The following is a 144179-nucleotide window of genomic DNA, read 5'->3' as shown; positions in this document are numbered from 1 at the left end:
CTCGATATCGAGATTCTCACACACACAGCATCATCTGATCTACCTACTCCCCTCTGAAACTCGCGCTTCCCCGTCGCCCCTTATACTATTGCGCTCCCTCGTCGTTATAATCCAACTACCATACTCTCTAAGTCCCCACTACAGGTATAATGTCGCTACTTAAATCTCCAGTTACCTATGGTCATCTCTAGGTCCCTACACATTATCCTAACCCTCTCGGGCTAGTTTTCACTGCCAAACGCCATAAAACTATTGCTCATGTGCCCCGTGTGTGAGGGATGGCAGAGTTGCCATCCCACCACATCGGGCATCTCCTACTATAAATTTTGCTCATCAAATTCCAGCCAATCAAAAATTTGCCAATTATTACTGCCAATCAGTTCACTATTTTCAATTTCGGATCCAAAACACTATTACCAACACAGTCCGCTATATCTGAGCCTCGGTGCGTCGTTACCTCATTAAAACTCGGCTTCGCAAAGCCGAGCAATGAATTCAGGTGGTTTGGTCGCCTGCAGGTTAAATCCGTCCGGCATTCGGTTCAGTGGAGGCGGTTTGGTCGGGTCGAGATTCCACGCACCATCTCGGCGCGGATCCTTGTGGCCTCCGGCCCGATGGCTCAATCTCGCCCGGTCGGAACCCCGTCCCCGCCAGGGGGCGAAGGTCCGACCTGGCCCTCCACCCCCGGAATCGCGCCGATCGCCGCTCTGACGCGGCACCGACCATTCAGTGTGGGACCCGGCCCGAATCGCGCACGACGCTCCGAAGAGCGACGCGCTTACAGTCCCGGCCGGTCCTCGCTGCAAACAAAGCGCACCGCGCACGGAGTGCTCGCCTCGGCTATCCGTCGCCCTAACTGCTAACCCGGTCCACGTCGATGCCTTACTCGCATGCTCACACGCACACGCGACCCTTTTCATACTCACCAAAACCCGGCGTTCCAACACCGCCCATACATTCCACACACTCCGTCCATTCCACCACCGCACTCACTGTTCAACAATATCCCACTCCCTTCACAAATATGGCCTCTATGGACAGGTGGCAAGAAGGAAGCCATTACTAAAAAGACACACCTAAAAGCTTCTATGGAGTTTGTGAAAAAGCATCTTAATGATACTGCTGGCTTGTGGAGAAAAGTTTTGTGGTCAGACGAGACAAAAATTGAACTTTTTGATCTAAATTCAAAGCGATAATTCTGGTGCAAGCCTAACACTGCACATCGCCCAGTCAACACCATCCCTACTGTCAAGCATGGTGGTGGCAGCATCATGTTATGGGGCTGCTTTTCATCAGCAGGGACTGGCAAGTTTTTCAGGATGCAAGGAACAATGGATGGTGCAAAGTACAGGAGAATCCTTGATGAAAACCTGCTCGAGTCAGCCATGAATCTGAAACTTGGTCGGAGATTCACATTTCAGCAGGACAATTTTTTTTAAAATTACTATTATAATAATTCTTATTATTTTTTGTATACAGAATCGAGGCTCATGTAAGAGCGAACACATTGAACATGAAAACATGCACAGACATATAAAACATGCAATGAAGGGAGCGGGAGACAAGAGGGGAGAGAGAGGGAAGCACACAAGCACAACAACAGAAGAGAACAGGGATGTCGGTAGATATGTGAAAGGGGGAGAGCTGGTGGAGGAGGGAGGGGTACATGGTATAAAGCAAATTAACACTTCTAGGAATTTCAGGAAAGAAGTTGGGGATTGAAAGAGGTGGGTTTGGGGTGTTTTAACGGGGCTAGAAAAGATCAAGGTTTTGGATGGCGGAAGATAAGAGATGGTGGTGAACAGCTGTTTTAAAGACCTGGAGGGAGGAGTGGGATTGAAGGGAGTGTGGGAGTTTGTTCCAGAGGCAGGAGAAAAGAGGAATGAAAGAGCGAAGGTGAGCAGAGAGCCGAGATTTCGGCAGTTTAACCATCAGAGGGTTCCTAGCAGATCTTGTGCAGGAATATTTGGGGGACAGAGCACAGGGGGAGCACGGGGAGCAAGGCCTGAGAGGAGTCCGTAGAAGACAGAAAGACCACCTACCTGCCTGCGGTGAGAGGGAGAAAAAGGCCTTCAGAGTTTGCTTCATTGTGGGAGATTCCAATGATTCTGAATGCTTTGGTTTCAACCGCGTGAAGCCGAGCTAGGTGTGAGGAAGGAGCACCAGCTCAGAGGGGTGAGCACAATGATCCAAAGCAGAAAGCTAAAGCCACAATGGAGTGGCCGGAACGCTTGCTAAATGCTCTTGAGTGGCCCAGTCAACATGCTGACTTAAACCCAATTGAACATTCATGGTGAGACTTGAAGATTAAATTCCATCGACGATTCCAATGGACCTTGGCAGAGCTAAAGCAATTTTCACGTGAAGAATAAGCAAAGATTTCACCATCTCACTGTGCAAAGCTGGTAGAGACCTACTACCCAAAACGACTCGAAGCAGTCATTGCTGTAAAAGGTGCTTCCACCACGTACTGATCTAAGCAGCTGAAAACTTTTGCAACCAGTGAATTTTGATTTGTACATGGTTTTGCAGGTATTCCTGACATGTGACCTCCTTCAACTATAAGTGTTTAGTTTGATATCTTCAGTTATGGATAAAAAAGTTCATTTGGAAAAATTGTTTCTTCATAATTCGTAATTCATCGAAATGTGCCATTATTGGTAGGGTTGAATACTTTTGCAGGCCACTGTACATATAAATTTATCACACACACACGAACTTTCAGAGAATGATAAAGGATCAGGGAGATATTAAAAAAAGAGTTGGACATATTGGGAGTAGACAAAGATGGCTTTTTGGAGTGGTTAAAAGAGGTCAGTTCAACTTGGATGGAGAACGAATCATTATTAAATGCCCAAGTCCAAGGACACCACACAAATGGCTTTAATAAGAAGGCAGGACTGAGTCAATCAGACAAGTGTAGGTTCTGCAAGGTAGAAACAGAAAGTACGTCCCACCTCTTATCGGGATGTAAAAAACTCATGTCAGAACAGCTGCACACACAAAGGCACAACAAGGTATGTAGAGTAATCCACTTGCACATCTGCAAAAACTTCTATCTACCTGTTTCAGCAAACCCATGGAAACATAAACCAAAAGCGATAATTGAAAACAAGGAAGTAATGCTCACGTACATCCTGATGATCCCATCGAGCGTGAACTATACGATGATGCACGGTTGTCGCCGATAACTCGGCATAAAATTTGAACATGTTCAACTTTTATGATTGTCGCTGGTGCATCTGAAAAAGGTACTTGACGATGATCATCAACCGCCGCACATTACATGATTATCAAAAACTGTCACTGATGATCTTGTTGCTCTGCATGGGCTCGTGTGCGGCTACCCTTGGGATTAAGGGGTTAATTCATTGATAAATTGTATCGTAATTTGTATGATTAGAGTAGATATGTTGTAAACCCCAATTTAAGTCTGCCAATATAGTGTTCAATGGAATTTTTGTTTTTCCCCTCCTCCCTTTGTATTTTTCACTGTTAAATATGCTAATTTGTCATTTATTAATTTTATTAATACCATCTTCCCCTTTTTTCATACCGGCTTCGCGACCGATGGCTTTTGAGCCAAAGAGATCACGTCTACTTTTGAATCTGGCTAATCAACGTTGTGCTCTAGCCAGGAGACCAATGAGCGAGCCTGATGATGTCATGCAAGGGACGGTTTTGAAACAGTTTTGGGGGGAGAATGTGCAGTTCAGCCAGGACCTTCACAAGGTGAGGAGTGTGTACAGGTTCTCTCAGCCTCTCCATGTAAGTCTTCAGCGGGGCTCTCTACCGGGCCATCGCTGAGGATTGTTTGGGCCACGCCAGCCATTCAGGCTGGCACGCTGTGATCTGGGCAGTCAGTCCTCGCCATTCCTCCCTCCGGGCCTGGGAACACCATAAGCCACCACCGGCGCTCAACTAACCAGAAAGAGAGGGAGGAGCCCCAAGTGCAACTCGCTCAGGCTTTCATAACCCCACCACTCCTCATGGGTAGATCCCTTGGACAGCTTATTGGCCATGCTGTGGGGAGTGGTGACGGACTCCCACCTCCTTCAAGCCTCATGGCCTCCTATGTCCCTCTCCCACTTGGGCCACATGGACTTTCTCTCGCTTGAGCCACTTGGCCTCATGCATCCTGCCCCCACTTGACCCACGTGGATTCCTGGTCACTGCAAAATGGAAGTTTGCAGATACAGACATATCACATTGGGAAATGTTGCAGAATCTAAGGACAAGGTGGAGGGGGAGACAGGGCTTAGACACAAACACTGGGGCAGAGAAGACGAGAGCTTTCAAACACTTAACTCGACAGCCATATCTTTAATTATAGTAATTACATCAGCTTACGCTAACATGCACTATGAAATAACTATTCAAATATATCCCCATATAACCCCTAAGGCAGATCCGTTACAACATAAATGCTCAGAAGGAAATGCCAACAGTACAACGAGTTATTAATGCGATAACATTGTCCTTGTCATTCATGTTAAATCACACTGACGTCTCCGACCTTTATCTGGCGTGCTAAATGCATACAAGGCCCTCTGAGCCTTCTATAATGTGGACAGAAAAATCATGCTTGACATTTGAATAACAACACAGCAAGTGCAATTCATGCCGAGCTGTAGGACAAAAGGTGTGTGGTTATCTGCACAAAGCCTTGGACAGAAGGGGTACATTAAAAACCCAGGGGTCGCATGCATCATGACGATTGAATGCAGTAAAAAAAAAAAAAAAAAAAAAATGACCCACATTTGGGTACAATAATTCAGAGCAGAGACCGTAAGGAACTATCTGGTTTATTTTTTCAAACCAGGAACCTGGACCACCCACTTACCTGTCAAAATAGACCCTGTATCCCATGCATTGATGCTGCATTCATTTTGTGTGGTTCTGTGTGTATGTCTAGTACTAATTTTAGAAGGCAAAACTTTCCTGCCCATTTGAACATCTTAATTCTCCAGCCATGTACATACTGTATCAAGTACACAAAAATGTCAGGCCCTTTTGTTTTATAACCCCCTCAAGTCCCCACCTAGCATCTCTTCACGTACGACACATACATTTCCCTTCCACCCCTATTCTTCCTTTACCTACCCCACTCACCTTTATTTTCCTATTGTACACCGCACTTTTCCTATGCCATCTCCAGGCGCTGCATAACGTCATTGCCGGGCACCGAAGGGGGCTCGGCAATGACGCACGCTGAAAGGGAGTACTCAGTTTTCACTCCGGTTGTTTGTTTGTTTTCTTGTTTTATTGTTTGTTTGTCCGGGCGATATCTCAGCCATCCTTTGAGCTAGGAAGCTCAAATTTGGGTACAATAGTGAGAAAGTGCTTTGGGAAAACCTTATTTTTTTTCTTTTGATTAATCAATCAATTGATTAGTTATTTAATTATTATCGATTAATTAAGTACTTATTTGTTTCCTTTCTTATCTGGGCAATATCTCAGGCACCTTTTGAGCTAAGAAGGTGATATTTGGATGCCACAATGATCAAGTGATTTGGCTGTAAAGGATGTTTTTGATTTATTGATTTATCATTTAATCAATTAATTATTTAATTATTCGATTAATCACTTAATTCTTCTTCTTTTTTAAGTTACAGATTCGGATGAAACGGTGGTGGTTTAGGCATTCATTCTAATAGCCAATTGATGAATTATTTAATTATTTTATGATTATTATTTATTTGTTTTCATTATTAATCATTTATATATTTTCTTTCTCATCTGGGCAATATCTCAGGCACCTTTTGAGCTAGAAAGCCGATATTTGGACACGATAGTCATCAAATGATGTGGCTATAAAGTATATATTTAATTTATTGATTAATCAATAATTAATAGATTACTTATTTATTGATTAATCAATTAATTATTAAATTTTTATGATTATTATTTATTTATTTTCATTATTAATCATTTATTTATTTTCTTTCTCATCTGGGCAATATCTCAGGCACCTTTTAAGCTAGGAAGCAAATATTTGGACTCGACAGTGACCAACTGATGTGGCTATAAAGTATATTTTTGATTTATTGATTAATCATTTAATCGATTAATTACTTATTGGTTAATCAATTAATTATTTAATTTTTACGATTAATGACTTATTGTGTTAATGACTTGTTTAATTAATTTTCAAAAAGTTTTAGTTTTGAATGAAGCACTGGTAGTTTAGTTATGCCATTAGCCAATATTGATTAAGAAATTATTTTATGATCATTCTTTATCGATTTTAATTTTGCAATCAATCAATCAATTATTGTGCACCTCTCCCTCCCAATTCAGTCTCTATGAGCTGCACTGCGGTATTGCCGGGCGCCGGAGGCATCCCAGCAATGCTGCGCTGGAGGATATTTATTTATTTGGCATGGGGCGGTGTACTTTGAATGTACCTGTACTTGTTTCTCAATTTTTCTTCGTTAACAACCTCCCTCTTTAGTTACATAAAGCCCTCAAAGTTTAAAAATCAGGCTGGCATATTTGGCACTCGCATCTGAATGTTTGGTCCATGATTCTGAGATCCCAGGTGCAAATTATATCAAAAATACCTCGGCCACCAAAGGTCGACGGAGTTTGTGTTTTCACCCCTGTTTGTCTGTTTGTGAGCAGGATAACTCAAAAGGTTGTGGACGGATTCGGCCAAAAAATGGTGGACAGATTGGGTGTTTGACAAAGACTAATTGATTCACTTTTGGTGAATAACTGGATCCAGATCCGGATACGAGAGTTTGTTTTAATTTCTAAGTGCTTCTTCACCATTGAGGGATAGGTACCAAAAACGATATACAGTACTGTATAGCACAATAACTCAAAAAGTTATGGACGGATTCGGCCAAAACTTGGTGGATGAGTTGGTTAGGTGACAAGAACAAGCCGATTAGATTTTGGTTCAGGTCAGAATCCAGATTCGGCCTATCAGTGGGATAGAAACCATAAACTGTTCAGCCTGGCGGAGGTAGCTATGTGTTCTACCTAGTGCCGTTCTGGTTGGCAGTGTGTTGGCTTGTCGATTTTATCCTCATGTCCTTGTAATGAATAACAGAGTGTTGGCTTTGCCAACAGTTGTAATACGCCCGCAGGTATATGAGGTAGGGAAAGATATAGGTCCGGCACGGCATTGGAACTTTGAAGTGGAACCTCTGAAACATTTCCAACCATAAATTGGTTAAAATCATTGATACACGTTGTTCGAGCAGTATCTAGCACTACATGCTACTGCTTAAAGTAGTTTTTAGTAAATCCCATTGTTTCATCAAATATCACATGGATTTCTGAATCAACGTCCTACTCCAGATCATACAAAAAGCTGGGAGTCGAGAAAATGGCACTCACTGCTTCTCATCGGGCTTGCTGCGCATAGCGGGAGTCGCGTTGCTGTGAATGATATCCACCTGGGACTATCAAAACAATGGAAGGAAAACCTGAAATCAACAAAGAGGGGAGCAGCAAAAAATAGAAGTGGCAGATAAATGTAATGATGGCAAAAGTACAAGAAGTTACACATCAATACGGGATTTGTCACGAGATTGTGAGGTTGATTCGCGTGGAAGTCTTGGAAGAAAGAGTCGATGATAGGTAGGATCCGGGAAAATGCCAGTTTATTGATGGATCTGCACGGGTTGAGGTGGAACAGACCCCAAAAATATAATTCCTCTGTGTCCGTCCATCCAAATCACATGGATAACGGCCAGAGTTTTATGACCTATTCGGCCTCATCACGACAACTTCCGAATGAGATTTTGGGAACAGGCTCGGTAACAAAAAATAGCCAAAATGCAGGAAAAATTGGAAAAAATAAATAAATAACAATAGTCAAAAAATAAAATAATAATAGCAAAAAAATCAGCAAAAAGTACTAATAACGAAAAAATAATAGCTAGGAATAATCGCCCAAAAATAAAATAACAATAACAACAAACTATTATCAAAAATAAATAAATAATAATAGCAAAAAAATATTTGAAAAAATTGAATAATAGCAAAAAAATATTAGCCAAAAATAAAATACTAATAGGGGGAAATAATAGCAATAAATAAATAAATAATAATAGCCTGAGGAATAAAATAATAGCAAAAACATCAGTGGGAAAATAAACAATAGCAAAAAATATTACCAGGCACTAACAACAGGGAAAAACAATAGCAAAAATAATAGCAGCCCCTAAACTACTAGGGAAAAAATTATCAAAAAAAATACAATAACAATACCAACAAAAATATCAAAAAAATAAAATAATAGCAAAAAAATATTTGAAAAAATGGAATAATAATAGCAAAAAATATTAGCTAAAAATAAAATACTAATAGAGGGAAATATAGCAAAAAAATAGCAATAAAATAATAGCAAAAAATAATCGTAAAAATAGCAAAAAATTGCCAAATAGCTATTTTAACCCCCACACCTTTGGGATGCATGTTTGAATGCACCTTTGAATAAAGTTTCCTGCTAAATTTTGGTGAAAATCCCATTACAGTATTGTCCTCAAAAGGGGTTGAAAATATCAAGATGGACCGGTCCGGACAGAGATCCGGACGGATGGAGCGACAAACCGTGACATTATCTCCTCCGAAGTTCCTCGTCCACTACGACGAGCGGAGCCGACGACCCGCAAAGCTCTCCGCAAGGTAACGCAGCAACACCTGCGGACAGTGCACCCCAGTGATTCCGGGATTTAGGAATTTGGCACGGTCAAAGATTGCTGTTTTGTGATGAAGTACGTCTTGCATAGTGGTTGGAGTGGCAAATGTGGCAAACGATGTGGCAAATTGCAAGGATCAAAGGCAAGGGTCGTTGAAAAATTTACTAGACGGTCAACGACTAAGGATTTAAGAGCACATAACACCGTTCAAATCACAATGGTATGCAAGTCCGTTGCCTGCTTGTGCTCAAATGTTTTCTTATTGGTGGTTGCTCCGAGTAACGGTGTAAAAGAGAGAGTTTGGACTCGATTTGCGCTCGTGGATCTCGCAAATTCAGAGGAACAACGCTATTCATTTGCCAAGAATGTTTCTTGGCAAAGAGTGATGGTGATGTGTGAGGGGCGAAGTTGGGAAGCTCAGAAACAGCTGCAAATTACCCATAATCCCTGGACCCCTGGCCAGAAAAGGTCTGCATTTGGAGAGCTCTCAATGAAGCGACTGCGAGGTGAAATAGCATGCTTTCAGATTTGGTAATTGATGTTCAAGATGGTTATGGTGGAGCACATCTGAGCCGTACACGGTATTAAACGCTGCTAAGTTACTATTTGAGGTGCATTACTATTTCCAGCTTCCATACATCTGCCTAAACGCTGAGCTCATGAAGGTTAGCCCGTCCCATGCACAGCAGGAGAGGGGTTTTGTAATCACTTCCGTGTGTGTGTGTGTGTGTATGTGTGTGTGTGTGTGTGTGTGTGTGTGTGTGTGTGTGTGTGTGTGTGTGTGTGTGTGTGTGTGTGTGTGTGTGTGTGTGTGTGTGTGTCCGGGCCATAACTTTTTTACCATTTGAGTTTTGTCATCAAATTTTCACCAAACCTTTATTATGATGATATGGAGAAGGCAAATTAATAATTTTGTCAAAAGGTCAAAGGTCAGCGCCACATAAAATCATCAATTGTCATCCAATTGTCCTGAAATTTAAATTTACCATTTGAGTTTTGTCATCAAATTTTCACCAAACCTTTATTATGATAATACGGAGAAGGAAAATTAATAATTTTGTCAAAAGGTCAAAGGTCAGCGCCACATAAAAGCATCAATCGTCATCCAATTGACCTGAACAAATTATAATAAAGCTTTTTTGAAAATTTGATGTCAAAACTCAAATGGTAATTTGAAATTTCAGGTCAATTGGATGAAAATTAATGATTTTAGGTGATGCTAATCTTTAACCTTTTGACCTTTTGATAAATTATTAATTTCTCTTGTCCATATTCTCATAATAAAGCTTTGTTAAGAATTTGATGTCAAAACTCAAATGGTAAATTGAATAATTTTATCAAAAGGTCAAAAGGTTAAAGGTCACCATCACCTAAAATCAGCAATTTTCATCCAATTTTGTATACTGAATCGAGGCTCGTGAAAGAGCTAACATTTACTTCACAAACAAATCAACCAGACAAACAAAATATATAAAAAGAGGGAGGGGAAGACAAGATGGGGAGAGAAGGGGAAGCACACAAACACAACATCCGAGAGCAGGGAGATGTGTGGAAGGGAGAGGGCTTGGGGGGAGGAGGCGTGGGAAGGGGGTGGGGGAGGGAGAAGTATAAAACACAAGGACACCAAGGACTTCCAGGACAGAAGTTGGTATTTCAAAAATGTGGAATTGGGGTGAAATTAGCGGGGGTACAAAAGATCAAGGTTTTGGATGGGGGAAGATAAGAGATGGTGGTGAACAGCTGTTTTAAAGACCTGGAGGGTGGAGTGGGATTGAAGAGAGTGAGGGAGATTGTTCCAGAGGTGGGAGAAAAGAGGAATGAAGGAGTGAAGGTGAGCAGAGAGTCTTGATTTTGGCAGTTTAACCATAAGAGGGTTGCAGGCAGATCTTGTGCGACCTGTAGGAATATTTGCGGGACAGAGCCCAGAGAGAGCTGGGGGGGGCAAGGCCAGAGAGGAGTCGGTAGAAGACGGAAAGACCACCAACCTGCCTGCGGTGAGTGAGTGAGAGGCCCTTGGAGTTAGCTTCATCGCGGGAGATTCCAATAATTCTGAATGCTTTGGTTTCAACAGTGTGAAGACGAGCTAGGTGTGAGGCAGGAGCACCAGCCCAGAGGGGAGAGCAGTATTCCATTGAGCTGCGGATGAAAGCCTTGTATGTTGTGAGGGGCTCAGGTGTACCAAGGAAGGACTTCGCACGACGGAGGATGCCCAGTCGGCGACTGGCTTTGGAGGCCAGATTTGAAATGTGGTTTTCCCAGGAAAGATCATGGCAGATAGTGAGACCCAAAAGCTTGAGTGACAGAACTTCCTGGAGAGGATTATTCAGAAAGTGGATGGGAGGGTTGTCCAGTCGGTCTTTTCGGAGAGACATCGTAAGAGTGTGAGATTTGTCAGGATTGAAAGACATGAACTGAAATTGAACTGAAATTTCAAATTACCATTTGAGTTTTGTCATCAAATTTTTCAAAATGCTTTATTAGCATATGGAAAAGACAAATTAACCATTTTATCAAAAGGTCAAAAGGTTAAAGGTCAGCATCACATAAAATTATTCATTTTCATCCAATTGACCTGAAATTTAAATTTACCATTTGAGTTTTGTCATCAAATTTTTCAAAATGCTTTATTAGCATATGGAAAAGACAAATTAACCATTTTATCAAAAGGTCAAAAGGTTAAAGGTCAGCATCACAAAAAATTGTTCATTTTCATCCAATTGACCTGAAATTTAAATTTACCATTTGAGTTTTGTCATCAAATTCTTAACAAAGCTTTATTATGAGAATATGGGGAAGAGAAATTAATAATTTTATCAAAAGGTCAAAAGGTTAAAGATTAGCGTCACCTAAAATCATTAATTTTCATCCAATTGAACTGAAATTTCAAATTACCATTTGAGTTTTGTCATCAAATTTTTCAAAATGCTTTATTAGCATATGGAAAAGACAAATTAACCATTTTATCAAAAGGTCAAAAGGTTAAAGGTCAGCATCACATAAAATTATTCATTTTCATCCAATTGACCTGAAATTTAAATTTACCATTTGAGTTTTGTCATCAAATTTTTCAAAATGCTTTATTAGCATATGGAAAAGACAAATTAACCATTTTATCAAAAGGTCAAAAGGTTAAAGGTCAGCATCACAAAAAATTGTTCATTTTCATCCAATTGACCTGAAATTTAAATTTACCATTTGAGTTTTGTCATCAAATTCTTAACAAAGCTTTATTATGAGAATATGGGGAAGAGAAATTAATAATTTTATCAAAAGGTCAAAAGGTTAAAGATTAGCGTCACCTAAAATCATTAATTTTCATCCAATTGACCTGAAATTTCAAATTACCATTTGAGTTTTGACATCAAATTTTCAAAAAAGCTTTATTATAATTTGGAAAAGACAAATTAATATTTTATCAAAAGGGCAAAAGGTTAAAGGTCAGCATCACCTAAAATCATAAATTTTCATCCAATTGACCTGAAATTTCAAATTACCATTTGAGTTTTGACATCAAATTTTCAAAAAAGCTTTATTATAATTTGGAAAAGACAAATTAATATTTTATCAAAAGGGCAAAAGGTTAAAGGTCAGCATCACCTAAAATCATAAATTTTCATCCAATTGACCTGAAATTTCAAATTACCATTTGAGTTTTGTCATCAAATTTTTCAAAAAGCTTTATTATGATATGGAAAAGACAAATTAAACATTTTATCAAAAGGTCAAAATGTTGAAGGTCAGCATCACCTAAAATCATTCATTTTCATCCAATTGACCTGAAATTTAAATTTACCATTTGAGTTTTGTCATCAAATTCTTAACAAAGCTTTATTATGAGAACATGGAGAAGACAAATTAATAATTTATCAAAAGGTCAAAAGGTTAAAGGTCAGCATCACCTAAAATCATCAATTTTCATCCAATTGAGCTGAAATTTCAAATTACCATTTGAGTTTTGTCATCAAATTTTCAACAATGCTTTATTATGATAATATGGAGAAGACAAATTAATAATTTTGTCTAAAGGTCAAAGGTCAGCATCACATAAAATCATTAATTTTCATCAAATTGACCTGAAATTTAAATTTACCATTTGAGTTTTGTCATCAAATTCTTAACAAAGCTTTATTATGAGAACATGGAGAAGACAAATTAATAATTTATCAAAAGGTCAAAAGGTTAAAGGTCAGCGTCACCTAAAATCATTAATTTTCATCCAATTGACCTGAAATTTCAAATTACCATTTGAGTTTTGACATCAAATTTTCAAAAAAGCTTTATTATAATTTGGAAAAGACAAATTAATATTTTATCAAAAGGGCAAAAGGTTAAAGGTCAGCATCACCTAAAATCATAAATTTTCATCCAATTGACCTGAAATTTCAAATTACCATTTGAGTTTTGACATCAAATTTTCAAAAAAGCTTTATTATAATTTGGAAAAGACAAATTAATATTTTATCAAAAGGGCAAAAGGTTAAAGGTCAGCATCACCTAAAATCATAAATTTTCATCCAATTGACCTGAAATTTCAAATTACCATTTGAGTTTTGTCATCAAATTTTTCAAAAAGCTTTATTATGATATGGAAAAGACAAATTAAACATTTTATCAAAAGGTCAAAATGTTGAAGGTCAGCATCACATAAAATCATTCATTTTCATCCAATTGACCTGAAATTTAAATTTACCATTTGAGTTTTGTCATCAAATTCTTAACAAAGCTTTATTATGAGAACATGGAGAAGACAAATTAATAATTTATCAAAAGGTCAAAAGGTTAAAGGTCAGCGTCACCTAAAATCATCAATTTTCATCCAATTGAGCTGAAATTTCAAATTACCATTTGAGTTTTGTCATCAAATTTTCAACAATGCTTTATTATGATAATATGGAGAAGGCAAATTAATAATTTTGTCTAAAGGTCAAAGGTCAGCATCACATAAAATCATTAATTTTCATCAAATTGACCTGAAATTTAAATTTACCATTTGAGTTTTGTCATCAAATTCTTAACAAAGCTTTATTATGAGAACATGGAGAAGACAAATTAATAATTTATCAAAAGGTCAAAAGGTTAAAGGTCAGCGTCACCTAAAATCATTAATTTTCATCCAATTGACCTGAAATTTCAAATTACCATTTGAGTTTTGTCATCAAATTTTCATAAAAGCTTTATTATGATATGGAAAAGACTAATTAATAATTTTGTCAAAAGGTCAAAGGTCAGCATCACATAAAATCGTCAATTTTAGTCTAATTGACCTGAAATTTTAAGAATTTGCATATTGTATCACTGAATTGGTCCACCAATCAAAAGCTAGAAACTGATTTTTTTTTTTAGATCTCAAGCTCAAAGGTCAAGCCTGCATAAAATCATCAATTTTCATTTTGTATTCTTTAAAAACTGTTTTCATTATTTTGACAAATGGAAGAAGAAGAGGACGTCTGCATACAAACGGACGCAACGGGCTTTGCATTTTTAGATACATTCTAGCTTTGTTTGTCATGACTCCAAACTAGTGAAGGCCTCACACGTTTTGTTCACAAACTCCATGATAGTGAAGGCCTCACAGGTTTTGTGTACAATCTCCAAGCTAGTGAAGGCCTCACAGGTTTTGTGTACAATCTCCATGATAGTGAAGGCCTCACAGGTTTTGTGTACAATCTCCAAGCTAGTGAAGGCCTCACAGGTTTTGTGTACAATCTCCAAGCTAGTGAAGGCCTCACAGGTTTTGTGTACAATCTCCAAGCTAGTGAAGGCCTCACAGGTTTTGTGTACAATCTCCATGATAGTGAAGGCCTCACAGGTTTTGTGTACAATCTCCAAGCTAGTGAAGGCCTCACAGGTTTTGTGTACAATCTCCAAGCTAGTGAAGGCCTCACAGGTTTTGTGTACAATCTCCAAGCTCGTGAAGGCCTCACAGGTTTTGTTCACAATCTCCAAGCTAGTGAAGGCCTCACAGGTTTTGTGTACAATCTCCAAGCTAGTGAAGGCCTCACAGGTTTTGTTCACAATCTCCAAGCTAGTGAAGGCCTCACAGGTTTTGTTCACAATCTCCAAGCTAGTGAAGGCCTCACAGGTTTTGTTCAGGAACTCCATGATAGCGAAGGCCTCTCAGGTTTTGCTCACGAACTCCAGGCTTGTGAAGGCCTCACAGGTTTTGTGTACAATCTCCAAGCTAGTGAAGGCCTCACAGGTTTTGTGTACAATCTCCATGATAGTGAAGGCCTCACAGGTTTTGTGTACAATCTCCAAGCTAGTGAAGGCCTCACAGGTTTTGTGTACAATCTCCATGATAGTGAAGGCCTCACAGGTTTTGTGTACAATCTCCAAGCTAGTGAAGGCCTCACAGGTTTTGTGTACAATCTCCAAGCTAGTGAAGGCCTCACAGGTTTTGTGTACAATCTCCAAGCTAGTGAAGGCCTCACAGGTTTTGTGTACAATCTCCAAGCTCGTGAAGGCCTCACAGGTTTTGTTCACAATCTCCAAGCTAGTGAAGGCCTCACAGGTTTTGTGTACAATCTCCAAGCTAGTGAAGGCCTCACAGGTTTTGTTCACAATCTCCAAGCTAGTGAAGGCCTCACAGGTTTTGTTCAGGAACTCCATGATAGCGAAGGCCTCTCAGGTTTTGCTCACGAACTCCAGGCTTGTGAAGGCCTCAAAGGTTTTTTTTTGTACTGATAAAATTCGTTATGTCCATTTAAATATTTTCAATCCAAAACGTGGTGGCATTTTCTGATGCACACCAACACAGCTCCCCAAACCCCCTCTTTCCCAAACCACATTTTCACGTAAAGTTGTGGAATGTTGAGATCTAACAACGTCCTCTTCCTTCAGAAGCCTTTCCAAACAGACAAACCTTTTTGTTGACACATCCCATGTTGCGAGAGTAATTTGTCTCCACTCGGCATCCATCACTTTAACTCATTACTATTATTATTTAACTCATCATCACTTTAACTCATCAGCATTATTCTGAACTCGTCATCACTTTAACTCGTCATTATTATTCCTTAACTTGTCCCTATTATTCTTTAACTCGTCCCGATTATTCTTTAACTCGTTATCACTTTAACTCGTCAGCATTATTCATTAAATCGTCATCACTTCAACTCATCAATACTATTCTTTAACTCGTCTCTATTAATCTTTAACTCGTCATCACTTTAACTCGTCCCTATTATTCTTCATCACCTTAACTCATCACTATTATACTTTAACTTGTCACTATTATTCTTAACTCGTCATCACTTTAACTCGACACTATAATTATTTTTTAACTCGTCACTATTATTCTTCATCACTTTAACTCGTCACTATTATTCTTTAACTTGTCACTATTATTCTTCATCACTTTAACTCGTCACTATTATTCTTTAACTTGTCACTGTTATTCGTCATCACTTTAACTCGTCACTATTATTCTTTAACTTGTCACTATTATTCTTCATCACTTTAACTCATCACTATTATTCTTTAACTTGTCACTATTATTCTTTAACTCGTCATCACTTTGACTCGACACTATAATTATTTTTTAACTCGTCACTATTATTCTTCATCACTTTAACTCATCACTATTACTCTTTAACTTGTCACTATTATTCTTAACTCGTCATCACTTTAACTCGACACTATAATTATTTTTTTACTCGTCACTATTATTCTTCATCACTTTAACTCGTCACTATTATTCTTTAACTTGTCACTATTATTCTTCATCACTTTAACTCATCACTATTATTCTTTAACTTGTCACTATTATTCTTTAACTCGTCATCACTTTAACTCAACATTATAATTATTTTTTTAACTCATCACTATTATTCTTCATTACTTTAACTCGTCACTATTATTCTTTAACTTGTCACTATTATTCTTCATCACTTTAACTCATCACTATTATTCTTTAACTTGTCACTATTATTCTTTAACTCGTCATCACTTTAACACGACACTATAATTATTCTAACAACTCGTCACTATTATTCTTCATCACCGTAACTCGTCACTATTGTACTTTAACTCGTCACTATTATTCTTTAACTCGTCATCATTTTAAGTCGACACTATAATTATTTTTTAACTTGTCACTATTATTCTTCATCACTTTAACTCGTCAGCATTATTCTTTAACTCGCCCCTATTATTCTTTAACTCGTCATCACTTTAACTCATCAGCATTATTCTTTAAGTCGTCATCACGTTAACTCATCTGCATTATTGTTTAAATCGTCATCACTTTAACTCATCACTATTATTCTTTAACTCATCCCTATTATTCTTTAACTCATCATCACTTTAACTCGTCCCTATTATTCTTCATCACCTTAACTTGTCACTAATATACTTTAACTCGTCACTATTATTCTTTAACTCGTCAATACTTCAACTCGACATTATAATTATTTTAAAACTCGTCACTATTATTCTTCATCACTTTAACTCGTCACTATTATTCTTTAACTTGTCACTATTATTCTTCATCACTTTAACTCATCACTATTATTCTATAACTTGTCACTATTATTCTTTAACTCATCATCACTTTAACTCAACATTATAATTATTTTTAAACGAATCCCTATTATTCTTCATCTCTTTAACTCATCACTATTGTTCTTTAACTCATCACTATTATTCTTCATCACTTTAACACATCACTATTATTCTTTAACTTGTCACTATTATTCTTCATCACTTTAACTCGTCACTATTATTCTTTAACTCATCACTATTATTCTTTAACTCGTCACTATTATTCTTTAAATCGTCACTATTATTCTTTAACTCGTCATTCATTCATTATTATTATTCCAATAACTTGTCATTATTATTCTTTAACTCGTCACTATTATTCTTTAACTCGTCATGGTTATTCTTTAACTCGTCACTATTATTATTTAACTCGTCACTATTATTCTTTACCTCGTCACTATTATTCTTTAACTCATCATTCATTCATTCATTATTATTATTCTAACAACTCGTCATTATTATTCTTTAACTCATCACTATTATTCTTTAACACGTCAATATTATTCTTCAGCACCTTAACTCGTCACTATTATTCTTCAACTCATCACTATTATTCTTCATCACTTGAACTCATCCCTATTATTCTTCATCACCTTAACTCATTAGCTATTATTCTTCAACTAATCATAACTCGACAGCATTACTCTTTAACTCGTCATCACTTTAACTCATCAGCATTATTCTTTAACTCATCCCTATTATTCTTCATCACTTTAACTCATCAGTATTATTCTTTAACTCATCCCTATTATTCTTCATCACCTTAACTCATCACTGTTATACTTTAACTTGTCACTATTATTATTCAACTCGTCCCTATTATTCTTCATCACCGTAACTCGTCACTATTACACTTTAACTCGTCATTATTATTCTTTAACTCATCATCACTTTAACTCGACACTGTAATTATTTTTTAACTCGTCACTATTATTCTTCATCAATTTAACTCGTCACTATTATTCTTTAACTTGTCACTATTATTCTTTAACTCGTCATTCATTCATTATTATTATTCTAACAAGTCTTCATTAATATTCTTTAACTCGTCACTATTATTCTTTTTCACTTTCACCCATCACTATTATTCTTGAACTCGTCATTCATTCATTATTATTGTTCTAACACCTCGTCATTATTATTCTTTAACTCGTCACTATTATTCTTTAACTCGTCATTCATTCATTATTATTATTCTAACAACTCGTCATAATTATTCTTTAACTCGTCACTATTATTCTTCCTCACTTTAACTCGTCACTACTATTCTTCATCACTTTAACTCGTCACTATTTTTCTTCACCACTTTAACTCGTCACTATTATTAGTCCCCTACCGGTGTACACTGGAGGGGACTATAGGTTTGCACGCCGTACCTCCGTCCGCCAGTCTGTCAGTCCGTCAGTCCGTCAGTCAATCACGCAAAGAACAGTTTTCCGGACTTTTTTTCTAAACGCTTGATGCTAATGATTTCAAACTTGGTACATGGTTTCCTCATGATAAGTTACAGGTCAAGTTCGAACTTCACGACGTTTCGATCATTTTAAACAAAGTTATGGCACTTTGAACTTTGGTAATTCTGATAATTCTGATGATCCTTAACTCAGTGCCATTTTAAGTTTTAATTTCCTTTAAAAACCAATTTCTCTGCAATAACAGGACCGATTGAGATAAAATTTTCACCATATGATGGACTCGGTCTGTAGAATATTTTATTGTTAATTATGACGTCACAGGTCACGTGGTTCTGCCGCCATATTGTTTTTCGTGAAAACACGAAACCCCTTTTTCTCTGCAACGGCTGAACAGATCGAGGCCAAACTTTGCAGGCAGAATCGCACACCCATGACGAACAAAAAGTCAGCGAGCATGACGTCATGCATCACATGGTTTCAGAGTTATGACGTTTTTAAGCATGAACCTTTAAAACCGAGCTCCTCCCTCATTTTTGATCCAATCGAGGGGAAACTTCACAGATCTGTTCAGCACTAAAATGTGCTTTTGGAATTTGCGATAGGGCACGTGGTTTGGCAGATATCGTTGATTAAACGAAAAAAAAAAAAAAAAAATGGATATCTCTTGTTTATTCTCGAGTTCTCCTCAAGCCGCACTGCGCGTCCTCAGCCTCGTCTCGCGAACGTCAACAGCGCGACACAGCGCGCGCTTTCCGGAGGAGCGGAGCCAAGCCGAGCAACATATATATATATACACATCGATCATTGATGGTGAACCAGAAAATATAATAAATTACACATGGTTTCAGAGTTATGACGTTTTTAAGCATGAACCGTTAAAACCGAGCCCCTCCCTCATTATTGATCCAATCGAGGTGGAACTTCACAAATCTGTTCAGCATATTAATCTACTAAAATGTCCGTTTGGAATTTGCGATAGGGCACGTGGTTTGGCAGATATCGTTAATTAAACGAAAATATTTTTTAAAATGGATATCTCTTGAATCGCTAGTACCTCAGACCGTGAGTTGGTAATAATTTATATAATTCACACAGTGCAATACGTGCAGGCCGCTCCACGGAGCGACCTTGCGGGCTTATCAACGAGGCGAGGCGTGACACACGTGTCTCAGCATACCTCAGATCAAGTTTGAAAACCAGCATCAACCGTGCATAAATTTGCATATTCGATCATTTTTGACAAAGTTATGGCACTTTGAACTTTGGTAGGGGACATGTATTGCAGCACAATACTCAGAATGCTTGTTCTTCATCACTTTAACTAGTCACTATTATTAGTCCCCTACCGGTGTACACCGAAGGGGACTATAGGTTTGCACGCCGTCCCTCCGTCCGTCAGTCCGTCAGCCTGTCAGTCCGTCAGTCCGTCAGTCCGTCACGCAAAGAACAGTTTTCCGGACTTTTTTTTCTAAACTCTTAATGCTAATGATTTCAAACTTGGCACATGGTTTCCTCATGATAAGTTACAGATCAAGTTCGAACTTCACGACGTTTCGATCATTTTTGACAAAGTTGTGGCACTTTGAACTTTGGGAATTCTGATAATTCTGATGATCCTTAACTCAGTGCCATTTTCAGTTTTAATTTCCTTTAAAAATGATTTTCTCTGCAATAATTGGACCGATTGAGATCAAATTTTCACCATAGGAGGGACTCGGTCTGTAGAATATTTTAATGGTAATTATGACGTCACAGGTCACGTGGTTCGGCCGCCATATTGTTTTTCGTGAAAACACGAAAACGCCTTTTTCTCTGCAACAATGGCTGAACAGATCCAAGCCAAACTTTGCAGGCGGAATCGCATACCCATGACGAACAAAAACGTCAACGAGAATGACGTCATGCGTCACATGGTTTCAGAGTTATGACGTTTTTAAGCATGAACCTTTAAAACCGAGCCGCTCCCTCATTTTTGATCCAATCGAGGGGAAACTTCACAGATCTGTTCAGCATGTCAATCTACTAAAATGTCCTTTTGGAATTTGCGATAGGGCACGTGGTTTGGCAGATATCGTTAATTAAACGAAAATTTTTTTTTTAAATGGATATCTCTTGTTTATTCCAGAGTTCTCCTCAAGCCGCACCGCGCGCCCTCAGCCTCGCCTCGCGAACGTTAACAGTGCGACACCGCGCGCGCTTTCGGGAGGGGCGGAGCCAAGCCGAGCAACATATATATACACATCGATCATTGATCGTGAACCAGAAAATATAATAAATTACTGATATTTAGCGACTCCAAAGGTTCTTTATCAACAACTTATTTTCTCGTGCTTCTGCTGACCTGTCTGCAAGGTGTATAAATCGAAGTCCCGAGTGCGAATCACAGGTGAGCCCGTCCTGAGGTAATTTGCGATTGGGAACGATTCAGAACCTGTGGGTAAAGAACCCTTGGTAATTTCCCCAACAGTTTTCCGGATGACAGACTGCCGGTAGGGGACATGTATTGCAGCGCAATACTCAGAATGCTTGTTCTTCATCACTTTAACTCGTCACTATTATTCTTCATCACTTTAAGTCATCACTATTATTCTTCATCACTTTAACTCGTCACTATTATTTTTAACTCGTTATTCATTCATTATTATTATTCTAACAACTCGTCACTATTATTGTTCATCACTTTAACTCGTCACTATTATTCTTTAACTCATCACGTTTATTCTTTAACTCGTCACTATTATTGTTCATCACTTTAACTAATCACGATTATTCTTTAATACGTCACTATTATTCTTTAACTCGTCACTGTTATTGTTCATCACTTTAACTCGTCACTATTATTCTTTAACTCATCATGTTTATTCTTTAACTCATCACTATTATTGTTCATCACTTTAACTAATCACGATTATTCTTTAACTCGTCACTATTATTCTTTAACTCGTCACTATTATTGTTCATCACTTTAACTAATCACGATTATTCTTTAATTCGTCACTATTATTCTTTAACTCGTCACTATTATTCTTTAACTCGTCACTATTATTCTTTAACTCGTCACTATTATTGTTCATCACTTTCACTCATCACTATTATTCTTTAACTCGTCACTATTATTCTTTAACTCGTCACTATTATTGTTCATCACTTTAACTAATCACGATTATTCTTTAACTCGTCACTATTATTCTTTAACTCGTCACTATTATTGTTCATCACTTTAACTAATCACGATTATTCTTTAATTCGTCACTATTATTCTTTAACTCGTCACGTTTATTCTTTAACTCGTCACTATTATTGTTCATCACTTTAACTAATCACGATTATTCTTTAATTCGTCACTATTATTCTTTAAGTCGTCACTGTTATTGTTCATCACTTTAACTCATCACTATTATTCTTTAACTCGTCACTATTATTCTTTAACTCGTCACTATTATTGTTCATCACTTTAACTAATCACGATTATTCTTTAACTCGTCACTATTATTCTTTAACTCGTCACTATTATTGCTCATCACTTTAACTCGTCACTATTATTCTTTAACTCATCACGTGTATTCTTTAACTCGTCACTATTATTGTTCATCACTTTAACTAGTCACTATTATTCTTTAACTCATCACGTGTATTCTTTAACTCGTCACTATTATTGCTCATCACTTTAACTAATCACGATTATTCTTTAACTCATCACGTGTATTCTTTAACTCGTCACTATTATTGTTCATCACTTTAACTAGTCACTATTATTCTTTAACTCATCACGTGTATTCTTTAACTCGTCACTATTATTGTTCATCACTTTAACTAATCACGATTATTCTTTAACTCATCACGTGTATTCTTTAACTCGTCACTATTATTGCTCATCACTTTAACTCGTCACTATTATTCTTTAACTCATCACGTGTATTCTTTAACTCGTCACTATTATTGTTCATCACTTTAACTAGTCACTATTATTCTGCATCTTCGGCTGAAGCACCTGCCGGTCCTGGTCGGGCATCGTGATGTCATCAAGCCATTGTGTGAACTGACGCCGCCCAGCAGGGCCCGAACTCGCACATTTGGCTTCCACACAAAGACGCAGGTGTCCGGCCAAAGCCGCAGCAGTCATTTGGAGCATGGATGCGGACATTACAAATGACTTTAATATCACACGTTGAGATGTGCGAGAGCGCTGTAACGGTCCTGGGTTCGAATCCGGTCGGGTTACACCATACCTTAGCTCCAATAGGACTTATTAATGGTTATTATAGTTTATGGAGACAAGATGATGCATTAAAGAGGTTTATCGCTGCAGGCCAAGGACTGTGAAAGTTTATGTTTTTAACAGGAATACTTGACCTTGTAAAAGCAGCGACAACACAAAGTCCTTTGGACAAAAGTTTGGAAAAGCACTGGAGCAGTTTAGACAACACATGTCGGACTTTCAAATAAACATTTAAACAGGCGTTATATGAACAGAGGCCATAAGTGCTGTGGTTTTGATAATGCCGGGATAAGGGTGGAGGCCGGAGGGGGCGGGGTAAGGGTGGAGGGGGCGGGGTAAGGGTGGAGGGGACGGGGAGAGTAGTGGAGGCGTGGCGAGTGTTAGGGGGGGTGTGATGGGAGAGTCGAGGGGGCAGAGGGGGCAGTGAAAAGCAATCTGTTCTATCCCACTTGTTTCCTTACAAAAAAGCTAAAATGGTTCTGCCTCAAGTCCAACAAGAGCTGTCAGGGTGATAAGGTTCGTCTATTCATTACGTATGCAAGGCATCACATCCACCTAGTGGTACTGAATGAATGGATCCTTGAACTGTTTATGTATAGTCTGGGTTCGATTCCCGATCCGATCGTGAACTGTCGGAGTGGTGTTTCCGAGTTGGGGCTTTGGATCAGTGAGTGCGGCAGCCCTTGGGTGGTCGGTTAAGCCTGGTGTCTCGCCTGCTAGCATTTGTTAGAGTGAGAAAACCAGCAATGGTTCTGCTTCTGCTTTGGCTATCAGTATCAGTATGATCAAGAGCGCCAGACATGGGGCGTTCAAAAAGTTAAAGGAACGAGATACTCACAATACTCCAAGAAACGCAAATTCTTTTTATTATATCACAATATAATATAATGTATAAATTAGTAACAAATATTTTGGGATTTCCTAATATATATATATATATATATATATATATATATATATATATATATATATATATATATATATATATATATATATATATATAAGCAAAGATTTGCGGTTGGGAGTAAATCCAAATGACTCCATGGTAAGATCTCCAACCTTTAATTGAACAAACAATGACTCAACGTTTCGATTAACAACATGTGAAGCCACACGCCTCCGTTAATCTTCCTCAAGAGTGATAAAATCATCTCAATATCCCCTTACATGCAAAGTGGGCGGGGTATATGCAAAGTGGGGTGGTCAATGCTGGACAGCCAATGAAACCGTATCACACCGCTCTCGTGAACGGAGACGTTACCGACCAAATTCAAAAATCAACCGCATATTAACGGCTCAAAATAATCCTGTAAGCAATGCTGGATTATAACGCAAGTGTTGAGAAAATCCGGAACAATCATTACATTTAATTAAAAGTTAAACTTGTAAACAATTAAATTGTAAATTAAATTAAAACTGTAAATATATTAAAGCAAAAATTTTTAAGATAAAATAAAATTGCCATAATATCAAGATCATCACATGTGGCCCTATGCGGTAAAGGGGAATGCGGGAAGGGGGGGGGTTATAGGGTGGGATAAAATGGGGGGGGGGACCAGAGGGGGGGTGGGTGGGTTGGAAGCGGAGGGGGGGGGGGGTTTGGAGGGAGGGGGGGAGGGGGAGGGGCAAATTGTCCGAATAAAAACCTTGTGTGACATATTATGTGGACTCGTTGTTCAAAGTACGGAATGCCTGCTTCGTTTACACAAGAGTGGGTCAAACGCTACCGGTAAGTCAAGCACCTCTTGTGTGATCGAGGTAACAGTTTCTTCCGTGTGCCAAGCCTCCAAAACACGTCTTCTGTTTCTGTTGGGTGTGGAGCCCAAAATATCAACCCTATCCCATAAAGGTGTGTGGCCTTCCTCAAGGCCGTGTTTGGCAATAGCAGATCTGCTGGGAAAATTACATTCAAATGCTTTTTGGTGTTCAGTAATACGTTGACCTAAGGTCCTCCCGGTTTCACCCACATACTCAGCTCCACAACCACAGGGCACCACGTATACCACCCCTGACCTATCCTTCCTCGGAAGCTTGTCCTTGACCCTCATGAGAGCTTAGCGAAGGGTGAAAACCAGTGTGAAACTCACCCTCACTCCTGCCGATTTCAAAATTCTGCCGACCCTCTGTGAAACCCCTGGTACAAAAGGCAGAACACACCAACCCTTTGGTTGTTCTCTCGGTCTCAGCCTGTGGTGTGGGGAAGCCCTTATCGTTTTCCTGTTGGGTAGCAAGCTGTCAGGATAACCATTTGCCCTTAACACATTTTGAAGATGGTCCACCTCATCACTCATCTTGTCTTCAAAGGTCGATGGTAAATCACGTGCTCTTTTTGAGAGGGTGTGCACCACCGATCTTTTGTGTTCCATTGGATGGCAAGAATTGAAATCAAGGTAGCGATCAGTGTGTGTAGGTTTTCTGTACACCGTTACCTTTAAGGCTCCTTTGGGATCCCTCTTTATGAGTGTATCCAGGAAGGGAAGGGCTCCATTTTTCTCCTCTTCAATGGTGAAATTAATGGAGGAAAAAGTTATATTTATGGTCTCATGTATGATGCCCACCTCATCAGAGTGACAGATGACAAATGTGTCATCCACATACCGGAACCAAACACGTGGTTGCACTAACAGGGCTGGAATGGTGCGTTCCTCCAAATCCTCCATCACCATGTTGGCAATCACAGCCGATACCGGGGAACCCATGGCGGTGCCATAAACCTGCTTGTAATATACCTCATTAAATACAAAGTAGGTGGAAGAGAGGCAGGTAGAAAGCATGTCACAGACGTCCATCGGGCTTTAAGCTCCCGCAGTCTCTTTCCATCGATCATCTTCCATCAAACGCCGGTTTGACACCTCAATCGCCAGGGCTATGGGCACGTTGGTAAATAAAGACACAACATCAAACGAAACCATGGTCTCGTGTGTTTCGATGGTGAGCTGCTTCACTCTTTCAGCAAATGCTGTGCTATTGTGCACGGTTCGCTCTGTTGTCCCCACCAAATGCTTCAAAATGTTTGCCAAAAACTTGGATAGAGCATATGACGGACCATTAATATGATCATATATATATATTGTTGCGGTTTTGAGAACCCACACTTGCTTGTAAATATCACATCATTAAAGGTTAAAGGTAGCACCCCATAGATAGGCCACAAGAAACACGTAGGTCACCATAGGACATCAGTTATTTCTTAGTATGTGTTAGATGAGGCCATTTTCCAATAGTTGAATCTGCGTTGCGTAGATCAAATAAGACGTAGGCCCTTCCGTCCATTTTGCAGCCTCCCTCCAAGCGACGCCATTAAGCGCGCTCCCCAGTCTGTGCCCCATGGCCCCTTCCAATTTGGTACGCTCCTTGGCCAGCAGCAGCAGCCTTCGCTGCCCTTGAGCGTGAGCTCGCTCAACGCCGCCATAAGCCACGAGGTGAAGCCCGGAAAAAGGGGGGCGGAGCACCAAGGAGGATGTGTGGCCACGTCACCCAGCCGTCAGGGCGGGGCCGGTAAGCGATAACCAGCCAACCAGGGCTGGAGTGACATTGCCTGACAGGGCGTGGTTGGGGCTCGCGGAGCATTCGCTGGCTTCACTTATAAAAGCCAGCGCACAAAGCCCTTTTACAGGACTATAAGGAAGCGTGCTTGTGAAAAGGACTGTGCGAAGGTCGACCTTAGGACTGATGAGAAGAGCACTCGTTAGAAAGGAATTACTCGCTGGCGCTGATTACAGGACTTATGCAGCGGCGCTCGTTAAACAGGACTTACTCGCTGGCGCTGATTACCAGAGGACTTACCGAGGAAGCTTGCGCTAACAGGACTCGAGAATATATGAGCTTGTGAAAGGACTCGAGAATATATGCACTTGTGAAAGGACTCTCACAGAGGATCGTCCAGGACTGATCGTTGTGGAAAGCGCTGAGGACTGTCGTGATTACAGAGGGCTCGTTGGCATTGGGATTCCAAAGCAGGACATTGGAGAGGGGGTGTTTGGCGTGAGCAGTGCACAAAGTACGTACGCAGTATACCAGCCTTCCCCCCGTCATTATAAGTGTCCACTCGCGTTACGCTATACGAAGAGCTGCCTGCCGGGTTTTCCATCGCCTGGACCGGAGCCGGACTGGAGCCTGGACGTGCTGATGACCATCCACCTACCATCTGCAATCCCCGTGTGAGTGTTTGTATGTGAGACGGGCGTGTTTGTCCAGGGAATAAGATAAGACTGTAATTAAGGCTGCCCTGTGTGCTTTTCCTTCCTATTTCTTTCTTGTATATTCCTTTCGTTTCCTCTTCTTCTTGTACATTTGTAAGAAATTGCTCTGTTCTTCCTATTTTCCTGGTTTCCTCTTATCCGATCGCATCAGTCTTTTCTCTCATTGGGTAAGCGTGGCACGATCGCAACCGCTTAGAATCGGGTCTAGTCATTTGTTAACAGCTCGGATCGCGGATTGCTATCCGCTCGGCATTTTCCATCCATATCCGTGGTTCGAGCGAGGGTTATTTCCTTGCTTACTGGGCGGCGTTAATAAGTAGGTAATAAGAATATGGCTTACAACCCTAGTTAACGTCGTCCGGAAGTGACGTCATAACTCCCGGATCCCGTCGGCCAGGTAAAGGACAAGGGGACTAACCCCCTCTTGATAAGGGGAGAGCCGACGTCGGAGATCCGTAACATTATATATATATAAACGCACATTATTAATAGACAGGATGCAACCGACGATTAAACAGTACGTAATTAATAGACAGGATGCAACCGATGATTAAACAGTACGTAATTAATAGACAGAATTCAACCGACGATTAAACAGCACGTAATTAATAGACAAGATGCAACCGACAACTAAACAGTACGTAATAAATAAACATGATGCAACCGACGATTAAACAGTACGTAATTAATAGGTAGAATGCAACCAACGATTCAACAGTACGTAATTCATAGACAGGATGCAACCAACTTTAAAACAGTACGTAATTAATAGACCTGCTTATAATCACATGACTAAACAGATGGACGGCTTCACCAAACATAGTTTTTGCTTTCATATATTTCAATATATAGATTATAGATAGATATAGACAGTATGACTTAATTATTTTATAACTTCCTGGATATGTGCAAACAATGACTGAGCATATACACCACGCACACAACAAAAATGAATATAACTTGTGATTGCATGAACAACAATAATTTTAAACCTCTTCATGCACTGTCTGGACCCAAGAGCTCTTAAATGAGGTATCATTCAGCATTGCACGTGCTGTGGTTACGTTTACCCCGATCAGACAACTTGCATTATATATATATATATGTATATATATATATATATATATATATATATATATATATATATATATATATATATATATATATATATATATATATATATATATATTGTTGCGGTTTTGTGGATAAAGGATGACCCCCCCTCGTAGGTAGTTGCACCCCAACATGTATCCTCGCTGTAGTTCAGTTATTTCTTAGTAAATGTAAGCGTAGTCTCCTTTCCTGTGTTAGTTTGCGTTGAGCACGCCAGTGAGATAGGTGTTCTTTGGGCTGGAATGCCATGTGCTCGGCCTGGAACAAGTCTGGCAAGGCCAAAGGGAGGAGCTGCAGGGGGTGTGGCCGGTAAGCAGCGAGCAGCCAATCGGAGCTCAAGGGGAGTGGCTCACAACTGCAACGAGAGGAGGGGCTTGGAACATTCGGGTAAGACTCTGGGGCGGGGCCATAAAACCCTGCCCCGGCCCCCCCCCCCCCCCCCCCCCGCCTCAGTGAGAGCCTGTCGGAGAGAGCTGGGAGAGACGTGGTGGTCAAAGTGAGTGTGCCCTAAAAGTCGTGGTGGTCGAGTCGGAGATCAAAGAGACATCGTAGCCACTAGTGGATTGAGTTGCTTGTTATAGCTCTCTGTACACGAACTCTCCCCGTGCCCTGCGCTCTGCTGCCTGTATTAATCGCGCTGTGTGAAGACGACCCATTCCGGGCGACAGATGCACGATCTCCTTGCCTGCGTTCCCAGCACACGTGCCGTGAACAACTGATAGTCAGGTTCACTATGTTTTTTCGTTCAAAATTTTGGTAGATTAGCAAAACTATACATTTTTGGAATATTCAGAGCATGAGGAATCCAAAAATTAATGTTGGCATTTGCGGAGACACCTTTGCGAAAATGACACTCAGGACGGTGATGAAGATCTGTAAAAGCATATTCCTGAACGGTGTAGACCTCATAGATCCTGTGTGTAGGACTTATAGTTCAATCTGATACTACCTATAACTTCCTATACCAACCTATAACTTCAAAGGACTTGCAATATCATGTATTATGTAATACAGTTATATCACAAATATAAAGACAATGGTTTTCAATTACCTTTGTTTGTTGCTTTTCTATAATCCTGAGCACTATTTTGAGGCCTTTATTGGATTCCTTGACCCAGAAAACATAGGATTAGCATATTTAATTAAGTTTCTAGGTTGACTAGAAGCCGAGATCGCGCAAAATATGTACGTTATGGCGGCCATTTTCAAAATCCAAAATGGCGGCCATGCAGGTGTCTGTGCAAATGCCAACATTGATTTTCAGATTCTCCATGCTCTGAAGATTCCAAAAATGTACAGGTTTGCGAATCCCAAAATTTTGAAAGAAATTATATTTGTTAACATAGTGAACCTGACTATCTTCATCACTGTCCTGAGTGTCATTTTCGCAAAGGTGTCAATGCAAATGTAAACATTAATTTTTGGATTCCTCATGCACTGAATATTCCAAAAATGTATAGTTTTGCTAATCTACCAAAATTTTGAACGAAATTATATTTGTTAACATAGTGAACCTGACTATGAGGGCCAGGCCCGGCGAGCTGTCCCGGAGCGACCGGCGTCAAGGCGCGTTTGGGCACGCGAACTTGTTCTTCCTTCTTTTCCCTGCGTGAGTGAGTGGGCCCTTTGTCTGGGATTTAGTTAAGACTGCTTAAGTGCCTGCTCTGTGTCCCTTCCCTTTATCCTGATCATTGTACATTATAAATAAACCTGTGTTCTTTCTCCATTTGACCGTTCCCGTCATTTCAACCATTGACCTAGCACTGTACGAATAAAACCGCTCGAACCGGGTTCAATAGAAGTAACGGCATGAGTCACGTGATACGCAAACCGCTCGGGCGTATTCAATTAGTGTGGCTTGTGCGAGGTCCAGTCCCCGTTTTCGTGGCAGCGTGGGTTCCAAAGGTACGTGTGGAATCGACCCGATACCCTTTCCCACGCTCGCTACGGGAGTGGCGACTCGGCCTCGTGGACTCGAAGACCAGAGGGGGAAAAGGGGTTTAACCGCTCGGGCGTATTCAATTAGCGTGGCTTGTGCGAGGTCCAGTCCCCGTTTTTGTGGCAGCGTGGGTACCAAAGGTATGTGTGGAATCGACCCGATACCCTTTTCCATGCTCGCTACGGGAGTGGCGACTCGGCCTCGTGGACTCGAAGACCCGAGGGGGAAAAGGGGTTTAACCCCCCCTCTGTACGTCGACGGGCTTCAAGAGATCCGCAACAATATATATATGTATGTATGTATATATATATATATATCAAGTAATGAACGGCGGTTGGGAATTATATCCACGATATCCATTTTTCCGTTCTCCAACCTATAGCTTTGTCTTTAAAAACTCAACGTTTCGGCCAGCAGTACCTCTGCCCAAAAAATGAAATGGTACTGGCGGCTCCAAGAATCCAGGACGTGCCACAGGAACCACCTAAGGGCTTCTGCGTGCTACCATTTGTGCCACGGGTATCTCAAAGGATTGGCAGGATTTTGAGACCGGTCGGGGTGAGGGTCAACTACCAACCTATATACACCTTGAGACGTGCACTGACCAAGGTCAAAGACAAAAGACTGAAGAACGATTGCACAGGTGTGGTATACACCATTCCATGTGACTGTGGTGGAGAATACATAGGCGAGACTGGAAGAACCTTAGGCCAGCGCATTAATGAACACCACAAGGCCTTTGAGTGTAATCACCCAGAAAGATCTGCTATCGCCAAGCATGGAATAAGGGCGGGTCATGTTCCTCTATGGGACAATGTGAACGTGCTGGCGGCATCCCCGAACCGGGCCAGGAGGCGAATAGGCCTACTGGAGGCCTGGCACATTGGCCAAACGCGGGCACCATTGACAGAGGAGACTGTGGCGTTACCACAGGCATACGGACCTCTCATGCATAAATACACCAGAGAGACACCGATGCGTGGAGGAGGACAAAGACAAAGTGGGACATAGCCGACACAAGCAACACGGACAACAAAATACAATACACCGCTCAAACACGCACAAAACACTTGCAACATAAGCCGAGCATGGGTCCATGGTCACGAGGTCGTGCAACGCAGCTTTGTGATTGGTTGATAGAATAGGCCCACCCCTCCCCCCAGATATATCTGGGAGGAGGTGAACAAGGGAACTTCTCTTGATGAAGGCTAGTGGAGGCTCGGCGCACGCTGGGTTGCTCGCCGAAAGGTTGAGTTTTTAAAGACAAAGCTATAGGTTGGAGAACGGAAAAATGGATATCGTGTATATATATATATATATATACATACACATCTTGGTATTGAAAAGCTGACGTGTCTTGGAATATCGTGAGTATCTCGTTCGCGGAACATTTTGAATGTCCCTGGTAGTCTACAGCTCTACACGTTCTTGCACGAGACAGTGAATGTAAAGTAATATTTTAAAGTGACATACAGCAGGTACATCAAATATACAGAACCAAAGCATTCTTGCAAATGAATTTCCCATCAATCAGCCGCCATTGTGTGATGATATTGTTGCGGTTTTGAGAGTGTACATATAACATCATTAAAGGTTGAAGGTTTGCCCCCATAGTTAGTCCACAAGCAACACGTAGGCCCATTTAGAACATTAGTTATGTCATAGTATGTGTGAGGATAAGGCCATTTCCCTAGTATCATCTGCGTTGTGTAAAAGAAATAAGATAGGCCCCCTCTCATTTTGCCTCCACCCTCCAAATCTACCTCGTTGGGCAGAATCCATCCCGCGCCCCATTTTGGCTATGGCACCTCGCATTAGGATGCTCACTAGTCAAGGGACACGAGGTAGGCCTGAGAGAGGGAGGAGCGTGGCATCAAGGTTGAAGCGGGGGAGACAGCAGTGGTAAGGGCCACCAGCCAATCAGGGCTCGGGTGACATGGCATGAGGGGCGTGGTAAGGGCGTGCCTATATAAGCGCACGCACAAAGCCCTTGAGGAGGACACGTGCGGAAGAATCGTTGCAACAGGACTGTCAGAGGAGTTGCACGATTTGCGCATGATAAAGGACTTGTTGGGAGAGCGCACTATAAGAGGGACTTGCACGATTGCGCTTTGTATGAGGACGTATGCGACAGGATTTCTGCGGGAGTGGCACTTTGCTATTGAACTTGCATTGTGAGCACCTATGAACTTGTATTGGGAGGGCATATAGCGCCGGTTCATCTATTACGTACGCGACCGTGGTCGCAAGTAACCGCCCAGCCAGCCTTACCGTTCGCCCCGTAATTGTCCGATCCACGCCAACAACCCGCGGGGAGCTTCTGCCGCCCTGACCTTCTTCTTCGCGGTGCGAGTCGGGGACCGGAGCGAACTGCCTGGACATCATCCCTGGACCATCAACCTGACCATCTACAACCCCGTGTGAGTGTGCCTGAGTGTGAAACGGGCCCGTGTCCTGGGATAAGTATAAGACTGTATAAGGCTGCACTGTGTGTGTTCTTCTTCTTCTCATTGTACATCGTGTAATAAACGAACTGTTATTCCTTGTTTCTTCCTGATTCGACCGTATCAGTGATTTCCTCCATTGGGTAAGCGTGGCACGACTAGGAACCGCTCAGATCGGGTTTAGCCATTGTTAACGGCTCGGGTCACGGTTCGCTACCACTTGGCGTTTCCACCTATAAACGTGATTCGGGCAGGGCTTATTTCCTTGCGTCCTAGGCGGCGTTGGTACTTAGGTACTAGAAATTCAGCCTACAACCCTATTTAACGCCGTCCGGAAGGAATGTCATAGCCCCGGATCCCGTCGGCTAGTTAAAGACAAGGGCACTAATCCCCCCTTGGTAAGGGGAAAGGCCGACCAGGAGATCCGCAACATTTGGTGTCGGAGTGGGATTTGACCCGAAGTGCGCCTAACGCACACGAAATTACAAGCGGCTGAAATTTAATATAACACCCAAATTAAAAATCATGCCATGGATAACCAAGACGGTCGGATGCCGGTGGGGGTAGAAGATGAGGAGGTAGAGGAATTAGGATCGATAACCCAGGACCCCCGGGAAGAATGGGAAGAAGAGGAGAGCATTGATGAGGGTGCAGCAGTAGGGGTGGCAGGCGAAGAAAATGGCGGCGCCTCGCACATAGCCGTGGCAGCCGAGCCCGCGGCCTTCTTATGGCGCAAATGATGGGGTATATGGAAAGGATGAACGAGAAATCCACCAGGGAAATGAACAAAATGGGAGAGCAATTGGGAAATCAAATGAAAGGAATGAAGGACGGGTTAACGGGGTTGGAAAACAAAATGGGGGGCCAATTGAGGGAAATGGGGGGCCAATTGAGGGAAATGGGGGACAAATCCGCCCGGGAAATAAAACAGATGGGGGATCAAGTAGAAGAGGTAAAAAACGACCTGGAAAGCAAAATGAACACCCGAGGGGAGATAATAAAAAAGATGGGAGAGGACATAAGGCGCAGGTCGAGCGGGAAAGGCGCATTGGTACGCGACTGGGTAACGCGATGTGAGAAATGCGTGGAGAGTCGGGTAGAGCAGAGCACAGTTAAGTGGACTGGGGTAGAAATTGCGACTTGTGGTGTGGAAAAGCCGACGGCCGCCGAATTGGAAAATGAAATTTTATTGGCACCGGCGGTCGTCGAGGAAAAAGAAAACGAAATAATTATAGTGAAAATTGGGGACGAAGAGATGGCAGAATTAGAAATTAAATCGTCGGAGAAAAAGATGGAATATGTGCAAAGTCCGTGTTCGCATCGTGATGTCGTGCTGCCTAACCCCAATGAGAATTTGCAGGCGCTGCTGCGGAAAAGGGTCCCGAAGGTGAGTAGGGTTGTGTATGGCGCGAAAAGGTTTGGCGCGAAAGTGTTCGGCGCGAAAGAATTTTTCGCGCGCTTGGGATCGCGACGTCACCCGGGCGCTCGTGGAAGGTCCGTGGTGTGCTGTGTGAAAGCGAATGGCGCGCGTGTGAGGAAAAGGTGTGTGCCAAAGCGCGAGTGTGTAACGGAAAAGTGTGAAACAGAGTGTGAAACCGAGAGTGAGAGTGAGTGCACAAGGGAGTGTATGTGTGAAGAGTGCGACACAGAGTGTGAGTTGGCCGAGGAGAATGTGCATGAGTGCACACCAGAACGCGTGATTGGGTGTGCAGCAAAAGAGTGCACACCCAAGGTTGTTACAGAGGATGTAACGGGAGAGTGTACGCGAGGGTGTGCGATGGCCAGGTGTGTCACGGAGGGTGTAACAGAGGAGTGTGTCATAATGGAGTGTGCGAGCGGCGTGAGTACGCCTGGGTGGTATGCACGAGCGAGTGCAGTGACGAAATGTGTGGGGTGTATGAGAGGCGCTGGGACGCCTTAGTGTGGAATGAGTATGGGATGGGTCACGTCGTGTGAGAATGCGCCCCAAGCATCGACGCAGACCAGGGGAGCGTTTAGGCCGACGGATAGCCGACGCGAGCTCTCGGTGCGCGGGGTGCTTTGTGTGCTGCGGGGGCCGGCGGGGATCGTTGCCACGGAGGCATGCACGATTCGTGCCGTGTCCCACCCTGTATGGTCGGTGCCGTGTCGTAAAGGCGAACGGCACGGTTCCAGGGGAGGAAGGAGAGGTCGGAACGTCGCCCCCTGGCGGGCGCGGTGCTCCGACCGGGGGAAGGTTTGGTCATCGTGCCGGAGACCGAAAGGCTCCGCGCCGAGATGGTGCCTGGAACCTCGGCCCAAGTATGCCTCCTCCCCAGAATCAAAAATGCCGGACGGAACCAACCAATAGTAGACCAACCACCCGCATGCATTGCTCGGCTTTTCGAAGCCGAGCTGTAACGAGAATGTATTCCCACCCGACGAGGCTCAAGTATAGTGGACAAATGGCGATAGTGATGGCGAATGGTACCTTTACCATTCAAATTTTGGGGGCACATGAGCTTTAGATTATGGGGTGGCAGTGAAAAACTAGCCGAGGGCGGGCTAGGATATTGATAGGGATTTAGAAAGATGACCATAGGACACGAGATTTAAGTAGTGACATTTGTACTGGTAGAGGGGACGTAGTGAGATTAGATGGATGTTAATGATGAGAGAAGTGCTTAGTGTAAGGGAAGACGGGGAAGCACGGGTTTTTAGAGGGAAGTAGTTAGTTAGATGATGCTGTGTGTGAGTATGAGCTTGAGATTTAGACGCAAATGAGGAATTGAATGAAATTGTTTGTGGATGAACTTGCGCAAGTGAGGCATTGGTCGGGGATGACCAGAGAGAAAGTGTATAAATGGTGTCTTGAAGACAAGTGTAAGTGTGTTGAATGATTGACTTGCATGTGGTGCAAGTGGATCAATGATGAGAATACTTGGTGTGTGGAATAAATGGTGTGGAGTGAGTGGTGTGGAATGAGTGGTGTGGAGCGCATGGTGCAAAGGAGTGGATGGGGGAAGATGGACCCCTTCACGAATACCCGGGGAGGGTAGTTTAAAGTTAGGTAGAAGGTTTAGGTAAGTTGTTTGGATATTGACATCTGTGGTGCAGGTAGTAGAAAGCAGTGCTTTGATGGGTGCATGAGTGAGTGGAATGGCTGGGCGTGTGGGCTTAATTGGTAAGTATGGTTAAATGGGCACTCCACCACTGGTAGTCTGTCGGCCAGGTGAGGCCGCAGGTAGGCTCTGGGAGCCAGTTAGAGTTCAGAGTAGAGTTCAGTGGGGCCCGAGGATCCGAGAGAAGGACCCGGGTAGCCCAATGCCAGAGAGGGCATCAGAGGGGTGAGAGAGCCAGGAGGGGCCTTCCCCGAGTTAGGGTAGTTGTACGGAGCTAGGCAAGCTCGGGTGGCGACTTCAGTGGCGGAGGTGCACAGGTAGGTAGACCTGCTGGTGGAGCCACACGACCCAGCCCCGAAATTGTGCGAAGGCACAGTATTGAAAAATTGGGGGAGTGAGACCCCAAATTGGAAGAGCACCACAGGGAGGGTCAATGGGAATTGGTTTTTAGAACCGCATAGTTTAAAGATGCCAATTGGCAGGGCAAGACCCCGGGTAGTTTAAGAGAGTTAATGTCAATTAGAGTATAGTTAGGATGAGAATGTCTTCGCACCATCCGCATCCACTCACCAAAGGTGACAGAACTCCACACCGGGTTTTGCAAATGTTTGGATGGTAAAGACGCATCTCGACGTGAGTGTGACATTGTGATATTCCATCTCTTCCTTCTTGGGAGGTATTGGATGACGAATTTGATTTAGAGGGAGATATGGGAGACAAGATGGTAGAGACGGAATTTGTAAAGTGTAAATACGGGGAGGGGCAAGGGTAGTGTAGGCTGACATGGGGGGTCACGAACGGTTAGGGACGAGCTTTCTCCGCTTGCTCTTCCATGCTCCTCATGTTGCATTGCCTTGTATGATGTGTACACTTGCGCCCTTGCCCCCGCTAAACTCTCTGCTTTGTCTTTCCTCCCCACCCATGGACCCATTTTCTTTGTTGAGGGGAGTGTGCAGGTACCCTGAGGTGTGCGGCTGCACTTTTGTGCTGCACTCTGATACCTGTTGCCTGCACCAGTACACCTATGGACCACACGTTCTGTGGCCTGGCACCTTTGCTGGAGCAGACCTTTGCTGCAAACATTATCTTGCCCTGCGGACCACTGATTCTAAGTGGCGTAAAAATCACGCAGATGGACCATAAGATGGCCCTGCAAATAATTTAAAAAGCAGACACGGTTTGTGCACTTTTTATTTATTCCGGTGTGTCAGGAAGGAAGATCTCAAGTTTTATTATGGCACACCGAAGACGAAGCAAGCAGACGCAAGAAGCAGCCGCCCAGCAGCCAAGCAGCAAACATTTATTGAAATATGATGATTGTGCATGTTGGTGTATGGTGTATTGGTGCAGTGCATTCTGTGTTTCTCTCTTCAAAAATTTCTTCCCACAAAAGAACAGGTCCTGGGTTGTAGGACTGTAAATAATTAGATTAGTCTTGTAAATAACATGCTCCCCACCGGCTTTATGTGTAGTTTGCGAATTATTTCCGTAATTCGGTTAATTGTGGGTGTGAGTCTGATAGTTAGTACACAACGCAGTAGGTGGGACATATCTCGTGTTTAAAACTGTCACACACAGGGTGTTAGAGTAAATGTAGAGGGAAACCACACCTAAGTGTCACACTAAGTTAAAAAGAAGTCCTGACCCTTGCATCAAAACCGGTCGTACTCACTTGTGTGGGTTCGGCTCGGCTATGCGCCTGGCGAAGGAGGGGTGCAGTGTTGCGGTTTTGAGAGTGTACATATAACATCATTAAAGGTTAAAGGTTTGCCCCCACAGTTAGTCCACAAGCAACACGTAGGCCCATTCAGAACACTAGTTATGTCATAGTATGTGTGAGGATAAGGCCATTTCCCTAGTATCATCTGCGTTGTGTAAAAGAAATAAGATAGGCCCTGTTCGTTTTGCCTCCACCCTCCAAATCTACCTCGTTGGGCAGAATCCATCCCGCGCCCCATTTTGGCTATGACACCTCGCATTAGGATGCTCACTAGTCAAGGGAGACGAGGTAGGCCTGAGAGATGGAGGAGCACGGCGTCGAGGTTGAAGCAGGGGAGACAGCAGCGGTAAGGGCCACCAGCCAATCAGGGCTCGGGTGACATGGCGTGAGGGGCTTGGTAAGGGTGTGCCTATATAAGCGCACGCACAAAGCCCTTGACGAGGACTCGTGCGGAAGAATCGTTGCAACAGGACTGTCAGAGAACTTGCACGATTTGCACATGATAAAGGACTTGTTTGGAGAGCGCACTGTAAGAGGGACTTGCACAATTGCACTTTGTATGAGGACGTATGCGACAGGACTTATGCGGGAGCGGTGCTTTGCTATTGAACCTGCATTGGGAGTGCCTATGAACTTGTATTGGGAGCGCATATAGCACCGGTTCATCTATTACGTACGCAACCGTGGTCGCAAGTAACCGCCCAGCCAGCCTTACCGTTCGCCCCGTAATTGTCCGATCCGTGCCAACGACCCGCGGGGAGCTTCTGCCGCCCTGACCATCTTCTTCGCGGTGCGAGTCGGGGACCGGAGCGAACTGCCTGGACATCGTCCCTGGACCATCAACCTGACCATCTACAACCCCGTGTGAGTGTGTCTGAGTGTGAAACGGGCCCGTGTCCTGGGATAAGTATAAGACTGTATAAGGCTGCACTGTGTGTTCTTCTTCTTCTCATTGTACATAGTGTAATAAACCAACTGTTATTCCTTGTTTCTTCCTGATTCGACCGTATCAGGGATTTCCTCCATTGGGTAAGCGTGGCACGACTAGGAACCGCTCAGATCGGGTTTAGCCATTGTTAACGGCTCGGGTCACGGTTCCCTACCGCTCGGCGTTTCCACCTATAACCGTGATTCGGGCAGGGCTTATTTCCTTGCGTCCTAGGCGGCGTTGGTACTTAGGTACTAGAAATTCGGCTTACAACCCTATTTAACGCCGTCCGGAAGGAATGTCATAGCCCCGGTTCCAGTGGGCTAGTTAAAGACAAGGGGACTAATCCCCCCTTGGTAAGGGGAAAGGCCGACCAGGAGATCCGCAACAATATTAATCACTTCGTTGGGTAGATGATCCATTATCGCACTAGAGAAAAGCTGTAGCTGGTGTAAGGTTCGCTGTGTGCAAACCACGGTCGCAGCACGTGATCCCCCAGTGACCCAGGTTTACTGGTGCAGAGACCATGATTTCACCATGACCCAGGTTTACTGGTGCAGAGACCATGATTTCACTATGACCCAGGTTTACTGGTGCAGAGACCATGATTTCACCATGACCCAGGTTTACTGGTGCAGAGACCATGATTTCACTATGACCCAGGTTTTCCTGGTGCAGAGACCATGATTTCACCATGACCCAGGTTTACTGGTGCAGAGACCATGATTTCACCATGACCCAGGTTTACTGGTGCAGAGACCATGATTTCACCATGACCCAGGTTTACTGGTGCAGAGACCATGATTTCACCATGACCCAGGTTTACTGGTGCAGAGACCATGATTTCACCATGACCCAGGTTTACTGGTGCAGAGACCATGATTTCACTATGACCCAGGTTTACTGGTGCAGAGACCATGATTTCACCATGACCCAGGTTTACTGGTGCAGAGACCATGATTTCACCATGACCCAGGTTTAGTGTCCATGCACCATGACCCGTCACTGATGTACGTTTGGTGTGCATAAACCAGGGTCCCTGATCCCATGTGATCCCACGACCCAGCATACGTTATCTGCTGCTGTCGCGCTTCGGTTCTGCACACACGGGCCACGTGGCCCCAGCATCAGCTGTCAGAGTCACAAGGCTGCAAACAGACCCACAAGGCAGAGCAAACAAGCGACCAGAAGGCTCAGCAAACATGCAGTTGTGTGCACATGGGGGCTTTGTATGTGTGACGGCAGATGCAGGTGCCGAGGTGTCGAACCAACGAGCCCTGGATATCTCCCACCCAAACAAGTACGGCCTAACGAGTAAACATGTCCGCCCTCATTGGGCCAATCCAAGGACTCAAAGTGAAGAAAATGTAAATCAAACAATTTCAAACACCTTTATTTACCACAGACGTACGTACCAGCTTCACATACCAAGCACCCGGCTTCCCATTCTTTCCGACCACTTCAAAAACATGGATAATTTGTCTTGAGTTCTGCAGCGAATTTACACTTTCGTTTTGGCATCTTATATAAACCTTATATATTGTCGCGCGAATCCCTCCGGTTAATACCAAGGGACAAAGGAATGATTACCAGGTCTGACACACAGGGGTGTTACCTTATTCCCTACAACTATTTAACACAGGAACATCCTTGTATGTTCACAGGTATACTCTTACCCGACAAACCACCTGAAAACACAGAACATATTACAGGGTAGATTCCCTATCACGACAGTCGAATACCTACCTATACAGATCTACCTGGCTCTAGATATTCCTTTAATCCACCGACATAACAATATTATATAAACCTTATGGCATCTTATATATTTGGAATTTACATGTGACTGCGTCGCCATTATGCCTCCAATATGGCTCCATTATGCCTCCAATATGCCTCCAATATGCCTCCAATATGCCTCAAATATGGCCCCAATATGCCTCCAATATGGCTACAATATGGCTCCAATATGCCTCCAATATGGCTCCAATATGACTTCAATATGGCTCCATTATGCCTCCAATATGGCTCCAATATGGCTCCATTATGCCTCCAATATGGCACCAATATGGCTCCAATATGCCTCCAATATGGCTCCAATATGCCTCCAATATGGCCCCAATATGCCTCCAATATGGCTACAATATGCCACCAATATGGCTCCAATATGCCTCCAATATGGCTCCAATATGCCTCCGCGCGGTCCCTACTCGTGATGACGGGTATATGCCCTTATTAACTTTACTAAAAATAAAAAAGTTTGATTAAAATCCCTTCAGTTGTTCTCACGTATCACATTTTTACCAGACATGACAGTTTTCACATTGATTGGTGAAGCAGTTTCAGAGAAGGGTTTTTTTTTTTAAATATCGGCTTTCAAGCTAATATGGCTGCCAAACCACGTGACATATGGCATCAAAAATGTACACTTTGTATAATGTATGCGTATGGGATCACGTTTGTGAAGTTTCATGTTGATCAGATAAGGTTCCTTTTCCTATCCAAGATGGCTGCCAAACCACGTGGCCTATGATGTCATAAATGTAATATTTCAATGCAAATGGGTCATAGATCATGTGCATGCAATTTCAGATTTTTCGGATAAGGCATTCGATTAAAACATTTATGGCTGGTATACCACTTCACCGATGATGTCATCATTATCATGTTGTTGTTCCCCATTGGGAGTACTTGACAATGTGGCAAGTTTCAAATGATTCCATTCATTGGTTTCCGAGAAATAATTTTTTAATTGTTTACATTTTATCCAAGATGGCTGCCATTCCATGTGACCTATGACGTCATAATTATCACAAAAACATTCAACATTTCATCTCAATCGGACATGTGGTTGCTGAGAAACGAGGTTTACGCAGTACCAATGTATTGTGAAATAAAATTCCTGACATGTCACAATATTACATAGCGTCTGTTCTACAGGGAACGGCGTGTTCTGTACCTCTGTACCTATACCTGTACAGTACGTCCTGTACCCACACCTGCCTGGTGTTTATCTTCACTTTACGACCTTTAAAGACGTGTATCGTGTGCACCTACGAACGTTGGATGCGTGACTTGTTTAAACTGAAAAACGCAGTCATTACTATGCAGCACGTGACTGCTGGCTGAATCATCTTTGGGAGTGTTCGCTGTGCTGTTGATCCAGTGCCCCCTTGAGGGTTAAGGCAGGATTTGGGAATTAGGTAGCGGTTGGTGGCAAACACGAACTAGAACGGCACTCAGAAGAGAGCACACCTCCACCTGGTTGGCCATATCACTCAATTGTGAAGAATCACTTAAAAAATTAAATAATTCTAATATCTGAATCCATATTCGGATCACCAAAATTGAATCGATTCTTCCTTGTCAGACACACAACCGGTCCACCAAGTTTAGTCCAAATCCATCCATAACTTTTTGACATATCCTGCTTTGTATCGTTTTTGGCCCTATCTCCCAATGGTGAAGAATCACTTAAAAATTTATACTAGCCAGATCTAGATCCGGATCTACACCAATATTGAATCGATTCTTCCTTGTCACACACACAACCTGTCACCTAGTTTAGTCCAAATCCATCCATAACTTTTTGACATATCCTGCTTTGTATCGTTTTTGGCCCTATCTCCCAATGGTGAAGAATCACTTAAAAATTTATACTAGCCAGATCTAGATCCGGATCTACACCAATATTGAATCGATTCTTCCTTGTCAGACACCCAACCGGTCCACCAAGTTTCGTCCAAATCCATCCATAACTTTTTGACATATCCTGCTTTGTATCGTTTTTGGCCCTATCTCCCAATGGTGAAGAATCACTTAAAAATTTTATACTAGCCAGATCTAGATCCGGATCTTCACCATAATTGAATCGATTCTTCCTTGTCAGACACCCAACCGGTCCACCAAGTTTCGTCCAAATCCATCCATAGCTTTTTGACATATTCTGCTTTGTATCGTTTTTGGCCCTATCTCTCAATGGTGAAGAATCACTTACAAATTTTATACTAGCCAGATCTAGATCCGGATCTTCACCAAAATTGAATCGATTCTTCCTTGTCAGACACCCAACCGATCCACCAAGTTTCGTCCAAATCCATCCATAACTTTTTGACATATTCTGCTTTGTATCGTTTTTGGCCCTATCTCTCAATGGTGAAGAATCACTTACAAATTTATACTAGCCAGATATAGATCCTGACCTTCACCAAAATTGAATCGATTCTTCCTTGTCACACACGCAACCTGTCCAACAAGTTTTGTCCAAATCCATCCTTAACTTTTTGAGATATCCAGCTGCATGTCGTTTTTGGCCCAATCTCCCAATGGTGAAGAATCACTTTAAAAATTATACTAGCCAGATCTAGATCCGGATCTTCACCAAAATTGAATCGATTCTTCCTTGTCACACACACAACCTGTCCACCAAGTTTCGTCCAAATCCATCCACAACTTTTTGACATATCCTGCTTTGTATCGTTTTTGGCCCTATCTCCCAATGGTGAAGAATCACTTAAAAATTTATACTAGCCAGATCTAGATCCGGATCTTCACCAAAATTGAATCGATTCTTCCTTGTCACACACACAACCTGTCCACCTAGTTTAGTCCAAATCCATCCATACCTTTTGACATATCCTGCTTTGTATCGTTTTTGGCCCTATCTTCCAATGGTGAAGAATCACTTAAAAATTTATACTAGCCAGATCTAGATCCGGATCTTCACCAATATTGAATCGATTCTTCCTTGTCAGACACCCAACCGGTCCACCTAGTGTCGTCCAAATCCATCCATAACTTTTTGACATATCCTGCTTTGTATCGTTTTTGGCCCTATCTCCCAATGGTGAAGAATCACTTTAAAATTTTATACTAGCCAGATCTAGATCCGGATCTTCACCATAATTGAATCGATTCTTCCTTGTCAGACACCCAACCGGTCCACCAAGTTTCGTCCAAATCCATCCATAGCTTTTTGACATATCCTGCTTTGTATCGTTTTTGGCCCGATCTCTCAATGGTGAAGAATCACTTGCAAATTTTATACTAGCCAGATCTAGATCCGGATCTTCACCAAAATTGAATCGATTCTTCCTTGTCAGACACCCAACCGGTCCACCAAGTTTCGTCCAAATCCATCCATAACTTTTTGACATATTCTGCTTTGTATCGTTTTTGGCCCTATCTCTCAATGGTGAAGAATCACTTACAAATTTATACTAGCCAGATCTAGATCCGGATCTTCACCAATATTGAATCGATTCTTCCTTGTCAGACACCCAACCGGTCCACCAAGTTTCGTCCAAATCCATCCATAACTTTTTGACATATCCTGCTTTGTATCGTTTTTGGCCCTATCTCCCAATGGTGAAGAATCACTTAAAAATTTTATACTAGCCAGATCTAGATCCGGATCTTCACCAAAATTGAATCGATTCTTCCTTGTCAGACACCCAACCGGTCCACCAAGTTTCGTCCAAATCCATCCATAAGTTTTTGACATATCCTGCTTTGTATCGTTTTTGGCCCTATCTCCCAATGGTGAAGAATCACTTAAAAATTTTATACTAGCCAGATCTAGATCCGGATCTTCACCATAATTGAATCGATTCTTCCTTGTCAGACACCCAACCGGTCCACCAAGTTTCGTCCAAATCCATCCATAGCTTTTTGACATATCCTGCTTTGTATCGTTTTTGGCCCTATCTCTCAATGGTGAAGAATCACTTACAAATTTTATACTAGCCAGATCTAGATCCGGATCTTCACCAAAATTGAATCGATTCTTCCTTGTCAGACACCCAACCGGTCCACCAAGTTTCGTCCAAATCCATCCATAACTTTTTGACATATTCTGCTTTGTATCGTTTTTGGCCCTATCTCTCAATGGTGAAGAATCACTTACAAATTTATACTACCCAGATATAGATCCTGACCTTCACCAAAATTGAATCGATTCTTCCTTGTCACACACGCAACCTGTCCAACAAGTTTTGTCCAAATCCATCCTTAACTTTTTGAGATATCCAGCTGCATGTCGTTTTTGGCCCAATCTCCCAATGGTGAAGAATCACTTTAAAAATTATACTAGCCAGATCTAGATCCGGATCTTCACCAAAATTGAATCGATTCTTCCTTGTCACACACACAACCTGTCCACCGAGTTTCGTCCAAATCCATCCACAACTTTTTGACATATCCTGCTTTGTATCGTTTTTGGCCCTATCTCCCAATGGTGAAGAATCACTTAAAAATTTATACTAGCCAGATCTAGATCCGGATCTTCACCAAAATTGAATCGATTCTTCCTTGTCACACACACAACCTGTCCACCTAGTTTAGTCCAAATCCATCCATAACTTTTTGACATATCCTGCTTTGTATCGTTTTTGGCCCTATCTCCCAATGGTGAAGAATCACTTAAAAATTTATACTAGCCAGATCTAGATCCGGATCTTCACCAAAATTGAATCGATTCTTCCTTGTCAGACACCCAACCGGGCCACCAAGTTTCGTCCAAATCCATCCATAACTTTTTGACATATCCTGCTTTGTATCGTTTTTGGCCCTATCTCCCAATGGTGAAGAATCACTTTAAAATTTTATACTAGCCAGATCTAGATCCGGATCTTCACCTAAATTGAATCGATTCTTCCTTGTCAGACACCCAACCGGTCCACCAAGTTTCTTCCAAATCCATCCATAACTTTTGACATATCCTGCTTTGTATCGTTTTTGGCCCTATCTCCCAATGGTGAAGAATCACTTAAAAATTTTATACTAGCCAGATCTAGATCCGGATCTTCACCAAAATTGAATCGATTCTTCCTTGTCAGACACCCAACCGGTCCACCAAGTTTCGTCCAAATCCATCCATAACTTTTTGACATATCCTGCTTTGTATCGTTTTTGGCCCTATCTCTCAATGGTGAAGAATCACTTACAAATTTATACTAGCCAGATCTAGATCCGGATCTTCACCATAATTGAATCGATTCTTCCTTGTCAGACACCCAACCGGTCCACCAAGTTTCGTCCAAATCCATCCATAACTTTTTGACATATCCTGCTTTGTATCGTTTTTGGCCCTATCTCTCAATGGTGAAGAATCACTTACAAATTTATACTAGCCAGATATAGATCCTGATCTTCACCAAAATTGAATCGATTCTTCCTTGTCACACACACAACCTGTCCACCAAGTTTCGTCCAAATACATCCATAACTTTTTGAGATGTCCAGCTACATGTCGTTTTTGGCCCTATCTCCCAATGATGAAGAATCACTTAAATAATTATACTAACCAGATCTAGATCCGGATCTTCACCAAAATTGAATCGATTCTTCGTTGTTAGACACTCAACCTGTCCATCAAGTTTCGTCCAAATCCGTCCATAACTTTTTGAGATATCCTGCTTTGTATCGTTTTTGGCCCTATCTCCAATGGTGAAGAATCACTTAAAAATTTATACTAGCCAGATCTAGATCCGGATCTTCACCAAAATTGAATCGATTCTTCCTTGTCACACACACAACCTGTCCACCTAGTTTAGTCCAAATCCATCCATAACTTTTTGACATATCCTGCTTTGTATCGTTTTTGGCCCTATCTCCCAATGGTGAAGAATCACTTAAAAATTTATACTAGCCAGATCTAGATCCGGATCTTCACCAATATTGAATCGATTCTTCCTTGTCAGACACCCAACCGGTCCACCAAGTTTCGTCCAAATCCATCCATAACTTTTTGACATATCCTGCTTTGTATCGTTTTTGGCCCTATCTCCCAATGGTGAAGAATCACTTAAAAATTTTATACTAGCCAGATCTAGATCCGGATCTTCACCATAAATGAATCGATTCTTCCTTGTCAGACACCCAACCGGTCCACCAAGTTTCGTCCAAATCCATCCATAGCTTTTTGACATATCCTGCTTTGTATCGTTTTTGGCGCTATCTCTCAATGGTGAAGAATCACTTACAAATTTTATACGAGCCAGATCTAGATCCGGATCTTCACCAAAATTGAATCGATTCTTCCTTGTCAGACACCCAACCGGTCCACCAAGTTTCGTTCAAATCCATCCATAACTTTTTGACATATTCTGCTTTGTATCGTTTTTGGCCCTATCTCTCAATGGTGAAGAATCACTTACAAATTTATACTAGCCAGATCTAGATCCGGATCTTCACCAAAATTGAATCGATTCGTCCTTGTCAGACACCCAACCGGTCCACCAAGTTTCGTCCAAATCCATCCATAACTTTTTGACATATCCTGCTTTGTATCGTTTTTGGCCCAATCTCCCAATGGTGAAGAATCACTTGAAAATTTTATACTAGCCAGATCTAGATCCGGATCTTCACCAAAATTGAATCGATTCTTCCTTGTCAGACACCCAACCGGTCCACCAAGTTTCGTCCAAATCCGTCCATAACTTTTTGAGATATCCTGCTTTGTATCGTTTTTGGCCCAATCTCCCAATGGTGAAGAATCACTTAAATAATTCTACTAGCCAGATCTAGATCCAGATCTTCACCAAAATTGAATCGATTCTTCGTTGTCAGACACTCAACCTGTCCATCAAGTTTCGTCCAAATCCGTGCATAACGTTTTGAGATATCCTGCTTTGTATCGTTTTTCACCCAATCTCCCAATGATGAAGAATCATTTTAAAAAATTCTCGTAACCGGATCCGAATCCGGATCTTCACCAAAATCTAATCATTTCGTCCTTGTCACATACGCTACATCTCTGCCAAATTTTGTCCGAATCCGTCCACAACATTGAGATATTTTGTTCACAGACAAAGACAGAGGGTGAAAATATAACCTCGGTCCACCTTCGTTTTGCGGCGGTATTGATACAAACGACGCCCAATCCACGTGCTGCCAAATAGAGATAATAACTCCACAATTAACGACCCCAAAAGGTGCTGCTAAAGTCACTAAATTGAACAAAATACTCAGTTTTGACCTTGTGGTCCAAATAGGAAACTATTAACAGTCTCTTATAGTCTGGACATTTGGTCTTCGCAATTGGTGCCAAGACCATTTGGTGATGTTCAAACCCGCTCGCCCTCCGAGTAAAGTGGAAGGAAGTTCGAGGGTTTGACAAAGGGGGACATTGTGTTGTGTCCTCGTTTGCGGAGTGACTCCTCAGATGGACAGTCTATGGTTGACCTTCTTCGCCAGGTGAATGTGTTTTCCAGGATGGCAAAACTGCCAAGCGATGGGTACAATTCAAAGACCCCCAGGTCCAGGCCTTCCTCGGATTTCACCCTGGGGCTCGTGCTCGGGTCACCTTTACCCCATCACCTTCTGCGGATCCGCCCGATCTGGGAAGCTGAGCGATCGATCCCGGTTAGTCGGTACTCGAATAGGAGACCTCGGTGGAAAAGCAGGTGTTGTAGGCCCTCACCTCTGAGCTACCTGGATTTGTTTGTTGTTGTTGTTTCTACAATTAGCGCCCCAAATATTTAATGGTACCCCAGAGTTTCTTCGACCCCGAGGAGTACGAAACCACCATTTGGGTTTTTCTCCTTTTTCCTGCCAATGTCTGAGCTGGATGTCGGATCTGGCTGGGACTTCCGGAATGAAATTTTCCATCAATGATGGGAATAAAAAGTATACGGATTTGACAGTTTTTTGACCTGACCTAATTTTTAAGGTCATAACCCTTTTATAAACATTTAAACATTCCTCACCAAAACTCGACCAAGGTCTGTCCGATCGGAATGAAATTGCCCTCTCTAGATAACCTGGAGCAAGGCGCATTTATGCTTAATTTACATCACACCTTACGGGTTAAAGGTCAAGAACAAATGGCGTTCTAAAAAAACAAAAAAAACAACATTTTTTTTGTCATCTCTCAATTTTTACAATGCAGAATCTCAGACCGCTCGGCCTTCCAAGATGTTCTTGCATCGTAATAACGCTCCTGCAATGAAGTTGTGCACCTGATATTTGTTTTGTGTCCTTGACCTACTTTTTTCAGATTGTGACGTAATAAGCAAACAATTAAATATTCCTACAGGTCGCACAAGATCTGCCAGCAACCCTCTTATGGTGAGCTCTCTGCTCACCTTCATTCACCTTTTCTTCCACCTCTGGAACAAACTCCCCCACTCTCTTCAATCCCACTCCTCCCTCCAGGTCTTTAAAACAGCTGTTCATCGCTATCTCTTATCTTCCCCCATCCAAAACCTTGATCTTTTCTACCCCCGCTAACTCACCCCAGATCTACTTTTTTGAAATTCCAACTTCTTTCCTGGAAGTCCTTGCAGTGTCCATATGTTTTGCACCTCTCCCACCTCCCCCCAAGCCCTCTCCCACCTCCCCCCAAGCCCTCTCCCTCCCACAGATCTCTCGATGTCCTTGCTCTCAAACGTTGTGTTTGTGCCCTTCCCCTTCTCTCCCCATCTTGTCTACCGCTCCCCTTATTATGTTTTATGTGTCGGTTTGACCTTTTTGTGTTATTAATGTTAGCTCTTTCACGAGCCTCGATCTTGTATTAAAAACAAAAACAAAAAAAACCTTTTTGATCATAACTTGAATAATTTTCCTCCGATTTTCCTGATGTTGAGTTTTATGTTTAGATTTTAGAGTTTACACTCTATACATAAAGGTTGATGGTCAAGGTCATATGGTGGTCCAAAGAAAACAATATGGCTGTCATTGGCTCACAGGCCAAAGGTAAGTCGCTTATGATCTCCAAAGGTAAGCTGGGTGAGGCTTACCCTTGGCGATCGCAGATATATATATATATATATATATACGTATATATATATATATATATATATATATATATATATATATATATATATATATATATATAGTTCATTTGTTCCCCTGTGCAGACGAATGACACCTGAACCATGTGATTCCCGCAAGTGTTGTGTATATATATGAGCAGGTGGTCCTCCGATTGGGACGTAAAGCCACTGCCACTTCTCCATTTAGCAGACCGACCTTAAAAGGTCATACGTATTTATTCTAAAGAGTGGGTGGCAGTATGCCATTGTGTTGGTGCCTCGGCTAAATTCCCTGCTACCAAATCAAATGGGATATGGGTGTTAATGAGATTGATGAAGTTAATGTGTCCACGTCGATGGTTTCAGCTGGGTTAGGGTTCACCGAGGTGGTCAAGGATAAAGTGATGGTCCTGAAGTTTATCCACTGGTGGTTAACTGTGCACGAGGCAGAATTTAAGGTTTTGGTACATGAGCTCGTGTGATCGGCTGGTGACCAACCGTTTAAAATGATGGACCCTAGTAAAGTCCGGTGGAGGAAGAGCGCCCCCTTCTGGATCATAGTCTCATCGACAAGAAAACGGGGCGCTTGAGAACCATTGAAAAGGTAGAAATGAAGCCGTTAAGCTCGTAGGTAATCGTAGTAGTACCTTTCCACCAATTTTTCTGCTGCTCCTTTCTTGACGCTCAGCACTTATAGGCTAGAGTGTTGATAAGACCCATGGGTCCCTTAGGAAGGAAAATGTCTTCCATCAATTTCTCCGCTCAATGCAGAGATTAAATCACCGCTACCACCAAGTGTGTTCTGGGAAGATACATTCCCCATAGTCAACTTGGTAAAACCGTACTAGTCTCATGGATGAAGAGCGCTTCTGTTATGTCTCGTGGATGAAGAGCGCCTCTCATGTCTCGTGGATGAAGAGCGCTTCTGTTATGTCTCGTGGATGAAGAGCGCTTCTGTTGTGTCTCGTGGATGAAGAGCGCTTCTGTTATGTCTCGTGGATGAAGAGCGCTTCTGTTATGTCTCGTGGATGAAGAGCGCTTCTGTTATGTCTCGTGGATGAAGAGCGCTTCTGTTATGTCTCGTGGATGAAGAGCGCTTCTGTTATGTCTCGTGGATGAAGAGCGCTTCTGTTGTGTCTCGTGGATGAAGAGCGCTTCTGTTCTGTTGTGTCTCGTGGATGAAGAGCGCTTCTGTTCTGTTGTGTCTCGTGGATGAAGAGCGCTTCTGTTCTGTTGTGTCTCGTGGATGAAGAGAGCTTCTGTTCTGTTGTGTCTCGTGGATGAAGAGCGCTTCTGTTCTGTTGTGTCTCGTAGATGAAGAGCGCTTCTGTTCTGTTGTGTCTCGTGGATGAAGAGCGCTTCTGTTCTGGAACGATGAAGAGCGCTTCTGTTCTGTTTTGGAGCGATGAAGTGCTTCATTCTGTTTTGGAGCGAAGAAGTGCGCTTCTGTTCTATTGTGTCTCGTGGATGAAGAGCTCTTCTGTTCTGGAGCAATGAAGAGTTCTTCTGTTCCGTTTTGAGCGATGAAGAGCGCTTTTGTTCTGTTTTGGAGCAATGAAGAGCACTTCTGTTCTGCTTTGGAGCAATGAAGAGCACTTCTGTTCTGCTTTGGAGCAATGAAGAGCACTTCTGTTCTGCTTTGGAGCAATGAAGAGCACTTCTGTTCTGTTTTGAGCGATGAAGAGCACTTCTGTGCTGTTTTGGCCCACTGAGTGCAACGATAAAAGTGGTGTCACTTATGGCATCCCTGGTACCCAGGGTGCTCTGGGAAGTTATGGCACTTCCTTCAAGCTCAGTGGCTGCATTTGTCTCATGTCACGGTCCTGTGTTGTGTCTCGGTGTATTTGTCTGCATGTCCATAGGTGCGAGATGTGTGGGTTTGGCAGCTCCACTACGGGCTTTAGATCCTGTTAAAAAAAACTTGGGATGAGAAGTGCTTATTGACCGCATTAATTTCAGGCAGGTTTGTCACGGAGTGATCTTTTTTTTTTTTTTTAAAGACTTGAGGAGCATCTAGGTGGAGGATCCAACAGCAGGAGACCTGAAACGGCTGTATACATGTCCTGACAAGGTGTCTGCCTTTCTGGCAAAATACAACAGATACATTTATCCAGACCTTAAAAGAATGTACATTAAAAGAGAAATGGGCAGCAGATCGAGGTATATTCATAAATGTTTCACATTTATTTACAGCATGTACAAATATACATAAATTACAGGCACGGCAAATAAAATCTAAGTAGACAAAGTGTTACAAGACAAGGCCATGCAATATAAAACAGCTCTGTTGTATTTCCAAATACGGTCAAAATCCAAATTAACCTTTTAATAGATTTATCGATCACTTCGAGCATAGAATAGATATGACGAGTGACTCATAAAATGCTTTTCAATCATCAACGGCTCAAAAACATACGCAGAATTGAGCGATCCAAACAAATCAAAACACTTTGTGTTCCAAAAGGGAAAAACATATTTTGCAACGACTTCCCAATACTGTAATCGGTAATATTCGAAGATGAAGAGCGCTTCTGTTTTGGCCACAAATTCTGCAAGGGCAACATCCTCTAATTGGAGTTGAGACGAAGGGAAGGTGAAAATATTGGTTTGAAGGCCGATCGGACAAATCAGGATATCATCCCAATCGGGCCGTTTGCTATGCTGGAAACATGCGTCGCATCGTACTGAAATTTGGCAAAGCTCTGGACGCAGATATGTCCAAATCTTATAGAATAAAAAGCTCCTTGGCCAATTTCCCTGAAATTTTGCACACCTGTTAGGGAAGCCCAGGGTCAGGTCATGGGCATGAAATAAACCCCTCCGGCCCCACCTTTTAAAGTTTGGAAAACGTTGGAGAATTTACAAAAATACTTGAGCTGAAGAATCTGGAAAGTAGCGCATGTAGTGTGTTGGGTAAAGCTGCGATTTAATATGTACACCAACGGGAAAGGAGAGGAGGTGGAGAGACGGTTGTATATGGGTGTATGGGTGATGGAGTGTTTCATCTACAGTCACAGCTTTCCTCATGACACCCACCCCCCACCCCCCAAAAATAAAACGCTGTGAAATGAAATGCTCATTTCATAACCTCCCATCCATCCTACACAAAGTTGATGAAGTTGATGAAGTTGATGAAAGTTACTGAGGAGGGAGCATGCATCGATAGCTCTTCGCCGCTCCGACGGAGGAAAACGTAGAAATGAACACAAAAGCAACGCATTAGAAAGTTACATTAAAACTGAGGCTTTTCAGACCAATAAAAATAAAAATAAGGATAAACAATAAAATAAATAAAATTGCAAAAGGTTGTGCGGAATCGAACCAAAAGTTTGGAAAAAAAAAACGACATTGGGTTTCCTACAGGAATGTGCATTTTGTGAGAATTACTATGGCGTATCACAGACGCTGGTTTACAAAACTACACAAGGTCGATCCAGCCAGATCAAAACGTATCGCTGGACAACAAAACGTCAACATGAAGTAAGAGCAAAGGGCGAGCAGCGGCGCGTGTTACCTCGACAAAAGTGATCGAATAAGTGTCGGTGTGAATAATCCATCTTTTGCAGTTTTCCCGTTAGTTACACGGAGCACGACATGGCAGCTGTCCACGCTTATATGTTTCATTTTTGACCCATTCGCCCATCGCTGAATCGATATTTTTCTGCTCCCGGTCATATCAGCTTGCGACGTAGCGGTGGTGTCGCTGTATTTACGGAGGATGGGTGGTGGGTTTTTATAAATCGAATGATTTTGCACATTCTTATTACGAAGCACCTTTCTAATGATCATTTTAGGTATGTCTGGACAAAGGTGTCGATTCCATTTGTGAAACTCGTCGCTAATTTGCTGAAAAATAATGAATAAAAGGAAACTTTGTGCGTAAAACACCCGGGTCTCAAACTTGAGGTATTGAAATGCCAAATGTCCAGAGTGCTGGTGTAACCCCCGACGCTTTCGATAGGTTTTATGTAAACGGGGACACACTCCAGTGTTGCCTGACCATGTACTAGTGCCCGGACCACAGCAAAGAGTTTTTTTTTTGAAGATATACTGAAATGGAAGCTCAGGAGAGATTTGGCAAGCTTGTGATGGAGACCAGTCCAAGGTTTGTTGTGCAAAACCAGTCCGAGGATTCACGGCTACTGTGCTGCAGTTTTAACATATACTATATCGCCGTGGAGTAGCGGCACAATGAGAACAAAAATAAATCGTAAACGGGTGTACAGTCACAAATCCAGTGCCGAGACAGATCGATTAGGCCTTCCAACTCCAAAGAAAGGCCTCGGTGACAATGGACAATAACAAACCTATTGAAAGGCTAGCAGGAAAGATGAGAAAAAAAGAGCCCTAAAGTGCAAAACGTCACAAATATTGCAAAAATAAGTCATGTTTACATTGGCCTGTAAAATGTTCGTAAGAAAAGGGGGAAAGAGTATGGAAAGAAGACAAAATAAAATAAATGGAAGGAAGAGAAGAAGACAGATGATGGATTGATTACTTGATCGGCGTATACTCTTTTCAGGCCCTCGCCAACACGGGTCACGACAAGTCACCTTATACTTTTCCTCCGCAGTCACATCACCTTCATCGCTAACCCACTCACGTATGTTCCTCTATTTCATTCCCAACATCGTCCTCCGACATCAGCTCTAAAATGCCACCGATCTTTTGCTTATCCAATTTCACCAAGGTCCAGTTTCAAGAACCACGTGAGTTTACGTTCCACATCAAAGTCCTCACTGAACGCTTTTTCAGATGGTGGTTGATCCTTTCTATAGGGTGTTGCAAAATAAATTATACTTTTTCCCCCCAGATTGTATTGACATGTTGCAAAATAAATGATACTTCCCCCCCCCCCCCCCCCCCCAGATTGTATTGACCACATGTCCGCGATTTTTTGAATTCAAATTTCACGTGCGTCATCATGACGTGTCGCGCACGTTGCCTGCGTGTTGTCTCCGTCATATTTGCGACTAATGTTCGTGTTTTTGCTGAAATCATTTAAAAGTCGACTTCAAATGGTTTCTGAAGCTAATGGTGGACATATTGACGCGTATTAACACTAGAACCGCCAGAGCGGTCAATTTGACCACAAGCACATGGTCATGGAGTAGCTGACGATGTGTAATTTTTTTGTTCACAGTTTTGATTTTCCTTGACTTTTCTTGATTCTGGGTGTTGAATATTCATACAAATATTGACCTCCTGACCTCAACCACATTTGAGTTACAGGCTATTATACCTAAAACCGTCACTGCGGTCAATTTGACCACTAAGGAAATGTATTGCATAAAACACATGCGTTCAGCATTGATGAATTGTAATTTGAGATAAGTTATTATCAATACATGTTTCGATGAGATTTCATCTCTGTGTGCCGAATCTGCTACGCAGGAAGTGCATGTAAAATTTCCAAAATTTTCATTTGTTCGTTCATTCATTCGATTTCAGACAGTGTACTGTATTCACGCTATACAGTAAACACGTCACGGCGGCCAGGGCTCACGGACAAAGATTTTTGAGCTATTAGGTAGGTGGGTGAGGCCGGTAGTTCTCGTGTTAAACGCGAGTTTTTAATTTTTGAATGAAACAAGCGTTACGCCTAGGTCCCCCGTCGGGGAAGTGAAGTGAGTTGACAAAGTGGAAGACGCAGAAAACATGCTATGATATGATATTTCGCTCACAAGGTTCAGGCATACATGGAGGCGGCCATCTTAGATTTTGACGTGGCGACCCAATTTTCAATAGCGTTCTTCCTTGTGCCTAGATACACCCACACACCAGATTAGAAGTTGGTACTTCGCTTATTTTTCAAGATATTCCGCTCACAAGGTTCAGACATACATGGCGGCGGCCATCTTGGATTTTGACATGGCGACTCAATTTTCAATAGGGTTCTTCCTTGTGCCTAGATACACCCACACCAAATTAGAAGTTGGTACTTCGCTTATTGTTCAGGATATTCCGCTCACAAGGTTCAGACATACATGGTTCAGACATACATGGCGGCGGCCATCTTGGATTTTGACGTGGGTTGCACCCACACACCAAATTTGAATGCGGTCCTTCGCTTACACACGCATGCACGGACACAACCATAGTCCCCCTTTCGCTCCGCGGTGCGACGGGGGACAATAAAGCCTTTGGTTGGATTTTTATCCGATTGAAACTTCATTTAATCTTTGGGGAAAAAAGTATCATTTATTTTGCAACACCCCTTACATTTTGTCTACAAGTAATTTTATTTATTTTTTTGCATTTTGCTCTGTCTGGATCAAAGCTTTTATTTCCCCAATCTGCTCGTCACGCATGTTCCGGATCCAAGCCCTGATTATTTATGAGTATTTTACTAGAATGGTGAATAAGGCGAAGGGTTATACATTCTTGACATGTAAATGTTGTACCATTCGAAATTTTGACATTTGTAAAAGGGTACATAGTGTACAATACATAGAACAGAGTGTAAAAGGATAATGATATGAAGAGATCCACAGAAGATGAATAGCGTGAAAGATTTCAAGAACAGTTCCAAGTCAATGTGTCGCTACCTTTGGCTTCTCGGAGTTGATGTACTGTACAGGGCACTGATCTTTCTTGGCACCCGTATCAGTGCAATCTCCAGCTGCAAATGACCCGAGCGGCAATGCTTCCGGAAAGCAGCCGCTTCCTCTGGACTTGCTGTAGGTATGGCGAGTTACAACATGCACTGCTCACTACCACCAGGCATGTCGATTCTTACATCACAGGCATGTCGATTCTCAGCTGTTTCCGTTTTGAAAAAGTGAAATGACCAATTCGTAGGTGGCCATGAGGATGGCTGCATTGGGAATCTGACGGATGAACTGTGTTGTGAGACCACGATACAGACTGCGATAACCTTCCTCCCTGAGGACAAGGCAGAACGTCTGTAACAATGAGCGATAGCGTGACCCCTCTTCACGAAGGCGTGTTCGTAGAACCTCTACGGTGGCAAAGTGCGGGGGAAGGAGGTAAGAAGGGGGAAGCGAGAGTGACGCATTAAAATACGGGATTCCAATTTTTACATCAAAATACACTCGGGTTAGTATGACAAGGAGAGTAGAGCATGACCCTTTTGGAGTTCCCATCTGAGCAATCTGCTCATGATGCCGGCATTCCCAATTCAAACCTGTGTACTGCATTGGTCGCTACCTTGGATACATTACATTTTCCCCAAGATTGAAAATGAACGATGAGAAGGGGAACATAATATTGGTGTTTAATGTGTCACGACTAATATTTAGGATCTTGTCTGACTGGTATGGAAAATCCTGTCCAAAAATACCGATATATGTTTATGATATATACAAAGTTGTCCAGCATCACAACAATCTTTTTATGTACGGTATATTGGAAGTAATTTTAAAGATACAGCTGCTGCAACATGCTTCCAAAGCAAGATGTATTTTACTCGTCTTAGCCTGGTGTTGGCTTAGCTGTTAGGGTGCCGGCTTGGGATCCTAGGATCCTGGGTTCGAATCCAGGTCGATTGCTGAATTAACGCCAGGGGGGTTGACTCAGCCTGTCATCCTTCCGAGGTCGGCAAATTGAGTACCAGCTTGCTGGGATGAATGATCACGGTGTGTACCCCGATTTAGAATAGGTACACCGTATCCCTGCGCATCCTAAGAGCGTGACCAAGGGTTGGCGTCAGGAAGGGCATCCGGCCATTAAAAACATTGCCTCAAACAGGGAACCATGATCGTCATGGGGCCCGCAAGGCTAACCCCTGCTCTAGCGGGGAAAATGGCCTTAAAACGATCATTCATTTTTTATTCATTGTGGGCTGGTAGGATATCCTCGAGGTACGCACACTCGCCTTTGAGCAGTCTCGCCCAGGTTTTAATCCCGACCAAGCAATAAACCATCATCTTAGTGTTTCACGTTCGGAGAAACTCATCGATGTGTGTGCCATCCCTTGGACGGACGTTAAACTGGGTATCTCGTCTGTCAATGTTAAACATCCTACAGCGTCTTTCATGAAGAGTAGGTGAGTTATCAGCGGCACCCTGAACAAATTACAAATTCCTGCCACAATCATACGTCAGGCCTGGCTAACCGGTTTGTCAAATAATTGGGCCACAAGCGTTCCCCAGCTGATCTCACGAGACGGTAGGGATAATTGGGACCACTAAAGGTGTAGTAGCAGTAGTAGTAGTAGTAGTAGTAGTAGTAGTAGTAGTAGTAGTTTTACTAGTCCCAGAATACTACCACCTCAAGAGAAACAATCTATAATAAATGTCAGTGTGAGTCTCCTCCACAACTCCAAAACAAAATTGTCTAAGGAATACAATCCTCGATGGGTTGCCACTCTGATGCAGGATAATTAACAGGGTCCTAGTCATGAAGAAAACAAAACAAAAAAAAAACAGGCTTACTCTTGGTCAGCCCGCTTTTCCCTCGCAGGGGTCTTAAACCACCATTTTGTTTCGGCCTGCTCAAAAATGCCTGTCCTTGGAACTACGATGTACTCTCATAGACAAATTAAAGTATATATTCAAAATCTCTTTGGATTTGAGGATCGGAGCATGTGTACTCAAGTGTCAAAATCTGGAGTAAAATATGAAAATTTAAAGAAAATAATGATTCTTATAACCAAGCATATTCACTTAAAGCAAGCAAGGCTGTGATCCCTTCTTCTCTATATTTACAGAAGAGAATGCGAAATTACCAAATTATTAAACTTACATTTTTCTACTGTTCGGAGAATTACATTGTGTAAAGGAATGTGCGTGCCGAAAGTGCAACTCCATTGAATGTAACAAAAACAATTAACAAGTGCCATGAAGGCTCCTGCGGCCGCAGCTGGGTTCTCAGCGGGGGAAACCTCCTGAGTTAGGAAGGCAAAATAAATTACATTTATGATCAAATTAAAAGAACGATTAACACAACGGGAGGATAAGAATGATTAAAGCAACAGGACAAGTGAACTACGTGTTCAAGAGAATTGGAAACATATTATAAAAAATATTAATTTACTCTGAAAAAAAATTCCACTCAATCTTTGAGGTGTCGCGTGCCCCCCCCCCCCTCTCCTCTCTCTTCTCTCTTTCCCTCCCTCCCTCCCCCTCTTTCTCTCATTGGGTTAGTCAGAGGGGACATTACTCCATTACAATTGGACTTGTGAACTGCCCAACACATCCAATCCCTAAAAGGGTCGCCTCAATCCACATTTTAAAATTCTAAATAAACTATATGTAAAGGGATAATGATCTTTTTATTCAGGAGAACTAAAACACCCCTTCTGAATGATACGCACCATGAGGATATGCGATGCACGAGGCACAAGTTTTGGAAGCAGCCGCAGCACACATCATGCCAAAGAAGATGCTGGGTTCCATCTCTGGTGGCTCATCTTGCCGTCCAATTGGCACATAATGGCACAAAAGATGGCGTTTGAGGTTCTCATAGATGGCAAAGTGTATGATAGTCTCTGTAATGCCCGCATATGAAGCGGACATACCACGGTAAAAGCCACGCACTCCCTCATGTTGGAAAACGTGCCGTATGCACTGTAGCGTGTTCATAGCACGACCACCCCGCCGTCTGCACAAAGTGAGAGAAGCACGCAAATATGAGGACACCTTAAAAAGGGGATCACAAAATCACCTGCAAATACAAAATGAATAAAACAAACAAAGATTGATATACCAAAGTAAAATTTTCACCATAAAGGGCATTTCTTAAATACAGTAAACCTTGAAGTTAAAAGCTACACGCAGAATATTTGTTTGCACTCTAAATCCGAGAACAGACCTCAAATTGAGTCTCGAGGATCACATCCTGAGGCAAGGCCTTTAATTATTGCATGCCAACTAGACAAGGTCACCCTTGTTCACAGGTTCTCTCTCAAAGCAATCTTTTTTTTTTTTTTTTTTACTTGGTGGTGGAACTTTCATATCTAGTTAAGCTTAAGTGTTTTTGTACTCGATGATAAGAAAAATCATTTTCACTATGTTAAATTGACATGCTTCTTCTTCGTTTGTATGCAGCACAAGGCTGCGGGGTAGCATCATTGGCTGTGCCATTGATGGTCAGGGTAGGAATTTGGAATCTACAGTGACATTGAAAAACATTTTGATTTGGTTTACTTCTCCACAAAGAGAAAACGCTTAACGCCACATCAAGTACCTTTCCAGCGCAGTCAGTGGCAGGATATACAAAGTCATCAAAAAAGATTTACATCAAAAAGATGTTTACAGACGATGTTTGATTCCATTTAAAAGACTCTAGACTCTAGAGTCTAGAGAGTTCATCGAATACGCTACCCCACGCAATCTTGAGAAAAAGACATGGGAAGAGTCGTTTCAACTCTCGCTTTGCGTTTGAGCACAATCTATAAATAGCTTTGTTCGTGAACTTTGAATATCAGGCACGATGGAAATCATACAAACCCGATGGATCAAACGGTGCAGTCCAGAGCTGAACTTCGCCAACTCTGCCCTCAGTGCCCCGCAAATTTTATTGGTCGAGACGGCGTAAACTTTCGCCCAAGTACGACTAAACTGAAGGTTTTTGGAAGTGCAAACAAGGCAATTTGTGTTCTACACCTACAGTAATCCAATATACAGGTAGTAAACAAAGATATGGAAACTCCAATTAACGTCACTTGATAGACGACTGGGTCTAATAGACGAACGCTGGACGACTGCGTGCAGCCAGCACGGCCTGTATGCAGCATGGCATGGAGTCAACTCGTGTCTGGAATTTTGCAGGATGGATGCAGCACCATTCATCCACAAAAAAGTCAATCAACTCACACCTGTTTGATGGAGGTGGAAAACGCTGTCTCAGGTCTCGTTCGAGAACAACTCAAATTCTCTATTTGGTTCAGATCTGGTGACTGAGAAGGCCATGACATATGGATAACATCAGTGTCATGGTCGTCAAACCAATGGGCGACCACACGTCCTCTGTAGCTGGGCCATTGTCATTCTGGAAGACACCCGTCCCAGCAAGAAAGAAATGCTCCAACACGGTGAAGAATATCACTCAGTACCATTATTAGCGAATGGTATGCACTGACCTTGCCTTCTAAGGGAATGACTGCACCCAAACAATGCCAGGAAAATGCATCCCACAACATTACAAAACCACCAGAACCCTTCACTTTTGGAACCAAGCACTCAGGCTTGTGGAGTTCTACAGGTTGGTGCCACACGTGCTCTCATCCGTTTGTCGAGAACATGGTGAAGGACGATTCACCTGGCCATATCACATTTCTCCACTCCTCGGTAGTCCATTGCCTGTGCTCTTTGCACCACTGAACTTGCAAACGTGCATTGCCAGGTGTGATGAGTAGTTTGCACACTGAAAAATGCATTATAGCATTTTCATAAATGACCCTAAGCATGCTGGGATGTTATGTGCTAATTAACATATGGGCCACACCTGTGTGGAAGCCGTTGCTTTCAATATGCTTGGTGTCACTCATTTACCCAGGTGTTTCCATTTTTGTCTCCTACCTGTATATTTCAATTGAAATAAAATATTTAAATGCTGTAGGAAAAAATAAAAGCGCCATTGTTGTGGCATCGCTGGTACGCAGAGTACCCCAGGAAGTGACGGCACCTCCCCCACGCTCAGTGGCTGTGCTCATCACGTCTAACAGTTGGATGAAAGATAGAATCTGAGAACAAGGAACCGAGCATATCCGCAAACATTGGGCAATCCAAATGAAATAAATAAATAAATTATACATACATTTATGGCCAAAAATATATTGGCACCCTTGCACTTTTTTCAAATAACACACAATTTTCTCTAAAAACTAAGTTGAAATTGACAAAAGTATTTGGTCTCCACAATTCATTATTTCACTGTTAATATTACAGAACCTTTGTTTTTCATTCATAACTTAATAAATATATCCTTTTAAATCAGAAAATAAAAATAAATGGCATTGACAAAATTATTGACACCCTGGACTTGATATTGGCAGCACAACCTTTGGACAAAATAACTGCAGTCAAGCGCTTCCTATAGCCATGAATGAGCTTCCTACAGCTCTCTACTGGAAGTCTGGCCCACTCTTCTTGTGCACACTGCTCCAGCTCTCCAAGATTTGAAGGGTGCCTTCTCCCAACTGCTGTTTTCAGATCTCCCCACATGTGTTCAATGGGATTTAGATCTGGACTCATTGCTGACCACTTCAGAACAGTCCAGCGTTTTGGCTCGAAATATTCCTGGGTGCTTTTTGAAGTGTGTTTGGAGTCATTGTCCTTCTGCAAGTCCCATGACCTTCGATGGAGACCCAGGTTTCTGACACTAGGTTGAACATTGTGCTCCAAAAATGCCTTGTTAATCTCCTGATTTCATGATGCCGTGCACACATTCAAGGCATTCAGTGCCAGAGACAGCACAGCAACCCCAAAACATCACTGAACCTCCTCCATGTTTGACTGTAGGGAAGGTGTTCTTTTCTTTGAAGACTTCATTTTGTTTTCTGTAAACAGAGATGTGTTTTACCAAAAAGCTCTAATTTGGTCTCATCTGTCCACAGGACATTCTCCCAGAAGGATTTTTGCTTGTTCAGGTGTTTTTTGGCAAACTCCAGTCGGGCTTTCTTATGTCTCTCTCAGCAGTGAGGTCCTCCTGGGTCTCCTACCATATATCCCCCTTTCATCGAGTTGGCGACAGATGGTGTGAGTTGAAACTGTCGTACCTTGTGTCTGAAGGTCAGCTTGAATCTGTTTGGCAGTTGATCGAGGTGCTTTCTCCACCATTCGAACAATCCTTCGCTGCAATCTTCGATCAAGTTTTCTCTTGCGGCCACGTCCAGAGAGGTTGGCTACAGTGCCATGGGACTTAAACTTCCTGATAACATTGCGTACGGTGGACACAGGAACATCAAGGTCTCTGGAGATGGACTTGCAGCCTTGAGATTGTCCATGCTTGGCTACAATCTTGTGTCTGACCTCCTCAGACAATTCTCTGGTTTTCTTTTTCTCTATGCTCATTGCGGTGAACACAGTGACACAAAACAGCAGAATGACTCATTTTCTCTATTCAAACTGGTTGAATGTGATTTTTATACTGCAGGCACCTGCAACTCACCACAGGTGAGTTCATTCCAAAAAAACAAAAAACAAACCACCTTTAGAGGCCATTTTTCCCCGCAAGCGGGGGTTGGCCTTTTTCGGGAACTGTGGTTGTTGTTGTTTTTCGGTCCCCTTTTTGAAGCAATGTTTTACGGCCGGATGCCCTTCCTGACGCCAACCCTTTTTGCCGCCTTTAACGACAAGCAGGGAATTACCAGTGAACTGGTACTTCATTCCAAAGTGAAAGAGAATCTCCTGCTTGAAATCTAATTATTTCTAACAACTTCTAAAAGGTGCCAATAATATTGTCCGGGCCATTTTAGGATTTCTGTGTGGAATAAGCTAAGATTTAGTAATTTTTTCAGCTTTTTTGTTTTATTCCACTGTAAACCAAAGAAATACATATGCGGATACCAAAATATTTTTTTTATTTCAAGTTTTCCGGAAGAAATGGTGCATTATTTGAAAAAAATGTAAGGGTGCAAATATTTTTGGCCACGACTGTGTGTATATATGTATATGTATATGTATATGTATATATTAAAATATAAAAATATAAAAGGTGTACCGGAACGTAATGTCGTTTTCACTGCTTGAAAAACGACATTACTTTCCGGTACACCTAATATTTTAAAGAGTTATTGGGGAAAATGGCCGACTCGTAAAGGTAACATCATCCATTGAAAATAAACACATTGCTCAAAAAGCAAAGCAATTTTGTAATGGAATAATCCTTTTTTATAATGTATATCCAAAACATTAAGGAAAGCTTTTAATGTATTTCTGCATTGATCTACCAATGTGAAAATATTGTGTGCGGTGGATTAGCAGTAATGCACAAAACACAAATTACACTTTACACACCGAGCTTCCAGTTGCATTCTTGTTTTCACCAGCCAGATCGGGTTTGTTGCAGTAATGGCAGTAAATCCTACAACAATAAATAAATAAATAAACCAAGTCGTCACTCACATGCAACTGCTGTTCCAAACAAGTCACAGAGCAGTCACTGGGCCAATAAATTATATTGATGTAAAGAAAACAGTGAGGCCACTTAACCTTTACCAGTCATGCCAACTGTAACCATAGATACCATTCTGTTTTGTTCATTTTAATCAGAATCGAAAATATGAGCAAGCCGTTTCAGATGAAACAAACCAAAATGTTCCATAGTCACCAAAATGCAAGAGAATACAATTCATGGCCTCAATGGAAATTAAAATTGATGGGCCAAATTGTCTATGGCCAAGTTCCTTGCAAAGAAAATGTTCTATACAAGGCTCTTGGCCTATGGAGGAGCACAACAAGAAAGGGCACCAGGTTAGCAAACCAAGTATTGGTGGTAAACTCGACTTGTGTGAATTCCTGAACTATAACACTGGATATTCGTAGGGTTTTGAGCTTGTCCATAACTCCATAATTTTAGTGTCATTTATGTAGACATTATGGCCAATCCATAGTGATACAGGTCCAATAACAGGAGTAGTGCTGCTAGCTAGCATCCGTAGATCTTACTAAATAAATAATGCATGACAATTTGTCAACCGTAGGTGGCTTGGTAGTTTGAACCCGACCCTGGTCAAGTCATACCAAAGACCTTTAAAATGGTACATGCTGCTTCCTTGTTCGATGCATTTCTCATTCATGTCAGCATTTGAACAAGATAAGAGCATGGACAAACAACCATAGGTTGGCAATGATTGTGCAGGGATGATGGGCCTAATGGCCTCCTCCTAGGTTGAAGTTTCTTGTAAGGGAACTCGCATTTTACATTTTCCCGAAATATTGGAGACTCGTTACTTTTTATGGTTCCTTTCGAAAATGGGCGCGCTGCAAATTTCAATATGGCCACCACGGCAGCCATCTTGAAATTGGTTTCCGTCAATTTCGAGCAGAACTGCTTGTCTGATTAAATCCATTTTTGCAGTGTGTTGGGGTTGAGTAGAGGAAGGTTCTTTTCGAAAATGGGCGCGCTGCGATTTTCAATATGGCCGCCACAGCAGCCATCTTGAAATTGGTTTCCACCATGCATGGGCTGAGGGGTTACGCCCACTATGCGGTGCTATTTTTACTTTTTATTTTTGACACAAGTGACTTGGATGGTGGAGAAGCTAAACAAAGGGCAGCAGGTTTACAAATTACCAATGGGTATTGGGGGAAGGAGGGTGTGGAGTGTGGACATGTAAAAGAAGAAAAGGAGGGATAATGCAAAAAGCAGTTGCAATGGCTTAGAGAGAAGGAATGGGAAAGAACGAGAAAGAATCAGTGGAGATATAGAAGATATTGTGTATGTGAATGGGTGAACCCATGAGGTAGTGATGGGTATCACATTTTAAAGACTGAAGCGAAAAGGATTAGAAAATGGACACTGGGAGACGGTCCTATAATCAGGAAAATAAGGAGATTAATTGATGCAGGTGGACAACCAACCTGGATTTGTGGAGGATGAGCAGGTGAGGATTGGTTAAGGAATGTGTCAGAGCTGGGGTGGCTATGGGAGACCAGAGGTAGGAGAGGGCAGATGATGCAAAGCCAGATGCAAGCTTGTGGAAAATAGAAAGCCAACCAAATGGCCACTGATGGGAGAGTGAAAGTCCCTGTGTATCCACATCCTGTATTGAGATTCCAATGGTGTGAAAGGCCTTAATGTTTTCAACAAACTCAAGAGGTGCAAGGTGGGAAGTAGGAGCGTCAGCCCAGAGAGGGAAGCCATATTCCATAGAGCTCCGTAAGACCGTCTTGGATACAGTGATGAGCTCAGTGCGGCTCAGGGATGCCTTAGTTCTACGGAGAATGTCCAGATGGCATCTAGCCTTTGATGCCGTTTGGAGATGTTATCCTTCCATGAAGATATGGTAGATAGTGAGGCCAAGTGGTTCTAGGGACTGCACCTCTTCCAGTAACTATTTAGAGCAGGAGTTCCCAAACCCAGGAACTGCTGGTTTAGAGAAATGGATTGGATGGTTTAGACTTTAGAGAAATGAATTGGATCATTGTGAGTGTGAAAGCATGTGACTTGCCAGCGTTGAACATCATGTTCCAAGTAGCTGACCAGCGGCTTACCTTATCCATGTCTCATGAAATATTCAGCAGCGGCCAGCCTTTCACAAGAGTAATGCACAGTTCTGCACAGGGTCAAGCAATCAGAAAAATGGTACAGAGGACTTTCCAGGGAGGTGAAGAAGCCATTGATATAGTATAGATCAGGAATAATGTCCACCCTGAGGCAGGATTGTGCAACCCAAGCCTTAGGCAGTGGGAGCCGAATATCAAAGGAAGATAACTGACAAATAAAGCCTGTATTCCAGACTGTTAAAGGCTCAACAGATGGCTATAACCTCTTGGTGGTAGTTCAAGACATTCTTCCACTGCTGTATCAGAATGAGTAACATCCATGGTGGAATAGTGAGATCAGAAGCCAAAGTGGTTGCCATAGATGAGCGAGTTAGAAACGTGTTAGTGCCTGAGGTGTGCAGCAATGATAATCCCACAACTTTACTAATGATGGAGAGGTGACTGACCAGTCTGTAGCAGAGTGGATCAGACTTGGAACCCTTCTTGTGAATAAGGGTGACGTTGGCAACTTTCCAAGAACAAGGCTAGATGCAAATCTGGGTCACATTTCCATAAACTCAAATCAGCCATGTGGAGTTGAGCATTTCGCCCGCCCCTCCCGATTCTGATCGAGTTGGCGAGGACTGTATGCATGAGTCGGGAGTTGTGACATGACGCTGCGATTGAGCTGAGAGCAGGGAGATTGTAAGAAGTGTTGGAGGAAGTGAAAGGAAAAGAGGACACGACAAAGAATTGTGTGAAAGAAGATAAGAGTAGAGGTTTGAGAGTAGGAGAGGCTTTATGGAACACATGGGTTAAAAGGAAGAAAGCAGAATACTTTTTCCCTTAACTGTTCAACAAACCCATGGGACATAGAACTGCTGAGTGTTGGTAAGGGTGCTATAGGCCACGGAATATTTACTCATTTTCTGAGTAGGTGAGCCTGGTGTTGACTTAGCCTGGTGTTGGCTTAGCGGTTAGGGTGCCGGCTTGGGATCCTAGGATCCTGGGTTCGAATCCCGGTCTATCGCTGAATTAACGCCGGGGGGGTTGACTCAGCCTGTCATCCTTCCGAGGTCGGCAAATTGAGTACCAGCTTGCTGGGATGAATGATCACGGTGTGCACCCCGATTTAGAATAGGTACACCATATCCCTGCGCATCGAAGAGCATGACCAAGGAATGGCGTCAGGAAGGGCATCCGGCCATAAAAACATTGCCTCAAACAGGGAACCATGATCGTCATGGGGCCCGCAAGGCTAACCCCCGCTCTAGCGGGGAAAAATGGCCTTAAAACGATCATTCATTCATATATTTTCTGAGTAGGTGACCAATCTGATCATGGTTTTTAATCTTGTATTAAAAAAAAAAAGCTACACATTTTCGGTAAAGTTTCAAATTGAGAAAAACAAATGGCAGATGTGACTTTAGCTGGTGACAATGTGACCACAACTCTCTTCCTCAATACTTCAAATTGCACACTAACAGCAGAAGGTCAGCAGAATAACTCAGAGAATGATGTGAGATTGAGTAGACATGTGCAACCACAGAAGAGGAAAGTAAAGGTGTATGTTAGGTCACATGATCAAAGACCATGCAGGTTGAGAGAGGAGCATGCGGTATTGCGGTAACCCACCAGCACATGCTGCAGAACACATGTACACAGCTGTTGTCTCCGACTCAAACACATGGTTCCACTTGTCCTTTGAGAAAGAATAAGCAGCAAAGTATATAGCTCTGCGTCATTGGAGAGGGCAGGTGGATGGGAGTGAGGACAGCAGTGAATGAGATTCATAGAACACAAAAAAAAACAAGACTGAAAGTCTAACGGCGGCGTAGCCGGGCTTGTAAAATATTATAAACCACAAACACATATGATTAGCTTTTCAAACAGTCGTTCATGCTGTTTAACATTAAAAAAAGAAATTTGGATGAATCCTGACATCTGTGAGGTAAGATTTTACTTCCAAAACTGAGCGAAGATCTACTGTAATCTATATACCCCACAAGGGTTGGGGAAATAACATGACCCTTCCTGCCGCAAAAGTGGCGTATTTTGTAGCAGCGTTTTGAAACCCACCAATGAAACCCACTTTTCCTGCTGTTTAACACGAAACTGAAAGTGAGGAAGACCGTGTTGTGCTCATTTACCAAGCAGCTAGCTAGCGCTTGCCAAGCCAGCCGTTCCTTAATGGTTTTGAATGGAGTGCTTGCTCAAAAGCTTAAATCACTTGGCGATCTCTCCACAAGAACCTTGGTAAATGAACACATACCCAATGTTCTTGAGACCTGATCATAGAGAGGCTGTATTCTTATATACCCCAAAGAGGAATGACCCTTCCTGCTGCTCCCGTAGTGAGCGGGTGAACGGGTGAACGGGTATATTAAAATGTCGATCAGTGGAGTCAGCCATCGTAATGACATCATAGACGTAACGACGTAGCGTGACGGCTGGACACAAAACTGCCGCTACTTTCATATACAGAAGATTATACATTTTAACCTCCAGTAACTATGAAGGGATTAGTGTTACGATTAGATTTACTATAATATTAACTGTTATTATTTCAGAAATGATATTACTATCAAAAAACCGAGGCTATCTCCTTACTTCCTCGGTTATTAATATTAGTGCCGAACACCGCTTATCATTGGTTCATGAACCATACACCGCTTCAATTCATTAACTTTCCATTGACGACATTGGGATTAAATTGTTGTGGTGATATTGACTTTATTATTATTATTATTCTTATTATTATTACGAAAACGATACTACTGAAACAATGCACGACTATTAAGGAACCTGGGCTTAATTTGTCTGAAGCGGCCCGAAGGTGAGGCATGAAGCCTAAGGCCTATACGTACCGTATTGTTGGAAGAGCCGTAACATCTATGCTTTTGATATTTGATGGTCATTTTAACAATCGGTTTGTTTGCGTTTCACACTGAATGAAAAACGTAAAGGTAGAGCATGTCGATTGTGATATATGACAGGTTTGACATGAACGGCATATAAATCAAAATGGCGGTGTGTGGAGAGTCAGCCGCCGTAATGACATCAGATGTAATCACATCACCCCGTCGTGTGACCAGATCCTCAGCTCTGATTGGTATACGTTTTAAGGGACATATATATACATATACATGCTTCGTCATATAGGCTACGCCATAATTTGTACATTTTGTGCAGAAAAGTTCCTGTTATGAGAAAAATCAGACCCCTTAATATTTGTTTTCTGAAAGAGCCAATAGGACATCACTTCTTTAAAAGAAGTCAAGTACATTTTATTTATCTTTATTGGACACCATAATCGTTTTTTTTGTAAGAACAAGTTGTTACCGGTGTGCAACACTTGCACTATTTAACACCTGCGGCTGCTTTGCACACAGAACTGGTCATTAGCACGGGCCGATCCAAAAAAGTACGCTATATTTAACCAGATTTGGTGGTGTACTGGCGAGAGCATCAACTCTCAGTTTGGGAGTTCGGTGGTTCGAACCCTGGCCTACCCGGACCCTGGCCTCATACCAAAAGCTTTTAAAATGCTTCCTTTTTCGCTCTGTATGCTCTGTATTTCAAAACCGAAGAGCATAGACAAACAGTTACCAATGTACTTTTTTTAAATTTCTTTTTTTTTACAATTTGCAAATTCTCTTCCTCATACTAATTATAAAGATGACAGTAAGACAGTGTTAATTGATATGTGTAGTAAAGAACATGACTTCTATGTATGCCGTCCCTCAGATGGATATCCCATCTGCCGGCATTTGTTAGTGGACGTTAAAGATCCCACAGTCCTTCACGAAGAGAAGGTGAGCCAGCCAGCACCACACAAGCTAAAAAGTCCAAATTCCTGCCCCAACCAGCAGAGGGCACTGCACCAGCGGTACAGTCAGGCCCTCAGCCAATGATGCTATCCCACAGCCTCGTGCTGCATATCAATGAATGAATAAGAATAAGAGAAAATAATACTCAGAAGAGTTTGCTTTGCAGTGTGAATGAGCTCCACATTATCTCAGCTCAAGTACCTCGAGGGAGCAACTCCAACCAAGTTGGGTCCCAAGCCACGGAACAAAGACCGAGGACCCTCCTTCTCCAGTATATTTCTGCAAGAAACAGAGAGACAATTTGAGTAGGCCTTCAAGGTGCCGCTGTTCACATTTTTATAGAAATATAATTTTAGATGACTGGCAGTTGATATGGCATTCAGAAGGCTAGGCCACACCTGTAGGAAAACGCACTAAAACCACAGTCATTAGGCAGGCACCATGTCCCCGATCACCAAGATGATTTGGTGGCTCCGACGTTCGACCAAAAATCACAACTTTTATGGACGTTTGGACATCAGAGTCTGATTGCAAGTCTTTACTACATCTATAAAATACCAAAACAAAATCAAAATGGTGCTCGTAAGAATAGAAACAAGCAAGCCTTAATCTTAACTCTCCCTACTTTAAACTTTAAACAAAGCACAGCAATAACTGAACAAGTGGAGCAGCAGGTTTAACATATGGCGACAGGCTGCAAGCGTCCTCCTTGTAGCATGTGTGGTATACTGTGTGGTATACTGTGTGGTATACTGTGTGGTATACTGTGTGGTATGCATCTGAAAAATGCACTAGGAATGAGGACAAACATCAAACTGTGGTTGGCAGCCAAGGTCATTCTGATGCAGAACTATCAGCTGTAGTTTCCCCACACGTTATGAGACTTTGCTCCACTCACTTGGCTTAAACTCGCTACCCGTACTGTGTATCGCTTCAACCATGCAGAACCACTAAGCCCGAGTCTCTTTCCTTCCTTGCACCGTTAAATGCTCCCACCCTTAAATACCTTACCACAAACAAAATAAGAATCCGAGACAAGACTTCCCGTTTGTTAATGGAAGCTCGGGTCGATCTGCATCAGCAGACAGGTAGAGCAGTGGATGAAATCAAGAGGATGGAGATCGAGGTATGCTAACCACCGTGGGAAGGACGAAGAAGAAGCTGACAAACGGGAGATAAATGTACACTTTTCTTTTACTCTGATGAAGGGTTAATGCCAAAAACATCAGCTTCTCCTGGTTTCCCACAGCGGTTAACATACCTCGATCAAGGTATTTTTGATCAAATCCTTCGTTAATAAGCATTGGACTCGTGAAAATTGGAATACCGCATCATGGCCAAGTAAAACTGAAAGTAGAGATAAACAATATGTTGCAATTATGATCTTTTGTACAATTAAAAGTTGTGTAGCAACAACAAAAAACTAGCAAAGCAAAGTTTACGACCCAAAGGTATATATTGGAAAATGATGACCGAACACATGGGATGGAAAACGAGACTTGCTGCTTCTGCACGAATCACTCATGCCAGTGTGCTCTTGAAGAACCCACAAAAACATGTGCATATTGCTTTATCTGCATATTAAAGGGACGCTCCACTGACATTATATTAACCAATTCCATTTTTTTTTTTTTTGTATACTTGAATCGAGGCTCGTGAAAGCTAAAACTCCTGGACACAGGAATTTAAAAATAATGCATCCACTTTGTTGTGTTTCATGGCCATTCCAACCTGGACCCATTTTAGAAACGTGGAAATGAAGAAAAAAAAAAAAACAAAAAAAAAAAACAGAGGGAGAGGTGGGGGTGAGGAAAGTGATGCAAAGCAACAGCCACGCAGCCAAACAAAGCCATTTCAGTGCCATTGGCTGCGGGCCATGCTTGGGCAGATTGCCAGCCACACACGCTGCATGCCCCAGTAGAGCGGATACCACGCCGGCACTGCATGTTCATCGCACCCCACTCGCACACATTCCCCTTTGCCCTAGATTCAGCAGCAGCCAACCAGAACAGAGCAGTCATTCATGTGTATACATAGACACACACACTATATATATATATATATATATATATATATATATATATATATATATATGTATATATATATATATATATATATATATATATATATATATATACACAGTATACAGTATATATATATATATATATATATATATATATATATACACAGTATACAGTATATATATATATATATATATATATATATATATATATATATATATATATATATATATATATATATATATATCACCATTTTACTGCACATGCAATACTATAATAAATGTTATAAATTAATAACCAATACTAACTTTTGCATCTTTTTATTATAAAACAGAGAAGACAAAAAAAAAAAAAAAAAACTCTAAAGAGGAGGTTCACATTCTCATCCCCAGGAAAATTACAAACAAAAACAGATACCTGAACTTAATATAGTATATGACACAAAACCTTGCACAAAAAATGTAAACATTTCTCTAAAAATAAACAAATACCTTCCCTTGTTCACAATTTGGCCTCAAACTGTAGTAACTAAACTCCCTGTTATTGAAAAAAAGAGCAAACTCGGATTTAACACAACTTATTACAAGGGGTTGAAATAACAACAAAGCTTTTCCATTATTTACTTCAAACACCATCAAGTTTCCTTTTCTTTGACTCGACGCTGCCATCTACGCCCGAGCAAGCAGAAAATGGGCTGAAACAGCATTGGAATTGCTACGTAAAACGTCTAAACTCTAAACCATAGATTCACACACAAGTATCCACAATCAAACCTAAACAAAACAACCCTGGAGAAAAAGAAACAAAGCAGCTAACCATTGGCTTTTTTCTTCTTCTTTTTTTGGATACATGGTCGAGGCTCATGGAAAAGCTAGTACTTGTCCACCGATTATTTTTTTTTAAATACCAACTTCTGTCCTGGAAGTCCTTGGTGTCCTTGTGTTTTATACTTCTCCCCTTCCCAAGCCTCCTCCCCCCCAAGCCCTCTCCCTCCCACACATCTCCCTGCTCTCAAATGTTGTGTTTGTGTGCTTCCCCTTCTCTCCCCATCTTGTCTTCCGCTCCCTCTTTTTATATATTTTGTTTGTCTGGTTGATTTGTTTGTGAAATAAATGTTAGCTCTTTCACGAGCCTTGATTCAGCATACAAAAAAAACCAAAGAAAAAAACCGAATGGATCAGGACGCAACAACAAAACGAACAGCAGAGAGAGGGAAGGAAACACTAACATCAGAGTTGAAAGCCAAGACAAGGCGAGGTGGACAAACAATGGGTATGGGGAGGATGCATGGGCTAGACAAGATAGATACAAAAGGGAACTCTCAGGAGGCAAAACAGGAAATTTGCAAGGAAGAGGGGTTGGGGTGAGGTTAACGAGGGTAGAAACGATCATGGTTTTGGATTGGGGACGATCCGAGATGGTGTTGAACAGCTGTCTTGAAGATGTGGAGGGACGAATGAGATTGAAGAGAATAAGCAAGTTGGTTCCACAGGTGGAGAAAAAATAGAAACAGATGAGTGGAGGTGAGCAGTGATCCTAGATTTAGGTAGTTTCACCAGAAGGGGGTTGATGGTGGATCTTGTGAGCCCTGCAGAAACTTGAGGGGGAGGAAGCACAGAAAGAGCAGAGGGTGCAGGACCATATAGGAGACGGTAGAAGACAGAGGGACTGCCGACCTGTCGGCGATGGCGAAGCGACAGACCCATCGACTCAGCTTCGTCGTTTGAGATTCCAATGATGTTAAAGGCCTTGGATTGGACGGCATCAAGCTGAGCTAGATGCGACGCAGGGGAGCCACCCCAAATGAGAGAGCAGTACTCCATCAAACTGCAGATGAAGGCCTTGTAAGTGGACAGGTGTTCAGGTGTGCCAAGGAAGGTATTTGGATGATCGAAGATGCTCAGTTGGTGGCTGGCTTTGGAGGCCAACTTTGAAATGCAGTGTGCCCAAGAAAGATCATGGCTGATAGCAAGACCCAGGAGTTTGATTGACTGAACTTGACTGCATCTATCTATAATTCCAGTAATCTCTGTACGTTTGTACGTTTGTACGTTTGTCTGTCTGTGACCGCTGTTTCTCGACAACCACGGGTCCGATATACTTTTAACTTGCCAGGTATATTGCTGGGGACCCGAGGATGTGCCTTTTCAAGGTTTCATATTAATCGGACAATTACTTACCGAGCTATGTCCAAAAAACGATTCAACCAATCGGAGAGCAGCGAACGATCGCGTGTGCCGAACGTGGCGGGCACACTCTGCCTCGGATGGCACATTTGAGAGCGTATTCATTTATTTCACGTTTGCAAACTATGTTGGCGTTAAACTATGTTTTACAACTAATAAAAACGAATTTGCGATTCATTCGCTTTCCTGCGCGTTTGTGCACGCGATGGCGATTTCTTTACCAAACTCCGGAAGCCGTTCGCTTTGGACCAAACCATTGCATGTAAATAGAGGGGGGGGATTGTCACCACTCGCAAGCCGTTCGCTTTGGACCAAACCATTTCATGTAAATAGAGGGGGGGGATATAATTTTAGATATAGATATAGTACGGGCATGCCCTAGTTCAATATCAATGTGAGATAGGTTTTCAGGATCATTACAAAATGAACATACATCCACCAAGATGTTTCAAAACTGGTGAAATATAAATGGCTGGAAGGGAGAATCCATTGTACTAATCCATTGGAAGTCACCCTGTCGTGGTGGTACAGGAGGGTTATAAAAACCTTTAAAATTAGGAAAATAATAGGGGAGAGCAAGGCAAGAGGTCTATCCATCAAACCCTCCATTGTATTGTATTCCGTTCCAAAAGAAAAACCCACAGTACTTCTGGAGTTTAACGCTACTGGAGGATGCAGCACAAAAAAGGGTAGAGGCCTGGGGTGAGCCAAACGTCGGGCCTGGCCAGCTGGTTCATGAGAGATTTGGGCTAAAAACTTCTCCCACACCGACCCCACAATAATGTTAGAATAATTTTGCCTATTAAACAAACAAGAAGAAGAATGGTAAAGTTTTGATTTTTGCATTTTGAAGTTTGAGTCATGGTACAAAAGTTTGAGTCATGGTTTGACGTCCACCTACTAATACCGGCAGATGGGTCACAAAGTATAACCTCCACCCAAGGGCTGGAAAATGGATTGATGAATGAACCTGCCTGGGAAACACCGGGGTGACTGTTTATAGCTGGAGCGGGATTCAAACCCAGGCCAGACGGTTCAGACGAGCGTGCGTATCTCTAGGCCATCCTGTCAGGCCCAGAACTTTATCATTGATGAATAACTCTTAATAGGCATTCTTTCACGAGGCCCTCACTTTTTTTTCCCCGTCCTCACTTTTTCACCTTTATTCCATTTTTTCACCTGTGCCATAGGGTAGAGGCCTCCAAACTTTTAATAACCAAGACATTTCCACAATAGAACAGTTATGCAAACAAAGTTTCAATTTTCGCAATTTCCCCTCAACAAAATCCAGCAAACCAGCCAAACTTGTTTGCTAGTGCTAGTTTGCTTGTTTGCTTGTTTTGTTTGTTTGCTAGTTTGTTTGCTTGTTTGCTAGTGTTTGCTAAAAACTTCTTTGCTAGTGTAGCATCGTCACCCAAGAACAACACAAGGTATTTCACGCCGTTGATAATGCATGAAATCTGAGCAGGAAGTATTGGTTCTAGTTATCAAGAGGGGATAAGCAATGAACAATTGCGTTAATATCACTGGGGTACTGGCAGCAGTGTAGTGCCAAATTTTGAAGTGCCGGAGCCGTGCAAAAATGTCAGGTCGCCAGATATAACAAGCATTCTGAGTATTGCGCTGCAATACATGTCCCCTACCAAAGTTCAAAGTGCCATAACTTTGTCAAAAATGATCGAATATGCAAATTTATGCATGGTTGATGCTGTTTTTCAAACTTGATCTGAGGTATGCCGAGACACGTGTGTCACACCTCGCCTCATTGATAAGCCCGCAAGGTCGCTCCGTGGAGCGGCCTGCACGTATTGCACTGTGTGAATTATATAAATTATTACCAACTCACGGTCTGAGGTACTAGCGATTCAAGAGATATCCATTAAAAAAAAAAAAAAAATTCGTTTAATTAACGATATCTGCCAAACCATGTGCCCTATCGCAAATTCCAAAAGGACATTTTAGTAGACTGACATGCTGAACAGATTTGTGAAGTTTCCCCTCGATTGGATCAAAAATGAGGGAGGGGCTCGGTTTTAAAGGTTCATGCTTAAAAACGTCATAACTCTGAAACCATCAGTAATTTATTATATTTTCCGGTTCACGATCAATGATCGATGTGTATATATATATATATATATGTTGCTCGGCTTGGCTCCGCCCTCCCGAAAGCGCGCGGTGTCGCGCTGTTGACGTTCGCGAGACGAGGCTGAGGACGCGCAGTGCGGCTTGAGAACTCGAGAATAAACGAGATATCCATTTTAAAAAATATTTTCGTTTAATTAACGATATCTGCCAAACAAAGTGCCTTATCGCAAATTCCAAAAGGACATTTTAGTGCTGAACAGATCTGTGAAGTTTCCCCTCGATTGGATCAAAAATGAGGGAGAAGCTCGGTTTCAAAGGTTCATGCTTAAAAACGTCATAACTCTGAAACCATGTGACGCATGACGTCATGCTCGCTGACTTTTTTGTTCGTCATGGGTATGCGATTCTGCCTGCAGTTTGGCCTCGATCTGTTCAGCCGTTGCAGAGAAAAAGGTGTTTTCGTGTTTTCACAAAAAAACAATATGGCGACCGACCCACGTGACCTGTGACGTCATAATTACCATTAAAATATTCTACAGACAGAGTCCATCCTATGGTGAAAATTTTATCTCAATCGGTACTATTATTGCAGAGAAATTGGTTTTTAAAGGAAATTAAAACTTAAAATGGCACTGAGTTAAGGATCATCAGAATTATCAGAATTACCAAAGTTCAAAGTGCCATAACTTTGTTAAAAATGATCGAAACGTCGTGAAGTTCGAACTTGACCTGTAACTTATCATGAGGAAACCATGTGCCAAGTTTGAAATCATTAGCATTAAGCGTTTAGAAAAAAAGTTCGGAAAACTGTTCTTTGCGTGACGGACTGACAGACTGACTGACGGACGGCGTGCAAACCTATAGTCCCCTCCGGTGTACACCGGTAGGGGACTAATAATCACCCCTGTGGACTGCACAAACACGCAAATATCATCGGCATATGCGAACACCTTGATGGATCATTCAAGATGAGAAGAACCAAACCCGGTGAATCTAGCAAGGAAACTAGCAGGGGTTTGACAGAGAGGATAGAGCCACCCAGAGAGAGAGAGGGCAACCTTGTCAAATTCCACTGTTAACGGAAAAAGGTGCGACAAGCCCATTGTTTATCTCAAACACACTATAAATATTATGTATAATTTTAATATATATGAGATAAAGGTAGAAGAAAGTCCAAACCACTGAAGTACTTCAAAAAGGTACTGATGGTCGACACGATCAAAAGCTCAAACAAGAAATATTCGAACAAAAATATTCCTTCACGAATTGTTTGATTGCTGATTGGTAGACCGCTCCGGCACTTTCTTGCAATCACACCTGAGAAAGCTGCTTACGAGGAAGGCATTTCTCTGAGGAAAATAAATAATTCGTTGGTACTGTATGTCCACGTCATACTAACCGTGACCCATGTTCATAGATTTCAGTTATTTATTTTAATAACGACCTTTTGTACATTATTATTATTATTTTGTTCTAGAATCTTCTGGAGATGCAATACCTCTGATGGCAGTAGTTTTACCACTTCACAATCAGCACTTTTCGAAAAGCTCCAATATTGTTGATGGAACACTGATTTGCATTTTTACTCCATCCCGCCACATCGGTGGATTTACGGAATAGCTTGACTTCTGTTCCAACGAATCTATCCAGAAAGTTTCAAAAGCTTGAATGAAACTGAAGTCTTCTCGTAAACAAGATGTGCAAAACTCAATGTAGGGCATAGTACATTGGTTATAGATGTCAAGGCAATCCTATGGCAACTGAAGGTGGATTGAATAATGACCCAAGATACATGAACAGTTCCGGTTCTTTATTTTGATCCAGAAAAGCAAATTCAATGTCTGGTATTGGAGCATGAACACCTTTGTTCCTAGTTACGTCAAATCTCTCTGACAAATGCCTGGACAGCTGCGCTTCTTCGATACAGGCGCTCATCAGATCAGCTGTAATTTCAGTTGTGGAAATCATTACAGGAACAGGACGAGCGGTGATTCATCTGCCGAAATAGGATAATTTCCACTTGCTGACAAGTCTCAATGCACAACTGCTTGATGATTTGCAACACATTTTGTTTTCCAGCATCCTTTGGCCTGTGATTGGTACCTGAATTTGAATGACCAGAAATTGGGACAAGTGCAATTATCCACTGACTTTTTTTTTTTTTTTAACTGGGTATAAAAGTTCGTGGAGGAGCAGCAACACAAATCACATACAAACATGCAGACAAATACATGAAAAAACACCAGACATTACTTCAGACAAACACAGTCACTGATCTCTTCAGAGGAAAAGAGCAGAGGTGAGGGGGGAATTGAAGGGTCCAAAGGAAGGGAAACAAAAGCAACAGTGATGGATATTGATAGAATAGAGTCTGAAGAATTTGGAAAAGAATACGATACCAAATGTTCATCCTCTCAAAACTATTCGGCCGAGTGAAGCGAGGTCAAGGACTTTGATTCTCGATTCATGAAACAGTCCTCGACTATGTTATGGGAATCTATTCTTGTAGAATTTGTTTCGGAATGCTTTTCCATCCAATCACCATGTAACTGTTAAAAAAAATTCTCAATTCTCCCAAAACAAATTGTAAATTTTTTAAAATATATTTAGAGTAGGTGCTCTCAAAAATTCTCAATGGGAATGTGTAGAAAACAAACAAAAAAAACTAGAGGTTCCAGGGAACCTGCACTCAACTGGTCTATATCAATATGGTTAGAATATGCATAATAGAACCACAAACTATATAGTTTATATGTGCTAAAAATATATGACAAAAATTGATTTTCAATATGGCCACCCTGCCGCACCCATTTTTGGGCATGCATCGCCCAAATACAATCCCAAACTAGTTTATGTCTTTAAGATGCTGCATAACAAGTTTCATCAATTTTAATCAATATTTGTGACTTTTAGAGCGTAGACGTCGAATTGTTTACAGACAGACAGACGACAGACGACGGATACTGGGTGTCGACAAAAACTCAGCTGGACATAGTCTGGAATGAAACGAAGTCTGGAAAAAGTCTGGAAACGAAAGTCGGGAAAAGGAAAAGTCGGGAAACGAAAAAGTCTGGAAATTTCCAGACGAAGTCTGGAAAAAATGGAATAAAGGTGAAAAAGTGAGGACGGGAAAAAAAAGTGAGGGCCTCGTGAAAGAATGCCTATTAAGAGTTATTCATCAATGATAAAGTTCTGGGCCTGACAGGATGGCCTAGAGATACGCACGCTCGTCTGAACCGTCTGGCCTGGGTTTGAATCCCGTTCCAGCTATAAACAGTCACCCCGGTGTTTCCCAGGCAGGTTCATTCATCAATCCATTTTCCAGCCCTTGGGTGGAGGTTATACTTTGTGACCCATCTGCCGGTATTAGTAGGTGGACGTCAAACCATGACTCAAACTTTTGTACCATGACTCAAACTTCAAAATGCAAAAATCAAAACTTTACCATTCTTCTTCTTGTTTGTTTAATAGGCAAAATTATTCTAACATTATTGTGGGGTCGGTGTGGGAGAAGTTTTTAGCCCAAATCTCTCATGAACCAGCTGGCCAGGCCCGACGTTTGGCTCAGTGTTCAGGGCAGCAATTTGTAATTTGCAAAAAGTGACTTTTCTCAAATAGATACGCGAATTGCACATTTGTTTAAACTTGAGGTAAATCAAAGTGGAACTAGGCTGCAGCTCGTATTACAAAATACACAAGTACACATGTAGACAATGAATGGAAAAAATATAGTTTGCCCTCAGAATCCAACTTATTTTATCACACCAAAAGCAAAACCTCAAAAAACTAGAGAGGTTCCAGGGAACCTGAACTCAACTGGTCTATATCAATATGGTTAGAATATGCATAATAGAACCACAAACTATATAGTTTATATGTGCTAAAAATATATGACAAAAATTGATTTTTCAATATGGCCACCTTGCCGCACCCATTTTTGGGCATAAATGAATGAATGAATGAATGAATTATGAATGATCGTTTTAAGGCCATTTTTCCCCGCTAGAGCGGGGGTTAGCCTTGCGGGCCCCATGACAATCATGGTTCCCTGTTTGAGTCAATGTTTTTATGGCCGGATGCCCTTCTTGACGCCAACCCTTGATCCCTCTTACGATGCGCAGGGATACGGTGTACCTATTCTAAGCCGGGGTACACACCAGGATCATTCATCCCAGCAAGCTGGTACTCAATTTGCCGACCTCGGAAGGATGACAGGCTGAGTCAACCCCCCTGGCGTTAATTCAGTGATCGATCGGGATTCGAACCCAGGATTCTGGGATCCCAAGCCGGCACCCTAACCGCTAAGCCAACACCGGGCTGCATAACAACGCCCAAATGCAATCCCAAACTAGTTTGTCTTAAAGATGCTGCATAACAAGTTTCATCAAATTTAATCAATATTTGTGACCGTTAGAGCGTAGACCTCGAATTGTTTAGACAGACAGACGACGGACGACGGGCACTGGGTGTCGACAAAAACTCAGCTGGACATAGTTGAGTTAATAAATATATACCGGTAAAAATAAATCCTTTTCGACCAACCATTTTTTTTTTGGCAACGTAACCTGAACCCCACAGTGGCTTTACCATTAAATAGGTGGCTAAAATATAAAATTGCCATAACTTCCCAGTCAGAAACATTCCGAAGATGTCCGTGGGTACTTTGTAATCTGGATGTACCAAACAGTTTCACCAAAAGGAAGCTAGCGATCGTTGATGGTGTGCCTTACTTGAGACAAAGAATCGGCCCGGGCACAATGACTGCACCGTGCCGGGTGAGCTGAGCCGTAGAGAATGCAGCAAGCGGTATATCTTGAAACAGAACCGTGGATCGGTAAAACGCTGGAGTCACTGCGGTAACCGCCGACGATTGGAGTCTCGTCTTCACCACCTCCAGGGGGCAAGTCACAATTGCTCCGACCGTGCCACCACACCTGCCAAATAAAATTGTATACAAAATAAATAAATGGGCATCAAAGGCTTCAAAGCACCCTGCAGGACAGATACCAACTACGATAAGCTGTCCACAGACTAAAAGAATGTCACTAATTATAGTCTGCGAGAAGCCATAAGACACCGTATAATAACAGATCTGATTCTGTATCAATTTGGTCCATCCCATGCGTCCGACGCTACCCCGCATCCTTCGTTTGTCCGTGCTCTAGCTCTTCCACGAGCCTGGACTTTGTATAAAAAGGTCAATATTGTGGTTGTTTAAAATATATATATATATATATATATATATATATTTTTTTTTTTCCAGAAAGTTTTAGAAAGACGAGCATTCACAACACCACACAACACCAACAAGCATGCACACATGGCAATTTTCCATACATCACATCATCCCACCAGCGGTGCTGATAGTTTAGCTATTTCTCATTTCATCCAGGTTTCAAAGATTTTTTTTTTTTTTTTAATCCAAGTGAAAAATCACCGAGGAAATAATTTCCATCAGAAATACAGTACCAAACTAGAAAGAACAATCAGAGATTGCAGTCCCTCGCCAAGACGTGTTATCAGTGGTTTTTAAGGCTTGTGTTTAAACAAATATGGCGGCCGAACCACGTGACCGATGGTCATTTTTTTTTCTCCACCAATTTATCCTGAGATGCTCAAGAAATTTCATCTTGATCGGGTGAAGTTTTGTATTTGTCGAATCATGACGTCATAATGGAGGAACCTATGGCATCATCATATGTTATTCCACATGGAGTGTTCTTTACAATGAGCCATGTTTCAATTTTTTCTATGCAGCACTTTTGGAGATTATAGAGGTGCAATTTTTTTTCCGCTTTTCCAAGATGGCGCCCATACCACGTGACTTATGATGTCACTCATCATTAAAAAAAAATTCTACAGCTGGAGTTGCACCTATGGTGAAAATTTCCTGTCAATCGGACCAACGGTTACAGATAAAATCATGTTTATTCTGTACGGACAAAAACAAAGACAGACAGACACAGACAGACGGACGGACGGACGGATGGACTCAAATGCAATACTCTCTCCTTAGGCGAGGGTAACCAGAAAGAGCAATCAGGGATTGCAGACTCTCACCAGGACATGTTTGTACGGTGTATTTTGTGAGGTTTATTGACAAAGTAGATGAATGTTCAATCCCATGAACTATGGTCATCAATTTAATTTTCATGCAATTTTTGTGTAGATCGTGCTCAATAAAATTCAAACTGATCGGATCAAGCATTCGACTTGCCAGATTATGACGTCATAATTAAGGCACCGATGACATCATGAACATACGTTATTCCCCATGGGAAATACTTGACAATGAGCCAGGTTTCAATTTTTTTCCCATGGAGCGGTTTCAGAGATATAGAGGTGCAAAGTCTTTTAGTTTCTCCAAGATGGAGCCCGTACCACATGACCTATGACATCATAATTATCATTTTAAAAAATCATACAAGAGGGGGGATCCTATGGTGACAATTTCTTGGCCATCGGACCAACAGTTGCAGAGAAACGCAAACTCATTTTCTGTGCGGACAGTCAGACAAACAAGCAGACCCACATGCAAGACCCTCTCCTCCTGAACCTTGATGTTGGAGTTATTAAAGAGTCCAAGAGGTGTGGGTGGTTCTTCTTCTTTAAAATAATATGGTTCAAGGAATGAAGGGTGTTTAAAATGAAAAGGTAAACTTTCAAGATAAATTTTTCCTGTGTAAATTATAGTGTTTACAAGCACTTTCAAGCAGCATAGGTGTCTTCGGAAGAATAAGTGCAGGAAGAGTGGTGGTGGTTTGTATGCAGACTGTTGCTGCTTGGCTGCATCATTTTCTGCAAGTGAGGCTGTGCCGCTGATGCAATGCCCCCCATTACCAGTCAGCTGATACTCATTTTGCCGACCTCAGGAGGATCAAGGCCAAGTCAACCCACCCGGTGTTAATTCAATGGCATGAACAGGGAATCACTCAGGACCCTAAGATCTCAAGACGGCCCAGTAAAGCTGTTGGGCTACGCGTCCTAACATTTCATGGAATTTGAACCTCGGCACAAGAGCTTTTGAGGTTATCCTGACAATTCCATGCTGCAGACAGGTCATGATAACCACAAATTGAGAGAATGCTCGTTACTCAAAGCAAACACTTGTTGCTAATTTCCAGGCAACGGGTACAAATCAAACAAGGGCAGTTTATATGTCAAACGTTGTGCCAAGATTCCAAATGGCCACAGCCAAGCAGGCAAAAGGGCAGCGAAGCTGTACAAGTCGATGTCGTACTAGGGGTTAAAAAATAAATAAATTAATACATCCTGAATCATCCAGACATCCTGAATCGACTATTAACATTTCCATGGGATGCATGACATCACGTTACCATCATATGACAAAAGCATGACTTACACAAGTTTTAACTAGAACAGCACTCTGTAGAGTGCATACCTCCGTGAGGCTGAACAGCTTGTTTTGTATCCCACCGATATGCCGGATCTTGATTCCAACCTGAACCAAAATCTGATCGACTTCTTGTCGCCAAACCAACTCGTCCACCTCGTTTTGTTACAAGTCGTCCATAACTTTTAGAGATATCGTGCTATATGTCGTTTTTTGCCCCATCAATGGTGAAGAATCAGTTTTAAAAATTGCAGATCCGCATCCGGATCTTCACCAAAATCTAATCATTTTGTCCTCAAAGTACCCAACGTGTCCATCAAATTGTCAGAATCCATCCACATCCACAACCTTTTGAGATATCCTGTTCACAAACCGACAGACAGGTGTGAAAACAACCTCCACCCAACCTCGGTAGCAAAGTTTAAAAAAAATAAAAAACTACAATTATTGCATACTGGACTTTCAATCCATTTCAAGGAAATGTTCCATGGTCTCAAATAGATAAATAAAAAACAGGTCAATAAGTGTCAACATGCAAGTACTAGGGGCAGGAGCCAAGGAAATAAAATATACTTCAAGGTCAAATTGACCCGGCTTATCCCATACACTGATGAAGTAGCAATGTAGCCATAAAATGTTGGAGTAGCAATGTTGCCATAAAATGTTAGAATGGCAATGTAGCCATAAAATGTTGGAGTAGCAATGTTACCATAAAATGTTGGATGCCATAAAATGTAGCTTGAAATACCAACTTCTGTCCAGGAAGTCCTTGGTGTCCTTGTGTTTTATACTTCTCCCTCCTCCCCTCCCCCCCTTCCCATGCCTCCTCCCCCCCCTTCCCATGCCCCCTCCCCCCCCTTCCCATGCCTCCTCCCCCCCCCCTTCCCATGCCTCCCCCCCCCTTCCCATGCCTCCTCCCCCCCCTTCCCATGCCTCCTCCCCCCCCTTCCCATGCCTCCTCCCCCCCCTTCCCATGCCTCCTCCCCCTCCCCTTCCCATGCCTCCTCCCCCTCCCCTTCCCATGCCTCCTCCCCCTCCCCTTCCCATGCCTCCTCCCCCTCCCCTTCCCATGCCTCCTCCCCCCCCCTTCCCATGCCTCCTCCCCCCCCCCCTTCCCATGCCGCCTCCCCCCCCCCCCTTCCCATGCCTCCTCCCCCCCCCCTTCCCATGCCTCCTCCACCCGGGCCCACTCCCTTCCACACATCTCCCTGCTCTCGGATGTTGTGTTTGTGTGCTTCCCCTTCTCTCCCCATCTTGTCTTCCGCTCCCTCTTTTTGGGTATTTTGTTTGTCTGGTTGATTTGTTTGTGAAGTAAATGTTAGCTCTTTCACGAGCCTCGATTGAGTATACCAAAAAAAAAAAAACAAAAAAAAAAAAGGGAATGTAGCCATAAAATGTTGGAATGGCAATGTTGCCATAAAATGTTGGAATGGCAATGTAGCCATAAAATGTTGGAATGGCAATGTAGCCATAAAATGTTGGAATGGCAATGTAGCCATAAAATGTTGGAATAGCAATGTTGCCATAAAATGTTGGAATGGCAATGTTGCCATAAAATGTTGGAATGGCAATGTAGCCATAAAATGTTGGAATGGCAATGTAGCCATAAAATGTTGGAATGGCAAAGTAGCCATAAAATGTTGGAATGGCAAAGTAGCCATAAAATGTTGGAATAGCAATGTAGCCATAAAATGTTGGAATGACAATGTAGCCATAAAATGTTGGAATGGCAATGTAGCCATAAAATGTTGGAATGGCAATGTAGCCATAAAATGTTGGAATGGCAATGTAGCCATAAAATGTTGGAATGGCAATGTAGCCATAAAATGTTGGAACAGCAATGTTGCCATAAAATGTTGGAACGGCAAAGTAGCCATAAAATGTTGGAATGGCAAAGTAGCCATAAAATGTTGGAATAGCAATGTAGCCATAAAATGTTGGAATGACAATGTAGCCATAAAATGTTGGAATGGTAATGTAGCCATAAAATGTTGGAATGGCAATGTAGCCATAAAATGTCGGAATGGCAATGTAGCCATAAAATGTCGGAATGGCAATGTAGCCATAAAATGTTGGAATGGCAATGTAGCCATAAAATGTTGGAATGGCAATGTAGCCATAAAATGTTGGAATGGCAATGTAGCCATAAAATGTTGGAATAGCAATGTAGCCATAAAATGTTGGAATAGCAATGTAGCCATAAAATGTTGGAATGACAATGTAGCCATAAAATGTTGGAATGGCAATGTAGCCATAAAATGTTGGAATGGCAATGTAGCCATAAAATGTTGGAATGGCAATGTAGCTATAAAATGTTGGAATGGCAATGTAGTCATAAAATGTTGGAATGGCAATGTAGCCATAAAATGTTGGAATGGCAATGTAGCCATAAAATGTTGGAATGGCAATGTAGCCATAAAATGTTGGAATGGCAATGTAGCCATAAAATGTTGGAATGGCAATGTAGCCATAAAATGCTGGAATGGCAATGTAGCCATAAAATGCTGGAATGGCAATGTAGCCATAAAATGTTGGAATGGCAATGTTGCTTCAATGTCACAGAAATTGCCTCAAAACTCAATTCTTTGGAAATAAAGGGCTCATCTTCCACAAGCAAGAAATAAAAATTCATGGTCAACATTTCGTCACCAAAAGGCAATTTAAGAAACGTCGTGTGGTTCTTGCTCGTCTACGTACAACAGTCGAGTATCGAGCAAACGGTGGTGCTTTTAAAATGTTTCAAAAAAAACTTTGGACTGTGCAATTCGAAACATTGTCAAGTCTGGAGAAGCAATTCACAACGATCGGTGCCGTGATGAACAGTGATGTGTCATGGATGTCAATTATATAAAATAAAATAAAAAATAAAAAAGCACCAGATCCACTCCCTGGGATCAAATGGTTTGAAGGTCGGTGACTGTCAACGCTCCCTGCCAAATTCCAACTGTCAGACAGCCATTGGCTCGATGATGTCCTTTGATGGAACAAAATAAACAGATGAACAACCCGGAATGGAATGTACGAACAACTGCGACATATTATACAACAGCAAACATCGTTATCATACCAAAACAATATGACGACTGGAAATAATATTGACTCCAGTGCTGAAAGTCACTGAGTGCGAAGTTTGCTAAGAATGACTTCCATTCAAAGGACAAGCACACACTGTGTGCATCATCAAGAATACCATGGGAGTGCAACAATTGGTTTGGAATAAACTAGATTAGGACGGTCGTTTAACAATTGCCCGAATCAGGATGGTCGTTTAACAATTTCCCGGATCAGGATGGTCGTTTAACAATTGCCCGGACCAGGATGGTCGTTTAACAATTGCCCGGACCAGGATGGTCGTTTAACAATTGCCCGAATCAGGATGGTCGTTTAACAATTGCCCGGACAAGGAAGGTCCTTTTTGTTTTTGTTGCAAGTACAAGAGACTTGTACTTGCAAGTACTTTAACAATTGCCATAGATCCATACACTAGTCATTCAAAACGACTTCCTATAACAGGGTAAGGGAATAATGGTCAACGACAGTGCGTGGACATGTCACCAGACAACGTGGGGTGGGGCAGATGGTTCCGACCCTGAAGGTCGTTGCCGAGCCAGCTGGGTTTTCAACCGAGGATACCTTCTCATGAAACCAACTCGACTTCTTGAAGCTGATAATTCAAATCCCAAAAATTCTGCCTTCACCTGGATTTGTACCCACACCTTCTGGGATGCTAGTCCAGTGTCCTAACCAACAAGCCACCACTGTGCCCGATGTACCCAAAACCAACAATCCATAGCTCAGTTCACAAAAGTTTCAGCACAATCAGTAAAATAAATCCGACTTGTAACTCGTGCTCGTTTGGACGTTTTGAAATGTCAGCAGTCCAGGCCGGTAGCCAGCCGGAGCATTCAGGGATGGAGAGGGTGGAGAAGAGGGTAGGTGGGGAAGGGGAAGGGGGGAGGACAAATTCAAAAGGGGCTTTCTTTTTAAAATTCGCATCAAAACAACTCAAGACGATGGGCTTCTTCTGCAAGAGCCGGTCAAATAAAATTCTACCCCTTGTACCGGAGTTGTATTTAAGATATGTGGACTCCGATGATAGAAAGTTAAAAGCAGAGGCAAAACCCTCTGTAAAAAAATAAAACACACCACGGTCAATTACTCTCTCCCTTAGATTAATGAAGTTGAGGGTTTACACCTGAGACCATGGTCTGGTCTACCTCAGCCCATTCGAAAGGCTCAAGGATTTTTCTCCTGTTAACCTTTGTTCTATTTGGTCGGTGAGATTCTAGAGGGGGTGAAATCCCCTCCTCCCCCCACCCTAACCCCCAATCTCTCCGGTGGCTATGGGCCTGCAGCAGTTTGGTGGTACATTCCAGAGTGAAAATGTTCTTCTACGAGTATGACGTCTCATTCTCGGGTTTTCTACCTGTCGTGCCATTATGCAAAATACAAGAGAAATTATTGCTGACAATTTCATACCTATCTGAGACATGAGAATCCAAGAGGACAGCACCTCCACCATCGCCATTTTCAACAATTCTAATAAGTACAAGCCCGAGATACTGTTTAACAACGATAGCCGGAGCAGGTGAAGGTGTAGCGAGGCTATCCCACAAAGTGGAAGAGAACACCTGTGCCTGATTTTTACCTGCGACATGTCACAGGTCGAAAAGAGCTTCGAGTTGCTGTTGTTATTCTTGTTGGTAGTAGATTTTTGAAATGTGCACCCATTGGTCGGGACAGCTGCTAGACCACATCAACATTTGTTGCTCGACTCAACTCACCATAGTGTCCAGAGGAAATGGCCGCCATTTTGTTCCAGGGGCCCAGTACATTAGGCATATATGGGCCTCCGCTGATTATAATCCACTGTCCGGCTTAATGCGTCATATTTCCGTTGGCTTTGAGTCTTGTGTAAAATTATTAGTAAGGTTTAATCAAGGCCGTATGAGAGCAGAAGGGCAGAAACTTGCTAACCAAATACACCTATGGCATTCTTGAGGCCAGAACACTGATCTACTGTAATCTATATACCCCATAAAGGATAATAAACATGACCCTTCCTGCTGCTCCTGTACGGAGTGGTGCACTTGTTGCCTGAAACCAGACACAGCTGTCCAGCATACTCGTAATCCAAATTGAACCAAACCATGAGACCCTCGGAGATGAATTGCATGATAACTTCAACAGCAAAGATAAGAGAGTTGAGTGGACAGTGGAGGCAGAAAATATATATATATTTTGTGTTGCAGGTTGTGACTACAGCGCGGTCATTCTGGTTAGGAAAGAAGTTATTCCAAAGTTAAACAACCACAACGATGGAACATCGCAGGACAATGAGTCCAAAATACCATCAACATCAGCACTCGAAGTGCATTCTACTTCAGGACTTCAGGTAGAAGAAATGTAAAGTTCAAAAGGTAACGCTTGACAAGATAGTGAGTGCAAAGGTAGCACACATGTCTTGTCTGGATTCAATTATTGACCTGCCCAGACACTGGCTCATTGGTGTTTCGCAAGCAGCAGAGCGCTGAATCACAAAGAGTACTGTCTCCTATGTGGATGTTAAGCAAGACACTTGCTGCGCCCTCGCCGCGGCCTGCGCTTGCTGCGCCCTCGCCGCGGCCTGCGCTTGCTGCGCCCTCGCCGCGGCCTGCGCTTGCTGCGCCCTCGCCGCGGCCTGCGCCCTCGCCGCGGCCTGCGCTTGCTGCGCCGTCACCCCCGCCTGCGCTTGCTGCGCCATCACCGCCGCCGGCGCTTGCTGCTCCCTCACCGCCACCCGCGCTTGCTGCACCCTCACCCCCACCCGCGTTTGATGCACCATCATCGCCGCATGCGCTTGCTGCACCCTCACCGCAGCCTGCGATTGCTGTGCCCTCACCGCAGCCTGCGATTGCTGCGCCCTCACCGCAGCCTGCGATTGCTGCGCCCTCACCGCAGCCTGCGATTGCTGCGCCCTCACCGCAGCCTGCGATTGCTGCGCCCTCACCGCAGCCTGCGATTGCTGCGCCCTCACCGCAGCCTGCGATTGCTGCGCCCTCACCGCAGCCTGCGATTGCTGCGCCCTCACCGCAGCCTGCGATTGCTGCGCCCTCACCGCCGCCTGCGATTGCTGCACACTCACCGCCACCTGTGATTGCGGCACACTCACCGCCCCCTGTGATTGCTGCACACTCACCGCCGCCTGCGATTGCTGCACCCCACCTCCGCCTGCGCTTGCTGCGCCCTCACCGCCGCCTGCGCTTGCTGCGCCCTCACTGCAGCCTGTGATTGCTGCGCCCTCACTGCAGCCTGTGATTGCTGCGCCCTCCCCGCAGCCCGTGATTGCTGCACACTCACCGCAGCCGGCGATTGCTGCACACTCACCGCCGCCTGCGATCGCTGCACACTCACCGCCGCCTGCGATCGCTGCACACTCACCGCCGCCTGCGATCGCTGCACTCACCGCCGCCTGCGATTGCTGCACCCACCGCCGCCTGCGATTGCTGCACTCACAGCCGCCTGTGATTGCTGCACACTCACCGCCGCACGCGATTGCTGCACACTCACCGCCGCCTGCGATTGCTGCACACTCACCGCCGCCTGCGATTGCTGCACACTCACCGCCGCCTGCGATTGCTGCACTCACCGCCGCCTGCGTCCCCTGCTTGTTCCACCTGCCCAGCTGAGGGACGTTCCAATACTCAGTTGTTACTGTCTCGTCGATTCCTGAGCGATCCAGATCAAATTCAAACCATACAACCGATTTCTACTTCAGTGATAGCAGGGGGGCGCTGCATCGCGGATCACGTCGTTCTCGAAAGGCGGGTGGGGGGAGTGGAGGAGGGAGGGAGGAGTGTCGGAGATAGGGAGAGATTTGGGGTTCCGTTGGCTGTCCCGTGTGCATTCATCTGAACATAAACATTCCCCACTGTGTACGTTTCGTGAAATTAAACCTTCGGGCAAGTGCCGTGGCCATTTTCCCTCCAATTTCTTGTCAACCACCGTATTATGTCCTGAAGGTACATAATACGGTGACGAGCGTTAAACGAACACCTAAACTAATCATCTCGTCGACTGCATTAACACAACAACAAACGGTAATCTCTCACTACAAATGGCCTCACACACTCGCGATATACAACTCATCCACGATCTCGTCAGCCAAGTCCCATTCGTCATCGATAACCACATACCAGCTACGCGAATGTACATGGCCGCAAATGCACCGAATACCGAAAACGAAGCAAAGTATGGTACATACATACCCTCCTGCAAACAAATGCGTTAACGTGTCTCGATGCGCCATGACCAGCAACCAACATGAGCAAATGATCGCGCTGCCCTCACACGAATATATCATTCGCAGAGTCCCCGCCCATTCAACACAGCTCGCTTCGTCATACGCTCTGGTGTTCTTCTTACTCATACGTATTCTTCTTCTTCAAAATCCGAGCCGTGAATTGGTGGAATTTTCCGGGAAAACATTTTACCCTGCGCTCGCGGGTCGCGTACCTGTCTGCATGTTGTTAAGAGCGAACATCGAAAACCATTCAGTGGAGGTAGTGGAAACTTCATCACATGTCAAATGACCATTTAATATATCCGTCACCCTGTTGAGGTCAACGTAGGCCAGATTTCTAAAATCCTCAATTTTCATCCGATTGACATGAAATTTGATGAGGATTTACACATCTGGTCACTGAATTCAATCATCAACTTATTTTGAGGTGAACAAGGTCCAAATGTCCAAAATTTTCAATTTCCAGCTGATTGACATGAAATTTGATGAGGATTTACATATCTGGTCCCTGAATTCAATCATCAACTTATTTTGAGGTGAACAAGGTCCAAATGTCCAAAATTTTCAATTTCCAGCTGATTGACATGAAATTTGATGAGGATTTACATATCTGGTCACTGAATTCAATCATCAACTTATTTTGAGGTGAACATGGTCCAAATGTCCAAAATTTTCAATTTCCAGCTGATTGACATGAAATTTGATGAGGATTTACATATCTGGTCATTGAATTCAATCATCAACTTATTTTGAGGTGAACAAGGTCCAAATGTCCAAAATTTTCAATTTCCAGCTGATTGACATGAAATTTGATGAGGATTTACATATCTGGTCCCTGAATTCAATCATCAACTTATTTTGAGGTGAACATGGTCCAAATTTCTAAAATTTTCAATTTCCATCCGATTGACATGAAATTTGATGAGGATTTACATATCTGGTCCCTGAATTCAATCATCAACTTATTTTGAGGTGAACATGGTCCAAATTTCTAAAATTTTCAATTTCCAGCTGATTGACATGAAATTTGATGAGGATTTACATATCTGGTCCCTGTATTCAATCATTCACTTATTTTGAGGTGAACATGGTCCAAATTTCTAAAATTTTCAATTTCCATCCGATTGACATGAAATTTGATGAGGATTTACATATCTGGTCCCTGAATTCAATCATTAACTTATTTTGAGGTGAACATGGTCCAAATTTCTAAAATTTTCAATTTCCATCCGATTGACATGAAATTTGATGAGGATTTACACATCTGGTCCCTGAATTCAATCATTAACTTATTTTGAGGTGAACATGGTCCAAATTTCTAAAATTTTCAATTTCCATCCGATTGACATGAAATTTGATGAGGATTTACACATCTGGTCACTGAATTCAATCATTAACTTATTTTGAGGTGAACATGGTCCAAATTTCTAAAATTTTCAATTTCCATCCGATTGACATGAAATTTGATGAGGATTTACATATCTGGTCATTGAATTCAATCATCAACTTATTTTGAGGTGAACATGGTCCAAATTTCTAAAATTTTCAATTTCCATCTGATTGACATGAAATTTGATAAGGATTTACACATCTGGTCCCTGAATTCAATCATTAACTTATTTTGAGGTGAACATGGTCCAAATTTCTAAAATTTTCAATTTCCATCCGATTGACATGAAATTTGATAAGGATTTACATATCTGGTCACTGAATTCAATCATTAACTTATTTTGAGGTGATCATGGTCCGAATGTCTAAAATTTTCAATTTCCATCTGATCGGAAATTTCCATCCGACTTCCATCCGACTCCTCTCCGGCCTTGCTCCCCCAGCTCTGTCTGCGCTCTGTCCCCCAAATATTCCTACAGGTTGCACAAGATCTGCCTGCAATCTTCTTATGGTTAAACTGCCAAAATCAAGACTCTCTGCTCACCTTCACTCTTTCATTCCTCTTTTCTCCCGCTTCTTGAACAAACTCCCTCACTCTCTTCAATCCCACTCCTCCCTCCAGGTCTTTAAAACAGCTGTTCACCACCATCTCTTATCTTCTCCCATCCAAAAACTTGATCTTTTCTACCCCCGTTAATTCACCCCAGATCCTCTTTTTTGAAATACCGATTTACTTCCTGGAAGTCCTAGCAGTGTCCATGTATTTTTGACCTCTCCAACCCCTCCCCCCCCCCCCCTTCCCATGCCTCCTACCCCCAAGCCCTCTCCCTCCCACAGATCTCCCGATGTCCCTGCTCTCAAATGTTGTACTTGTGTGCTTCCTTTCCCTCTCCCCATCTTGTCTCCCGCTCCCTTTATCATATGTTTTATGTGTCAGTTTGTATTTTTGTGATCAATGTTCGCTCTTACATGAGCCTCGATCTTGTATACAAAAAAAAAAAAAAAATTGACTAATTTTGATGAGGATTTACCGTCGCCCGCCAAATTTCTAAAATTGTCAATTTTCATCCAAATGACTTGACATTTGAAGAAGATTTGCATATCAGGTCACCTAATTCAACCACCAACAATTTTGAGGTCAAAAGGTCGACAGGTCTAAGTTGTAAAATTGAGAGATAGGGTCAAAAACTACATATATATCATATTATATCTCGAAAAGTTGAGGACGATTTATGACAAAAGTAGTGGATTTGAATTGGTTAGGTACCAAGAACAAGCCGATTCGATTTTGATCCAGATCCGGCCTATCAGTGGGATACAAAACATAAACTGTTCAGCCTGGCGGAGGTTTGCACTCTACTCAGTGCAGTTCTACTTTTTCTGTTTTGCCCAGTGTCGCTCTATGAGTGGTTTCTACCACGAAGCGAAAAGCGGGGTTAAGCAACCGATCGCGTACATTTGTGTCTGCATTTCGTTAAGAGTGTACATCAAAAACTGTTCAACGGAGGAAATTAAAACTTTACCACATACATGTTACATGAACATTTGATACAGCACATATTACTTGGATGACGCCCGCCCTCTCAGAACTTACATGGTAAATTACACAAAGTGTAATGGCCGGAGATTTAAAAAACAGACCATTCGGCTCGCACCAACTCCTTCTCAAGACTGCTTGGGGTATAAGTATGCTATGAACTACCATCTAGTTTTATTCTGGTTTGCTCGACACACGGGTAGATTTTGATACATTCTATTATTACAAGTAAAAATCCAGTCAAATATGACGGGTTGGAACAGTTAATTCAACGCTGCAGCCTTGTGAGCATGTATCTGAAGTCTGAAGCCTCGGCCTAGTGTCAATTGTGCTTATATCTTCTTTATTTATTAGACATCATCATCCGGATGTAAATGAACACTCGTTTTACTCTGTGCATGTTTCACATCACTTGCAGCAAATTTCACCTCCCTGCTCCTTGTATTTATTGTTTTTTTTTTAAAGCTTCTGTACACCGCCCTTGAAGCTCGGTTTGCAAGCCACCGTCTACATCTTCAATAGAAGAGACATAATTACTCTTTTATGGAATATGTTTTCCGAGTTTGTTTCATCCTCAAAAATAGACCGCAGTGAACACACATCCGTGTTAAAAGATTGATCTTTAAAACCCACTCTTATGGAAGGGGACAGACATCTGTACAAACACAAAAAACACACATTGTGTTTTATATGTGGTAGATATGTCTGTATCTGTTGTAAATATCACAACCAACTGCAAGTGAACGACAAATACTGGCATAAAGAATTGGACACAACGAACATTAGAACATGCTATGTTTGGAACACTGATTATAATCATTGTATGAAGGAGGGCATGGGAACCATTGAACAATGATCGCTGATAAGTTTACTGCATGCACAGATACACTGTCGTGGCCAAAAATATTGGTACCCTTGTAATTTTTTTCAAATAATGCACCGTTTCTTCCAGAAAACCGTTGAAAAAAAAATAAATAAATTGGTATCCGCATATGTATTTCTTTGGTTTGCAGTGGAACAAAACAAAAAAAGCTGAAAAATTACTAAATCTTAGCTTATTCCACACAGAAATCCTATAATGACCCGGATAATGTTATTGACACCTTTTAGAAGTTGTTAGAAATAATTCGATTTCAAGCAGGTGATTCTCCTTTACTTTGGAAATGAACTCACCTGTGGTGAGTTGCAGGTGCCTGCAATATAAAGAATCACTCATTCAACCAGTTTGAATAGAGAAAAGGAGTCATTCTGCTATTTTGTGTCACTGTGTGTACCGCAATGACCATGGAGAAAAGAAAGAAAACCAGAGAATTGTCTGTGGAGGTCAGACACAAGATTGTAGCCAAGCATGGACATTGGACAGTCTAAAGGCTACAAGTCCATCTCAAGAGACCTTGATGTTCCTGTGTCCACCGTAAGCAATGTTATCAGGAAGTTTAAGTCCCATGGCACTGTAGCCAACCTCTCTGGACATGGCTGCAAAAGAAAACTCGATTGAAGATTGCAGCGAAGGATTGTTCGAATGGTGGAGAAAGCACCTCGATCAACTGCCAAACAGATTCAAGCTGACCTTCATACACAAGGTACGACAGTTTAAACTCTCACCATCCGTCACCAACTCAATGAAAGGGGGTTATATGGTAGGAGACCCAGGAGGACCTCACTGCTGAGAATGCCCAACTGGAGTTTTCCAAAACACACCTGAACACGCCAAAATCCTTCTGGGAGAATGTCCTGTGGACAGATGAGACCAAATTAGAGCTTTTTTGTGAAGCACATCATCTCTATGTTTACAGAAAACAAAATGAAGCCTTCAAAGAAAAGAACACCTTCCCTACAGTCAAACATGAGAGAGGTTCAGTGATGTTTTGGTGTTGCTGTGCTACCTCTGGCACTGGGTGCCTTGAATGAGTGCATGGCATCATGAAATCAGGAGATGACCAAGGCATTTTGGAACACAATGGTCAACCTTGTGTCAGAAAGCTAGGTCTCTGGCGAAGATGATGGGTCATGCAGCGGGACAATGACCCCCAAACACACTTCAAGAATCACCCAGGAATGGTTCAAGACAAAACGCTAGACTGTTCTGAAGTGGCAGCAATGAGTCGAGATCTAAATCCCATTGAACACCTGTGGGGAGATCTGAAAACAGCAGTTGGGAGAAGGCACCCTTCAAATCTGGAAGAACTGGAGCAGTTTGCACAAGAAGAGTGGGTCAAACTACCAGCAGAGAGGTGTAGGAAGCTCATTCATGGCTATAGGAAGCGCTTGACTGCAGTTATTTTGTCCAAATGCTGTGCTACCAAATATTAAATTGAGGGTGTCAATAATTTTGTCAATGCCATTTATTTTTATTTTCTGATTTAGAAGGATATATTAAGTTCCAATTCAAAAAACAAAGGTTCTGTAATATTAAGAGTGAAATAAATAATTGTGGAGACCAAATACTGTTGTCAATTAAAACTTTTTTTTAGAGAAAATTTTGAGTTATTTGAAAAAAGTGCAAGGGTGCCAATAATTTTGGCAACGACTGCACATGGAATAAGGAGATATGGATTCATTCATGGGTGTACACTTGTATTTCGGCCAGTGGTGATCGGTAGTGTTAAATGTTGCAGGGGGGAGAAGTCGTATTCTGTTATTAATGATTAAAGAATAATATAATTTTATTATATAATAACTATCTTGGCACCTGTTTTCAATGGGTTGTTCTTTTTGCAATCTAGGATGATTTGAAATGCTGCAAAAATATGATATGAGGACACAAATACAAGCCTTCTTTCCCCTTCCCCAGGTAGAGGTTGCCCCATGCACCCCAGTGCAAAACAATATTGCCATGGCATTCCCAGTTAATTTGAGATGCTTCAATAAATTGGTTAAAATAAGTGTTGCCACCCTGGGGAACGGGGTACACGACCCCATAGCTACCTGTCCAGCCACTCCACAAGCCCTCACCTTGGTGAACTGCAGCCTCCTATGTGGTACCTTATATCAAATGCCTTCTTAAATGTTCAAATATCAAATGTGCACAAACACACTGGGGATGCACACAAACATGCTAAGGATGTACACAAACATGCTAAGGGTGCACACAAACATACTAGGGATGCACACAAACATACTAGGGATGCATACAAACATACTAGGGATGCACACAATCATACTAGGGATGTATGCAAACATACTGGGGATACACACAAACATACTAGGGATGTATGCAAATATATTAGGGATGCATACAAACATACTAGTGATGCACACAATCATACTAGGGATTTTTTATTTTTTTTTGTATACTGAATCGAGGCTCGTGAAAGAGCTGACATTTACTTCACAAACAAATCAACGAGACAAACAAAATATATAAAAAGAGGGAGCGGAAGACAAGACAAGGGGAAGCACACAAACACTTGAGAGCACACAACCTTTAAGAGCAGGGAGATGTGAGGGAGGGAGAGGGCTTGGGGGGAGGATGCGTGGGTACGGGGGGGGGGGGGCGGAGAGGAGTATAAAACACAAGGACACCAAGGACTTCCAGGACAGAAGTTGGTATTTCAAAAAAGTGGAATTGGGCTGGAATTAGCGGGGATAGAAAAGATCAAGGTTTTGGATGGGGGAAGATAAGAGATGGTAGTGAACAGCTGTTTTAAAGACCTGGAGGGTGGAGTGGGATTGAAGAGAGTGAGGGAGTTTTTTCCAGAGGCGGGAGAAAAGAGGAATGAAGGAGTGAAGGTGAGCAGAGAGTCTTGATTTTGGCAGTTTAACCATAAGAGGGATGCAGGCAGATCTTGTGCGACCTGTAGGAATATTTGGGGGACAGAGCCCAGAGAGAGCTGGGACAGAGCCCAGAGAGACCGACTCCTCTCGGGCAAGGCAAGAGAGGAGTCGGTAGAAGACGGAAAGACCACCAACCTGCCTGCGGTGAGTAAGTGAAAGGCCCTTGGAGTTAGCTTCATCGCGGGAGATTCCAATGATTCTGAACGCTTTGGTTTCAACAGAGTGAAGCTGAGCTACGTGTGAGGCAGGAGCACCAGCCCAGAGGGGAGAGCAGTATTCCATTGAGCTGCAGATGAAAGCCTTGTATGTGGTGAGGCGCTCAGGTGTGCTAAGGAAGGACTTCACACGACGGAGGATGCCCAGTCGGCGACTGGCTTTGGAGGCCAGATTTGAAATGTGGTTTTCCCAGGAAAGATCATGGCAGATAGTGAGACCCAAAAGCTTGAGTGACAGAACTTCTTGGAGAGGATTATTCAGAAAGTGGATGGGAGGGTTGTCCAGTTGGTCTTTTCGGAGAGACATCGTAAGAGTGTGAGATTTGTCAGGATTGAAAGACATGTTCCACTTGTTTGCCCACATGCAAACATACTAGGGATGCATACAAAGAGACTGGGGATACACACAATCATACTAGGGATGTATGCAAACATACTGGGGATGCACACAAACATACTAGGGATGCACACAAACATACTGGGGATGCACACAAACATACTAGGGATGCACACAAACATACTAGGGATGTATGCAAACATACTAGGGATGTATGCAAACATACTGGGGATGCACACAAACATGCTAGGGATGGACACAATCATACGAGTGTGGCGGACACGAAAGCTCACTGGCGTGAGGGCATCATTCCACGCACCAAGTGGGCGGCGGCCACGCCCGAGGGGTAGGCGTGGCCGCGGGATATACACCGGGTGCGCAGCCCGGAGCGCGCCAGTGCTACAGTGAACTCTTTTAATAAAGACACTTAAACTTACCGCGTTGTCCGCTTCCTTCTTATTGTACAAGTAAGCGCGCGTAGCACCGCGCTTCATTTGGTGACCCTCCGACGTTGGATCAGCCGTCGCTGACCGACCGAATACGCCATCGCAATGGCAAACAACACGGTTACGATCAAACTCCCCGAGTTCTGGGAGACGCAAGCTGAAGTATGGTTCCTGCAGGCGGAAGCTCAGTTCCGACTTCGAGGCATCACGGTGGACGAGACAAGGTACTGCCACGTGGTCGCCTCCCTCGGGCCCGGCACGGCCGGCCGCGTCGTGTCGGTCCTGAGGAACCCACCGGCCGACGGCAGGTACGAGGCGATCAAGCGTCTCCTCCTCGCCACGTTCGGCCTCACGGTGGACGCTCGGGCCAACCGCCTCCTGGACCTCCCCGGACTCGGTGATATGCGACCGTCGGTCCGCATGGACCATATGCTGTCGTTGTTTGGGCGACGAAACCCAGGACGCTCTATTCCGGGCGTTGTTTCGACGCCAGCTGCCGGCACGAGTCCGCCTCGCGTTGGCCGGTTCTGCGACGACGGAACCCCGAGCTCTCGCTGCCGAGGCCGACAGGTTCTTCGCGGCTTTGGACGCGCAGGCGAGTTTTGGCGCGGCCGTCGCGGCTATCGGGGCTGATGCTGATGCTGACCCTGATGCTGATGCACCACACCTTGTGGATCTCGAGGCTGATGCGCATTTCATGTCCGCCGCCACGCCCCGCCCACCGCCGCCGCCGCGGAGAAAACCGCGGCCTCCGCCGCCTTCGCCGCAAACCTGGTGTTTTTTCCACGACCAGTTCGGCCACAAGGCTCGGCAATGTCGCCCGCCGTGCTCATTCGGCAGTTTGGGAAACGCCCGGGCCGGCCCTCGGTAGTGGCACTGAGTGCCGGCCGTGCAAACAGCCTACTGTTCATCACGGACACCTTATCCGGGCGCCGTTACCTGTGCGACACGGGAGTGCAGGTGAGTGTCATTCCCGCCGGTACGTCCGACAAGCAGTCCGCGGGCCGGGGCCCCGCGCTGCTTGCCGCCAACGGTACGTCCATTCGCACATACGGAAAACGCTGCCTTTCTCTGCGGTTCGGAGGGCAGGTTTTCCGGTGGTCGTTCGTCACTGCCGACGTGCCTATGGCACTGCTCGGCGCGGACTTCCTCTGTGCCAATGGCCTGTTGGTCGACGTAAAGCACAGAAGGCTTGTCCAGGCTGAGACATTCAGCTCGCTCGCGTGCGCGCTGCCCGCCTCGTTGAGCAGCTCCCGGAGCGGCTCATCGAGCGGCTCGCCGAGCGGCTTGCTGAGCGGTTCGGTTCCGGCCAGGTTCATCTGTACGCTTCCGGCAGCGAACGAATTCACCCGCCTCCTCACGGGTTTCCCGGCTCTCACGCGGCCCACCTTCTCGGCGGGGGCCGTTAAGCACGGGGTGGAACACCACATCCCCACCGCCGGGCCACCGGTCTACGCCCGGGCACGCCGCCTCGAGCCGACGAAGCTCGCGGTAGCTAAAGCGGAGTTCGCTACGCTGGAGCGGCTCGGCATCGTGCGGCGCTCCGAGAGTGCTTGGGCGTCGCCGCTTCACATCGTGCCAAAGCCCGGCAGGGGATGGCGGCCGTGCGGGGACTACCGGCGCCTCAACGACGCCACCACCCCCGACCGCTACCCCGTCCCCCACATCCAGGACTTCTCCGCCCGGTTGGCGGGCATGTCCTTCTTTTCGAAGGTGGACCTCATACGCGGCTACCATCAGGTCCCCGTCAGGCCTGAGGACATCCCGAAGACGGCGGTCATCACGCCGTTTGGGCTTTTCGAATTTCTTCGGATGCCCTTCGGTTTGAAGAATGCGGCTCAGGCATTCCAGCGACTAATGGACAGCGTCTTGCGCGACTTAGGTTTTTTGTACGTCTACCTGGACGACATCCTCGTCGCCAGCGCGTCCCGCGAAGAGCACCTTCACCATCTCCGCACGCTCTTCGAACGTCTGGGCCAGCATGGCCTCATCGTGAACCCCGCCAAGTGCCGGTTCGGCGTCGCCGACATCGACTTTTTGGGGCATCGCATCACCAGGCACGGGGCCGTCCCCCTACAGGCCAAGGTGGAGGCGGTGAGGGGTTTCCGCACCCCCGCACGATCAAGGGGCTCCAGGAGTTCCTGGGCATGGTGAACTTTTACCATCGGTTCCTGCCCCGCATCGCCCAGCTCCTGCGCCCCTTGCACGAGGCCCTCTGGGGGAAGCCGGGCAAAGGTGACGTTACCTGGACCGAGCAGATGGACGCGGCGTTCGTCGGCGCGAAGCTCGCCTTGGCCAACGCCACCATGCTCGCGCACCCGGCGCCCGATGCACCGATCGCCCTCACCACCGATGCCTCGGACGACGCGGTGGGCGCGGTGCACGAGCAATGGGTGCGTGGTGCTTGGCAACCGCTGGCGTTCTTCAGCCGGCAGCTTCGCCCGCCCGAACGCCGCTATAGTACCTTCGACCGAGAGTTGCTCGGGCTTCACCTGGCGGTCAGGCACTTCCACCATCTGCTCGAGGGCCGTGCGTTCACGGCCTTCGTCGACCACAAGCCACTGGTCTTCGCGATGGGCAAGGTCGCCGAGCCGTGGTCGGCCCGGCAGCAGCGTCACCTCTCGGCCGTGTCCGAATATACAACGGACATCCGGCACATCGCGTAGAAGGACAACCCGGTGGCGGATTGCCTTTCCCGGTCCGTCGCCCACGCAGTCCACCTTGGCATCGACTATGCCCGGATGGCGGCGGACCAGGCCGCCGACCCCGGCGTCCAGGCCTTGCGAACCGCCATCATGGGCCTCCGCGTCACCGAGGTGCCATTCGACGGCGCGGCCCTCTTGTGCGACGTCTCCCTCGGGCGGCCTCGCCCCATCGTGCCCGCGGGCTGGCAGCGCCAGGTTTTTGACGCCATCCACGGCCTGTCCCACCCGGGCACGAAGGCCTCCCAGAGGTTGGTCGCCGACAAGTTTGTCTGGCATGGCCTCCGGAAGGCCGTCCGCAGCTGGACCAGGACGTGCCTCGCGTGCCAGTGCGCGAAGGTGCACAGGCACACCCAGGCCCCATTGGCCCCGTTCACGGTGCCGGAACGAAGGTTCGACCACGTACACGTGGACCTGGTGGGACCTCTGCCCCCCTCGCGGGGTTTCACCCATGTCCTGACCATGGTGGACCGCACCACCCGGTGGCCGGAGGCCGTGCCTTTGGCGGCGACGACGGCGGCGGACGTCGCACAGGCGTTCATCGCCACCTGGGTCGCCCGGTTCGGCGCCCCCTCGGACATCTCGTCCGACCGCGGCCCCCAGTTCACTTCGGAGCTCTGGGGGGCGGTCGTGCGGGGGCTCGGGGTCCAGCTGCACCGAACCACGGCCTACCACCCCCAGGCCAACGGCCTGTGCGAGCGGTTCCACCGCTCGTTGAAGGCCGCGCTCCGGGCCACCCTCCGCGACGGCGGCTGGGTCGACAGGCTCCCCTGGGTCCTGCTGGGCTTCCGGACGGCGCCCAAGGACGACCTGCGTGCATCCGCGGCGGAGTTGGTCTTCGGACAACCGCTGCGGGTGCCGGGCGAGTTCCTCCCCGACCCCACGGCACCATGGTCCACGGCGCAGGAGCGCTCCGCGCTGCAGGAGACAGCCCGGAGGTTCGCCCCGGTGCCGACGGCGCACCACGGGCACCCGCCTACGCACGTCGCCCCGGAGCTTCGCACCGCGGAGTACGTCTTCGTCCGGCACAACGCCCACCGGACACCACTGCGGCCCCTGTACGACGGGCCTTTCCGCATGCTGGAGACCGGGGCGAAGCACTTCACCTTGGACATTGGCGGTACTCCCGACCGCGTCTCAGTGGATCGCCTCAAGCCGGCCCACCTCGACGTGGACCACCCACCGCCGGTGGCTCGGCCCCCGCATCGGGGCCGCCCCCCTTCGGGCGGACCCCCGGCACCGCCCAGTACCGCCGGCACGCCGCCCCCCGGCCCTGCACCCATCCCGGGTGCAGCCGGAGGCATCCCAGCTGGCATCCCTGCACCCTGGACGCCGCCGGTCGCCAGAGGGCGCTTCGGCCGGGTCATTCGTTTGCCCCGCAAACTGGCCCTCCAGGTGCGCGGGAATTCTGGGGGGGCGCGTGTGGCGGACACGAAAGCTCACTGGCGTGAGGGCATCATTCCACGCACCAAGTGGGTGGCGGCCACGCCCAAGGGGTAGGCGTGGCCGCGGGATATACACCGGCTGCGCAGCCCGGAGCGCGCCAGTGCTCCAGTGAACTCTTTTAATAAAGACACTTAAACTTACCGCGTTGTCCGCTTCCTTCTTATTGTACAAGTAAGCGCGCGTAGCACCGCGCTTCACTAGGAATGTATGCAAAAATACTGGGGATGCACACAAACATACTAGGGATGTATGCAAACATACTGCGGATACACACAATCATACTAGGGATGCATACAAACATACTAGGGATGCACACAATCATACTAGGGATGTATGCAAACATACTGGGGATACACACAAACATACTAGGGATGCACACAAATATACTAGGGATGCATACAAACATACTAGGGATGCATACAAACATATTAGGGATGCACACAATCACACTAGGGATGTATGCAAACATATTAGGGATGCACACAATCACACTAGGGATGTATGCAACCATACTGGGGATGCACACAAACATACTAGGGATGTATGCAAACATACTGGGGATACACACAAACATACTAGGGATGCATACAAACATACCACGGATGCACACAGTCATACTAGGGATGTATGCACACATACTGGCGATGCACACAACCACACTTGGGATGCACACAAACACACTTGGGATGCACACAAACACACTGGGGATGCATACAAACATGCTAAGGATGTACACAAACATGCTAAGAATGCACACAAACATACTAGGGATACACACAAACATACTAGGGATGCATACAAACATACTAGGGATGCACACAATCATACTAGGGATGTATGCAAACATACTAGGGATGCATACAAACATACTAGGGATGCACACAATCATACTAGGGATGTATGCAAACATACTAGGGATGCATACAAACAGACTGGGGATACACACAATCATACTAGGGATGTATGCAAACATACTGGGGATGCACACAAACATACTAGGGATGCACACAAACATACTGGGGATGCACACAAACATACTAGGGATGCACACAAACATACTAGGGATGTATGCAAACATACTGGGGATGCACACAATCATACTAGGGATGTATGCAAACATACTAGGGATGTATACAAACAGACTGGGGATACACACAATCATACTAGGGATGTATGCAAACATACTAGGGATGCATACAAACATACTAGGGATGCACACAATCATACTAGGGATGTATGCAAACATACTAGGGATGCATACAAACAGACTGGGGATACACACAATCATACTAGGGATGTATGCAAACATACTGGGGATGCACACAAACATACTAGGGATGCACACAAACATACTGGGGATGCACACAAACATACTAGGGATGCACACAAACATACTGGGGATGCACACAAACATACTAGGGATGCACACAAACATACTAGGGATGTATGCAAACATACTGGGGATGCACACAAACATACTAGGGATGCACACAAACATACTGGGGATGCACACAAACATACTAGGGATGCACACAAACATACTAGGGATGCACACAAACAAACTGGGGATGCACACAAACATGTTAAAGATGCATACAAACATGCTAAGAATGCACACAGACTTACTAGGGATAAACACAAACATACTAGGGATGAACACAAACATACTATAGATGCGCACAAACATAATCGGGATACACACAAAGTACCTGCTACAAACTCTGGGCTTCCCCTCCAACGAGGGGATAATGCCCTACATTTAGTTGCTCTTTAATTATTCTTTGGTTGCTCATTTGAACGAAATCTGGGGCTGCAGTGTTCAATTACCAAGCAGCTCGCTAGAGCTTGCAAAGCCAGCCGTTCCTTATCAACGGTTTCGAATGATGTGCTGGTATTACACCCCCTGGTATGCCACCCCCTGGTATTACACCCCCTGGTATTACACCCCCTGGTATTACACCCCCTAGTATGACACCCCCTGGTATGACACCCCCTGGTATTACACCCCCTGGTATTACACTCTCTGGTATGACACCCCCTGGTATTACACCCCCTGGTATGACACCCCCTGGTATTACACCCCCTGGTATTACACCCCCTGGTATGACACCCCCTGGTATTACACCCCCTGGTATGACACCCCCTGGTATTACACCCCCTGGTATTACACCCCCTGGTATGACACCCCCTGGTATTACAGCCCCTGGTATTACACTCCCTGGTATTACACCCCCTTGTATTACACCCCCTGGTATGACACCCCCTGATTTTACACCACATGGCATTACACACCATGATATTACACCCCCTGGTTTTACATCCCATAGTATTACACCCCTGGTTTTACACCACCTGGTGTTACACCCCTTGGTATATTACACCACCTGGTATGACACCCCCTGGTATTACACCCCCTGGTATTACACCCCCTGGTATGCCACCCCCTGGTATTACACCCCCTGGTATTACACCCCCTGGTATTACACCCCCTAGTATGACACCCCCTGGTATGACACCCCCTGGTATTACACCCCCTGGTATTACACTCTCTGGTATGACACCCCCTGGTATTACACCCCCTGGTATGACACCCCCTGGTATTACACCCCCTGGTATTACACCCCCTGGTATGACACCCCCTGGTATTACACCCCCTGGTATGACACCCCCTGGTATTACACCCCCTGGTATTACACCCCCTGGTATGACACCCCCTGGTATTACAGCCCCTGGTATTACACTCCCTGGTATTACACCCCCTTGTATTACACCCCCTGGTATGACACCCCCTGATTTTACACCACATGGCATTACACACCATGATATTACACCCCCTGGTTTTACATCCCATAGTATTACACCCCTGGTTTTACACCACCTGGTGTTACACCCCTTGGTATATTACACCACCTGGTTTTACACCCCTTGGTTTTACACCACATGGTATTACACCTACTGGTATTACACTCCCTATGTATAGTCTCTCAAAATAATCACAGTCATGCGGATGACCTAAAACAATTGTTGGATAAAAGACGAACCGAAAAATTAAATTGCGACACCTAGCGCTCCACGTTCACGTCGCGGGGTCTTCCCTCCTTCGCTGTGACGTCACGGAGGTTTTCCCTGCACGCGCCGAACATCCACATGGGGAGTGTTTGGTTTCTTTTTTGGGAATCGATAACTTGATACGTTTCATTTATTTCCGTCCCATTCCATTTAAGGAGGGTATGAACCATGAACATAATGGTTAGTATCCTAATTATGTGCACGGTGTATGTACACTGTACAGTGCAGTCAATTTACATTGCATGAATTTGTGTGACGTGGAAAAAAAGAGGCATCTATTTATTACGTATGCAACCACAATGGTGGGATTTTGAGAGTCCCCCACTCCATCCCCTACTTCAACCGTGTGAACGTGTATGGGACAACTGTGTGTACATGCAGCAGGGAATTCATTAATAAATAGGTCCACTTTGGTCAACCTCCCTTTTGGTGTACATTTTGATTTTCTCAAACAAGGTCCACATACATTAGATGATTGGAAGCATTTTGAAAGTTAGTGCTCCAAGCATTCAATGAAAATGGAAGGATACAAGCTTCGGTGCATCCAAGGTCAATGGTGGTCATGGTTGTGCCCACACTGGTAGTCTAGGTGCAGGGTGGGCACCATGGATGGCAATATGCCCCCCTCTCCCTCACACCTTCCACGAAGGATATACATTTGCTCGAGTACGCCTTCAGCCATCCTACTATACCGATCTGTGAGCCTGGGGTGGTGCCAGGAGTGGGAGATTGCTTATTCGAGGTTCTTGGCAAATGGTACCCCCATTGGCTTGGTTGTATTTTTCCTATGAGATCATTGCACTGGCCACAGGCAGCATCAGCTCCAACTGGTTTTTAACTTGTAGTACATAACTATATGCATAAGTTAATGGTTGTATTAAAAAAAATAGGCAACTAAGGAAATCCCACACATCCGTGTGATCCATAAATCCCCATGATACATGTGTGTGTCATGCACGTGATAAGGGCAATTAGATACTCAAAATCTAACTAGAAAGCATGTGAGAATGCAAAGTCCGTCCTCCTCCGTTTGTATTCAATTGTCTTCGGTACGCTCAAAATAACAAACAGTTTTATAACAATAAAGAGCAATCAAAGATTGCAAACCCTCGCCAGGATGTATTTTCAGTGTTTTTAAGGCTTTTGTGTTAAAACAAAAATGGCGGCCGAACCACGTGACCGATGACGTCATCATTATTTTTTTTCGAAACTAATTTATTCCTAGATTATGCTCAAGAAATTTCATCTTGATCAGATGAAGTTTTGTACTTGTCGAATTATGACGTCATAACGGAGGCACCTATGACATTATCATGAACATCTTTTATTTCCCATGGAGAGTTCTTTACAATGAGCCATGTCTCAATTCTTTCTATTCAGCACTTTCCGAGATATAGAGGTGAAAAGTTTTTCGATTTTCCTAAGATGGCGGCCAAACCACGTGACTTATGACGACATAATTATCATTTAAAAATTATACAGGTGGAGTTGCACCTATGGTGAAAATTTCCTGTCAATCGGACTAACGGTTGCAGAGAAAATCATATTGATTCTGTGCAGACAAACAAACAGACAAACGGACAAACTGACAAACTGACTCAAATGCAATACCCTCTCCTCTGGCGAGGAGAAATATTGAAATTGATGATTTTTATGCAGCCTTGAGCTTTATATCTAAAATTAAATAATCAGCTGCTACTTTTTGTTTGGTGAACCAGCTCTGGGACCAATCGTCAATTTTCATCCAATTCACCTGAAATTTTAAGAATTTACATATTCGGTCACAAAATTGGTGTTTACACCCCCATGGGATTACACCAATTGACGAAATGCCTTCATGTACAAATCTCAATTTTGAAATTTCAACTTCAACAAATTTCAACTTCATGTACAATTTCAATTTCCTACAATTGCCTTCATGTACAAATGACACGGCAGAATGAGACAGAGGATGATATAGACAGATGAGAGACTAACGGATAGAACAACAAAGAGAAAACATTGTCAATGGTGGACAGAGGAGAAAGTTCAGGGTGAACAGAAAGATGATCGGTCCACACGGGAGACAATAGGAGATGACGGTAGGTTGCTACCTGAAAAGATTGAGGTGAGAAGGTGAACATAAAATGTTTGGTAAAAAGCAGTCCCTGTCACCCAGTACAAATAGGTATACCTATTACTTACTCTGAGTGCCTTACATTTGACCACCTGTAGGTGTGCAAGGTGAGAGATCGGACACCAGCTCACATGTACTCCCTATAACCACTGTATATTGTAAGTAGTTGTTTACATCCATGGAGGGACTTGTGTTGCATTGTTGCTTCATCTTCTTGCCTTTAACTGCAGGCCCTGCGGAGCTCTGTTGAAAGTCGCATTGGTTGTGCAAGACCTTTTCTGGAACAGATTCTCTTCCAAGACAAAAACCTGAGTATTCTCCACTCCGTTGAACCAGTTGATCATGATCATTGAACTTTCTTGGCTACAGTTTAAATTTGGAAGACATCTTGGAGCAGCTGGGCTCTGCTGACCTATTGGTACTGCATGCGGATGTGCCTGTCTTGGTGTCTAGGTCTGCATTGGAGTCCCATAGCTTGTGACAAACAAAATATGGATATGGCCATGTGAGTTTATCAAAAACGAAGATTTGAACGCTCAGCAAATGATACAAGCTGTTGGTACAAGTGAATGAATAACAGAATTGGTGAGTGAATACTATATAGGAGGATGCGTGCTTCCATGTGCGAATAGTCTTCAAATTCTGGGAGTAGTTTTCCAATTCCCTTTGGCTTCTATAACTTCTGATTTGGAGGACAATAAACAATAGATAATTATGGTCCCTAAAAAGTTCCTTCGACCCAGAAAATGCTTGATGGACCAAATGGCCTTGCTCCGTGTATATTCTTGTACTGTTTCAAAAGAAACCATGTGCTCGAAAAACAAGATATAATTAGTGGTTCGGACGCCACCTGCTGACACGAGAACAGCTGTTGCAGCCACATTTAAATACAGTATCCAGATTGACATTTAAGAGGCTTGAGGCCCATGAAAGACTGAGGCCCATGTTCAAATGAGGTGGTTCGTGAAACTGTAGCTACAGATTCTTTACAACAGCTAATTGGATACACAAACTGTTGTCCATATGTCGCTCTAGAAGCAGGTCTTTCCCTTCTTTGCACATGGGGTCTTCAACCTCAACAGAATCATCTGAGCGAGCTTCAGCATCTTGGTCTGGACATCTCCTCTAACCTCCGTTGAGATCAGTACATTTCTGGTATTGCTAAAAGTGCTTGGAAGCGAGTTGGTTGTCTTTACCGAGCGCAGAGGTATTTACCTCCCGAGGCTGTTTTGTACCTGTATAAGACGACTATATGTCCCCTCATGGAGTACTGTTGGCACATTTGGGCTGGAGCACCGGCCTGACACTTATCTTTACTTGATATAGACTCCAGAAACGCATAGTCAACCTGGTTGGTGCAGAGATGGCTTCAACTCTTCAACCGCTCTCACCGCAGGTCAGTTGCCACTCTTGGTTTGTTCTACACATATTTTCATGGCAAATGTTCTGTTGGACTTTCTAACTTGGTTCCTCCCGTACGAGTGTTTGGATGCCAGACGCAGTTTGCCATCTCTGCACCACCATAGGCTACAGCTGATCCAAAGTGCAGAGCCAGAGGCTGTGCAGAAAGTTTTATCCCTCATGCTATCTCGCGATGGAATTCACTACCTGTAACGTGCTTCCCGCTATCCTATGATCTATTCTGCCTCACGAGTAATGTCAAGTTGTGGCGGACACGAAAGCACTGACGTGGTGACATCACCCCGCACACCGAGTGGGGGTGGGCCACGCCCGGGAGAGAGGCGTGGCCTCACGATATACACGGGGCGCGCAGCCCTGAGAGTTCAGTGTTACAGTGAGCTCTTGAATAAAGACTCTTACAAATTACCGCGTTGTCCGCTTCCTCCTTGTTTACAAACAGCGCGCGTAACACCGCGCTTTACTGGTGACCCTCGACGTTGGATCTGCCGTAGCGATCCTTCCAAACACGACGCCATTGCCATGGCCAACAACGCGATGTCGATTAAACTTCCCGAATTTTGGGAGGCCCAGGCCGAAGTTTGGTTCGTCCAAGCCGAAGCCCAGTTTCAGCTTTGGCGCCTCACCCACGACGACACGCGCTACTACCACGTCGTCGCCTCCCTCGGGCCCGGCACGGCCGCTCGAGTTGTGTCCGTCCTTCGCCACCCACCGGACGGCCACAAGTACGAGGCACTCAAGCGGATGCTCCTAGCCACGTTCGGCCTCACGGAGGACGCACGGGCCGACCGCCTCCTGGATCTCCCCGAGCTCGGCGACACGCGCCCGTCGGTCCGAATGGACCATATGCTGTCACTGTTGGGCGACGAAGCCCCTGGTTCTCTATTCCGGGCGCTTTTCCGTCGCCAACTTCCAGCAAAGGTACGCCTCGCGTTGGCCGGGACCGTGCTAACGGAACCCCGAGCATTGGCCACCGCGGCGGACAGGTACTTCGCGGCTTCGGACACGCGGGCGAGAGTCGGTGCGGCCGTCACGGACTTCGAGGCTGATGCTGCTGATGATGCTGATCCACAGCATCAGCTTACACAGCATACGCAGCATGCTGATACGCACCTCGTGGCCGCCGCCACGCCCCGCCCACCGCCGCGGCGAAAACCGCCACCGCGGGGAACACCGCCAACTCCGCCGGCCTGGCGGAGCCAGCCGCACTCCTCCAGCTCCACCACCTGGTGCTGGTTCCACGCCAAGTTCGGCCACGAGGCTCGACAGTGTCATCCGCCAAGCTCCTTCAACAGGTCGGGAAACGCCCGGGCCGGCGCTCGATAGTGGCAATGAGCGCCGGCCGTTCGAACAGCCTGCTGTTCATCACGGACACCTTATCCGGGCGCCGTTACCTGTGCGACACAGGAGCGCAGGTGAGTGTCGTTCCTGCCGGTACGCCGGACAAGCACGCCGCGGGCGGGAGCCCCGCGCTGCTTGCCGCAAACGGGACGCCCATCCGTACGTACGGAAAACGCTGCCTCTCTCTGCGGTTCGGAGGGCAGGTTTTCCGATGGTCGTTCGTCACCGCCGACGTGCCCATGGCATTGCTTGGCGCGGACTTCCTGTGCGCAAATGGGCTCCTGGTCGACGTAAAGCACAGACGTCTTGTCCAGGCCAAGACATTCAGCTCGCTCACTTGTGTGCTGCCCAGCTCGTCGAGCAGCCCACTGAGCGGCTCACCGAGCGGCTTGCCAAGCGGCTTGCTGAACGGTTCGGTTCCGGCCACGTTGATCTGTACGCTTCCGGCAGCGGACGAATTCACCCGCCTCCTCGCCGGCTTCCCGGCCCTCACGCGGCCCACCTTCTCGGCGGGGGCCGTCAAGCACGGGGTGGCCCATCACATCCCCACCGTCGGGCCACCGGTCTACGCCCGGGCACGCCGCCTCGAGCCGACGAAGCTGGCGGTGGCAAAAGCGGGGTTCGCTACCCTGGAGCGACTCGGCATCGTTCGGCGCTCGGAGAGTGCTTGGGCGTCGCCGCTGCACATCGTGCCGAAGCCCGGCGGGGGATGGCGACCGTGCGGGGACTATCGCCGTCTCAATGACGCCACCACCCCCGACCGCTACCCTGTCCCCCACATTCAGGACTTTTCCGCCCGTTTGGCGGGCATGTCCTTCTTCTCGAAGGTGGACCTCATACGCGGTTACCATCAGGTCCCCGTCAGGCCGGAGGACGTCCCGAAGACGGTGGTCATCACGCCGTTCGGACTCTTCGAATTCCTGCGGATGCCCTTCGGTCTGAAGAATGCGGCTCAGGCGTTCCAGCGGCTGATGGACAGCGTCCTGCGCGACTTGGATTTTGTATACGTCTACCTGGACGATATCCTCGTCGCCAGCGCGTCCCGTGAAGAGCACCTACACCACCTCTGCACGCTCTTCGAACGCCTGGGCCAGCATGGCCTGATTGTGAACCCCGCAAAGTGCCGGTTCGGCATCGCCGAACTCGATTTTCTGTGGCACCGCGTCACCAGGCACGGAGCCGTCCCCCTGCCGGCCAAGGTGGAGGCGGTGAAGGGGTTTCCGCGCCCCCGCACGATCAGGGGCTGCAGGAGTTCCTGGGCATGGTGAACTTTTACCATCGGTTCCTGCCCCGTATCGCCCAGCTCCTGCGCCCCCTGCACGAAGCTCTCCGAGGTAAGCCGGGCAAAGGCGACGTCACCTGGACCGAGCAGATGGACGCGGCGTTCACGGGCGCGAAGCTCGCCTTGGCTAACGCCACCATGCTCGCGCACCCGGCGCCCGATGCGCCGATCGCCCTCACCACCGACGCCTCCGACTACACGCTGGGCGCGGTGCACGAGCAATGGGTGCGTGGAGCTTGGCAACCGCTGGCGTTCTTTAGCCGGCAGCTTCGCCCGCCCGAACGCCGTTACAGTACCTTCGACCGTGAGTTGCTCGGGCTTCACTTGGCGGTCAGGCACTTCCGCCATCTGCTCGAGGGCCGTGCATTCACGGCCTTCGTCGACCACAAGCCGCTGGTCTTCGCGATGGGCAAGGTCACCGAGCCGTGGTCGGCCCGGCAGCAGCGTCACCTCTCGGCCGTGTCCGAGTACACGACGGACATCCGGCACGTCGCGGGGAAGGACAACCCGGTGGCGGATTGCCTTTCCCGGGCCGTCGCCCACGCAGTCCACCTCGGCATCGACTATGCCCGGATGGCAGCGGACCAGGCCGCTGACCCCGACGTCCAGGCCTTGCGGACCGCCGTCACGGGCTTCCGCGTCACCGAGGTGCCGTTCGACGGCGTGGGCGCGGCCCTCTTGTGCGGCGTCTCCCTCGGGCGGCCTCGCCCCATCGTGCCCGCGGGCTGGCAGCGCCAGGTGTTTGACGCCATCCACGGCCTGTCCCACCTGGGCGCGAGGGCCTCCCAAAGGTTGATCGCCGACAAATTCGTCTGGCATGGCCTCCGGAAGGCCGTCCGCGGCTGGGCCAGGACGTGCCTTGCGTGCCAGCGCGCCAAGGTGCACCGGCACACCCAGGCCCCGTTGGCCCCGTTTACGGTGCCGGAACGCCGGTTTGACCACGTCCACGTGGACCTGGTGGGACCTCTGCCCCCCTCGCGGGGTTTCACCCCCGTCCTCACCATGGTGGACCGCACCACCCGGTGGCCGGAGGCCGTGCCCTTGGCGTCGAAGACGGCGGCGGACGTCGCGCAGGCTTTCATCGCCACCTGGGTCGCCCAGTTCGGCGCCCCCTCAGACATCTCGTCCGACCGCGGCCCCTAGTTCACCTCGGAGCTCTGGGGGGCGGTCGCGCAGGGGCTCGGGGTCCGGCTGCACCGAACCACAGCCTACCACCCCCAGGCTAACGGCCTGTGTGAGCGATTTCACCGCTCATTGAAGGCCGCGCTCCGGGCCACCCTCCGCGACGGCGGCTGGGTCGACAGGCTCCCCTGGGTCCTGCTGGGCCTCCGGACGGCGCCCAAGAAGGACCTCCGCGCATCTGCGGCGGAGTTGGTCTTCGGGCAACCGCTGCGGGTGCCGGGCGAGTTCCTCCCCGACTCCACGGCACCATGGTCCGCGGCACAGCAGCGCTCCGCTCTGCAGGAGACCGCCCAGAGGTTCGCCCCGGTGCCAACGGCACGCCACGGGCACCCACCGACGCACGTCGCCCCGGAGCTTCGCACGGCGGAGTACGTCTTCGTCCGCCACGATGCCCACCGGACACCACTGCGGCCCCCGTACGACGGGCCTTTCCGCGTGCTGGAGACCGGGGTGAAGCACTTCACCCTGGACATTGGCGGTACTCCTGACCGCGTTTCTGTGGACCGCCTCAAGCCGGCGCACCTCGACGTGGACCATCCACCGCCAGTGGCCCAACCCCCGCGTCGGGGCCGCCCCCCTGCGGGCAGACCCCCGGCACCGCCCAGCCGCCACGCCGCCCCCGGTCCTGCACCCATCCCAGGGGCAGCCGGAGGCATCCCAGATGGCATCCCTGCATCCCAGACGCCGCCAGTCGCCAGGGGGCGCTTCGGCCGGGTCATCCGTTTGCCCCGCAAACTGGCCCTTCAGGTGTGCGGGGATTCTGGGGGGGCGTGTGTGGCGGACACGAAAGCACTGACGTGGTGACATCACCCCGCACACCAAGTGGGGGTGGGCCACGCCCGGGAGAGAGGCGTGGCCTCACGATATACACGGGGCGTGCAGCCCTGAGAGTTCAGTGTTACAGTGAGCTCTTGAATAAAGACTCTTACAAATTACCGCGTTGTCCGCTTCCTCCTTGTTTACAAACAGCGCGCGTAACACTGCGCTTTAAAGTCATACTTCCTATATCTTTGGGCTTTAGTCACATTTTACCTGACTTCTGCTACTTCCTATGTCTTGGATGTTTTCTTGTTATTTTTTCCTTATTTATTTATTTTCATTTTGTTTTGCTTTATCCTTATCGTTTTCTAACCTTCCATTAGCTCTAGAGTGGCTTCATGCCTTGTTTCAGGCAATTTCCATTTCAAAAAAAATAAAATATATATATATATATTACATCGCACCCCCTAACTTGACGAGGCAGCAGATCACCAGTCAAGTCCCATCACAGCGCTTGCTGCACCACCCGCCAGCAACAAGTGTTTCCTGCCATGCGAGCACATTGTCTCTGCTCTGTTGACCACCAGTCAGGTGATTTGCAGGCAGGAATATAAAATTAAATCAAAGAAGCACACTGACTCCATGACCTGACGCTGACGTCGTGTACATAAATTATGTCAACACTTTACCTCCGACCATACTGATTTGGTGATGTGTTGGCACATCAGTTGTTGGTTGGAGGTGATGGGTTGGCATACTTTATGTACATGACGTCAGCATCAGGTCATAGAGTTAGCAGTGTGTTTCTTTGGGTTAATTATGTATATATTGTTACGGATCTCAGAGACGGCACTCCCCTTAGCAAGGGGGGGGGGGGGTTAATCCCCTTGGCCTGTTAAGCTGGCCGTCTCTTGTCCTGGTACTTGTAACGCTCTTTTGCGGGGTGGAATTGATCAGGGTTATTGGTCAAGGTTTTCTCCCGAATACCTTTACCAATCCCTCCGCAAAACAGGGAGACAAGTACCGCTCGAACCACGGACAAGATGGTATTTGCCGAGCGGTTTAGCAATCCGCGGCTCGAGCCGTTAACAAAAGACTAACCCGATTCCGAGCGTTGGCCAAATCGTGCCATAGGTATTCAATCAGGGAAAACACTAAAGTGACTGGATGACAGGAAAACCCAAAGAATAAGAAGGAACAGGTGTAATTTATTAATTATTTACAAAACAAAAGAAGAGGGGGAACGAAAGTAATATACAGAAGAAGAAGAAGACACAGGGCAAACCTTAAAACAATCTTATATTATACCCCAGACAACAAACAGGACGGACAAACAGACTTACACGACAAGGGAATAGCAGGCAGGAATGGATGGAAGAAGGAGAAGGGTCCAAGTGGGACAGCCGGGCTGGAAGGTTCGGGCCAAGGCACAGCAAGAAGGTCCGCTCCAGGTCCACGCTCCGGGCTGGAAGCGAACAGCCAGCGGCAGCTCCACGTATTCGGTTTCACACGGTCGGGGCTTTCCGAAGCAGCTCCGCGCAGCTTCGTCTCTCACAGCCAGACCCCACCAAGCGCCGTCTCCAACCCAAGTCAATTCTCGTTTATCTCCTTCTCACTCGACTCTCTCTGCCTTCTTCCAACTCCTAAAAAGGCTTCGCGCCCGCGCTTATATTACGCGTGTTGCAAATCAATGCGCGCTTCATGGAGCCACGCCCCCGATGGTCTTTCGTCAGCCCTGGTTGGCTGGTGGGGGCTCGCTGACTCTGCCTCGGGTGGTGTGTCGCCGTGCCACGCCCGTGATCTGGCGGCTCCGCCCCCTTCTTCCCCGAGATGAAGCACATGGGCAATGGCGTCTTGTGGGGAGATAGAAAACCACTCACACCGCTTTTGAAGGGAACTTTGGAGCCTACTCTTATTTCATTAATGCAACGCAGATTCAACTAGAGTCCCTGTATAAAGAGAGTTGCGCCATGCGCTGACCCGAGATGTCTGGTCACGTGATTTCGTGGCGCCATTTTGTGTCTAACTTCACCGTGCATGAACGTCAGCTTGGTACGGGAATGTTGTTTATTGCCAAACAAAATGACTGGTTGTTCTGCTTTTGGTTGTTCAAACCAATCTGGGAAATATAAGATGTATAGATTTCCAAGTGATAAAGTCAGAAGACAAATTTGGGAAGCGAAAGTCAGACGAAAGAGCTGGAAAGCGATCGACTCCTCGAGACTCTGCCAGGTAGGCCCACGCCGCTTGATGATCGATGTTCAAAAGCAATTCTATCTGCTCGTATTTTTTTTGGTTGTCTGTCCGTTGAAAACCCTTTTAAAGGGAAGTGATTTGTGTTTGTTTATAATCTTCAAGGAGCTGACCAAAAATGCATTTCCGTGGGAAGAACCCTGCTCAATTTTTTTGCGGGTTGTGCAGCCATCCATACGTCCAAAATTTGACGAGTTATTGTTTGCTTTGTACAGTGCTCATGCGTCTTGTGGCATATTTGCTCAAATATTTCCCACCCCGGGATTTATGGCCAAATTGTAGTGATGGAAGATTTTGCACATTGGACAATCCCTATATATTTAACCTGGTGACAGCTATCGTTCCCAAAACATACAATATTTCTAGGTGATTAATGCAGTAAAACAGGTGTATTTGTGTACCCACATTTAAAACTGGCTCAACTTTCAAAAGCTGTTATCCCTTAGATAAAACTAAGGTTGTACACTATAGAAATATGGCAATACCACGTACAGAATTTGTTTTAAGTGTGTTAGACTATATGTCGGCTGGAAGTCCTACACCGGAATTGCTCTCGGCACCCTTTTAAAAATATTGGATATGCCCACACTCCTTTCTAAAAGTTATTAAAATTCAGAGAACGACAGCATTGGTTTGTCTTACTTATAATGTTAGCTCTTATATGCAGTGTTGGCTTGTAATATGCATTGCCATACCACTTTTAATATCACCACACAGCTCTTTTTCACGGCAATAGCTGAGTTTTTACAAAACAAATATCACCTGTATGTAATAATAAGACTAAATATGTGTAGTAAATTTTTTTTTAGCAGGTTTAGAATATATCACCCCATATCGCGAATGTACATGTATATCTAATCCGACACACTTAGACACAAAATGGCGTCCAAATTTGAGTTGACACAACTCTCTATATACAGGGACTCTAGATTCAACTACTGGGAACAGATCCTTAACTGAAACACATAATAATGAAATAACTACGAAGAGGTCCTATGGTTCGCTACGTGTTGTTCATGGACTAACTAGGGTGCGATCTTTAACAAACCAATCGATGGGGATGTTTACAGGGGAACATTTATAAGGGATGCATTTACTAAAATTTACTAGTGAAGGTTCTAAAAACCGTAACACAGCACCCGTTTTTCCTCTAGGGTCGTCTCGACCCGAACCAACTTTACTTAATGTGACACTCAGGTGTAGTAGCCCTCTACTATTAACCTTACCCTGAGTACGACAGTTTTACAACAATTAAGTATGTCCCCCTGCTGCGTTGCATCCTACCTAACAGACTCACACCCACAGGATAACCGAATTGCGGAATGGTTCTCAAACTATACATAAAGCCGGTGGGGAGCATTATTTACAAAACACTAATTTGTATTTACACTGCAACCCAGGACCTGTCATTTTGGTGAGACAAAAAGAAAAGATCTGAAAAAGAGGAAGAGCATGCACTGCACTGCACCGATACACCATACTCAGGTGCCCGGGGATGCACAATTGATATTGCAGTGCACCCCCGAGCACAAGAGCATCACAAAGCACCAAAGCACCATCAGCACCAATAAGCACCAGAAAAACACCAAAGCACCATCCAGTGCTCATTGCACACATTTCAAATAAAAAAACAAACTGTTGACCGGTTCTTCTGGTTTCTGCTCCTGCTCTGCTGGCCGATGTTTCTTCCTGTAAAGGATAAGATAAGATAATCCTGTAACCTAAGATACACTCTTACACGACATCCGGTCCAAACGGATACCCACTTGTGGTACATGGGGGTTCTTCTTCTTCATCGCGACATACGGAGCATGGTAATCTATACACTTCTACTTGGACTAAGGTATTTCATTGCCTACCCCCCATAACGTACCAATACAAACAATTATTTTGCACAAATATATTTGTAATGTACGTGATATTACATTTTCTAAACAATGAAGTTGTAGATTTAAGTAAAAAAAAAAATTCTTTCAAAAAAAATAAATATGTAAAAACAAAAAAATAGCCTTAGGACATACACACAGGAGAGATAGGTGCATACCAGAAGTTTGGTACGATTTCACAAAAGTTTGAAGGAGTAGTTCAGTGACAAGACAAGACACCACAGACACTGCACAGATATATATATTGTTACTGATCGCGGTTTAGGATGTTGTTTGCCGAGCGAAGGCTCCGCGACCGAACAGTTGTTCCCCGACTCACCCGATTCACCCAGAACTTTGGCCGTATCGCACCGCAGCTGCCCAATCTGGAAAAGACTAAAACGACGAATGCAAAGAGGAAGACGAAGGCAAAGAAAGGTTTGGAAATACTACTAAATTTATTTACTATTTACACACATAAGCAAAAAGAAAGCAGTCACGTTTATTTACAACACATAAGACGCAGGTGACACAGTGCAAATACTAGCTTACCTACAGTCTTAATTAACCCCGGGACAGAACAAACAAAAGACAGACTCACACGGGGAATGATGACAGGAGTTGGCTGGATGGAGAGGATGGCTTGGAGCTGTATTGTGCAGCACGATTGGCGCGTTTAGCAGCCGCCGTTCCTTCGCGGCCCTGCTCAAAATCGCCGTCCAGGCCCCAAGCGGCTGTTGGGGGTTGTTGCTGCTGTGGCCGCCGCTGCTCTTCCAGGATTACAACAGGCTTTGTGCTTTCTGGGATGTCCTCTCCTTGGATGTTCTCTTGGTCCAATCACTCCTCACCACCGACCACTCAACGCAAACAACGCAACCACTGACCACCACAACGCAACCACTGATGACCAAAACCACACAACTCAGCTCTGCTTCTTGGACCCTCTCTCTTCTCAACTCCTGGGGGAGCGTCGCGCTGTGGGTTATATAGGCCCCGCCCCTCAACCTTTGCGAACCTCCCCGATCGCTCTTCCTCCGCCCTCTCTAGCCAAACCCCTGGCTCATGGTTGGTCGAGTGGGGCTGGCTCACTCCTCCCCTCTATGACGAGGTGGAGACACGCCTTTCTTCTCTGACCCTGCCTCGTGGTCAATGGCGGTTATTGGAGGGGAGGTAATTGCCAAACGACGAAAAGGGGGAATGGAGGTTTTGGGAATGGGAATGAAGGGAATCTATCTCTTTCACTGGTGCAATGGAGTACTTCAATTAATGGGAGACACAGCCTTACCCTAAAACACAGAATAAGATATAACTATCGAACAGGGGTATTCTATTATTGGCTGACGTGTATGCTTGTGGACTAATTATGGGATGCCCTTTTACCTTTACACAGCTCCGGAGGCAGGGGGCGCAGAATAAACAATAATAATAATTCACACAATCAAAAAAATATACAGTCCTCATATCCGCAACAATATATTGTTGAGGATTTGGGAACTGTGTGTGTAATTTGCTGTAAATATTCCTTGTAAATACCTCCAATTGTAAAGGTCAAAGGTCGTCCTTAGTTAGGCCATCGCACACACGTAGCCAATCATAAGTTTCCCCTCAATAGTTATGTCCTTAGTAAATGTCAGTATAAGGCTCTGTGGTCCACTAATTCATTGCGTTGCACCGAATCAAATAAGGATAGCTCCCCTTCAATAATTACCTTTCCCAGCCGAACTCTCCCTCTCTGGGTAACGCAATTTAACAAGCGTGGGGTGCGCGCCCCCTCAACTGGCCTGGCTTTGGAAGCGGCGTTCGCTGCTATAATGAATATGTGCTCCGTGCTCTGTTTGGACAGGAGGGGCGGGGCTGTTCGGCCCCATGCCCAAATAAGGAGACAAGCCCGTGGCTCGCCACGAGGGGCGCGCCATTCGGCTCCATGCACAAATAAGGAGACAAGCCCGTGGCATTGCCATATAAGGTCACGAAACAGAGCACGGGGGAGGGCGGTACCGAAACAGATGAGGGCGTGTCACACCCACGCTTGAGGTATGATATATGCGTGCGAAAATCGCGCAAGAGAGGATTCAGGGAGAGAGACGCATCAGACGATTTTGAGGGAGGAGAGGACCGCAGCAGATGACAAAAGAGCCCGAGGCGTGTCGAGGAAGGACGAGATACGTGTGCCGCCGCCGCCCTGCTCGCTCCCAGCCCGGAAAGGACCTGCTAGCTGTGCGCCCTGCCAAACCTTCCAGCCTTGTGGTCCTACCTTCCTCTCCCTCCAGCCAATCCACTCTGAAATTCCCCATTCATGTATGTGAGTTTGTTTTGTGTGTCTTGTCCCTGGGTTTAAGTAAGACTGCATAGATAAGCTAGAAATTGCCCTGTGTCCTTCTGATTCTTCCATTTCCTTGTATATTACTTTGATTGCTTTTCTTCCTTTAGTTGTGTGTAAATAATAATAAATCCCTGTTCTTCCTACTTTGTCCTCTTCTTCACATTCGGTCGCTTTAGAGGTCTCCAAATTGAGTATACATGGCGCGATTCGGCCGACGCATAGGAATCGGGTTTAGCCCCTTCGATAAATGGCTCATGCCGCAGTTCGCTTCGCTCGGCGCAACCAATCTATTACGCTGCGGCCGTGAGCGGGAGTATTTCCTCACGTACCGAGAGGCGCTGGTATTTAGGTCATAGGACAGTTGGGCCTAATACCCTACCCAGCGCCGACCGGGCGTGATGTCATACCCCCAGGACCACGTCGGTCAGTCATAGACGAGGGGATTAATCCCCCCTCGATAAGGGGAAAAGAGGCCGACGTTGGGTTCCGTAACAATATATATATATATATATATATATATACAGTGGTACCTCGGCTTACGAGTGCCCCAACGTACGAGTTTTTCGGGATACGAGCCGTCGCTCGGGCGGTTTGTTGCTTTGGGATACGAGCCGAGATCCGATGTACGAGCTCAAAAAATTTATTTTTTTGAATTTTCCGGTTGTGGCTTCCGGTTCCGGTCACGTGGTTATCTTGCCGTGAAAGCATCTCTGCTTGGATATAAAACACGCAATCGTCGAAATACATGAGCGAGGAATCTCCTTGCTCCAGCCGGTGACGTCATCGGCGGGGATCCCCGCCTCCAGAGTGGCTGGTCACGTGACCGCCAAAGCGTGTCGCGCGTGCGGGTATAATGAGCTACACCTGTGGATCACGTGACCACGGAAGCACGCCTCGCTTGAGAGGCATGGCTTTCGGTTTGCGTTTTGCTTTATAAGGCGCGATAAATGGGCTTTTGAGTGTTAGCGGTTCATGGCGTTGACGGTTCATGACGGTTCATGACGGTTCATGACGGTTCATGACGGTTCATGACGGTTCATGACGGTTCATGGCGTTGACGGTCAAAAACCCATTACATCAATTTTACCAGGCACTGTACAGTAAGTACAGTGGACACCAAATGCACGGTGGAAGGCTAGAAGTAGAAGATCGTCCAAGACAAGTGAGAATAAGCCATACTTTGGAGATGACGTCATTCGCTGGTCCGATAACCAAAGATGTGGTATAAAAAACCAGGTGAGCTAACAATGCAGCAATGAAGGAATTCGGCCAAGGCACCGGCACACAACGACCTACCTACATCGAAAGACTCAATGCCAATGGTGACAGAAGCCAAGACGGCCGGCTTAAACACCGCCGAAAGACCACGGTGTACCAACTTACGATGCAGAACATCTTGCACTTAATATGATGACAACAGGTGCCATCCTCTGACGTACCATTACAGGTACAGGTACAGTACACGTGAGCACAGAGCAAAAGTTCACTGAAACCGAGATTAAGAAAAAAGAAAAAACACCTCGTGGTCCGTGCTCGATATCCGAGTTTCAATCTTTTCAAACACATGATGCTCTCGGTCACGGTATCTCCTGCGAGCTGCTTCTCCTTCAACCACACAAACAACAACTTCTCCATATCTTCATGGATAGAGGTCCGGAGCTTTGAAATAATCGTAACGCCCTTGGCTGGCGTTATAGCCTTTATGGACTCCTTCTGCTTCAAAATCGTACATATCGTAGAAGGAGTACGATCGTACTGCCTCGCCAAGTCGACAACACGCACACCTCACCTGGCATGCTCTTCTCCTCTGCTTAATAAAACCAGTTTATTTCTTTACATTCTCTTGTATTATGTACAGTATATACGAGGTCGTGCTTGTTTATACATTATTTGTTATTTATAAAGTACATTTTTGTTATTTAAAAGCACCTAACAAAAAAAATTGGTGTTTTTTTTTTGAGGCTGGAACGGATTAATAGCATTTCAATGCATTTGAATGGGAAAATTTGCTTTGACTTACGAGCGATTTGGCTTACGAGCTCCGTCACGGAACGGATTAAACTCGTAAGCCGAGGTACCACTGTATATATATATATATATATATATATATATATATATATATATATATATATATATATATATATACATACATACATACGTACATATATATGTATATATATATATATATATATATATATATGTATGTATATATATATATATATATATATATATATATATATATATATATATATAGTTGCGGTTTTGAAAAAAAGGTTAATTTCCCCTCTTAGTTAGTGTTACGTGCTCCTCCCCAAACCCCCTGGTCACGGTGTACCTCCGAGCCCCGAGAGGAGTCACGGCAGAAAAATGTGTTATTCTGTATGTCAAAGATCAATGGTGAAGCCACACCAATTGTTACAAACAAACAAGTATTGTATTAAGATCACACAAGAATAACAGTACAACAACAATAGTAATCAAAAGTACAATCAATATATATATCCTATGATGGTACCATCAGGTTCGTACAATATAACTCACTGTGCTCCAAGTGAGCGAAAAGAAGAAGATTCCCAAATGTCTCTAATCCCGGCTTCAAGCCAAAGTTGCTTCCGGCTTCAAGCCCAAGTCGATCCGCTCCAGCGATCGTCAGAACAATGTCCAATCGAGACCAGAATCCCGTTCGGATGACAGTCACAGTCACGTGGCCAAAGCTGCGCAAAGGTGCCCTCAAGGCGACGGGGAAATCCAAAGGCACCCTCCAGGCGACTGGGAAATCACACCCTCGGGTATGGACGTTTCAGGGCTCACAGTCGGCGAACCGCAAATTAACCTTCAAAAGCCACGTTGCACACACACACACACCAGATAAACGTCTGAATGCAGTGAAGATGGCTGAAGCGAAGCAAAGACCTTGCGCAAAGACCAAGAGCGAGGAACGCGTGGGGAGCGAGCTTGAGCAAAGGACAGCCAAGTTGACCGGGGCTATGGGAGTCGTGATACGAGGTGTAGAAGAGCCGATGATCGGCGAATTGGACAAATAAATTTCGGGGGCGCCAGCGAGGGTTGAGTTGCAAAAGAAAATTTCATGGGCGCCGGCGATCGCCGAAGAAAAAGAAACCATTGGGGCTGAAGAGACGGGAGAGCCAGAGAATAAGTCGCGGGAGAAATAAATGGAACCCGCACAAAGTTTGTATTTGCACCGTGATGCCGGACTTGCTAATTCAATAAAAGGTTTGCAGGTTCTGCCGGGGAAGGAGGTCCCCGAGGTGAGTTGCGAAAATGGCGCAAATGTGTTTGGCGCGAACGGGTTTTTGGCGCGCTTGGGACAGAGGCGAGACTCGGGCGTTCGTGGAAGGTCCATTGTGCGGTGTACGAGAGAGTGTGTTACGGAGTGTGTAACGGCAGAGTGCGCACCTGGGGGTGTGGAAAAAGAGTGTGCGATGGCCGAGGAGTGTGAGCGAGAATGCACAACGAAGTGTGTGGGAGGCGCGTGTTTGCCTGGTTGTGCGGTGAAGGAGTGTGTGCAGGAGTGCACACCAGAGCGTGTTACGGAATGTGTACGAGAAGAGTGCATGGAGAAAGAGTGTGCACCAGGGTGTGCGATGATTGAGTGTGCGAAGGAGGAGTGCACACCTGAGAGTGTGGAAAAAGATAGTGCGATGGCCGAGAGTGCGAGGGCCGAGTGCGTAGAAGAAAAGTGTGTACTGAAGTGTGTGGAAGGCGTGAGTGTGCCTGGGTGGTGTGCACCAGGGGGTGCAATAACAGAGTGTGAGGGAGAATGCACACCGGACTGTGTGCGGAAAGAGTGTGTAACGGAGTGTGTGGGAGGTGCGGGGGTGCCTGGGTGTGCGAATGTGAAGTGGGTCACGAGGTGTGAGGATGCGGCTCAAGCATCGACACCGACCGGGGGGGGGGGGGGGGTAGCGCCTAGCGGGACGTGTAGCAGACGCGAGCCCCCGGTGAGTTGTGTGCTGCAGGGACCGGAGGGAATCTGTGCTGCGTCGGTCTCACAAGGACCGGCGTGCACGATTCGTACCGGCCCCCGCACTGTATGGTTGGTGCTGTGCCGTGGCGGCAAATTGCCGGCGAGGTTAAAGGGAGGTAGGAGATTTCGGAGCCGCACGCCCTGTCGGGTGCGGTGCTCCGACCATGGCCGGCTGGGTCACCGTGCATGGGACCACGAGGCCCCGTGCAGGGATGGAGCCCTGCACCTCGGCCCATCCATACCTCCCCCCTTGGATCGAAAATGCCGGACGGACACCCCATACAGGCGACCAACCACCTGAATGGATCGCTCGGCCCTTCGAGGTCGGGCTGTGACAAGATACATCCACATGGAGAGGCTCGAGTGTAGTGGATTGATGAGAGTAGTATACCCCATGTGGGGGAATGGTAGTGTCACCATTCCTCACACGGTGGGCCCATGAGCATTAGTTTAGGGGGATGGCAGTGATAGGCACATGGAGGTGCCAGCAATGGTTACCTCAATGGGGCACCGAAGCTAGCCGAGGGAGGGCTAGGATAATGTTAGGGATTTAGAAGACAGTAGGGACAAGAATTAAGTCATGACACCTGGACTATAGAGGTGACGTAGAGAGTTTAGGTGGTTGATAAAGAAGAGGGAGTGCATAGTGTAAAGGGACGACGAGGGAAGCACGAGTTGTAGGGGAACTTAGTTAGGTAGATGATGCTGTGTGCATGAGGAATTGTGTGTGGAAAATAAACGGAGTTGTGTTGTAGTGTTTGAGGAATTGTGTTGACGTGTGTGAGCACAAAAGGGGTGCGAATAAATGGTGTGGAAGTAGTTGGTGTGGAATGATTGGTGAGGAGCGCATGGTGCGAAGGAGTGAATGGGGGGGGGGAGAGTGGAACCCATTCGCGAAAGCCCGGGGGAGGGTAGTGTAAAGCCAGGTAGAGGGCGTAGGTAAATTTGCATGGATATTGACACCTGTGATGCAGGCAGTAGCAAGTAGTGTTTTGTTGGGTGCATGAGTCTGTAGAATGGCTGGGCGTGTAGCTTAATTGGTGCGTATGGTTATTGGGGCACTCCGCCACTGGTAGTTTGTCGGCCAGGTGAGGCCGCAGGTAGGCTCTGGGAGCCAGTTAGTGTAGTTGTGAGTGGGGCCCGAGGATTCCAGGAGAGGACCCGGGTTGCCCAATGCCAAGGTGGGCAAAGGGGGTAAGTGCCAGGGAGGGCCTTCCCCAGTTAGGTAGTCGTGAGGAGCAGGTAAGCTCGGGTGGTGGCTTCAGTGGTGGAGGTGCGCAGGTAGGTAGACCTGCTAGTGGAGCCACACGACCCAGCCCCGAAATTGTGCGAGGGCACAGTGAGAAAATTTGTGGGAGTAAGACCCAAATTCAGAGGGCACCGCAGTGTGGGCAATGGGAATTCGGGTTCTTAGAACCACATAGTTTAAAGAGGCCAATTGGCAGGGTACGACCCTGGGTAGTGTAAAAGAGTAAATGTCAGTAGAGTAGTTAGGATGAGAAATCCCTTCACACCATCCACATCCATTCACCGAGGAGGACGAACTGCACATCGTAAGGCTCTGTGAACTGTTGAGGGGTAAGACGCATCACGACGTAAGAGTGACATTGTGTTTGTTCCATCTCTTCCTTCTTGGGAGGGATTGGGAGACGAATTTGGCATAGCGGGGGATATGGGAGACAAGATGTAGAGACGGATTGTAAATACAAGGGGGGCTAGGGTAGTGTAGCCAACGGTGGGGGGTACGGACAGTTAGGGACGAGCCTGCTCTGCTCGCTCTTCCGCGTACCTCGTGCCGCGTTACCTTGTTTTTCTATGTGCCACTGTGTGCTTTCCGCTTGCTTGTTGTGCCTTGTCTCTCCCCCCACCCCAGGACCATTTTGGAGGCCGAACTGTGCAGCACCATCGACCTGTGCAGCATCCCTTCTGCACCTTGCTGCCCTGTCCGTGTTTCATCAGTGCAGCTGACCTGTGCAGCACCTTGCTGCCGTATCCTTTTGCTGCACCTTTGTTGCACCTGTGCAGCCGACCTGTGCAGCACTTTGCTGCCACAAACCTTTTGCTGCACCTTATCACACGAAAGGACCACAAGCCTTGTGGCCTTGCACCTCTGCTGTGCAGCATTTTGCTGCAAAATCATCTTGCACCTTCGGACCACTTGTTTGAGTGGCACCAATGCCACGCAGTTGGACCACATGGGAGTGGCCCTGCCTGGCAAGAAAAAAAAAAAAAGCATTTTTGTGCATTTTATTATTGTGTGCTAGGCATAAGAAGATGTGCAAGTTTAGATGGCCCTGAAGTTTAAAATGGGCTGTATGCCGGTCAGGGGGCCAGCCGGTTTGATATATGCACACAGAAGAAGCAAGAAGCAAGATGCAAGAGGCAAGCAGCAAGTGTCATTTATGAGTGTGTTTTGGCTGTGTTTTCTCTCCCCTCCAATCTTCTCTTCCAAAAAGAACAGGTCCTGGGTCATAGCATTGTAAATAAAGTTAAGTTCTGTGCTTGTAAATTTAAGAATGCTGCCCACCGGCTATGTGTTTAGTTTGAAAATTCCGAAAATACTCGGGTAGTTATGGACGTGAAACTGTTAGGTAGATGCTCAACGCAAAAGGAGGGACATATTTAGTGCTAAAACTGTCGCACACACGGGTCAGAGTAAATGTTAGGGGGAACCACATCTATGCGTCACATTTAAAAGTAAGGTTAATTTTGCATGTCACTCTCTACCGGTCATTCCATTGGTTTCGACTCGGGGACGAGTCTGACGAGGGAGGGGTGTAGTGTTGCGGTTTTGAAATAAAGGTTAATTTCCCCTCTTAGTTAGTTACACCACAACATGAAGCCTCGCGATAATTCAGTTATTTCTTAGTAAATGTAAGCGTAGGTCCTTTCCTGTGTTTAGTTTTGCATTGAGTAGGCCAGTGAGATTAGGTGTCCTTTTGGCGCTTTGCTTCGATGCTTTTGGTTTAGCGCTGAAATACCACGCGGCAGGCCTGAACAAGTCGACCGAGGCCGAAGGAAGGCGGGGGAGGATTGAGAGACATCGGTAAGCACGAGCCACCAATCAGGGCTCAAGGGGAGTGGCTTACCATGGCGGCGGGGGGCGGGGTTGGGAACCTTCGAGTCGGGCCGGGGCGGAGCCATATAACCCGGCTCCGATTCCCCCCACCAGAGAACGCGGCAGTTGAGCACAGACGGCAGTTGAGTTCTGAGTTGAGACGGCAGGAGACGGCAGATGAGTTGCGCAGCCCAAGAGTTGAGTGGAGAGTTCAGAGTTCCAAGATGGCAGAACGTACGAGATCAAGAGAACGAACGGCACGAGAAGGCAGAACGAATTGAATTGCCTCGTTGTACACGAACTTTGCCCTGTTCCCCGCGCTCTGCACAGTATTAATCGCGCGCTGTAAAGAACGACCTGCGCCGGGCCACAGACGCGCGATTTTCCTCCTGCCTGCCTTCGCCTGGATACGTGCCGTGACCGCCAGAGGGCTACACCACGAGTGAGCTGTTCCCGGAGCGACCGAGGCAGGTGCGTTTGGCACGCGAACATCCTTCCTCCATCTTCCCGTGTATGTGAGTGGGCCCATTTGTCTGGGAATAAGTAAGACTGACTGAGCTCTGCTCTGTGTCCCTATCCTTCTTCAAATCATTGTATATAGTGTAAATAAATTCTGTTCTTCCTTCTGATTTGACCGTCCTGTCTCTTCCATCATTGGCTTCGCATGGTACGAATAAAACCGCTCTAACCGGGTTCCAATAGAAAAGTAACAGCACGAGTCATGTGATACGCATTCCACTCGGGCGTACTCGATTAAGCGTGGCTCATGCGAGGCTCGATCCCTGCTTCCGTTGCGGCGTGGGTACCAAAGGTACGTGCGAATTTGTACCGAAACCCTTTTCCACGTTTGCCCGGAAGTGGCGACTCGATCTCGTGGACCCGAAGACCCAGGGGGGAAAAAGGGGTTTAATCTCCCCTTTGTAACGGGAACGGGCTTCGGGGATTCCGCAACAATATATATACATACACGAGGGGGATATGCCTAAACACTGACATTACTTACTGACATTTGACATTACTTACACAACTACTCGGTGCTTCCTACATGCAGACTTAATTAAATAAATGAGCTTTCTATATTTCAAGAAGTGGTCTCAACTCCCTCGGGAAAAGGGAAGGGGGGGGAGTGGGGGGGGGGGGGGGTTGAGACTCTTCGGGAGTTTAAGGGGTTACAAAAGTTCTAAAAGGGTCTAACTAAATGCATCAAAAGGTAAAGGGGTCACAGTCGACTACCTCTACTGCTACGTCTAAAGTCGACTACCTCTCTGCCTCTTGTACACATATTTTGTGCACCTTTGTGTGTCGGTGCCCCCAGCTGGCCATTTGTGTTAATGTAACAGGAAGTGATGCAACAGGCTGTGACCTAAGAGGAAGTGATGTCTCTGAGCGTTCCATAACTTATAGCCGGCGAAGCCGGTGTTGTGAATGAACGCGTATTATGTTGAAAAGCCAGATTTTGCTGGATCCTTTGAGAATTTCGAAGCTTTGACCCACCAAATTGCTCCATGGAGGCCGCCATCTTGCGGATGCGGAAGTATGCATAAACAATTGCGAAAAAGTTCAATCGAGGCTTTGGCTTCGCCGGCTCATTGCGGCTTTGAAGTAGGGTCATATTATCGGAGTTAATCCCTCCCAATCCTCGTTGTTACGTCTTGAGCATCATTGCTTTTTTACTCCTTGTTCATCGACTACATGCTTGGGTGGCTTCATTGAAAACACTTGGAGCTTGGAGGCTATTCCCTGACTCCCACATCGTTCATGAATGGAGTTTGACTAACAAATTACGTACAGTGACGCTAAGGAGGACAGCACAGTACATATTACAGTGCTTATGTTGTTGAAAACACGACGTTAAGTAAAACGACGTTAAACGGATCAATTTCTCTCACAAGAATCATTATCACAGCAATTTAGAGTTTTCTGAAGTAGAATTAGAAAGAAACGTTCCACGAACAAAACAATGAATAAATATAAATAAGGAATAAAACGAACAGGTAATTTTCCTGTTGATTTGTTTTTTTTCTCTGGAGTTATTTGTATGATTTAATGAGAGAAAAACATGGGGAATTCGATTCTGATAAATGGCATCCACTGCCAGTCAGAAATGAACGAATGAATATATTGTGGTGGACACGGAAGCTCACTGGCGTGGTGACATCATTCCGTGCACCAAGTGGGCGGCGGCCACGCCGAGGGGTAGGCGTGGCCTCAGGATATACACCGGGCGCGCAGCCCGGAGCGCGCCAGTGCTACAGTGACCTCTTTTAATAAAGAACAATAAACTTACCGCGTTGTCCGCTTCCTCCTTGGTAGCAAGTCGCGCGCGTAGCACCGCGCACTTCATTGGTGACCTCCGACATTCGAGTCAGCCGTCACTGACCACCCGAAACCGCCGCAACAATGGCAACCAACGCGGTCTCCATCAAGCTCCCCGAATTCTGGGAGTCACAAGCCGTGCGGCGTGGCGCGGAGTCGTGCGGCGCTCCGAGAGCGCGTGGGCGTCCCCGCTCCACATCGTGCCCAAGCCCGGCGGACTTCCCCACATACAGGACTTCTCCGCCCAGTTGGCGGGGATGTCCTTCTTTTCAAAGGTGGACCTCGTGCGCGGCTACCATCAGGTTCCTGTCAGGCCGGAGGACATCCCGAAGACGGCTGTCATCACGCCGTTCAGGCTTTTCGAATTTCTTCGGATGCCCTTCGGTTTGAAAAATGCGGCTCAGGCGTTCCAGCGCCTAATGGACAGCGTCTTGCGCGGCTTGGATTTTTTGTACGTCTACCTGGACAACATCCTCGTCGCCAGCGCGTCCCGCGAAGAGCACCTTCATCACCTCCGCACGCTCTTCGAACGTCTGGGCCAGCACGGCCTGATCGTGAACCCCGCCAAGTGCCGGTTTGGCGTCACCAGCATCGACTTTTTGGGGCACCGCGTCACCAGGCACGGGGCCGTCCCCCTACCGGCCAAGGTGGAGGCGGTGAAGGGGTTTCCGCGCCCCCGCACGATCAAGGGGCTCCAGGAGTTCCTGGGCATGGTAAACTTTTACCATCGGTTCCTGCCCCGCATCGCCCAGCTCCTGCGCCCCTTACACGAGGCCCTTCGAGGGAAGCCGGGCAAAGGTGACGTTACCTGGACCGAGCAGATGGACGTGGCGTTCTCGGGCACGAAGCTCGCCTTGGCCAACGCCACCATGCTCGCGCACCCGGCGCTCGATGCACCGATCGCCCTCACCTCCGACGCCTCGGACTACGCGGTGGGCGCGGTGTACGAGCAATGGGTGCGTGGTGCCTGGCAACCGCTGGCGTTCTTCAGCCGGCAGCTTCGCCCGCCCGAACGCCGTTACAGCACCTTCGACCGCGAGTTGCTTGGGCTTCACCTGGCGGTCAGGCACTTCTGCCATCTGCTCGAGGGCCGTGCGTTCACGGCCTTCGTCGACCACAAGCCGCTGGTTTTCGCGATGGGCAAGGTCGCCGAGCCGTGGTCGGCCAGGCAACAGCGTCACCTCGCGGCCGTGTCCGAGTACACGACGGACATCCGGCACGTCGCGGGAAAGGACAACCCGGTGGCCGATTGCCTTTCCCGGACCGTCACCCACACAGTCCCCGGGGTCCAGGCCCTGCGGACCGCCGTCACGGGCCTCCGCGTCACCGAGGTGCCCTTCGACGGCGCGAGCACGGCCCTCGTTTGCGACGTCTCCCTCGGGCGGCCTCGCCCCATCGTGCCCGCAGGCTGGCAGCGCCAGGTTTTTGACGCCATCCACGGCCTGTCCCACCCGGGCACGAAGGACTCCCAGAGGTTGGTCGCCGACAAGTTTGTCTGGCATGGCCTCCGGAAGGCCGTCCGCGGCTGGACCAGGACGTGCCTCGCGTGCCAGCACGCAAAGGTGCACCGACACACCCAGGCCCCCTTGGCCCCGTTTACGGTGCCGGAACGTCGGTTCGACCACGTTCACGTGGACCTGGTGGGACCTCTGCCCCACTCGCAGGGTTTCACCCATGTCCTCACCATGGTGGACCGCACCACCCGGTGGCCGGAGGCCGTGCCTTTGGCGACGACGACGGCGGCGGACGTCGCACAGGCGTTCATCGCCACCTGGGTCGCCCGGTTCGGCGCCCCCTCGGACATCTCGTCCGACCGCGGCCCTCAGTTCACCTGGGGGGCGGTCGCGCGGGGGCTCGGGGTCCAGCTGCACCGAACCACGGCCTACCGCCCCCAGGCCAACGGCCTGTGCGAGCGCTTCCACCGCTCCTTGAAGGCCGCGCTCCGGGCCACCCTCCGCGACGGCGGCTGGGTCGACAGGCTCCCCTGGGTCCTGTTGGGCCTCCGGACGGTGCCCAAGGACGACCTGCGCGCCTCCGCGGCGGAGTTGGTTTTTGGACAACCGCTGCGGGTGCCGGGCGAGTTCCTCCCCGACCCCACGGCACCATGGTCCGCGGCGCAGGAGCGTTCTGCGCTGCAGGAGACAGCCCGGAGGTTCGCCCCGGTGCCGACGGCGCACCACGGGCACCCTCCTACACACGTCGCCTCGGAGCTTCGCACCGCGGAGTACGTCTTTGTCCGGCACGACGCCCACCGGACACCACTGCGGCCCCCGTACGACGGGCCTTTCCGCATGCTGGAGACTGGGGTGAACATTTCACCCTGGACATCGGCGGCACTCCTGACCTGGTCTCCATAGACCGCCTCAAGCCGGCCCACCTCGATGTGGACCACCCACCGCCGGTGGCTCGGCCCCCGCGTCGGGGCCGCCTCCCTGCGGGCAGACCCCCGGCACCGCCCAGCACCGCAGGCACGCCGCCCCCCGGTCCGGCACCCATCCCAGGTACAGCCGGGGGCATCCCACCTGGCATCCCTGCACCCCGCCGGTCGCCAGAGGGCGTTTCGGCCGGGTCATCCGTTTGCCCCGCAAACTGGCCCTCCAGGTGGCGGGAATTCTGGGGGGGCGCGTGTGGCGGACACGGAAGCTCACTGGCGTGGTGACATCATTCCGCGCACCAAGTGGGCGGCGGCCACGCCGAGGGGTAGGCGTGGCCTCAGGATATACACCGGGCGCGCAGCCCGGAGCGCGCCAGCCGCCAGTGCTACAGTGACCTCTTTTAATAAAGAACAATAAACTTACTGCGTTAGTGCGTTGTCCGCTTCCTCCTTGGTAGCAAGTCGCGCGCGTAGCACCGCGCTCTTCAATAACAATATGAGATTATTGGAAAGAATTTTTTTGCTTCATTCTCTTCACTTGAATTAAAATGAACATATTTAAATGGCCATTTATAATTAAAAGCCTTCATCTGACATTAATGTTAATTATATCGACAAATATGTCACGTAACTGCACAGAACTGGAATTGACTCGAATGGGATGGATGGTCGTCCTGGCGCCGTCAGACGCAAGAGGGTGCCATTGGTTTCGGGTTAGACCTGAGCGGGACACAATCCTTGACAGGTCGTCACTCCCACGCAGGTAATTCGACCAGCTCACTTTCTCAGCAAGCTGCTACTAATTTTGTCGACCTCCGATGGATGACAGACTGAGTCAACCCACGTGGTGTTGCGCTGGGGCACAACTTTAAGTTTAAGCCACCACCGAGCTCATTGAATTGAACCAGAATTACGACTTCAAATCCGATTTTAATTTCGTCGGTAAAAAGACTCTACGCTAGTATTCTTCACAATCTCGAGAAACATGAATGGCTTTGATGAATTATGAAAAGAGCGAGCGATGCAAGTATTGGGCGGTGTATGAATGTTACAGGTTAGCAGTACTGGTTCCATCTACCATCATCGTAATTTTTTACAATCAGGCTCGAATATAATTTTTTAAAATGAATCTACATGACAAATATAAACTGTATGAGAAATATTACGTATAAAAAGAGAGTTTGCACTTTGCATGGCAGTGTCTATGCTTCATTGGCTTCTCAGGCTGTTTGAACATGTATGGCTTAAATGTAGTAATGTGTGTGAGAGGATCAGAGCAATAGCCTTTATTAAAACATAAATAAACCCAACACCAACTGGTGTTATTAATGAAAAATGAAGCACTTGCCAATTAATGTGAAAAATTAAATGAATATAAATAAGCGATTATGTTGTTTGAGGTGGAATTTTAATTTTTACCTCACTTCATTGCGAGGGAAGGTTTGATAATTTGAATGAATCCGCCGTCAGACAGGTGAATGATTAAGAAGAAGAAGAAGAAGAAGCGGAAGAATAAGACCCTGCTGTCGTGCGCGTTTTGCCTGTGGATGCGTCTCTTGTGCGTGGCAATAGAAATAAGTGAAAGGTGCCGAGCCGAGGCTCAGGATAACTGTGCTGAGGACGATGAGATCGGTACGAAGACAAGAAAGAGGTGATGGCGTCGAGCTGGAAAATGTCGTCCTTTTTTTTTTAAACACACAGCTGGTGCCCTGTCTGCATCTTGTCCCGGTTTCCATTGTCCCTCACCTGCGCTTTGTCCAACACTCACTCATGTCTCTCATCGCTTCTTATCTCATCCATTCAATATCTCATCCCTTATCTCATCCATTCTTATCTCATCCCTTATCTCATCCCTTCTTATCTCATCCCTTCTTATCTCATCCATTCTTATCTCATCCCTTATCTCATCCATTCTCTCATCCATTCTTATCTCATCCCTTATCTCATCCATTCTTATCTCATCCCTTATCTCATCCATTCTCTCATCCCTTCTTATCTCATCCATTCTTATCTCATCCATTCTTATCTCATCCATTCTCTCATCCATTCTCTCATCCCTTCTTATCTCATCCATTCTTATCTCATCCCTTATCTCATCCCTTCTTATCTCATCCCTTATCTCATCCATTCTCTCATCCATTCTCTCATCCCTTATCTCATCCATTCTTATCTCATCCATTCTCTCATCCATTCTCTCATCCCTTATCTCATCCATTCTTACCTCATCCCTTATCTCATCCATTCTCTCATCCCTTCTTATCTCATCCATTCTTATCTCATCCATTCTCTCATCCATTCTTATCTCATCCCTTATCTCATCCCTTCTTATCTCATCCCTTATCTCATCCCTTATCTCATCCCTTATCTCATCCCTTATCTCATCCCTTCTTATCTCATCCCTTCTTATCTCATCCATTCTTATCTCATCCCTTATCTCATCCATTCTCTCATCCATTCTCTCATCCATTCTTATCTCATCCCTTATCTCATCCATTCTTATCTCATCCCTTATCTCATCCATTCTTATCTCATCCATTCTTCTCTCATCCCTTCTTATCTTATCCCTTATCTCATCCCTTCTTTCATCCATTCTTATCTCATCCATTCTTATCTCATCCATTCTTATCATCCCTCCTTCTCTCATCCCTTGTCTCATCCCTTCTTATCTTATCCCTTATCTCATCCATTCTTCTCTCATCCATCCTTATCTCATCCATTCTTCTCTCATCCCTTATCTCATCCCTTCTTATCTTATCCCTTATCTCATCCATTCTTCTCTCATCCATCCTTATCTCATCCATTCTTCTCTCATCCCTTATCTCATCCCTTCTTATCTTATCCCTTATCTCATCCATTCTTCTCTCATCCATTGTTCTCTCATCCATCCTTATATCATCCATTCTTATCTCATCCATTCTTCTCTCATCCCTTCTTCTCTCATCCCTTCTTCTCTCATCCCTTCTTATCTCATCCATTCTTCTCTCATCCATTCTTCTCTCATCCATCCTTATATCATCCATTCTTATCTCATCCATTCTTCTCTCATCCATTCTTCTCTCATCCATCCTTATATCATCCATTCTTCTCTCATCCATTCTTCTCTCATCCATTCTTCTCTCATCCCTTCTTCTCTCATCCCTTATCTCATCCCTTCTTATCTTATCCCTTATATCATCCCTTCTTCTCTCATCCCTTCTTATCTCATCCATTCTTCTCTCATCCATTCTTCTCTCATCCATCCTTATATCATCCATTCTTATCTCATCCCTTCTTATCTCATCCCTTATCTCATCCCTTCTTATCTTATCCCTTATCTCATCCATTCTTATCTCATCCATTCTTATCTCATCCATTCTTCTCTCATCCCTTCTTCTCTCATCCCTTCTTCTCTCATCCCTTCTTATCTCATCCCTTATCTCATCCCTTCTTCTCTCATCCCTTCTTCTCTCATCCCTTCTTATCTCATCCCTTATCTCATCCCTTCTTATCTTATCCCTTCTCTCATCCATTCTTCTCTCATCCATTCTTATCTCATCCATCCTTATCTCAGAATTATTGGAATCTCCCGCGATGAAGCTATCTCTGAGGGCCTTTCACTCACTCACCGCAGGCAGGTAGGTGGTCTTTCTGTCTTCTACCGACTCCTCTCCGGCCTTGCACCCCCAGCTCTCTCCGTGCTCTGTCCCCCAAATATTCCTACAGGTCGCACAAGATCTGCCAGCAACCCTCTGATGGTTAAACTGCCGAAATCTCGGCTCTCTGCTCACCTTCACTCTTTCATTCCTCTTTTCTCCCGCCTCTGGAACAAACTCCCTCACTCCCTTCAATCCCACTCCTCCCTCCAGGTCTTTAAAACAGCTGTTCACCACCATCTCTTATCTTCCCCCATCCAAAACCTTGATCTTTTCTACCCCCGCTAATTCACCCCAGATCCACCTTGTTTGAAATTCCAACTTCTTTCCTGGAAGTCCTGGCAGTGTCCATATGTTTTATACCTCTCCCACCGCCCCCTTCCCATGCCCCCCCCCCCCCAAAGCCCTCGCCCTCTCTCAGATCTCTCGATGTCTCCATGTCTCTCGGTCCCTGCTCTCAAATGTTGTGTTTGTGTCCTTCCCCCTCTCTCCCCATCTTGTCTACCGTTCCCGATGTTATTTGTTTTATGTGTCTGTTTGTCTTTCTGTGTGATTAATGTTCGCTCTTTCACGAGCCTCGATCTTGTATACAAAAAAAAAAAAAAAAAAAAAAAAAAAAAAAAAAAAAAAAAAAAAAAAATCTCATCCATCCTTAACTCATCCATTCTTATCTCATCCCTTCTTCTCTCATCCCTTCTTCTCTCATCCCATCTTCTCTCATCCCTTCTTATCTCATCCCTTATCTCATCCCTTCTTATCTTATCCCTTATCCCATCCATTCTTATCTCATCCATTTTTATCTCATCCCTTTTTCTCTCATCCCTTCTCTCATCCATTCTTATCTCATCCCTTTTTCTCTCATCCCTTTTTCTCTCATCCCTTCTTCTCTCATCCCTTCTCTCATCCCTTCTTATCTCATCCCTTCTTATCTCATCCATTCTTCTCTCATCCATTCTTATCTCATCCATTCTTCTCTCATCCCTTCTTATCTTATCCTTTATCTCATCCATCCTTATCTCATCCATTCTTATCTCATCCCTTCTTTCATCCATTCTTATCTCATCCATTCTTATCTCATCCATTCTTATCTCATCCATTCTTATCTCATCTATTCTTATCATCCCTCCTTCTCTCATCCCTTATCTCATCCCTTCTTATCTTATCTCTTATCTCATCCATTCTTCTCTCATCCATTCTTCTCTCATCCATTCTTATATCATCCATTCTTATCTCATCCATTCTTCTCTCATCCCTTCTTCTCTCATCCCTTCTTCTCTCATCCCTTCTTATCTCATCCATTCTTCTCTCATCGATTCTTCTCTCATCCATTCTTCTCTCATCCATCCTTATGTCATCCATTCTTTTCTCATCCATTCTTCTCTCATCCATCCTTATATCATCCATTCTTATCTCATCCATTCTTATCTCATCCCTTCTTCTCTCATCCCTTCTTATCTCATCCATTCTTCTCTCATCCATTCTTCTCTCATCCATCCTTATATCATCCATTCTTATCTCATCCATTCTTCTCTCATCCATTCTTCTCTCATCCATCCTTATATCATCCATTCTTATCTCATCCATTCTTCTCTCATCCCTTATTTTCTCATCCCTTCTTATCTCATCCCTTCTTATCTTATCCCTTATCTCATCCATCCTTATCCCATCCATTCTTATCTCATCCATTCTTATCTCATCCATTCTTATCTCATCCATTCTTATCTCATCCCTTCTTCTCTCATCCCTTCTTCTCTCATCCCTTCTTCTCTCATCCCTTCTTCTCTCATCCCTTCTTCTCTCATCCCTTCTTCTCTCATCCCTTCTTCTCTCATCCCTTCTTCTCTCATCCCTTCTTATCTCATCCCTTATCTCATCCCTTCTTCTCTCATCCCTTCTTCTCTCATCCCTTCTTCTCTCATCCCTTCTTATCTCATCCCTTATCTCATCCCTTCTTATCTTATCCCTTATCTCATCCATTCTTCTCATCCATTCTTCTCTCATCCATCCTTATCTCATCCATCCTTATCTCATCCATCCTTATCTCATCCATCCTTATCTCATCCATTCTTATCTCATCCCTTCTCTCATCCCTTCTTCTCTCATCCTATCTTCTCTCATCCCTTCTTATCTCATCCCTTATCTCATCCCTTCTTATCTTATCCCTTATCCCATCCATTCTTATCTCATCCATTTTTATCTCATCCCTTTTTCTCTCATCCCTTCTCATCCATTCTTATATCATCCCTTTTTCTCTCATCCCTTCTTCTCTCATCCCTTCTCTCATCCCTTCTTATCTCATCCCTTCTTATCTCATCCCTTCTTATCTCATCCATTCTTCTCTCATCCATTCTTATCTCATCCCTTTTTCTCTCATCCCTTCTCTCATCCATTCTTATCTCATCCCTTTTTCTCTCATCCCTTCTTCTCTCATCCCTTCTCTCATCCCTTCTTATCTCATCCCTTCTTATCTCATCCATCCTTATCTCATCCATTCTCATCTCATCCCTTCTTTCATCCATTCTTATCTCATCCATTCTTATCTCATCCATTCTTATCTCATCCATTCTTATCTCATCCATTTTATCTCATCCATTCTTATCTCATCTATTCTTATCATCCCTCCTTCTCTCATCCCTTATCTCATCCCTTCTTATCTTATCTCTCATCTCATCCCTTCTTATCTTATCCCTTATCTCATCCATTCTTATCTCATCCATTCTTATCTCATCCATTCTTCTCTCATCCATTCTTATCTCATCCCTTTTTCTCTCATCCCTTCTTCTCTCATCCCTTCTCTCATCCCTTCTTATCTCATCCCTTCTTATCTCATCCATCCTTATCTCATCCATTCTTATCTCATCCATTCTTCTCTCATCCATTCTTATCTCATCCCTTTTTCTCTCATCCCTTCTTCTCTCATCCATTCTTATCTCATCCCTTTTTCTCTCATCCCTTCTTCTCTCATCCCTTCTCTCATCCCTTCTTATCTCATCCCTTCTTATCTCATCCATCCTTATCTCATCCATTCTTATCTCATCCCTTCTTTCATCCATTCTTATCTCATCCATTCTTATCTCATCCATTCTTATCTCATCCATTCTTATCTCATCCATTTTATCTCATCCATTCTTATCTCATCTATTCTTATCATCCCTCCTTCTCTCATCCCTTATCTCATCCCTCCTTCTCTCATCCCTTATCTCATCCCTCCTTCTCTCATCCCTTATCTCATCCATTCTTCTCTCATCCGTTCTTCTCTCATCCATCCTTATGTCATCCATTCTTATCTCATCCATTCTTCTCTCATCCATTCTTCTCTCATCCCTTCTTCTCTCATCCCTTCTTCTCTCATCCCTTCTTATCTCATCCATTCTTCTCTCATCCATTCTTCTTTCATCCATCCTTATATCATCCATTCTTATCTCATCCATTCTTATCTCATCCATTCTTATCTCATCCATTCTTCTCTCATCCATTCTTCTCTCATCCATCCTTATATCATCCATTCTTATCTCATCCATTCTTCTCTCATCCCTTCTTCTCTCATCCCTTCTTCTCTCATCCCTTCTTCTCTCATCCCTTCTTATCTCATCCATTCTTCTCTCATCCATTCTTCTCTCATCCATCCTTATATCATCCATTCTTATCTCATCCATTCTTCTCTCATCCATTCTTCTCTCATCCATCCTTATATCATCCATTCTTATCTCATCCATTCTTCTCTCATCCATTCTTCTCTCATCCATCCTTATATCATCCATTCTTATCTCATGCATTCTTCTCTCATCCATTCTTCTCTCATCCATTCTTCTCTCATCCATCCTTATATCATCCATTCTTCTCTCATCCATTCTTCTCTCATCCCTTCTTCTCTCATCCCTTCTTCTCTCATCCCTTATCTCATCCCTTGTTCTCTCATCCCTTCTTCTCTCATCCCTTATATCATCCCTTCTTCTCTCATCCCTTCTTATCTCATCCATTCTTCTCTCATCCATTCTTCTCTCATCCATCCTTATATCATCCATTCTTATCTCATCCATTCTTCTCTCATCCCTTCTTCTCTCATCCCTTCTTATCTCATCCCTTATCTCATCCCTTCTTATCTTATCCCTTATCTCATCCATTCTTATCCCATCCATCCTTATATCATCCATTCTTATCTCATCCATTCTTCTCTCATCCCTTCTTCTCTCATCCCTTCTTATCTCATCCCTTATCTCATCCCTTCTTATCTTATCCCTTATCTCATCCATCCTTATCCCATCCATCCTTATCCCATCCATTCTTATCTCATCCATTCTTCTCTCATCCCTTCTTCTCTCATCCCTTCTTCTCTCATCCCTTCTTCTCTCATCCCTTCTTCTCTCATCCGTTCTTCTCTCATCCCTTCTTCTCTCATCCCTTCTTCTCTCATCCATCCTTATCTCATCCATTCTTGTCTCATCCCTTTTTCTCTCATCCATCCTTATCTCATCCCTTATTATCCCATCTCTTCTTCTCTCATCCATTCTTGTCTCATCCCTTTTTCTCTCATCCCTTCTTATCTCATCCCTTCTTATCTCCTTTATTATTATCTCCTTTATCATATCTCCTAAGACTCCTTTATTATTATTATTGTTATTATCTCATCCATCCTTATCTCATCCCTTCTTATCTCATCCCTTTTTATCTCATCCCTTCTTATCTCATCCCTTCTTATCTCATCCATTCTTATTTCATCCCTTCTTCGCTCATCCCTTCTTATCTCATCCCTTCTTATCTAATCCCTTCTTATCTTATCCCTTCTTATCTCATCCCTTCTTATCTCATCCATTCTTATTTCATCCCTTCTTCGCTCATCCCTTCTTATCTCATCCATTCTTCTCTCATCCCTTCTTCTCTCATCCCTTCTTCTCTCATCCCTTCTTCTCTCATCCATTCTTCTCTCATCCCTTCTTCTCTCATCCCTTCTTCTCTCATCCCTTCTTCTCTCATCCCTTCTTCTCTCATCCCTTCTTCTCTCATCCATCCTTATCTCATCCATTCTTGTCTCATCCCTTTTTCTCTCATCCATCCTTATCTCATCCCTTATTATCCCATCCCTTCTTCTCTCATCCCTTCTTATCTTATCCCTTCTTCTCTAATCCATCCTTTTCTCATCCCTTCTTATCTCATCCCTACTTATCTCCTTTATTATTATCTCCTTTATCATATCTCCTAAGACTCCTTTATTATTATTATTGTTATTATCTCATCCATCCTTATCTCATCCCTTATTATCTCATCCCTTCTTATCTCATCCCTTCTTATCTCATCCATTCTTATTTCATCCCTTCTTATCTCATCCCTTCTTATCTCATCCCTTCTTATCTCATCCCTTCTTATCTCATCCCTTCTTATCTCATCCCTTCTTATCTCATCCCTTCTTATCTAATCCCTTCTTATCTCATCCCTTCTTATCTCCTTTATTATTATCTCCTTTATCATATCTCCTAAGACTCCTTTATTATTATTATTGTTATTATCTCATCCATCCTTATCTCATCCCTTCTTATCTCATCCCTTCTTATCTCATCCATTCTTATTTCATCCCTTCTTCGCTCATCCCTTCTTATCTCATCCCTTCTTCTCTCATCCCTTCTTCTCTCATCCCTTCTTATCTCATCCCTTCTCATCTCATCCCTTCTTATCTTATCCATTCTTATCTCATCAATTCTTATCTCATCCATTCTTATCTCATCCATTCTTATCTCATCCCTTCTTATCTCATCCATTCTTATCTCATCCATTATTATCTCATCCATTATTATCTCATCCATTATTATCTCATCCATTATTATCTCATCCATTATTATCTCATCCCTTCATCTCTCATCCCTTCTTCTCTCATCCCTTCTTATCTCATCCCTCCTTATGGCATCCCTCCTTATCTCATCCCTTCTTATCCCATCCCTTCTTATTTCATCCCTTCTTTGCTCATCCATTCTTTTCTCATCCATTCTTTTCTCATCCATTCTTGTCCCTCATCCATTCTTGTCCCTCATCCATTCTTGTCTCTCATCCATTCTTGTCTCTCACTTGTCTCTCATCCATTCTTGTCTCTCATCCATTCCGTGTCTCTCATCCATTCTTATATCTCATCCCTTCTTCTCTCATCCCTTCTTATATCGCATCCCTTTTTGTCTCTCATCCCTTCTTGTCTCTCATCCATTCTTGTCCCTCATCCATTCTTGTTCCTCATCCATTCTTGTCCCTCATCCATTCTTGTCCCTCATCCATTCTTGTCCCTCATCCATTCTTGTCCCTCGTCCATTCTTGTCCCTCGTCCATTCTTGTACCTCATCCATTCTTGTCCCTCATCCATTCTTGTCCCTCATCCATTCTTGTCTCTTATCCATTCTTGTCTCTCATCCATTCTTGTCTCTTATCCATTCTTGTCTCTCATCCATTCTTGTCTCTCATCCATTTTTGTCTCTCATCCATTTTTGTCTCTCATCCATTCTTGTCTCTCATCCATTCTTATATCTCATCCCTTCTTCGCTCATCCCTTCTTATATCTCATCCCTTCTTCTCTCATCCCTTCTTATATCTCATCCCTTTTTGTCTCTCATCTATTCTTGTCTGTCATCCCTTTTTCTCCTTGTTCATCACCCCTTATTGTCCTTGTGCATGATCCCTTGTTCCTTGACCTTTTTTGTCCCTGACAGTCTGTTTACTTGGACACTTCTTGTCCCTCACCAAATCTTTCCCTTAACTCCTTTCATCCTTCACTAATTCTCATCTATCACCCAGTATTATGCAAGCTTTTGTTTTGGAACCAGAGTGTGCAGCTACGTATGTGTTTGCTGTCTCATAAACGCCTTTGTACCTTGTATAATGTCAGTAAATACAGACTTGTCTTTCACTCTCAGCCATACAAAATACGATGCAATTCCTTCAAGTGCAGCTCTGCACTATGGTCTGGCACTTCCTTCTCCCACCTTGCACTTGCGGTTAGATACGAGAACCAAATGTCTTTTTCAATTGGTATTCTCCATTAGCGCTCTCGGGCATGTACCCGAGCTCAGTTTATTAGTATTACTCTTCCACTAACTTGTTGGTCTTTGGGTCTTTGCATTGCGTATCTGATCTCTCACCTTCATCTGGTAATTTCCACTTTACCTTGTCTAGGGAACCACCGAGTCCAAAACACCACAGTTGATCATTTATTTTTCTGGTCTCACATGCTTGTCCTTTGTACCTTCACTCAATGACTCTTCTTGTCATCTATCAAATATTGTTTAATCCAGAGTTTAAAATGTGCAGAGTCCAAATCTCACTTAATCCAGGGTTTAAAATGTGCAGAGATCAAATCTCACTTAATCCAGAGTTTAAAATGTGCAGAGTTCAAATCTCGCTTAATTCAGAGTTTAAAATGTGCAGAGTTCAAATCTCGCTTAATCCAGAGTTTAAAATGTGCAGAGTTCAAATCTCACTTAATTCAGAGTTTAAAATGTGCAGAGTTCAAATCTCGCTTAATTCAGAATTTAAAATGTGCAGAGTTCAAATCTCGCTTAATCCAGAGTTTAAACTGTGCAGAGTTCAAATCTCGCTTAATCCAGAGTTTAAAATGTGCAGAGTTCAAATCTCGCTTAATTCAGAATTTAAAATGTGCAGAGATCAAATCTCACTTAATCCAGAGTTTAAAATGTGCAGAGTTCAAATCTCGCTTAATTCAGAGTTTAAAATGTGCAGAGTTCAAATCTCGCTTAATTCAGAATTTAAAATGTGCAGAGTTCAAATCTCGCTTAATCCAGAGTTTAAACTGTGCAGAGTTCAAATCTCGCTTAATCCAGAGTTTAAAATGTGCAGAGTTCAAATCTCGCTTAATTCAGAATTTAAAATGTGTAGAGCTCAAATCTTGCTTAATCCAGAGTTTAAAATGTGCAGAGATCAAATCTCACTTAATCCAGAGTTTAAAATGTGCAGAGTTCAAATCTCACTTAATCCAGAGTTTAAAACGTGCAGAGTTCAAATCTCACTTAATTCAGAGTTTAAAATGTGCAGAGTTCAAATCTCGCTTAATTCAGAATTTAAAATGTGCAGAGCTCAAATCTTGCTTAATCCAGAGTTTAAAATGTGCAGAGATCAAATCTCACTTAATCCAGAGTTTAAAATGTGCAGAGTTCAAATCTCACTTAATCCAGAGTTTAAAACGTGCAGAGTTCAAATCTCACTTAATTCAGAGTTTAAAATGTGCAGAGTTCAAATCTCGCTTAATTCAGAATTTAAAATGTGCAGAGTTCAAATCTTGCTTAATTCAGAATTTAAAATGTGCAGAGTTCAAATCTCGCTTAATCCAGAGTTTAAAATGTGCAGAGATCAAATCTCACTTAATCCAGAGTTTAAAATGTGCAGAGTTCAAATCTCGCTTAATTCAGAATTTAAAATGTGCAGAGATCAAATCTCACTTAATCCAGAGTTTAAAATGTGCAGAGTTCAAACCTTGCTTAATTCAGAGTTTAAAATGTGCAGAGCTCAAATCTTGCTTAATCCAGAGTTTAAAATGTGCAGAGTTCAAATCTCACTGAATCCAGAGTTTAAAATGTGCAGAGTTAAAATCTTGCTTAATCCAGGTGTTTAAAATGTGCAGAGTTCAAATCTCACTTAATCCACAGTTTAAAATATGCAGAGTTAAAATCTCACTTAATCCAGGTGTTTAAAATGTGCAGAGTTCAAATCTCGCTTAATTCAGAATTTAAAATATGCAGAGTTCAAATCTCACTTAATCCAGGTGTTTAAAATGTGCAGAGTTCAAATGTTGCTTAATCCATGTGTTTAAAATGTGCAGAGTTCAAATCTCGCTTAATTCAGAATTTAAAATGTGCAGAGATCAAATCTCACTTAATCCAGAGTTTAAAATGTGCAGACTTCAAATCTCGCTTAATTCAGAATTTAAAATGTGCAGAGCTCAAATCTTGCTTAATCCAGAGTTTAAAACTGTGCAGAGTTAAAATCTTGCTTAATTCAGAGTTTAAAATGTGCAGAGCTCAAATCTCACTTAATCCAGAGTTTAAAATGTGCAGAATTCAAATCTCGCTTAATCCAGAGTTTAAAATGTGCAGAGCTCAAATCTCACTTAATCCATAGTTTAAAATGTATAGAGTTCAAATCTCACTTAATCCAGAGGTTAAAATGTGCAGAATTCAAATCTCACTTAATCCAGGTGTTTAAAATGTGCAGAGTTCAAATCTCGCTTAATTCAGAATTTAAAATGTGCAGAGTTCAAATCTCGCTTAATCCAGAGTTTAAAATGTGCAGAGTTCAAATCTTGCTTAATTCAGAGTTTAAAATGTGCAGAGCTCAAATGTTGCTTAATCCAGGTGTTTAAAATGTGCAGAGTTCAAATGTTGCTTAATCCAGGTGTTTAAAATGTGCAGAGTTCAAATCTCACTGAATCCAGAGTTTAAAATGTGCAGAGCTGAAATCTCACTTAATCCAGAGTTTAAAATGTGC

General features: G+C 44.8%; 2 protein-coding genes across 4 annotated transcripts in view; one reads left to right on the top strand and one right to left on the bottom strand.

Moving 5' to 3' along the window:
- Nucleotides 1-51170: 51170 nt before the first annotated feature.
- Nucleotides 51171-89949, bottom strand: SLC25A36 (solute carrier family 25 member 36). The gene is made up of 7 exons (XM_068112060.2): nucleotides 89845-89949; nucleotides 79974-80177; nucleotides 69153-69230; nucleotides 66757-66857; nucleotides 62932-62998; nucleotides 58287-58573; nucleotides 51171-55970 (listed from the first exon to the last, which is right to left on the bottom strand). The coding sequence occupies exons 1-7, from the start codon at nucleotides 89937-89939 to the stop codon at nucleotides 55768-55770; spliced, it is 1035 nt and encodes a 344-aa protein (XP_067968161.1). The 5' UTR covers nucleotides 89940-89949; the 3' UTR covers nucleotides 51171-55767.
- A 42496-nt stretch (nucleotides 89950-132445) lies between these two features.
- Nucleotides 132446-144179, top strand: part of PXYLP1 (2-phosphoxylose phosphatase 1) — a 33603-nt gene continuing 21869 nt past the window's right edge. Inside the window, exon 1 of one of the 3 annotated variants that reach the window (XM_068112058.2) lies at nucleotides 132446-132724. Coding sequence is in view for 1 of the 3 variants with exons in the window: in XM_068112059.2 (XP_067968160.1) it covers nucleotides 132697-132724 (28 nt within the window). In the remaining 2 variants the exon portion in view is untranslated. The remainder of the gene's footprint in view (nucleotides 132725-144179) is intronic. The other 2 variants (XM_078775538.1, XM_068112059.2) reach the window with 2 other exon arrangements.

The sequence above is a fragment of the Myxine glutinosa genome, chromosome 4 (assembly GCF_964187855.1).
Source record: "Myxine glutinosa chromosome 4, kmMyxGlut1.1, whole genome shotgun sequence".
Lineage (NCBI taxonomy): Eukaryota > Metazoa > Chordata > Myxini > Myxiniformes > Myxinidae > Myxine > Myxine glutinosa.
Note: the sequence above shows the minus strand (reverse complement) of the source record. Positions and strands in the feature narration are given on the sequence as shown.

Excerpts from the sequence above, each read along its gene's own strand:
- SLC25A36 (XM_068112060.2), bottom strand. The coding sequence starts at position 89,939 with ATGATATATTCGTGTGAGGGCAGCGCGATCATTTGCTCATGTTGGTTG. Across the intron at positions 80,178-89,844 it reads ACGCATTTGTTTGCAGGAGG|GTGTGGTGGCACGGTCGGAG; the intron begins GTATGTATGTAC and ends TTTATTTGGCAG. Across the intron at positions 62,999-66,756 it reads GTGTTCTGCAGCATGTGCTG|GATTTACTGCCATTACTGCA; the intron begins GTGGGTTACCGC and ends TTATTGTTGTAG.